The sequence below is a fragment of the Lygodium microphyllum genome, chromosome 4 (assembly GCF_053477565.2).
Source record: "Lygodium microphyllum isolate KBCC chromosome 4, Lygodium_microphyllum_v1.1.10, whole genome shotgun sequence".
Lineage (NCBI taxonomy): Eukaryota > Viridiplantae > Streptophyta > Polypodiopsida > Schizaeales > Lygodiaceae > Lygodium > Lygodium microphyllum.
The window spans coordinates 130,884,784-131,028,962 of record NC_141138.1 but is presented as its reverse complement, the minus strand read 5'-3'; positions in this window follow the sequence as shown (position 1 = coordinate 131,028,962).

The following is a 144,179-nucleotide window of genomic DNA, read 5'->3' as shown; positions in this document are numbered from 1 at the left end:
TCATAGGGATGTGTATGGTTATTACTGGCTAATTGGCTGAGTGGATAATATCATTAATGTGAGTGGACATCCTATTGGGACTGCTGAAGTTGAATCAGCTCTTGTATCCCATCCAGATTGCTCTGAAGCAGTAGTTGTGGAGGTTGAACATGAGGTCAAAGAACATGCCATCTATGCCTTGTATCCTATCTAGACTGCTCTGAAGCAGTAGTTGTGTGGGTTGAACATGAGGTCAAAGAACAGGCCATCTATGCCTTTGTTACTTTAAGAGAGGGCATTCGTTATAGTGAGCAACTCCGTTCAATTCTCAAGCATGCAGTGCGCACACAGATAGGAGGATTTACATCAGCTAACAAGATTCACTAGGCACCATCTCTTCCAGCACTTTGGCTGAACTTGGAGTAGTTCAAGAACTTATTGATCTCACTAATGTGTGAAAAACTGAAGCTTGGTGTAGTGTTTTGGGTTGCACTTGCACTCTGAATTTGAGTTTGGTGTTCGTTGCTTGTACAAACTGTCTCTACAATAGTTTTTGATTAGCAAGTCGCATGGTGAAATTAGCAATTTGGAGTAAACCACTCATGGTCATCTCGATAATTTTGTGTGACAGAATATCATTGTATCTCAATGAGTAGTTGAAGGATTTTTGAGGGTCTATTTCCTGCATGTATTGGATCTTATGCAGTCATATAAGCTGAAATCTATGCAATTTTGGAATTGAATGTCTTGTGGAGTTTAAGGGTGTTGATCATAGATGTCGATAGTATGGCACTAAATGGTCAGTGATAGACATATGCATATTCAAGAGCATTGTATACTCAATCTTGACCTCTATGAGGCTATTTTGACAGACTATTGATTATAGTAAAAAAAAACTGGTTGTACTACAGGGCACTGAAGTATATTGCTTGCTGGCATTTTGAAAAATTGACTAGTTTTGCAAAGTTGAAAACCTTGAAATGGCCGACATAGGAGAGAAGGAAACTATCACTCAAATAGTTGGTGAGAAGCCGAGTTAGAGGTCTTGAAGATGAGCCCAAGCTACCAGAGGATAGACCTCCAACATAGGATTAGTTAAAGGCACACATGACATGCTTGGAAAAGACTTGCAAGGTCTTGCATTGGTTGTCATTATGTGTGTCAGACACAAAGGCTATGCAAATTGCAAATTGTACTTCCCCAAAAGTTTCTTGGGACTTATTGATGAAGAATTATGGGCATGTCACTCATGCGAGAAAGACACAACTGAAGCAAAAATTCAGCCACATATCCAGGAATGGAAGGTCTATTGAAGACTACGTCAGTGAGATCAAATCCATTGGAAAACAACTAGGCTCAATTGGAGGTGAAGTTGACGATGATGATTTGGTGGCTACTGCCCTCCATGGACTTGGACAAGAGTATAAGCAATTTGATGCTTTCATTTCAGTGCCTCAGGAGCTGCCTGACTTTGATGAACTTGTAGCACTTCTATTGCATGAAGAAGTGAAACTTGGACTCAATACAAGTTCCAATGGGTCTAAGAACAACAAGGACAGTGTCTTCTACTCCAATCAAAGGGGTAGAGGTGGAAGAGGAAGATCAAATTTTAGAGGAAGAGGTGCTGAAAATGCATATGCAACCCGTGGATAGTAAGCTACTAGATGGAAAAATAGGCAGGCTCAAGCAAATAGAGGTTCCTCGAATTCTCGTGGAAGAGGAGGTTATTCAGCTAGAGGAAGAGACACTTGGCAGCAGCCTCAAATGACTCATGGATAGCAATCAAATGCAAATAAGGATTGCCATTATTGTGGAAAATACGGGCATGTAGCTAAGGATTGCTACAAGAAGCAGAATGACTAGAGAGCAAGAGGGAAGCAACATGGTAATTATGCTTCTTCTAGTGGTATGCAGGAGGATGATAGGTTGTTTGCAATGCAACATGTGAAGAAAGGGTTGCCTGCACAAGGCAAAGCAGATGATGTATGATATATAGACTCAGGGGCATCTAACCACATGACTCATAATGGAGAGTGGTTTGACACATTGGTACAAGGTGCTCATGGATATGTTTGCACAAGGGATGATACACAGCATGATATTATGCATACACGTATTGTTCCCTTGATGATGCATGGTGACAAGAAAAAGAGTCTCTATGATGTGTTACATGTACCCTCCATAACCAAAAACTTGCTTTGTGTGGGACAAATGGTTGAACATAATCTACAAGTTAGATTCAATAGAGATGGATGCTACATTGAAGAGTATGGTCAAGGATGCAAACTCATTGCTAAAGGAAAAAGAAATGGTAGGATGTTTACGTTGGATGTGAAAATTCCAGCATTGAATGCTGCTATGTACTCACATGTGACAATACTACAATAAGGGATAGTGAGATATGGCATAAAAGGATCGATCATGTAAATGTTCAAAAGCTAAAGAATATGCAGCATAAGCAAGTTGTACTTGGACTCCCTAAGTTCAAGCATGCGGAATTGGGACATGTATGTCAATCATGTCAATTTGGGAAGCAATCAAGTCTTCCATTTATGAGGCATGTAAGCATACTACTAAACCATTACAACTTGTACATTTTGATGTATGGGGACCCTCACAGAATGCATCTCTTGGGGGATCACATTACTATGTGTCATTCATAGATGACTATAGTAGGTACACATGGTTGTATGTGCGGAAGCACAAGAGTGATGTCATGGATGCTTTTCAGGACTTCAAGAGACATTTGGAGAAAGAATTGGCTTACTACATCTTATGCTTGAGATCTGATAGTGGTGGAGAATATGTTTCTAAATACTTTGATCACTTCTTGGTAGCTAATGGGATTAAAAGGCAATTGACATGCAGGTACACACCATAACAAAATGGTGTGGCAGAAATGAAAAATAGGGTGATCATGGAATCGGCTAGAGCCATGTTGAATGAGAAGAGCCTACCAAATGCATATTGGGCAGAGGCTGTAATGACTGCAGTGTATGTCATGAATCGTACACCAACAACAAGTATACATGAGGTGACTCCTCATGAGAGACTTTATGGGATAAAGCCGAACATTAGCCATCTTAAGGTTTTTGGATGCTTGGCTTATGTACATGTTCCACATGAAAAGAGGAAGAAGCTTGATCCAAAGGTAGAAAAGGCAATCTTTATTGGGTAAGCATAAGATAGGAAAGCATACAAATGCTACAATCCTTCTACTCATGAGACATTGGTCTCAAGAGATGTGGTATTTGATGAGCTGAAATCATGGCATGAGAAGAAGATCACTTTGATGAATGATGATGATGGTTGTCATGAGCCTTATGTACCTACAGGTACAAATGAAAGTACAAAATTTTTTGGGCCTTCTAAAGATGCTACTTCATCAGTTAGTCCTTGGACAGGTAGATTGAGGACTTCAACATCTTTTTCCACTGACACGGATATGTGAGTGATACCAAGTGTAACGGTGCATACCTGGTCCCATGGGTCCGCACGCAAAACCCGCATAAGAAACATTTCCCGTGGGCATGCAGCACTGCATTGTGTCCTGAACACGCAACAGAAGCCAACTCACAAGACATGTCAAGGTGACACGCCATCGCGTCACAGCATGACCCTGTCACGTAGCATCGTGTCACGGGCCGTTACGCCCTTGATGTCCCTCCTGCATCACGGCTCACTCATAGCATGCGTAACTCTTTTGTCTAACTCGCACAAGGGTAACATGGAACTTGGAGTCACCGGATCACACCATGGAAGAGTTCCAGGCTCACAAGGATCCACAATCAACCATCTTGGAACACGGCGCCACGGGGTGACATGATTCATAACCCACCTCTCCTCATAATAAGTCATGGAGACTCAAACTTGGAGTAGGGGGCCCAACTGCCTCACTCAAAATGAGAACCCTGCATGTCGGGAGGCAAAAATGATGGTTGCTCCACGAGGCACGGCCTACATGGAGGAGGTGGGGAGACATGGGTTGCCCAAGCCTCACACTCCCTTCCCTCATCGTCCTATCCACCCACTCCTCTATCTCCCCATTCACACTTCTCAACTTCATCTTCAACTCATCTTGTCTATCTTCAATCATCCTCATCTTCTTTTCCAACTCAAATTGAATTTGGGGTGGGGCACTTGCCCCATTTCCACATCCATACCTCAACTTTTCCACCAAACCTTGCAGATCATACTCCAAATGAGGGGGAGAAATGTGGATAAAGGCAAAGGAAAACTTGATGATGTTATAGGGCCACTCACTTGTGGTTATGATTCACCTAGCACTGACAGCTTGGATAGTGAATTTGGTATTCCATCAGTTGTGACTCCTGGTGTGAGACATAGATACGTACCACCTCATGAGAGAGGAGAGTCTCATACTGCACCTCAATTGAGGAGATCAAAAAGAGTTAGGAAGCCTGTGGATAGGCTTACACACAATGGTTACGCAATGAGGCATTATGCATATATGGCAAAAGTCATTAGCTTCAAGGAACCCACAAAGTTTTCTGAAGCTATTATGGATGATCATTGGTGCAAGGCAATGGATGAAGAATATTTAGCATTTTCTGAAAATGACACTTGGGATTTGGTTGATTTTCCTGAAGGTAAAATGTCTATTGGTTGCAAATGAGTATACAAAGTGAAGTGTAAATCAGATGGCACATTGGAAAGATACAAGGCAAGACTTGTGGCAAAAGGATATGCACAACAATATGGTCTTGATTATGAGGAGACATTCGACCCTATTGCTAAAATGGCAATTGTGAGGGCAGTGATTGCTTTGGCAGCATCTAAAGGATGGAGTATGTATCAGATGGATGCAAAGAATTCTTTTCTCAATGGTGATTTGGTTGAGGAAGTATACATGGATCAGCCTGAGGTCTATGTACATCTAGATTTTCCTACACATGTGTGTAGATTGAAGAAAGCATTATATGGATTGAAGCAAGCACCTAGAGCTTGGAATGCTAAGATAAGTGCATGCTTACAGAAACTTGGTTTTACTATGGGCAAGGCTGATCATAGTCTATTCACAAAGAAGACAAGGGTTGGTTATGTGGTATTAGTCACCTATGTGGATGACTTGATCATTACATACCGTGATGATGTCATGGGAATTGGAGAGATCAAGGAAATGTTACATGCTGAATTTCAAGTCAAAGATTTGGGTGGACTGAAATATTTCCTTGGGATTGAGGTTGTCTCTACACCTCATGGTACTTGGTTGTTGCAGAAGCAATATGAACAAGACATGTTAACCAAGTATGGTATGTTGGATTACAAGGCTTTGAGAACTCCATTGGAAAAAAATGTTAAGCTACTTGCAGATGTTGGACATGATATTGAGAATGTCACTATGCATAGACAAATGGTGGATAGCCTGATTTACCTTACCATTACTAGATCGGATCTTAGCTATTCAGTTGGACTTATTAGTCAGTTCATGCAAAAGCCTATGAAGCCGCACTTGGATGCAGTGAGGAGGATCTTGAGATATGTGAAGGCTACATCAGATTATGGTCTATTCTATGAGCATGGTAAGTCTTTGGAGCTTACATGATATATAGATGTTGACTAGGTAGAAAGCACCTATGACAGGATATCTACTAGTGGGTATGCATTTTCCCTTGGTAGTTGTATGGTCAGCTAGAGCAGTAAGAAGCAACCTACAGTTGCACTCTCTAGTACTAAGGCAGAGCATAGAGGTGATGCATTAGCTGCATGTGAGGCAGCATGGCTCATGAAGCTTCTTGATGATTTGGGCATGTAGGAAGTCAAGCCTGTCACACACTTTATTGTGACAACATGAGTAGTGTGCTCCTAGCTACTAATCTTGTCTATCATGCTAGGACTAAGCACATTGAAGTACACTATCACTTTATCAAAGAAAAAGTGATTGCAAGTGACATTGATTTAGTTCATGTGAGGACAGAAGACCAAGTTGCAGATATCTTTACCAAGTCATTGGGTAAAGATAAGTTTGTGCATTTCAGAGAACTACTTGGAGTGAAGTACCCCACTTGAGCTTGAGGGGGAGTGCTGAGATTCGAGCTCATAGTTTTCTACCTTAGTTGAACAAGGTTAAGTCCCACTGACTTAACCATGGTTAGATTATATTATATAAGTATATAATATTATATATTATACTTAAGATAACTAATCATAATTATGAAATTTACGCTTGAACTTATGCTAACGCCAATGCTACCCAAAGCCACCACTACTTGCTCTACACATCAATTGAAGCATTCATAATTGTTTATAAATAAAATAAACAAACAATAGTGAATACATAGCAGTCTTTAGCTACAAATAATTAAAATAGATTGAAATTTTGTCCTAACCTTCATTTAATACGAGTGCGCACTCTAAACTCATAAACGTCCATTAATTTGATATGTATTTTGCAGAATCAGCCGGTTGTGGAACCACCCACGTGCACATTAAAGTAATTTGAGACCCAAAAAGGACATGCGTCCTCGTCAACTTCTCCCACAAGGAATCCACCTTGTGTGCGAGCCCCGACAAATATATAAATTTTTACAGAATCTATAAAAAAACCTCATGAAATCCACCATGGAATATGCCTCCAGTTTTACGGAATCCATCGAAAAACCTCACGAAAAGCCAGGAGGCATATTCCACGGTGAATCCGTGAGGCTTTTTGGTGGATTTCGTTAAACTAGATACATATTCCACGGTGGATTCCATGAGGTTTTTCGGTGGATTCCATAAAACTATATGTATTTGCACACAAGGTGGATTCCTTGTGTGAGAAGTTGATTTGTAGCTAAAGACTGCTAGATATTTAGTATTTTTTGTTTATTTTATTTATAAAAATTTGTGAATGCTTTAGTTGATGTGTAGAGCAGGTAGTAGTGGCTTTGGGTAGCACTGGGCATTAGCGTAAGTCCAAGCGTAAATTTCATAATCCACCTTGTATACAAGCCTCGAAAAATACATATAGTTTTATGGAATCCACCGAAAAACCTTATGAAATCCACTGTGGAATATGCCTCCTAGCATCAAGAACCTGTGGGGTAGGACCCATCACGCATTTTTTGCAACCCTCTAACCACTCATAACCATGCAGTCTTTTAAAACAACACCTTATTATATTCGATATATCCAAGTCTAGCTTACAAGAGAAAAGTTAATTCTAGTTGCATCTCATGAATACCTTCTAAGTTTTTCCTAAGTATCTAATAATTTCCTTGTAGATTCTGGATCACTCAAGCTTGTACAACTTCATTTCTTGTAAGTTCAAGTTCTTTTTGAGTCTTGTTGGGATAATTGTCATGGATATGTCCAATGTTGTGGCCCTAGAAGCATTGGTGTTTAGGGTGCTTTGGACATTCCCTTTTGAAATGACCTAACTTCTTGTGATGGAAATAACATGGAACTTTATCACTTGGGGTCACAAGATTCTTGGTTGTCTTTTGGCAGAAGCAGTTCTTGAAGAAGAGAAATAATCATTCATCAAATCAATCCATATCTCCGCCTCCGCTGCGATATCTATTCCTTTTTCACCAAACTCAGGTACCTTAATTTGCATGAGAATGAATTTCTTCTCTTGCATGTCAGCATTCGTGGGTACAGAAGGTGCATGACAATCAACTCATACCACTTAGGCTATTCTGTTTAGGATATTTCTACGAACCATACATTAATCAATCACATATCGTTATGAAGTTTCGCTCTGATACCAACTATGATGAGCCTGCTTATTAGCTGTCCAAGCATGTTTTTAGTGGTCCATCAAGAGACGAATCTAAGCGTTACTACCTTACACTCCCATGGAATGTTATGGGGTTTGTCGCCTAGGGTTTCTCAAGCATTGCAACTCAGCCCATTGAGATCGACCTGAAATTTGGGTTCCTAGTGGTCAAGGTCTTCTAACAACATTCTAGCATTGGGTCATGGGTATCCTACTTTATGTAGAGATACCCAATCTGAAGTAGATCCAGGCCACACTTAGTTCAAAGAGAATGGAAAACAAGAGGGATGTGCTACTCAACCTCTCTATCCATAGGGCATAGTACCATTCAAGTCCCCTAAAATGGCATGAATCAGGGTTCTAACCTAACAATTTCTAAGGGTCAGTGGATGTCGGTAAAAAACCTTGTGAGAAGCCTCCCAATTCTCTGGGGCCATCCTACTATAAGGCAAACCCGTCAAGGGTTCTGCCTATCCACTTCTCTCAATAGGCATTCTTTAGTTATCTAATTAGGTCCTACTAAAATTATGTGTGACATTTAAAATTAGCTTACTGAATTAAGTGTCTTAGGGAACATGGTTTGTTCACGTAATTTACGGCACAGACACGAATACATACCAAGCAATCCTTTGACAAAAAAGTTCAACCAAGTTCCTTAACTTATCTTCAAGTTAATATTTGTCTCCTACCCATACATGAAAAATTATATGTCCTTTCTACTCTACAAAAGTAATTGGTCCAAATCACAAGGCCCCACAATTTCCATCATTTATCTAGAATAGGATCTTCCAATGCCACAGACGTTGGGGCCACAGAGGTCTTCAACTCCATTCAGGACTTGCCAAGGGGTGCCCAGTGCTCCACATGACTTTGACCCGTGAATTGAGCAATGCCCTTTTTGGGTTGATCCATGATGCAATCATGGAGGCGATCCATCCATGCAAAGAACTTTTCCTTAATTAAATCATTTAAGAATCAAGCACAGTCAAGGCAATCAACCCTAATATCATATTCCAAGAAAACATTCCTTTATCCCCATGGAAATTTGTCATCACAAACCCCCACCATGAATTTACCATCAATCACAAGCACTTGGAATAATCATCCAAACAACAATCCAACAATCAGTTGACTATAAAAGCATTTGCGGTGTTGTTTGATCAACCAAAAAACCAATTGTATTTCCAAACAATGCAAGAATAGATGCGATAATATTTCCATCCGCATATTCGCTCTCCCCCTTTGGATCTAAGAGCAATACTATTATGTAACGTGATGCCTATCAGTTGTCCAAGCACGTTTTTAGCTGTCCGGAGTCTAAGCGACGCCGCCCCACACTCCCATGGAATGTCACGGGGTTTGTTGTGCCTAGGGTTTCTTGAGTCCACCTCACAACAGAATGTTCACGGCCAAACCCACTAGGATCAACCTAAAAGCAAAATCATGCTACACTTGGTTCAAAGAGAATGGGAAACGAGAGGGATGCACCACTCAACCTCTCTACTTGTAGGGCATAGTCACATTCCGGTCCCCTAAAATGGCATGAATTAGGTTCTACCTTAACAATACCTAAAGGTCGAAAACCTTGTGAGAAGCCTCCCAGTTCTCTGGGACCACCCTGCCATAGGACAGAACCCGTCGAGGACTTTACCCACCCACTTCCCTCAATAAGCGTTCTTTAGAGCAAGCAATCCTTTGACAAAAAAGTTCAACCAAGTTCCTTAACTTATGTTCAAGTTAATCTTTGTCTCCTGTCCATACCGGAGAAATTATACCTTCCCTTCTGTCTAATAGAATGGTCCAAATCGCATGGCACCATAATTTCCATCCATTATCTAGAATAGGATCTTCCAACGCCATAGATGTTGGGCTTATGGCAGTCTTCAACTCCATTTTGAACTAGGCAAGGGGTGTCCAGAGCTCCACCTGACCCCAAGCAACCTAGGAGTGAGACACAACTTCTGTGGTGGCCTTTTTACCACTCGACCTTTGGCCCATGAATCGAGCAGTGCCCTATCGGGTCAAACGTGCTTGGAGATGATCCACCCGTGCAAAATATCCTTCCTTAATTAATCCAATTAAGAATCAAGCACAATCAAGGCATTCAACCATAATATCATTGTCCAAGAAAACATTCCTTTATTCCCCATGTCAATTTGTCATCACAGACCCCGGCCATGAATTTACAATCAATCACAAGCACTTGGAGTAATTATCCAAACCACAATCCAACAATCAACTGAATGTACAAGCATTTAGGGAGTTGTTCAATCAACCAACAAAAACCAATTGTATTTTTCCCAAATAATACAAGAATAGATGCGATAACAATTCCATCACATATTCGCTCTCCCCTTTGGGATCAAAGAGCAATTCTATGCAAAATTTACTTAACACGTGTATGCACGATTTTTAATTTCATTATTTTTATGATTATGCCATTCATAACCCTTGATCGATTCTTCCTTATAATTTCTCTATCAACAAATAAGCCATATGCATTTAGGTGCAATTAACTTCCCTTGATACAGGCACTTCACAAACTTCATCTTTGAATATTTGAGATGGGATTTATCCTTTTCAATGACATATTCTAGCACGGAAGGGTACTGCAATTGGATTGATAGTGATGCCTTCGCCTGAAGCTTCATTGCTGGTTGTAGGATTGCCAACCACAAGCGGCATTCTTCGCTTGGGGGCCATCATCTGCAAATAGATTCGAGAGATAAGAATGAGGAATAGATTTTGAGATGGAAGAGCGTAAGAGAAGGTGGCTTAGTAGAAGACCAAGATAGGGGGAATTGAGCTAACTCTCTCCCTTGCAGCCTCTCTCTCTCTCTCTCTCTCTCTCTCTCTCTCTCTCTCTCTCTCTCTCTCTCTCTCTCTCTCTCTCAAGATCCTTCTTGCAATCTCTTGGAGGGGTATCCTTCTACCTCTCTCTCCCAACCTCTCCGGGTCTCTTTGTGCTTCCTTGTGCCTCCTATGCCTCATACTTATAGCTAAACAAAAGAAGAGGGATTGTGGCTCAGAAGAATAGCTCTTTGTGGAAGGGATCTTGGAAAAATCAGTGATCTGATGCTCAAATCATAAATCTGATGGTTCTATTGGCTCCAAAAGGGGGGTAAAACCTCAAGACACTTATTTAGAAACCTTCTAGATCACCCCTTCTTTTTCTCCCTATTCGAAGTGATGTCTACTGCCTGTAAACTACGATCGCGATGCACGTGATTTTGCCAATCTCTCTTTTTTTTATTTTTTTTATTTTTAATAAAATCTCCAAAACTAACTAAAACATCACTTCCTTTTTTTTAATATGACATCTTGTTCTAGAAATCTCTATATCTTTTTAGGATAATATCCAAAATATGTTAATTTTGCCCAAAATTTAATATTTTTGGACCATCCATACTATACATATTAACACTAGTGATTAAAATGGCTCATAATTCTTGTTCACATTGTAACTTCTGTGAAGGGTGGTGTCAATCTGAGAAAAATATAGGATTACGACTCTTGGTTTTTTAGAATATATATTTTTAATTAAATAAAAATTGTTAATTATTAACATTAGTTAGTTTTTACTTTAGTTAGTCTTTAGTTATTATTCTTACTAACTTATTAAATGACTAACTAACTTTTGAACTAAAAAACTAATTTTTAATTGTGTGGAAATATTACATATGCAAAATTATACTTAACAGTCCCTTCCTTTGGCTAAGACATTTGTTAAGATCTCATACAAGTATACAATATGTAAGTCCTATTGATCACTTGCATTGATTGACAACCCCACATTCTTCCCAAAAAGTATTGGCCTTTACTTTGACTTAAGGTTTCCTAATCCTTGAGCTCTCCACTTGTCTTTGACGCCTAGAGTTGTTGTTTGTATCTAGCCTATCCCCAAATTGGATTGATGAAAGTAGTAGTTATCAGTCGGATTTCAAGGCATCTTAGTTTCAATCCTTATGATCATTGTTTGTACTAACTATGCACATCATCAAGATCCTAATCTATCAACATGAGCTATCAGCTTGTGATATTAGCAAGAGCTGGGCAAAGATCTAGAGTTTCTAAGATGAATTTCTTTTAGACGAGGTTGCTTACCATGCAACCCATCAGGCATGCAAACTGCAACATATACCTTCGATGTGGTGAAAAAAAAACCTACTATTTGCAAGAACAGGGAGTCAACAGTACTTTGGAATCTTATATGCTGCTTATACTATTTATGGATTTATCACATAGTAACTAGGTGCAATTAACTTCTCTTGATACATACATTTGGAAAACTCAACCTTTCAAATATTTGAGATGAAGTTTATCATTTTTAATGAATTACTCCCATGTGGTATACTACGGGACCTAACGTATCTCATGTGGGAATCAAAGCAAGCATCAAACAACTTAGAAATGTACAATTTATATCCGGCCCCCATAGTTGTATTGGCAGTGATACCTTCTCACAAAGCTTCATTGCAAGTTGTGGGTTGCCACCCCCATGCGACATTCTTCGCTTGGGGGTCATTCTCAATCTTCCTTTCTTTTAGGTGCAATCCCCGTAGGGATTTCAGTAGCCTCTTGTTCAAATAGAAGGAAGCAAATGGGAAAATAAACTCGCAAGGTTGACAGAAGAGGGGAGGTGTGTGTAATCACCCTCTAAGGAGGGGAAAAAAATAGGAATCTTCTAGAATGTTCTCTCTCTCTCTCTCTCTCTCTCTCTCTCTCTCTCTCTCCATTTCCTTTTCCTTCTAGGGAGATTTATAATGGGGGGAGGTGGGGAGGAAGTGGAGTAGTGGTGGTGGTGGTGGTGGTGTCTGCCCCACCCACCACCAGTTAGAGTGCATGGTGACGGAGAGCCCATTTGGGATGCGGACTTCTAGTCGATATGCCCAAGGGGGGAGGGGTGGTAGGCCATGTGGCCTCCCCCTCATCATCATCATCATCACCATATTCCTCTTCATTGTGATTGCCTTCCACTTCTTCTCTGTTGTCATCCACTCCTTCTTCCCCTCCCCCCCCCCCCCCCCCCACCCACCTGTTCAATGTCAACATGTGAGGAAGGATATTAAAAACTTTTCAAATAATTTGTTTGAAGGGGGCTTCTATGCAAGGGGTGGGATATTACATCCTCTTCCCCTTAGAGAACTTGAGATGTCCTCATCTTAGAAGAAACTGGGAATTTCATTCTAGAACTTGTGGGGTACGACCCATCATGCATTCGTTGTGACTCTCTGACCACTCATAAGCATGCAGTCTTTTAAAACAACACCTTATTGTATTTGATATATCCGAGTCTATACTACAAGAGAAAAGTTGATTGTAGTTGCATCTCATGAATACCTTTAGGTTTTTCCTAAGTATCTAATAATTTCCTTGTAGATTCTGGATCATTAAAGCTTGTGAAATATCATTTCTTGTAAGTTCAAGTTCTTTTAGAGTCTTGTTGGGACAATTGTCATGGATATGTCCAATGTTGTGGCCCTAGAAGCATCAATTTTTTGGGTGCTTTGGACATTCCCTTTTGAAATGACCTAACTCCTTAGAATAAAAACACCAGGGAACCTTATCACTTGGGATCAAAAGATTCCTGGTTGTCTTTGGCAGAAACACTTCCTAAAGTAGAGAAATAATCATTCATCGACTCAATCCATATCTCCACCTCCGCTACGATGTTTATTCCTTTTCCACCAAACTTGGGTGCCTTAATTTGCTTGAGAATGAATTTCATCTCTTGCTTGTCAACATTTCTAGGTGCAAAAGGTGCCTGACAATCAAGCCATTCTGCTTAGGTTATTCTTTTTAGGATATTTCTATGAACCATATATTAATCAATCACATATCGTTATGAAGTTTTGCTATGATACCAATTGTAACAAGTCTAGGCATGTTTTTACCAGTCCATCAAGAGGCAAATCTAAGCGTCGCTACTTGGCACTCCCATGGAATTTTACAGGGTTTGTCACCTAGGGTTTTGTTGCGAGTTGTGGGATTGCCATCCGCACCTGACATTCTTCACTTGGGGGCCATTCTCGATCTTCCTTTCTTCTAGGCGCAACCCTCATAGGGATTTTAGCAGCCTCTTGTTTAAATAGAGGGGGGAGAAAATGGGAAAATAAGCTCACGGGGTTGAAAGAAGAGGGGAGTTGTGTGTGATCACCCTCTAAGAAGGGGTAAAAATAGGAATCTTCTAGAATGTTCTCTCTCTCCCTCTGTTTGTAGCATTTCATTTCCTTCTCATTTCAGGGGGGTTATAACGGGGGGAGGTGGGGAGAAAGTGGAGTAGTGGTGGTGGTGGTGGTGTCTCCCCCACCCACCTCCCATCAGTGTGCATGGTGGCAGGGAGACCATTTGGGCCACGGAATGGACAATATGCCTAAGGGAGGTGGGGTGGTAGGCCACGTAGCCTCCCCCTCATCATCATCATTGTCTGTTGAGATGATAAGCTCAACACATGCGGACATTGATGATGGATCGCCTAGTTATATGGGTCCACACATCTACACTTAGCACGTCGGTGGTCATTATGACTCTCACATAGCCACTGATTCATTACTTATTATATTCAGGTTGTTACACCTATTTAGAGCTGGCATAGTTATAGCGCCAGTCGACTAGTGTAGTCGGTTATGCATTCTTTGACGTAGTAGGCCACTTTCCTTTATGTTGTATCTTATTTATATTTTATGTACATTGTAAATTGTGTGGAAGAAGAAGAAGAAACCAGCAAGAAAACGTTTTGGCCTCCATCTCTCTTCTTGTCTCTTGAGTGAGCTTCTCCTTGTGCATTCTGTGTGTGTTCGGCGTAGCATCTTGAGCAAGTCCCCCCACCACGCAATTCTTGATATGGTATCAGAGCCACGCCACTAAGAGAGGTTGATTTTGAAGGCTGAAGTGAAGGAGAAGAAGCAAGGTTCGAGCAAGCAAGCCACGGGTAAGAAGCTCTCCCATCCTTCCACTCTTTCTCTTGGATAGTGCCTGTGGAGGCACCGAAAGCAGGACAGAGCAAAAATCTCAGATTGCAGTGAGATTTGGCGTGCGCGAAGAGTGATGTGTATTCTGTAGATGTGTCCTTTAGGGATTTCCCATAGTTATTTTGAGGCCGTTTCAAGCCCCGTTTTAGAGCCGCAAGGTTGCGGATAACAGTTTCAGGGTACACTGTGATTTCGGCTATTTTGACCGAAAGTAGGTGCGTAGGTTACAGATTGCGAATCTGTAATTATTGAGGTGTTTGCAAGAAGCAAACATAAGGTTTATCTGCAAACAGGTTGCAGATTGCATGTATTATTGAGCAGACAGTGAAAAAGGCTGTCCGGTGTATTGCTGTGCACTACAGGTCAAGGGTTGCAGAAGATTTGCTTGCTGTTTGGTATTAGTTTTGTGATAATGGTAGAGAACAGTGGAAGCCCCATCATTGAGAAGCTCGACAAGAACAACTACCCTTCATGGAAGTTCCGTGTCATGAACTTCCTTATTGGAAAAGGCCTCTACGAGTTTGTTTCAGGTGAAGAAAAGGAGTCGGAGGTGAGTGATCCTCCAACTGCAGAAGAGACAAAGGCACGGAAGGAATGGAATGCAAAAGACAAGAAGGTCATGTATTGGCTGTCTGCAATAATTGACAATAATATACTAGGACATATTAGAAATGCAAAGAATTCATATGCAGCTTGGACCATACTTGAAAGTATGTTTTCCGTAAATACAAAGGCACGAAAGATTCAACTCAAGCAAGAGTTGAATACATTGAAGAAAGGGAAGATGTCTATCAATGAGTATGCATTGAAGATAAGGAGCATTGCAGATGCATTGGCAACGATTGATGCAATGCCCAATGATGATGATTTGGTGTCGTCTACCTTGGGTGGACTTAACAATGAAAAGGCTTGGAAGTCTTTTGTAATTTCCATATATGTCAGAAAGCCATTTTCAGATTTCGATGAGTTGGTCTCCCTTATGATCACTGAAGAGATCAACATGCAGAGTGAGACATCTGAAAGAAGTGGTGAACAGGTCCAAGCTTTCTACTCCAGTTGAGGAAGGGGACGTGACAGGTTCTCTTCAAGAGGCCGTGGTACAAGATGTGGTAGTGACAACTAGCAAAACAAATTGAATCAGCAATTTGGCGATATGCAAGTTTCAGGAGGTCGTGGTAGCTTTAGAGGCAGGGGGAGCTTTAGAGGAAGAGGTTGATGGCATAACAAAGGTTCTAACAACTCTGGTATTGTGTGTCACTACTGTGGAAAAATAGGTCATATTGCAGCCCAATGTTATACTAAGAAAGATGATATTCGCAGTGATAAGTTGCAGCAAGGAAACTATGCATCATCTTCATAACAGAATGAAGACAAAAATGAATGTCTGTTTGTTATGCAACATATGCTGAATGCTGTTATAGGAAAGGAAACACATGATGATGTTTGGTATGTTGATTTAGGTGCATCCAATCATATGACCAGCCATGCAGAATGGTTTGGAGAGATGCAGGATTTGCAAAATGTAGGTTATGTGCAGGTGGGTGATGATTCATGCCACCCAATTTCACACATTGAAAAAGTTCCCTTGTCCTTGCATGATGGTAAGACAAAGAGTCTTTCAGATGTATTACATGTGCCATCTATTACAAAGAACTTGGTGTCAGTCGGTCAAATGGTAGAGCAAGGGCTGCAAGTCAGATTTAATGCAAAGGGCTGCTTTGTAGAAGACTTCAATGACAAGTGCAGGTTGGTAGCAAAGGGAAGTAGAGTTGGACGTATGTTTACTCTGGATGCTGGAATTCCTACTATGAATGTTGCTATGTATGCTAAAGGAAAAGGTGTTGTTGCAGATATTGAAATTTGGCACAAACGCATTAGACATACAAATGTACAAAGGCTGAAATTAATGCAGTCCAAAGGGTTGGTTACAAGTTTGCCTACATTTAGAGTTGCAGAATTACATAAGGTATGCGAAGCATGTCAATTTGGTAAGCAAGCAAGACAACCCTTTTCACATGACAGAGATGTAAGCAGAAATATCCTTGATGTTGTTGTGCATACAGACATTTGGGGGCCTACACAAAATGTATCTCTTGGAGGCAGTTCATACTTTGTCACATTCATTGATGATTGTTCTAGAAAGTTATGGGTATATTTTATGAAGGAAAAGAGTGAAGCATTTGAGCACTTTAGAACTTTCAAGGCTGCAGTTGAAAGAGAAACAAGCTTGAAAGTAAAGTGTTTGAGATCAGATGGAGGGGGAGTGTACCTCTCGAATGAGTTCAGTGATTTTCTGAGGTCTCATGGGATAAAGAGACAATTCACATGCAGATATACCCCACAGCAAAATGGGATTGCAGAAAGGAAAAATAGGCATATTGCGGAAGTTGCACATGCCTTGATGGTGGCTGAAAAGAATATGCCTAAGCATTTTTGGTCTGAGGCTGTTCATACTGCTATTTATATTATGAACAGAACTCCCACAGCTGCAGTTCATGGGATGACTCCTGAAGAATGTATCGCACTTGAAGGTATTTGGCTGTGTTGCATACGTTCATGTGCTAGATGAGCTACGGAAGAAGCTTGATCCAAAGGCGGAAAAATGTATTTTTATTGGATACTCTTTAGAGCAGAAAGGGTATCGCTGTTATAACCCTGTCACATGTAAGTTCAGAGTGAGCATGGATGTTATCTTTGATTAAATGAGCAGTTGGTATGCATCTAGTGGTGATGCATTGGATGATGATGATGATCATGACACTCATGTGTAGACTGAAAAGCAGGAATCACGAACTCTTAGTGGACCAAAGACATCATCTAGTAGTCCTTGGTCTGGGAGACTAAGGAGTACCTCTACATCTTCAGGTGCATCTAGTAGCACTACAGGTAAAGACAAAGGAAAGAATAAAGTGTCAGATGGCATTGATGTAGTTCTTGATGGAGACTCCAGTGGCTTAGAGAGCTTGGATGATGAGCTTGGTATTCCTTCTGTTAGGACACTAGGTGTACAGAGAGCTCATAGTAATGTAAAGGCTCCATTGAGTGATCTGGTGGTACGCAGATCTAGCAGGGTCAGATACCTTGTTAAAAGATTTGGTTTTGAAGGTTATGCAGCTCACCATTATGCTTATATGGTGAAACTAGTTGAGGATATTGAGCCCACATGTTTTGAGGAGGTTGTTGATCATGCTCATTGGGATGTAGCAATGGATGAGGAGATGGCTGCATTAGAGGCCAATAAGACTTGGGATCTAGTATCATTGCTGAAGGGCAAGAAAGCTATTGGATGTAAGTGGGTTTATAAGATTAAGCACAATGTAGATGGTTCTATTAGTAGGTACAAAGCTAGGTTGGTTGCAAAAGGCTATGCCCAGATATATGGCATAGATTATGAAGAAACCTTCAGTCCAATTGCTAGGATGGCAACTGTCAGATGTGTGATTGCTTTGGCAGCAGCCAAAGGTTAGAGGTTGCAGCAAATGGATGTGAAGAATTCCTTCTTGCATGTTGATTTGCAGGAAGAAGTGTATATGGATCAACTAGCAGGTTATGAAGATTTAGAGCATCCCACGTATGTGTGCAGGTTGAAGAAGGCGCTCTATGGGCTCAAGCAAGCACCTAGAGCATGGTCTGACAAGATTAGAGAGTATCTTGTCAATATTGGCTTTTATGTTTCTGATGTTGATCACTCACTTTATGTGAGAAAGGGAGATGCAGGTTTGGTCATCATAGTCATCTATGTGGATGACTTGATTATTACAGGTGATAGTGATAGTGGGAATGCTGAAGTCAAGGACTTTTTAAAGAAGAAGTTTGAGATGAAGGATTTAGGTGACCTAATGTACTTCCTTGGCATTGAGGTGATCAGATGTGATGATGGTATATGGCTATCCCAAAGATAGTATGGCTTGGATATGTTGTCCAAGTATGGTATGACAGCATGCAAACCACTTTCAGTGCCATTGGAGCAGAATGTAAAGTTGAGTGCTGATGTTGGGGATGAGATAGAAGACCCTACTATGTTCAGGAGGATAGTGGGGAGTTTGATCTACATGACCATTACAAGGCCAGACTTGAGCTATGTTGTTGGTCTTGTGAGTCAGTTTATGCAAGTACCTAGAAAGCCACATTTGGATGTAGTCAGACACATATTGAGATATGTGAAGTCCACATTACATTATGGACTTTTCTATGAGGCAGGTACAAATGTACAGGTGTTTGGATACACAGATGGAGATTGGGTTGGTAGTATGTCTGATAGAAGATCTACCAGCGGATACATGTTCTCTCTTGGTAGTGCAGCAGTTACTTGGAGTAGCAAAAAGCAACCTACAGTTGCTTTGTCGAGTACAGAGGCTAAGTATAGAGGTGCTGCTGTTGCAGCATGTGGGGTAGTATGGCTACAAAAGTTATTGGCTGATTTAGATGTGCAGGTGGAAGGTCCAGTTGTCATTTATTGTGACAACATGAGCAGTATATAGTTGGCTAGGAACCTTGTGTTCCATGCCAGGACAAAACATATTGAGGTACACTACCACTTTGTGAGAGAGAAGGTACTAGCAGGTGATATTGACTTGGTGTATGTCAGCACACAGGATCAGATAGCTGACATCTTCATGAAGGCATTGGGTAGAGAGAAGCTTCAAAAGTTTCGAAGCTTACTTGGAGTTGCAGAGATGCAGTTGAGCTTGAGGGGGAGTGTTGAGATGACAAGCTCAACACATGCGGACATTGATGATGGACCGCTTGGTTAGATGGGTCCACACGTCTACACTTAGCACGTCAGTGGTCATTATGACTCTCACATGGCCACTAACTCATTACTTATTATATTTAGGTTGTTACACCTATTTACAGCTGGCATAGTTATAGCGCCAGTCGACTAGTGTAGTCGGTTATGCATTGTTTGACTTAGTAGGCCACTTTCCTTTATGTTGTATCTTATCTATACTTTGTGTACATTGTAAAATGTGTGGAAGAAGAAGAAGAAACCAGCAAGAAAACGTTTTGGCCTCCATCTCTCTCCTTCAGCTAGGGCATATGTTAAGGGTTCAAACACTATTCATGATGTAAGTTCTATAGGTCACTTACCTTGATTGATAACCCAACCCTGAATTTGGATTGGCAAAAGTCATCCTTATCCAACGGATCTCAAGACATCCTAGTTTTAACCCTTATGATCAATTTCTTGTACTAGCTCTTAGTCAAGTCATGAGGCAACTAGAAATTTATCCTCATATATCAAACATGTTATAGGCATAACGTATAAATACTTCATAAGATAAGTGCGAGATGATCTCAAGTAATTAGACTCTAGCAGGCCGTGCATTGAGCTAGAATCTAGTTTTTCTTAATATTTGGGCTCTTAGCTAAGTACTTTTGAAGTATCTAAACTTTAAACTAGTATTTTCTATTCATGAATCTCAATGTCATCTTCTTTTAGTAATTATGCCATTTGTAACCCTTGACTATACTTTAATCTAGCACTTATATGCACAATCTTTTAATGTCGTTCTTTTGATGGCTATGCCATTCATAACACTTGACTAATTCTTCCTTGTAATTGCTCTACTAGCAAATAAGTCATATGTAACTAGGTGCAATTATCTTCCCTTGATATATGCACTTTACAAACTCCATCTTCCGAGTAGGTGAGATGAAATTTATCCTTTCTCATGACCTATTCTCGTGCAATAGTATGGGCCTAACGTATCTCATACGAGAATCAAAGCAAGCATCTATCAATTTGAAAATACATTACTTACGACCGGAACCGCAGTTGGATTGACGGTGAGGCCTTTGCCCGAAGCCTTGTTGCTGGTTGTTGCAGGATTGTCATTCGCATGCGACATTCTTTGCTTGGAGGCCATCGTCGCAGGTAGACTCAAGAGATTAAGAAGGTAGAATAGATTCAAGATGGGAGATCGTAAGAGAAGATGGTTCAGTCGAGGATCGAGATAGAGGGAATTGAGCTAATTCTCTTCCTTGCAGCCTCTCGGGGTGACTCTTCTCTCTCTCTCTCTCTCAAGCTCTCTTTCAAGCTCTTCCTCACAATCTCTTGGAGGAGTATCCTCTTCTCTACCTCTCTCTTGCAGCCTATCGGGGTCTCCTTATCCTTTTTATGCCTCTCCCATGCCTCATATTTATAGTGAATTAGAGAAGAGGGCTTGTGGTTGAGAAGTAGAGCTCTTTATGGAGGGGGATCTTGGAAAGATCAGTGATCTGATGCTCAGATCATAAATCTGATGGTTCCATTGGCTCCGAAAGGGGGGTAAAACTCCAAGACACTTGGTTAGAAAGCTCTCAGTTCACTCCTTCTTCTTTTCTCTGTTCGAAGTGCTGTCTACTGCCTGTAAACTACGATCGCGGCGCGCGCAATTTCGCAAATCCTTTCTTTATTTTTTTCTTTTTATAAAATCTCCAAACTAACTAAAATATCACTTGTCTTTCCTTTTAAATGACATCTAGTTCTAGAAATCTCCATATCTCTTTTCTTTTTTAAATTAAAATAATCTCTAAAATATTCTAGTCTTGTCCAAAAGTCTAATATTTTTAGACCATCCAAACTATACACATTATCCTAGTGATTAATATAACTCATAAGTTTCATTCACGTTGTATTTTACGTGAAGGGTAGCTACGGTCTTTGCCAATTCGAGAAAAATATTGAATTTATGACTCTTGATTTTTCTCAATAAAATATTTTAAATTAAATAAAAATTATCAATAATTAATGTTAGTTAGTTTTTACCTTAGTTAGTCTTTAGTTAGTAATCTTACTAACTTATTAATTGACTAACTAACTTACGAACCAACCAACTAATGTTTATTGTGCGGAGATATTACAGATGTTGAGCGAGATCACACTCAGAGAGCTCCCCAATGCAAAGTAGTGGCTCTGTTGAGGGAACTCAACACGATATTTAAGCGCAAGTGAATGTTAACCCCAAACCCATTTAAACCGAAGAACTAGCCATCCCACAACAAATCAAGGATGCGTCCATAAACCATAATCATGATGGATGACCAAACGAAGACAATCAAGTTTAGTACATAAAAGAAGAATTACTTTTTAAGCTATTATTTCTACAATTTCCTAATGAGGGATAAGCTTGTCCGTTACATAGATTACAATCAATTAAAACATACTTGAATTTACAAAAAAAGTTAGTATTATCAATTGTTTTTTAGGAAGGAACACGAAAAATTGATGGAGGGGATAGATTCTATGCATCGCATTGACAACTGTGTTAAAATGTCTTATGGTTATGACTGCTTTTGGATTTGTGAATGATGAATTATGGTTCTTATGATTTCGGGCTGGCACAGCCACACGAGTTGTGGATTCTGGTGGTTCGGAACATTGGGATCCCTAACCCAATGCTCCCTAACACTCTGTGGAGTGTGGAAAAACTCACTTGCGGGTGGGGGTCATATGCTCTCGAGGGAGGTAGGTGTTTTTGCTTTTGATCACTCAAGCACCTGAGAGGGCAAAGGGCCGACGAGTGGTAAGTGCCCCTGTTATGTAGGACGGCTCTGAAGGCTCACGGAAGCTTAGAGGGGCTATGAGCTAGTAAATTCCCTATTGACCACGGATGGAGTGAGATCACATATAAGCCAACCCCAAGGAATGGAAGGTTCTATCCTAGGCTCGACATTGTCTTTTTGCGGAATGACGGTTTTGTATCACTCTATGGAGTGATGGTGAAATAAAGTATCTGATTTCGAAATTGTTTGTTATGTGCTAAAGATTGGGTTTAACGACCCAATTTAATGAAGTAATAAAAGGAAGCTGATTTTATATGTCCAAATAGTGTGGTGGTATGCTTTGCTAATTAGAAAACTAAGCAAACCCCATCAAGGAAAGTGGGAGACTTCGATCCTGATAATTGGATGCCTATGGCTGGGTGGACCCGATAAGTTGGGTAACTTTTCAACATTAATTCTTTAAGTCATTCTCTCACTCATTCACTGTCTACAATAGAGTAAGATGAAGTAGGTCTACTTTACTAACCATATATCACCAACTATAGTTAACCTAGTTTACCTGACTTATTAATGACACACACATGGCTATTGACAACTAGGGTCTATAGCTGTCATGTCAAGGTAAGTATAATAATAAATGAACTTGACTCTCAATACTTCCTGTCAAGTTTAGGAAAGATAATGTACTCCAAGAATCTCTCTAAAGTGACTGAACTTATCTTTACCTAGTGACTTGGTAAAGATATCAGCTACTTGGTCTTCTATCTTGACATGCAGGAGGTCAACCTTTCTTGCAAGTGCCATCTCTCATATGAAGTGATAGTATACCTCTATATTTTTATTTTGGCATGATAAATAGGATTTATAGCCAGAAGTATAAACTACTCATATTATCAAAATACAATGTCACTAGAGCATCTATGTATATATCAAATCTGTCTCATCAATTTCAGCAACAACCAAGAAATCTTACAAGCTACTAATGCAGTGTCATGCCACTACACGGTCACAGTGTGAAAAACTCTAGAGTGCATCATCTTTCGACTTTCTTATTGATCTAGAGAGTGAATGCCATATTATTTATTAATGCCAGTGTTCTCAATGTGGATGGTTCAAAAATATTAGATTTTTGGACAAGTTTAGCTAATTTTTGATATTTTAGATATTATCTCTTGTAAATATCCAAAAGCGGGGGACAAATTGTAGAATAGGATGACATGTAAAAGAAAGCAAGTAGCTTTCAGCCATTTTGGGAGGATTTTGTGCAAAAAGGATTGATGAAATCACGTGATGCACATTCGCAGTTTTTAGGCTATAAACTACACTCCAAACGGGGAGATGAAGAAGGAGTGATCTAGCAAGATTCTATCCAGGTGTCTTGGTATTTTACCCCCCTTTTGGAGCCAATGAAAGCATCAGATTGGTGGTCTAAGCAGCATAAAGTAAGGTATTATTTTATATACATTTTTGTCTACAAGAGATTTATCTTCTCATAATGTAGAAATAAATTGACACGCTTCACCTTTGTGAGTATGAGCAGCATAGAGGAAGATATTGTTTTATATATAAAAAATTCTACAAGAGATTTATTAATCTCCCTTCACCCTACTGTCTCTTACCCTCAATGGTAGACTTACCCCCCAAGCACTCCCATAGTGGTGAACCCGATGTGAAAGTCGACAGTAAAGATTGGAGATTTTGCAGGTTCAAGTAGTGGTGATGCTTTACAACAGATGATTGCTTTGTTGTAGCAAGAACAACAACAGTTTTTGTTACAATGGCAGATGCAAACTCGGTGTAGGAAGAAAAAATAATTGATTCCTTAGGTGTGAATGCATTGTAGGTAGTGGGACAAGAACTAAAGCAATTTAAAGGTCAAAATGTTTTGGTCTTCATCCAACAGTATGAAGAAAACGTGGGGTATCACAATACGCATGGAGTCCGTATTTCTCTCGTTTCGCCATGTGTGCATTGCATGATTGGATTGATGAGTTACATAGAAGATGTGCTGATTGGGTAGCTTTTAAGAAACCTTTGAGAGAAGAGTCTTTCTTGGAAGATGCAGGATTGGTAACCAAAAAGACATTTACTGATTGGATTGAAAAGCCCAATAAAGGGTTGGCTGCTATAGCTTTGCTCTGTGAATTTGAAAGTCGGTATGCATAGTTGGATACCGATGAGAAACAATCATTGGAGAGTCAAAAAATTGATTTGTTTTAGAAGGCTGTAGTTCCTGTCTTGTAGGAGAAGCTGACTGATCGTTTACAAGCTGCCTCTGAAACGGGGCTAAAATTAGATTGGGCTAATGTAACTGAGGTAGTGCATATGTTGGTAAAGAGAGAGTGAATGAAATTTAGATAGAGTATATGCACCACACCTGCCATTGCTCAAAAGGGGACTGAAATTGCAGCCAAGGCACCTCTAGCTATGGTAGAATAACCGACTACACCTATTGGTATGACTCTTAAAGGTAATGCTATAGATGAATTAATCAAAGGCATGCGTGATTTAGAGGCTAATTTTGACATAAATCTATGCAAAGATAAAGAAATTGGATGTCAAGGTAGAACTAGTCTTCCAATAGATCCAAATTTTGGAAATGGTGGCATGCAGAAGAGGTTGGAAGATATGGCTACAAGAACAACATTTGTTGCCATAGATGCAGACACATATGGGTTGAGAATTGAAAGGACTGATGAAGCTCATAAAGCAGGCATGGATGAAGCAAAATCTATTGTTTGGATACAAGCATTAGATTACATGGAAAAGGGAAAAACAGTAAAGCCTGAATTGGTTGATGCAAATCAGAGTATACGAGGAAGAATAGGATGGAATGCACTAGTGGATTCATTTTTAGCCTGTGCTTAGTTGGTTGAGGTTCATAATCAAGAAGCTCTTGTGGAAGAAAAGAGAAGAAGAGATGAGGACACTGGTGGTCCTTTCTCTTCAAGCCCATCTAAATGCGTAACACAAAGTAAAATGGAGCAATAGAAAGAGGCTAAAAAATCCATACCTGAGAATGTTATGGAGGATGCATCTCAAGAGAAGAAACAAGAAGGGAACAAAAGGGACAAGCAACCCATTTATAGGTTATAATCGAATCTTGGGACTACCAGAAACCTTAAAAATGTCTTGGAAGATCGCATACTTGGCAATAGAGTGGAATTCACACTTGGCAAAGTTCTCGGAATCGTGAAGCGTGAATTTCATGATGCAATCATTGATATGTTGAAATGAAAAAGAGATGGTGAAGTTTTGCAAGCATTGATGCAGGTTGACAAAGACATAGAGAAACATCTTCATAGGGAATATGATGATGCATGTAATGCTGATTTGGAGCAGGCTGATATTGAAAATGGATTAAATGGGAGTGTAGACAACAAGCTTGTGGCTAAAATTGGTCTTATGGGTAGCACTAAGCACTATAGGGTATTCTAGGTTGTATTCAGCTCCTGCAGGTCATACACAGGATACCATAGGGTCGGAAGACCTTATCTTTGACTTAGGAGAGGTGGATACACTATGACAATATTTTTACAAGGTGCAGTAAAAGAATATTTCCAAAATATTATTTTTTGATTCTAAACTTGAGCATTTAGCTCATCTTGAAGAGCTATTTTTTGGGCTTTGATTTTCATTAAAAAGTCATTGATTCCTATATTAGGGTCAAAAGTTATAGCCATTTTTGTAATAAGGGGTCTACTAGGACTGCATTGTACTAGTGAGCAGAAGTGGCTAGAAACAAAGGAAGCACCAAGCCTAATGATGATGTTCAATAACAAAATAGAGAAGCACATGTGAGAGAATACCTAAGGCACATCAAGATGATGAATATTCACAAGCATATGGCACATATATTACTCTTAATGCCACTCTTTATAGCCATGAGACCAGGCATTCCATCAAACATATGGAATTGGTTTCTAAATTGGATCAAGTGGTTGAAGAGTTGGTTCAATCAAACATGTAGACCAAGGAAGTCATGGAGCATATGGCTCAATCTACCAAGGATTCCTTGGAGAAGTTTTCTTTTTCTAATGGGGATTCTTTGGACAAACTTAGCACTCAGATTTCTGTGCTTATGGTAGCACAAATGATAGACAAAGAGAGTAGAGGAAAACGATCCTTTGTCAAGAAAATGAATGTGGGGTTGATCATGGTGTGTTTAACATGATTGACACATAATTATGGTGGATTGTAACAGACAAGGAACTCCATGGCTATAAAGAGAAGACACACAATATGCACCCTCAAATACTCTCTTCTTCTTTATTTTCATTGCATAGACTGGTTACATATATAAAGGAGGAGATACCCATCAATGATCCCTCACGCTTTCCATGTGTGTCCCCATGTGACACCATACAACCCACACATTACATGTGTGCCCTATGTGGCACACTTTACTCCACATCTCTCATCCATATTCATGCACCATACAATCTTAAGCACATAAGAGTGCTTTCACATATACACACCCGCAAACACCAAAGCTTACATTCTCAACACCCCCTCTTAAGCGAGGTGTTTACTTTACCTTATCACCCATCCAATGTAGCATTGCATGACCATACTCGCTACCTCTCAACACTCCCCCCTCAATGCTATATTGAAGTGTTTACATGACTAGACATATCTAGTCCACCATATGCATGTTTTATGTGCGTGTACAATGTTCGTTTGAGCACCACTTGCTCGGGTGAATTTACCCCATCCTTTTTGAAAAATCCTAGATGTTTGGGAAAGGTATGACAAACCTCAAGGTGCAACAATCATGTGCATGTTTACACCACACACTCACAAATTCCTTTTGAGATCTCAATCTCGGGCAGAGAACCCCTCACACAAGCCAATTCTTGTGCAAACTTACATGTTGAGATTTATATGTATGAAACCAATCACTTTTGAGCTCTATGCGGCTCGGGTAGGAGTACCCTAATGCGATGGGTGAATACAAAATCTCGAGTACCATTGCCTGTGACATAAATGTGAATCATGAAGACATTTGCAAATTTTATGGTTTCACTTTTATTGTGTGAATTAGAAGCTTTATACAGCCAATCCTAAAAGGTTTGGATAATAGGCATATGCCACATGTGGTCGTGACTCATCTTCTTTTTCCATCTTCTTATCTCCGTCAGAGAATATTTGGATTGGGTGGAGATTCATTTGACATGAAGACACATCCATCGATGTTCATGTAAGAGCAGGACAAGAAGCTCCTCGTAGCCCAAAGCCTCCATGACCTCATTGAAGTTGCATGCAGAGGCAATGGGTAATCTATAGAGTATTAGGGCGCCATGGTGACAGAGGAGTTGCTCTTCAAGCTAGGCCTTGTTGTCTCGTATAGACTGGGCAATGGTGGCAATGCCATAGGTGTAGGCTATTGTAGCAAGGTGCAGTCTATGACTCAACCTCACGCAGGGCTAATATGCCATTATACAAGTTGGCATCAGCATCTCTGTTTGTATCAGAGCTATATTGTCATCTTGACACACATGTTGCATCCTCATCCCAAGGGGATCGTTTCCTTGACACTTTCTTCTTCTGCTGCTACTTCTTCTTCTCTCCATGGCAGAGAGAAAACAAGAGTCTCTCTCTCTCTCCCCCTACTTCTTCTTCTTCTGCACGCACTACTTTTTCTTCTCTCTCTCTCTCAATTCTGGGCTCTAAATAACTTCCTCTCATCCCCCTTTTGCACATACAGGCGTGCAGGGTCCATTTGACCTATCCCAATTCAATTCGTCTTCCGTGAGAGGGATACATCTAAGCAAGTCACCTTTTGCTTTCACTGGATCCGCTGCAGTCTCACTGTGAAAGAGGTAGATAGAGAGAGATAGGCACACACTTAACACACACACAGTTGGCTTTTATCTGCGGGAAACCCTTAGCCCCTCTGGATCGGGTCCATTAGGTTTTCGCAGGTGATATGCATTCTTTTCCCTTGTAAAGCAGGATTAGCACGCTGCTTGTCGACCAAAGATCTACGCGATGGCAGACCGGAGGGAGCCTTTTGGCTTGCCATCGGTGGATTTGTTTCGATCAGAGGAGATGAATTTGGTGCAAGCAATTCTCTTTTATCTCCACAAGTACAATCTTTTTCGCCATGGTTGTAGGTCTCCATTCTCTGTTTTGACATACACTTTAAAGTTTGCCTTTCACATGCTTCTCTTCTTGAGAAGCCTTCAAGGTACCAATGTGTAAAAGCCTTCCTTGCTTCCACTCCACATACTCATCCTTGAGTGTACATATGAGACATACCTCAACCAGCATGTTCCAACTTGGATTGCAACCAACCCAACACCACTTGCCATACCAATGATAGCAAGTATATGCATCTTTACATGCTTCTTGCTCAATAGCAAGAGCCAATAGGACAACAATGTCCACAAACAACAACCTTTCTCTTATTTGAGCATTCTTTGATGCTCAAAAATAGTAACCGGAGAGAAAAAACAACCAAACACCTTTGCCTTCTATTAGCAGCTTCTTTGTTGACAATGGCTCCACAACTTGTGCTGAAAAACTCCATTTCTAGCTTCCATTATACAAAGATCCGTCATTTGATGGCCTCTTCATAATTCTCAAAAGATGTTAGCTCCCTTGAAATCGTGAACCAGCATAATAATGAGTGTGCAAGATTTTTAAGGAAAGAATGGCTAAAACATACTAAGGCTAAATTCGAGAAAACCACATACAATGATATCTACACATATAAGTACACCATGATCAATAGCCCTAAACCTTGGCTCTAATACCATATCAAGAAAATGAATGTGAGGTTGATCATGGTGTGTTTAACATGACCATCATAGGAATACCTCTAATCTTTCAAACCCCACTGGTAGTTAAATGTACATGTAGCCACAACTAATGAACAACAAGGCTTTGTTGAGAGGGAACTTCGTGATAAGATTGTGTTAACCAAATATATTAGTCATTCATCATCACCCACTACTCATTTGGACGAGTGGACTTCCAAGTTGGAGTCTTACTTTGATATCTTTCCTAGCTTAGATGACCAAAATATTCACTTTACCTCGAGAGCTTTGCTCATACATGGTGGAAATACATAAAGAGATAAAATCAACAGGTTGATAGTTGGGAGAAATTCAAAGCTAAGATGACTCATGTATTTGGATCTCCCATTGATAAAGAAAATGTAATATCCCCCCCCTCGCATAGGAACCCCCTATAATTTTACAAACAAATTATTTGAAAAAAAATTATATGCTTCCCCCTATCGATGCTGAACAAGTGGGGAAGAAGGAGTGGATAACGATGAGGAAGAAGTGGAAGATTACGCCAATAAAGAGGAAGATGGTGACGATGATGATTACGAGGGGGAGGCTATGTGGCCTACCACCCCCCCTTGGGCATATCGACGAGTCCACGGCCCAAAATGGGCTCCCTGCCACCATGCACACTAATGGGTGGTGGGTGGGGGGAGACACCACCACCACCACCACCACTCTACTTCCTCCCCACCTCCCCCCATTATAAACCCCCCCCCCCCCCCCCCCCCCATGGAATGAGAAGGAAATGACACGATGATGGGCACAGAGAGAGAGAGAGAGAGCATTCTAGAAGATTCATATATTTTCCCCTCCTTAGAGGGTGATCACACAAACCTCTCCTCTTCCGTCAACCCCGCGAGCTTATTTTCCCATTCGCTCCCCTCTCTATTTGAACAAGAGGTTGCAGAAGTCCCTGCGAGGGTTGTGCATAGAAGAAAAAAAGATCGAGCCCAAGAAAATAATGTCGCATGCGAGTGGCAATCCCACAATCCGCAACGAAGTTGCGGGCAAGGGTATCACTGCCAATACAACTAGGGTACTAGATATAAATAGTACATTTCTAAGCTGTTAGATGCTTGCTTTGATTCCTACATGAGATACGTTAGGTCCCATAGTATACCACATGGGAATAATTCATTGAAAAAGATTAACTCCATCTCAAATATTTGAAAGGTTGAGTTTTCGAAATGCATGTATCAAGAGAAGTTAATTGCACCTAGTTGCTATGTGATAAATCCACATATAGCATAAGCAACATATAAGATTCCAAAGTATTGTCGACTCTGCGTTCTTGCAAACACAGTATATATGTTTTTCACCACATCGAAGGTATATGTTGAAGCTTGCATGCCTGATGGGTTGCATATGGTAAGAACCCTATCTAAAAGAAATTCATCTTAGAAATTCTAGATCTTTGCTAAGCTCTTGCTAATATCACAAACTAATAGCTCATGTCGATAGATTGGGATCTTGATGATGTGTGTAATTAGTACAAACAACGATCATAAGGTTTAAAACTAAGATGCCTTGAGATCCATTTGATAACCACTACTTTCATCAATCCAATTCGGGGATAGGCTAGATACAAACAACAAATCCAAGATTTAAAGGCAAGTGGAGAGCTCAAGGATTAGGAAACCCTAAGTGAAAGTAAAGGCCAATACTTTTTGGGAAGAATGTGGGGTTGTAAATCAATGCAAGTAATCAATAGAACTTACATCTTGTATAGTTGTATGAGACCTTAACAAATTCATTAGCCTAAGAAAGGGAGTGTTAAGTATAATTTTGCATAGTTTTGCATAGTATCGCTCTTAGATCCCAAGGCGGAGAGCGAATATGCAGATGGAAATGCTATTGCGTATATTCTTGCATTGTTTGGAAATACAATTGGTTTGTTGGTTGATCAAACAACATCCCAAATGTTTTTACAATCAATTGGATGATTATTTCAAGTGCTTGTGATTGATGGTAAATTCATGGTGGGGGTCTGTGATGATAAATTGCCATGGGGATAAAGGAATGTTTTCTTGGAAGATGATATTAGGGCTAATTGCCTTAACTATGCTTGATTCTTAAATGATTTAACTAAGGAAAGGTTATTTGCACGGTTGGATCACCTCCATGATTGCACTACGGATCAATCCAAAAAGGGCACTGCTCAATTCACCGACTCAAGGTCGAGTGGTGGAAAGTCCAACCACAGAAATAAGATTTCACTCCTAGTAGCTTGCACGTCAAGTGGAGCTTTGGACACCCCTTGGCAAGTCCAGAATAGAGTTGAAGACCTCCATGGCCCCAATGTCTATGGCGTTGGAAGATCCTATTCTAGATAAAGGACAGAAATTATGGTGCCATGTGATTTGGACCAGTTACTTCTACAAAGTAGAAGGGACATATAATTTTTCATGTATGCATAGGAGACAAAGATTAACTTAAGGAACTTGGTTGAACTTATTTGTCAAAGGATTGCTTGCTCTGTATTCATGTCTATGCCATAAATTACACGAATGAACCCTGTTCCCTAAGAGGTTGAATTAAGGAAGCTGATTTTAAATGTCACACATAATTGTGGTAGGAACTAATTAGATAACTAAATAATGCCTTTTGAGAGAAGTGGATGGGTGGAACCCCCAACGGGTCCACCTTATAGCAGGGTAGTCCTAGAGAACTAGGATGCTTTTCACAAGGTTTTTACCAACGTCTAACCCTTAGGTTTACTGACCCTTAGTAATTGTCAGGTTAGAATCCCAATTCATGCCATTTTAGGGGACCAAAATGGGACTATGCCCTATAGGTAGAGAGGTTGAGCAGCGGATCCCTCTCGTTTCCCATTCTCCTTGAACCAAGTGCAACCTAGATCTACTTCAGATTGGGTATCTCTATGTAAAGTAGGATGTCCAAGACCCAACACTAGAATGGTGTCAGGATACCTTCACAACTAGGAACCCAAATTTCAGGTCGATTCTAGTGGGTTTGTTGGCCGCCAACGTTCCATTACAAGGCAGACTCGAGAAATCCTAGGCGACAAATCTCGTAACATTCCATGGGAGTGCTAGGCATTGACACTTAGATTTGTCTCTCGATTGGACGGCTAAAAATGTGCTTGCTCATTATAGCTGGTATCAAAGCAAAACTTCATAATGATATGTGATTGATTAATGTATGGTTCTTAGACATATCCTAATAAAAATAACCTAAGTGGTATGGCTTGATTGGCATGCATCCTCTACACCCATGAATGCTAACATGCAAGAAAAGAAATTCTTTCTCAAGCAAACTAAGGCACCCGAGTTTGGTGGAAAAGGAATGGACGTCACGGTGGAGGTGGAGATATGGTTTGAGTCGATGAATGATTATTTCTCTTCTTCAGGAACTGCTTTTGCCAAAGATAACCACGAATCTTGTGACCCTAAGTGATAAGGTTCTGCATTGTTTCTATTGCAAGGAGTTAGGTCATTTCAAAAGGGAATGTCCAAATAACCCTAAACACCAATACTCCTAGTGCCACAACATTGGACATATCCATGACAATTGCCCAACATGACTCGAAGAGAACTTGAACTTACAAGAAATGAAGTTGTACAAGCTTTAGTGGTCCAAAATCTACCAAGAAATTATCAAATACTTAGGAAAAACCTAGAAGGTATTCATGAGATGCAACTACAATAAACTTTTCTCTTGTAATCTAGACTCGGATATATCAAATACAATAAGTTGTTGTTTTAAAAGACTGCATGATTATGAGTGGTCAGAGAGTCACAATGAATGTGTGATGGGTCCTACCCCACAGGTTCCAGAATGAAATCCCTAGTTTCTTCTAAGATGAGGACATCTCGAGTTCTCTAAGGGGGAGAGGATGTAATATCCCCCCCCCCCCCCACATAGGAACCTCCCTATAATTTTTCAAAAAAATCATTTGAAAAAAAATTATATCCTTCCCCCCTATCCACGTGAAACAGGTGGCAGGGGAGGGGGTGAAGAAGGAGTGGATGACGACGGGGAAGAAGTGGAAGATGACAACAATCAAGAGGAAGATGGTGGCGATTATGATGACGAGGGGGAGACCACATGGCCTAGCTCCCCCCCCCCCCCCCCCACCTTGGGAATATCGACCAAATGGGCTCCCCACCACCATCACACTGATGGGAGGTAGGTGGGGGAGACACCAGAACCACCACCACCACCACTCCACTTCCTCCCCACCTCCCTCCATTATAATCCCCCCAATGGAATGAGAAGGAAATGGCACGCTAACGGGCAGAGAGAGAGAGAGAGAGAGAACATTCATATGTTTTTCCCTCCTTAGAGGGGAAAAAATATTTTAGAAGATTCATATTTTTTCCCCTCCTTAGATTTTAGAATATTCATATTTTTTCCCCCTCCTTAGAGAGAGAGAGAACATAGTACATTTCTAAGTTGTTAGATGCTTGCTTTGATTCGCGCATGAGATACATTAGGTCCCGTAGTATACCACATGGGAATAATTCATTAAAAAGGATAAACTCCATCTCAAATATTTGAAAGGTTGAGTTTTTGAAATGCATGTATCAAGAGAAGTTAATTGCACCTAGTTGCTATGCAATAAATCCATACATAGCATAAGAAGCATGTAAGATTCCAAAGTATTGTCGACTCCCCATTCTTGCAAACAGTAGATATGCTTTTCGCCACATTGAAGGTATATGTTGCTGCTTGCACGCCTGATGGGTTGCATGGTAAGCAATCTTGTCTAAAAGAAATTCATCTTAGAAACTCTAGATCTTTGCCCAACTCTTGCTAATATCACAAACTGATAACTCATGTTGATAGATTGAGATCTTGATTATGTGCACAGTTAGTACAAACAACGATCATAAGGATTAAAACTAAGATGTCTTGAGATCCGTCTGATAACTACTACGTTCATCAATCAAGTTTGGGGATAGGCTAGATACAAACAACAACTCCAAGCCTCAAAGGCAAGTGGTGAGCTCAAGGATTAGGAAACCCTAAGTCAAAGTAAAGGCCAATACTTTTTGGGAAGAACGTGGGGTTGTCAATCAATGCAAGTGATCAATAGGACTTACATCTTGTAAAGTTTTATGATACCTTAAGAAATTCCTTAGCCAAAAGAAGGGAGTGTTAAGTATAATTTTTCATAGTGTTGCTCTTAGATCCCAAGGGGAAGAGCAAATATGCAGATATAAATGTTATAGCATCTATTCTTGCATTGTTTGGAAATACAATTGGTTTGTTGGTTGATCAAACAACATCCCAAATGCTTTTACAATCAACTCATTGTTGGATTGTCATTTAGATGATTATTTCAAGTGCTTGTGATTGATGGTAAATTCATGGTGGGGATCTGGATGACAAATTGCCATGGGGATAAAGGAATGTCATCTTGGAAGATGATATTAGGACTGACTACCTTGACTGTTCTTGATTCTTAAATGATTTAATTAAGGAAAGGTTCTTTGCATGGGTGGATCACCTTCATGATCACACCGTGGATCCAACCCGAAAAGGGCACTGCTCGATTCATGGACCGAAGGTCGAGTGGTGGAAAGGCCAACCACAGAAATAATGTTTCACTCCTAGGCAACTTGTGGGTCAGGTGGAGCTTTGGACACCCCTTGGAAAGTCTGTAATGGAGTTGAAGACCTCCGTGGCCCCAACGTCTATGGCATTGGAAGATCCTATTCAAGATAAAGGATGGAAATTGTGGTGCCATGTGATTTGGACCAGTTACTTTTGTAGAGTAGAAGGGACATATAATTTTTCATGTATGCATAGGAGATAAAGATTAACTTGAAGATAAGTTAAGGAACTTGGTTGAACTTGTTTGTCAAAGATTGCTTGCTCTGTATTTGTGTCTTTGCTGTAAATTATGTGAATGAACCTTGTTCCCTAAGAGGCTTAATTAAGGAAGTTGATTTTAAATGTCACACATAGTTGTGGTATGACTTAATTAGATAACTAAAGAATATCTATTGAGAGAAGCGGGTGGGCGGAACCCCCAATGGGTCCGCCTTATGGCAAGGTGGTCCCAGAGATGAGCTTTGGTCATATGCTATATAGATAGTTGAAAATAGAAATATTACTATCTTGAATGATGCAAGAAATTGCATTAGAAGAATGACATGCTAGAAAGATCTTGTAGATTCTTTTTTTTTGTGTATGCATATGTTGCCAAAAGCCAAAATATAGAGGTTGTCATGGAAGAAATACAAAAAATGGGATGATGGTGAATGAATGAACATAAAAAAGAATAGCCAAAGGTTTGTTAAGCTTGATTCTGAATACGATATACCTCTTGCAAGTTCTTCACATGATGTCACTAGCATGGAAAATACAACAAAAGGAAAACAACAAGATTGAAGTAAGCATCTGGCTTATAAATTGCAATCAAACATATAGATATCTATTGATCTGAAGAAAGTCTCAAAAGAGAGGATTTTAAATAGCAAAGTGCAACTTGTTAACAATCCCAACATGGGGTTAATCATATTGTGTACAAAATGATTGACACAATATAATCATGGTGGGTTATAGTGTACCAAGAAAGACATGGTGACAAAATGAGATTGTGCATTCAACAATGATAAATGATATTTCACTTCACATAATGCAATAACAAAGGCCTCTTTAATACCTAACCTTTTGATCTTTCACTCATACAAGTGGCCATCTTAGGTGGCATTTTTATCATGAATTTTCCATTGTCAATACTTATCCATTCACCTTGCACCTCTAGGGCATTGTCACACACATGCACACCCACAAACACCAAGCTTGCATTCTCACTACAACTTGCATTGGGTGGAACCTTTGGATTTGCAAAGAGAAAATTCCATGATAAAATCCTTGATATTATTAAGAGGAAACACCAAATGTTGGGTGAATCAATCAGTGCCAGCTTGTAGAGTGAAGAAGATAGATTGTTTTCTCATGACATATAGGGTATTCAAAATTTTGATGGGATGTAAGAGCAAGAAGAAGAGGAGGCTTAAAATGTGGCCATATGTAACCATACTTTCACAAGGGATAAAGTAGGTTCACATCATGGAATAAGAAGCACCAAGAGTGATTCCGAAAAGTAGTTATATAAGGAATCATTAGGCCAGAGCTATCATCAAGACTCTTGTTAAAGTGGGAGATATTTAGAGGCATGTATTGCATTGATCAATCATGGGTTGGGAAAAATATGACAATAAGAAGTCTTTATCACAATGAGATGACCGGTTGATATGAATCATGGATGGCAGGTGTGAGCTATTAATAATGCACTAAGGGATATGTATGTTGCATGTCTAAATTTCAAAGTCACTTGGGGGATGTACATGATGAGTAAGACTTCTTTTCACATGATGTTTCTACATACCCTGTAATTGGGTAGTTGTATATCATTGCTAATCATATGGAAACAAAGGTACTAGATGATGGATCAACTTATGTAGGTTAAGAATCCATGATAGAAAGTAAACAATGTAAAAATTAAGGGTGAATTTTAGCCAAAATTCTATTTTTTAGAGGTTTTCTTGGTTATCGAGCTAAATTTAACTCAAAAATAGTCATATATCCAAAAAATTACATATTTTGACATGAAATTTGCCAAAAAATAGCTCAAAAATCACATTTTCTCACAATCTTTGTCCAATTTTCTAAACTCTTCACCTTTGATCATCCAAACATTCACCCACCTATCTCCAAACTAAAAATAATTGGATCTCTTATTTTTTTACCCTAAAAGTGAACTATCCATTTTCTCATGATATGTGTGAACCATTGACCCCAAATTCTAAGGAGTTCAAAGAGTCTCATGAAAAGATGGGTTATCAGCAGGTGCAAAGTGGGAATATAATTGTGTTGAAAGGGAAAGGCTCTCACATCTCTTTATATGTATATATACTTTTTTAGTATGATTTGTAGCATTTTTAGTAGAGGTTTCGATTTGCTTTCAGAAAATTGAAAATATGCATAGACATACAAGGCAATATGTTTAGAAGAATAAAAAGAAACTAAGGTAAAATGGGTTGCTTGAGTTTGATGAATGTTTTTTTGAATTTTTGATGAGTGGTCTTATATAGACACTATGGTAGATCTTGCCATTAAAGTTTCATATAGGACATGCTTTTATCAACGTATGCTCTTTTGATATGTATAGGCTAATACAAGATTTTGAAAAATAGGCATAGGAATGTATGGATGAAAGATTGGAGGCATGGATTGAATCAATATATAAAACTATGGCTATGTAACGTGCCTAGGTCGCGACACATTTTAGTAGTCCATCGAGAGTTTGATCTAAAAGATGCTGCCTGGCACTCCCACAAAATGTCACATGGTTTGTCAGATAGCAAATCCTAAGTCTACTATGCAACAAAGCATATCGGTCAACCCCATTAGGATCGACCTGAATCTTTCTAGGTTTCTAATAGTCAAGTCATTCCACAGTCTTCTAGCGTCGATCTCCTTTGCACAGAGCATTTGAACTGAAGCAGACTCATATTCCCCTTGGTTCAAGAGAATGGGAAACGAGAGGGATGCATCGCTCAACCTCTCTACTCGTAGCGTAAAGTGAGAGCAGAATTTTGGTGCCAGAAAGTGCTTAAAAATAGCTAAAAATTATGAATATCAAGGGAAAAATATTCACCGTCAAAGGCGGCGGCTCGATCTAGGACGATTTTAAGCATAAGCAGTCGACGGGCGCCCAAGTGACACCTCCGGATTTTTAGTAATTTTTCTGTCAGTCAGGACAGGATGTGGGAGCTGCAGGCCTGTCCGGGATGCCGAGGCGGACGCCCAGAAATTTATAGCACGTCAATCGGAGCTCGTATGCGGAAGTTGGCCCGAAACTGGCCGGGGTGCCCAAAAAGGGGGCCAAAGGGTGTGATTAGTGGGGGGTGCCCTTTGGCTTCTCAACCCCCCCAATTTTTTTCGTGAAGGGGAAGGAAGTGGCGTGCAGGCAGCCGCCAAAAAAAACGCGCCCCCCCCCCAAATCGTGATGAGAGCTTGCAAGTAAGCTATGGAACCAACTACAGCAGGGAACTACATCCTTTCTACGCTCCGTATCGCTCCGCTCCACGCATTCAATAGCAGCCTGTAGAGGGAGAGAGAAAATCAGTCTTTCTCTCTCCTCCCTCTCTCTCTTCTAAAGGCAAGTTCATGTGGGGAGAAGAAGGAAGAAGAAAGAATGATGGAGGCTTGTCCGGCATGGATCGGATTGCTCCACGGGCTGGAAATGGTGATTGGTGATTGTGTTGGACATAAAGTGCTGCTGATTTCCAAATTTGCAGCCATGGACATGAAACCCGAAACACGCAAATAAGCGGTAATTTAAAATTTTCAAAGGAAATTTGAGATTCTATAGCTTTTGATTGATGAAATGTTGTTCATGTGGACTAAAAATTGTTCATGTTGCTGTTTTCCATGAGTTCTTGCTGGTCATAATCAGAGAATCAAAAAAATATGCATCTTGTGGTTCAAAATAATACATTAAAACACGTAAAACATTAAAAATCAAGGGAAAATGACGGTTTTTTGGCACAAAAATGGGAAAGTAAATAGGAACACCAACTAAACTTTCATTTTTCTGCAAGAAGGAACTAAGGGCCACAGCCCATAACCTGTTTTGAATTTTCAGTAATTAAATAATGCAGAAAAATAAGGGAAAATACAAGAAAAGGGTGGAAAAACCCTAAAAAATAGGGAAAAAATATATTTTGGGTTTCGAAAAATAAGGATAAATAAGAGCAATGTTTGTGAATGTTTGTAGGGACTGAAGCATGAGGATTTGCCTCAGTTCAACCCCACCTTCTTGTTCTAGTGCATTTTTTTCCGGTTTTTTCACATAAAATGATGGTAAAATGCCTCATAAATCTATCCAACGATGCAATATTTAAACGGGGAAGGGTAGAGGAGTTGAAATATGTCTAAATGCCGTGTGAAGATGATGGGAAAGTTGATGATTTCTATGCATAGCATTTAGGACGGATGATAATTAAAATTAAGAGCTTAGTAGCACGAGGATCACCTCGGTGCTAGGCCCATGCAACGAAGCACGAACGGTAGTTGGAAACCATTAAAAGAATGTTTTTGCACTTGTGCACGATACTGTTTTGCTAAATGCTTGAGCACTAGGCATCCACCAAATGCATAGAGCATGAAAAAGAATTTAAAAGTATCAGTGACCAACTCCTGGACATGCATTGCAATTGGTTTATGAGGACATGACCTACGTTGAGAGGCAGTGAGGTACCCATGCTGTAGGTAGACGCGGGTCCCAAAGGGGAAATCAAGTAAGGACAATGGTACATTCCTGGACACGCTTATTTGGTACCTTGAGCGACTTTTGTGCGATGTGTCTATTTGTTGAGCGACGCACTGAGGGACCAATCCCCAAGGTGTAGGAGAGTCGCAGAGGGTTGACGGCATTTAGCCGAAGGAGGAACCCCATGTGTATGTGATTCGAGCCTTTTGGCTATGTGAAAGGGACTCCCTCTGAGGAGTAATATTGGGTTAGGATCAGTTGGACTACAACGTATTACAAACGTAATCTTTAGGAAGGCAGAGATTTTGATAGACGCTCCTGGCCGCGAGGCCGAGGGGTTGTCTTGTGCGTAGTGACGAGGCCCGGCTAGTGCATGAGCCAGTGCCGGCCCGTTTTTAGGTCCATCAGTGGTGCGTCTGTCGGGAGCCGCTTAAAAGTGGTGGTTCTTGAATCCTGGTTGTTTAGGGACCAACTAGCAGTTTATGCCAAAGGATACTGAGATTGATCCGCTATTTATTGATAAGCATCGTCTAGCAGAAATCCAAAAGCAAGAAAGAGACGAAAGAGCTAGGCGACGTGCTGAAATTTTTAGGAGATATTCCCCTAAGCGTAGCGGTGCTGAACCCTTACGAGGGAGTGGATCTAGTGGTCTTGGGGCCACAAGCAGCAAGTTAGGAGAAGGTGGAAGCTCTAGTGCTCCCCTTCCTGCCATAAGCCAGTCCACGTCAATTGCGGGAGGTGTAACCCCACCGTCCCCTATTCCTAGTGCAAATCCAATCCACGTCATGGCGCAGCCTATTGCAATTCCAGCAGGAACGACGGATTTGCCGGCTCTAGGTTACCCGCTACCCATTTTTAATGGGTTAGTTGAGGAAGATGCGGAACTCCACATTAGGGAGTTTCAAAAGCTGATGTTTAACTGTCGCATTCAAGAAGAAGGACATTTAATGATGTTCTTCAATGTGACTCTCAAAGGAAGAGCCGCTATATGGTATCATGGTTTAGAAGCCGGAACCATATTGAATATTGATTCATTTTATGGAGCTTTTCGAAGGGAGTTTGCCCCTGAAAGGGGTGGGCAATATTGGTTGCGTGTACTCAACGTGACCCGCCAAGAACCACACGAGGATATTCGTGCTTATGCAAAGAAGATAAAAGAGGTTTTCCGTAAGTTGGACACCTCTATTCCTATCCCCGCAGCTGCCCAATTCCAATATTTCCTTCATGGTTTGGACTTTAATATCCAATTGCAGTTGAGTAGTGTCCCCTTGGGGGATATAGATACTGCCATTACACGAGCACAAGAGGTGGAATCCCGACTACAAGCGGCCTATGCTTCTCGAGGCAATTCGAACATGAGTTTAGTATTGGGAAATAACGTGGCAATGACCAATGGCAGTAGTGGCCAAGGGATATCGATGGCTAACCCTAATGGGAGAGGGAACGTGATGCAGAATATGCCTTTATTACCAGCTCCCCCTAGCATGTCGATGCCCACGGGCAGTCAAATGGCTCCAAATGGTGGAGGCCAGGCGGTTAATTCTAATACCATGCCTGTGGCTCAACAACCAGTGCCTAATCGAATTGTTAGGCTGATGGAACGACATGGTAATGACCAAGGCTATGAGTCGAGTGCTTCCAATGTTCTTGGCGAGGTTAAGGACATGATGAAGCATTATACCGACATGATTACGGAGCAGTATCAACAAATAGCCATTGATGTCAACTTCCTTAAAAAACAACAAAATTTGATAGGAAGTAGATACCCAGAGGAGGGTGCACCTTCGAGGTTTAGTTGCAAATGGTGTGGCGGGCAGCATTATCCAAGAAATTGCCCAAATGTTAAGTGCAACATTTGTGGAAAATCTGGCCATTTAGCAACTACTTGCTGGAGTAAGATCAGTTCCCTCCAACGCGGTAGTCGGCAACCAGGGCCTGTTAATCATCGTGCCCAAGGAAATGATTCCCAGCGAGAAGACGGGCCTAAACAAATACTTCAACGACCAAAGACTACAGTGGAGGAACTACCAAGTGGTAGTGGGGTCAGTTTGATTGAGGCTGTACGCATTAACGATGCTGAAACCTCTAATCTGCGAGCTGTCCTTACAAGAGGTCAAAAGGGTAGAGAGGCCGACAAGGATAAGCCTGTCGACGGAAACCCTAAACAAGGCGACAAAGGAACGCAAGTTTTGGATCCTTCCATGGAAGGGGGACCTTTGAAGCTCATGGAGAGTAAAGCCAATGTTAAGAAGGATAAAGAACCAAAGAAGAAGGTGAAAGTTAAAAAAGAGGCAATAAAGCCGGTTCAGCGACCTAAAGGGCGGATGGTTTGGCGTGAAAAGCGAGCTCTATCAAACTATCATGAATTCGATTTGGCGAGCTCTCTTTCCGAAGTCAAGCCGGATGTGAATCTCTTACAGCTTATTAAGCTTTCCCCAGGAGTACGCAAGGAATTTAGAAAGATCCTACGTACTGGGTATATCATAGAACCTTTGGGTATTGCGTGAGTTGGTGATGACTGGTTCGAGCATGCTGAGAAGCATTGCCCAAGGGTTGCAGCCTATGTCGATGGGATATTAGTAGGTTATGCCATTGTCGACACGGGATCATCGGTTAACATTATGAGTTCTGAACTGATGGAAAGGTTGGGTCTTGCGATTCAGAAAGATACCTCCACAATTCTCAGAATGGCAGATGATAGTTTGAGACAGCCAGAAGGCTGCATTACTAAGGTCCATGTCACTGTTGCAAATGTAGAATGCCTGTTGGACTTTAGGGTGATTCGTTTTGCAGGGCGTCCAAGTTACCAAGTATTACTCGGATGACCTTGGATCTTGCAAGCGGATTGCCAAGTAGATATACCTGCCGGTCGACTGATATTCGGCAGAGGTGCCCAGCGTGTGGTGGTTGATGCTTATCCTGAGTCCCCGCAGAGTGAGAGAGCTCCTCTATCTTCTATAGAATTGGAGACACTAGAAGATTTATCTGCCAGTGAGACATCATGGAGTGATGAGTCCAAAGAGGGATCCACCACGAAAGACATCTATCAAATCACTTTGAACGAGCTGATAGAGGGCCAAGATCATATAAGAGATGCAGATGTTATCGAGCTAGACCTTGGTACGCTTGGTAATTCGCGGCCAATCAAATTAGGTTCTATGCTCAGCACAGCAGAAAGGGAGGACTATGTGGCCTTGATCCAGGAATTCCGTGATATCTTTGCCTGGAGTTATGATGAGTTGAGAGGCATCCCTCCTAGTCTTGCTGTTCATACAATTCCGTTGAAGGAGGGCAGTCGTCCTGTACGGCAGAAAGTAAGGCGTATGCCTTTTGAATTGAGGGACGGCCTGTTTGAAGAGTTACAGAAGCTTCGAAAAGCGGGTTTGATTTTTCCTGTGCAACACACGGAATGGTGTTCGCCAGTTGTGATTAGAAAGAAGAAGAATAATCAAATCCGTTTATGTGTAGACTTTAGGGAGCTGAATAAGCAGACAGTTAAGGACTACTACCCGTTGCCATTTATTGACCAGATTTTGGATCAATTAGCGGGTAGGGAGATATATTCGTTTATGGATTGCTTTGCAGGATACAACCAAATGGCAATTGCAGAAGAGGATAAGTTGAAAACAACTTTTATCACTGTATTTGGTACTTTTGCGTACCATGTGATGGCCTTTGGTTTATGCAATGCACCTGGTTCGTGGCAACGAATAGCAGATAAGACATTTGGTGACATATCCCCTGAAGAGTTGAAGGTGTTTATTGATGACTTAGGGGCTGCCACCGCGAGAGAGAGGCAGTTGATCATTTTAAGAAAATGCTTTGAGCGCTGTAGACAATTTTGCATCGTCGTAAACCCACGGAAGTGTGTTTTTGGAGTACCTTATGGGCTATTGCTGGGTCATGTGGTCAGTTCGGTAGGAATTGCGACAGACCCCGAGAAGGTCAAAGTTATAGTTGCCATGGGTCCACCACGCACTCCGAAGGAAGTTCATAGCTTTTTGTCTTCGGTTGGTTACTACCGTAGATTCATCAACGCCTTAGCAGAAAGAACGTTGCCACTTACAAATTTATTGTCCTTTAGCTATTCGTTTGTATGGGGTGACCCTTGTAAGGTAGCATTCGAGGATGTGAAACAAGAGCTAGCAAGAGCGCCCGTTTTAAAAGCACCTAAAAGAGGAGAGGTGTTCTATATATTCTCAGCGGCCACCATGTATAGTATCAGCTGCTGTTTAGCCCAAATTTGGGAAGATAAGTGGTACCACCCGATTGCTTTTTCTAGCCGGAAGCTAGGGGTATCCGAAATCAACTATACTTACATGGAGAAATTGTGTCTAGCGATAGTATTTGGGACCAAGAAATTCAGGCATTATATTCTCCATGAGAAAGTCGTGCTTTATACGAAGGCGGAGGGACTTCGACTATTGATGAATAAGCTACAGCCGCCTGATCGTCTAGCAAAGTGGTTGATCACTTTGCAGGAATTTGATTATGAAATCAGGAGTAAGCCACCAAGGTTGCAAGGCATCGTGGAATGTCTAGTGGACTTTGGGGAGCCGAAAGAATCTGTGGCTGAAGGTAGTGACATGGAGTTGTTATTTAAAATAGATACAGCATCTATTCCCTCCTGGTATGCTGCAATAACGCATTATTTATCGACAGGAGAGGCGGGATCCGAATTATCTAAAGCTGAGAGAAGGAAAATTAAGCAGCAAGCGTTAAAGTTTGCTTTGATCGCAGGTACATTATATCGGCAAGGGGTTGATGACATCTATCGCCGATGTGTGAAGCCTGACGAGGTGCCATTCATTTTGGAAGAGTGCCATGATTCTGCTTGCGATGGCCATTTTGCTGGACGGCTCACAGCACAAAAGGCTTTAAGAGCAGGTTATTGGTGGCCTGCCATCTTCCAGGATGCGTTTGCGTATGTTAAGCAATGCGATATTTGCCAACGACATGATAGTCGAGAGAATAGGAAACGACCACTCACCCCTATTATGGCGATACTTCCATTTGAGAAGTGGGGAATAGACTTTGTGGGTCCTATTACTCCGTCATCGACTACACAAAAGAGGTACATCATTGTAGCAACTGACTACTTCACAAAGTGGTCAGAAGCACGTGCAACAAGGAAAGATGATGCTAAAGAAATTGCTAGTTTCCTTTTAGAGCAGATAATATGCCGGTTTGGTCTGCCGAAAGAATTAGTGTCGGACCGCGGAACCCATTTCCTGAATAAGGTGATTAAAGGTTTGACAGAGATGTGGCAAATTAAGCATAACAAGACAACCCCATATAATCCGCAAGCCAATGGGCAAGTTGAAAGCACCAACAAGCAGCTTGTGGGCATCCTGTCCAAAATTGTGTCGGAAAAGAAACGGGATTGGGATAAAAAGTTATACGTGGCAGTGTGGGCCTATAATACGACCTTCAAACGAGCCACTGGCCATACCCCGTTCAAGTTAGTATATGGGGAGGAGTGTGTCTTACCTTTAGAGATTGAGCTGCCGACTATTCGGTTTGCCATCAATCATTCTTTGAGCGATGAAGATGCACTTTTTGAGCGCTTGACGACACTGGCACATTTAGATGAGCTTAAGTTGCAGAGCTTATTGCACCAAGAAGTGGCGAAGCGCCGAATGAAGCAGCTACATGACCTCAAAGCCAAGAAATACACCTTCAAGAAAGGACAGCTTGTTCTGTATTATGATGCACGACGTGAATTATTTCCAGGCAAGCTAGAGCCCAAATGGGATGGGCCCTATAGGATCGTTAGAATAGGAAAGAATAAATCCACAGTCTTGTTAGCTGACCTTGAGGGGATGGAATTTAAAAATAAGGTTAATCTTAATAAGATTAAACCTTATTATTTCTGATTGCACTAATGCTATGACTGCCTTGCAGGTCTAGGAGAGATCGATCAAACATCTGCAAGGAAATCGTGATAAAGGTTGATGGGTCGTCTGATCCCTTATTTAGAACACCCATATTTAGAACAGAGGTATCATCAGGGAAAGCTCATTTGGTGGAGCAAAGGATACAAGGTGATTGAGCAAGAAGGCGGGACATTTATTTGGAAGATCAAGGACTTCTGCCATCACTGCCTACAAATTTTGACGAGCATCCCTATTGAATTCAATGACGATGGAGGGATGGAGCCTACAGTCCACCCATTGAATATGCTGAATTTCGATTACCATAATTATGAGTAGAGTTCCGGATGGCGGGATATGTCAACCCTTTATGGACGTACACCTTGTACTTTGATGGGGCGTCCAGGGGTCCATGCAAAAAAGGAAGTGTAGGAGTTGTCATCCGAGACCCCCGACGACGCATTGTCATGAAGTTAGTTGCTTATCTCGGGGCGAATTTTACCAATAATATGGCAGAATACAAAGCCCTGATTATGGGTTTGAATATTGCAAAGAAGGGTGGTATTCGCCAGTTGTTGGTAAAAGGGGACTCTCAATTGGTTTTAAATCAACTCAATGGGACGTACATGGTACGAAACCCCATCCTTTGTATGTACCATCATACTGCCATAGCCCTGCTAGACGAATTCGATAGAGTGTCTTTTCAGCTGATTCCACGGAATTGGAATCAGTTTGCCGATTCTTTGGCTAATTTTGCGTATGAAGAAGACCTCTTCTTTAATTGTGGCCCTTGTCCCGATATATCTATTGATGCTGAGACAGGACCTGGTCGTTTGTGGGGTATGCTTTCTGAACATGCCCTCTTTGGCAGACGATGGTTGATCTGGGTGATGCAGAGGGTAAGCGAGACTCATCTGCCTTTATTATCTTGGACCCACAGACTGATTAGACGACATGTGATGCGAACACCTCTTGCAATATACGCAGGAGGGATAGGTCATAATCTAATGCACCTAGTCTAGGGGCTACGAGCCTTTGTTTCCCTGGGAATGGTATGCTTTGATGTCTATCATAGTTGTTTCCAGGAGGATATTATGTAGTATTGTTTCATTTCATTAGGCCAAGAGGGCCAATTTAGTTTTGTAGTGAAGTGTTTCATTTCATTAGGCCAAGAGGGCCATTCCCCTGTCTAGTGCGGGTGCGTTTAATCGGGTTTTTTGTTTTAAGTGTTGTGCTGGACAGGTTTCGCGGTTCGTGGAATTTTATGGAGCCTGGAGGAGCCTTTGCTGCGATGGAAGCTTCTTGTGGCCAATCCAGGTGATACCTCTCCTTTACGAGTACCTTTCTTTCCTATTATATGTGTATTTGTACTTGTCGAGGGGACACATTCTTGTTGGGGACCGGCCACCAAGGCATGAAGTCTCAGGTTTAGGTTGAGTATGTTTGAGGGAGGTCGGAGTAGTCATTGCCTCCTGTAAAGACATTGTTAGACACCGAAAGACCTGTTTTAGAAGGAAGTCCTAGTGGCCCTGTTCTGCTAGCCTGCTAGGCAGCCGTTCTAGGAGTCCTTGTTAGTAGTGAGGCAGTTAGAGAAGCCTGCCAGAAGCTAATAATGATGATGCCAAGAAACCCTAGACATCCTAAAAGATGAATATAAATACGAAGGTGTGTAAAAAGGGGTTCTAACCCCTATCAAAGAAAAGAAAAGGAATGAAAATATATAAGCAGTTGATCATTGCCTTGCGAAGGCCTGGTAGGTTCCTGGGGACGAGTCAAACCTGGGGCCGATACCTTGTCTTCCTAGGGGTGGCTTCTTGCTGAAGAAAAAAATGATGGCAAATCAAGGAAGGTTGGAGCGAAAATAAAAGTGAGCATTAGAAAAGGATTCAGTGTCGCCTTGCGAGGGCTTGGTAGGTTCTTGGGGTGCCGAGACAGGTCCTGAGGCCGATGCCCTGTTCTCCTTGGGTCACTACGCTCAGCTCCCTCCTTTTTACATGCCCAAGTATGTTCATCCAATAACAACCCTACAAGAAGAAATGTACTGAAAGCAAATACTCTCTGATCAGGCTATAGGAGACCTCGCCTTGTAGGAGCTCCTAGTTGTGTTGTCTTTAGTTGGTACGTAGTGCAGACTACCACTTAGGGCAACCTCTTTGATAGGTTTTGTAGTTTGGCTGTGTTGAAGTAGCTGGTCAGTGACTCACTTCGGATCTTTTATTAGATGATGCTAGGCCTACTCCTTATGGATGTCATGCCTTGGTTCTGTCCAGGGGTCGGGGGAGCATTGTGTTGAGGTTTATTATACATTCGTTTTGTATCAGTTTGATGCTTCTTTGGTTGTTTATGTGCAGATATGTTCCTGGATTCGACGGGCTGAGTCGCCCTATCCCGTGGTCGCCAATGAGAGCGGAATTTTGGTGCCGGAAAGTGCTTAAAAATAGCTAAAAATTATGAATATCAAGGGAAAAATATTCACCGTCAAAGGCGGCGGCTCGATCTAGGACGATTTTAAGCATAAGCAGTCGACGGGCGCCCAAGTGACACCTCCGGATTTTTAGTAATTTTTTTGTCAGTCAGGACAGGATGTGGGAGCTGCAGGCCTGTCCGGGATGCCGAGGTGGATGCCCAGAAATTTACAGCACGTCAATCGGAGCTCGTATGCGGAAGTTGGCCCGAAACCGGCCGAGGTGCCCAAAAAGGGGGCCAAATTTAAAATTTCAAAGGGTGTGATTAGTGGGGGGTGCCCTTTGGCTTCTCAACCCCCCCAATTTTTTTGGTGAAGGGGAAGGAAGTGGCGTGCAGGCAACCGCCGAAAAAAACGCGTCCCCCCCCCCCCCCCAAATCATGATGAGAGCTTGCAAGTAAGCTATGGAACCAACTACAGCAGGGAACTACATCCTTTCTACGCTTCGTATCGCTCCGCTCCATGCATTCAATAGCAGCCTGTAGAGGGAGAGAGAAAATCAGTCTTTCTCTCTCCTCCCTCTCTCTCTTCTAAAGGCAAGTTCATGTGGGGAGAAGAAGGAAGAAGAAAGAATGATGGAGGCTTGTCCGGCATGGATCGGATTGCTCCACGGGCTGGAAATGGTGATTGGTGATTGTGCTGGACATGAAGTGCTGCTGATTTCCAAATTTGCAGCCATGGACATGAAACCCGAAACACGCAAATAAGCGGTAATTTAAAATTTTCAAAGGAAATTTGAGATTCTATAGCTTTTGATTAATGAAATGTTGTTCATGTGTACTAAAAATTGTTCATGTTGCTGTTTTCCATTAGTTCTTGCTGGTCATAATCAGAGAATCAGAAAAATATGCATCTTGTGGTTCAAAATAATACATTAAAACACGTAAAACATTAAAAATCAAGGGAAAATGACGGTTTTTTGGCATAAAAATGGGAAAGTAAATAGGAACACCAACTAAACTTTCATTTTTCTGCAAGAAGGAACTAAGGGCCACAGCCCATAACCTGTTTTGAATTTTCAGTAATTAAATAATGCAGAAAAATAAGGGAAAATACAAGAAAAGGGTGGAAAAACCCTAAAAAATAAGGGAAAAATATATTTTGGGTTTTGAAAAATAAGGATAAATAAGAGCAATGATTGTGAATGTTTGTGGGGACTGAAGCATGAGGATTTGCCTCAGTTCAACCCCACCTTCTTGTTCTAGTGCATTTTTTTCCGGTTTTTTCACATAAAATGATGGTAAAATGCCTCATAAATCTATCCAACGATGCAATATTTAAACGGGGAAGGGTAGAGGAGTTGAAATATGTCTAAATGCCGTGTGAAGATGATGGGAAAGTTGATGATTTCTATGCATAGCATTTAGGACGGATGATAATTAAAATTAAGAGCTTAGTAGCACGAGGATCACCTCGGTGCTAGGCCCATGCAACGAAGCACGAACGGTAGTTGGAAACCATTAAAAGAATGTTTTTGCACTTGTGCACGATACTGTTTTGCTAAATGCTTGAGCACTAGGCATCCACCAAATGCATAGAGCATGAAAAAGAATTTAAAAGTATCAGTGACCAACTCCTGGACATGCATTGCAATTGGTTTATGAGGACATGACCTACGTTGAGAGGCAGTGAGGTACCCATGCTGTAGGTAGACGCGGGTCCCAAAGGGGAAATCAAGTAAGGACAATGGTACATTCCTGGACACGCTTATTTGGTACCTTGAGTGACTTTTGTGCGATGTGTCTATTTGTTGAGCGACGCACTGAGGGACCAATCCCCAAGGTGTAGGAGAGTTGCAGAGGGTTGACGGCATTTAGCCGAAGGAGGAACCCCATGTGTATGTGATTCGAGCCTTTTGGCTATGTGAAAGGGACTCCCTCTGAGGAGTAATATTGGGTTAGGATCAGTTGGACTACAACGTATTACAAACGTAATCTTTAGGAAGGCAGAGATTTTGATAGACGCTCCTGGCCGCGAGGCCGAGGGGTTGTCTTGTGCATAGTGATGAGGCCCGGCTAGTGCATGAGCCAGTGCCGGCCCGTTTTTAGGTCCATCATAAAGTCTCATTTCGGTCCCCTAAAACAATATGAGATAGGGTTCTACCTTACATTATCTAAGGTCAATATGTCATTGCGATTTGAATGTTAAGAAGCCTCCCAATTCTCTGGGACCACCCTGCCATAGGATGAACCCGTCAGAGGTTCCGTCCACCCGCTTTCCTTGAAAAATCTAGTTTTCTACTTACCTAAGTAAGGGCACATTAGTGGTAACACATACAAGTAGCTTCCTTAATTAACCTGTTAGTCACATGTTCCTTTATGTAATTTTAAGCATTGACACAAAAATAGTTTAGAAAATTTATTGAAAAGTAAACTTTATATTAAAATGTCAACTGAGATACAAATCCTCTCGATAGGACGATTCCCGCAATACGTAAGGATGTGTCTTATTATCCTCCAAGTTTCTGCACTTGCACTGGTAATAGGGCCTCGAGAATCCATCTCGAGTCACGTAGACCATTTGAGTAGGACCCGGAGGCAGGGAATTTATAGCCAGAGCCCCCTGTCATCTAAGCGTCCTCCTACAATCAAACTAATCCACAGAGAGACCTCTCATGACGGGTTCAATCCACATTCCCATCACGGTTATTCAAAACCCCCTTGGATAGGGTTGGCAGCCAGCTGGGGGTGGCCTGGCATGCGAGTCTAGGAATTTAACCTAATTCTTTATATAAGATTATTATGATCATTGGTCAAACAATCCTTCCACAAACAATGCTCCTAAAATTATAAGCACAAACAATAATGTGGGCGAGTGCTCAGAACACTTGCTAAGATGAAGTTTCTTTTTGAACGATTAGCATTCAACCTTCAGATTTTTCTTGCCTTAGTGAGATTGGCCATGATACGTTTGCATCAAATCCTTGATGTTATCATCCATATCTCTCACATGACATAGGTATTCTAGGTACAAGTCCTCTTACTCCTGGATGAGTAATTTGCGCTTCATTCCTTGATTATCCTTGCAATAGGAATTGCAATTTGCCTTTCATAGGCGTTACCATCCCCATTATTATCCCCATGAAACCCTAACCAATCCTCTAGGATTAGAGTTTTTTGCGTAAGTTGAATTAAGTCATCCTAGATCACTCTAGGCTCTATTTAGGGTCCCTCCTATTCCACTACAAGATATAGGTCTTATACCGACATTAAAAGCGACGAAAATGCAAATAACAAAATTTTCTCCCGTCGTCGTAAAAAGCATCGTTTGGCGACACCATAGAACAGTTGGTATCAGCGTCGGTATTGGAGTCGATATCAGCGTCGCACGATGTCAATACCGACGCTAATAGCAACAGTTTGTGACAAAAATAACAATGGGAGCAATAAAATTTGCGACACTAATAGCGACGGTAATAGGGAAAAAAAATTTGTGGCAGGGCAGCAAGCTGCCTTGCCACATATAGCACTGTGTGCTTTATTAGAGCCATACAAAATAGTTTCTGCACTGTGTACAATGCGCTTGCAAACAAAAACAAAGTATACTGAAATCATAACACTGATACATGAAATAAATATATGATAGCATGATAAGCGATTGGTACAATCATGACAAGATATCACTAATACATAGAAAATGTCTACATAGATCAGGCGACCAAAAAATAAAGGTGTGTGAGCTCCACGGATCCAAGGGTGAGCTACATATCCTCGCCCTCCGAAAGCTTGTCCTGCCCCAAAGGAGCATCGAACGGACTCTACAAAAAAAGAAACAAAAACACATCAGTCCACCATACAACAATGCATTCTAATTAAACATGGTAACTACGGACAAGAAAGATGAGTGACTTACAAGGCTGCTGCGTCTATACAATCGATCAATCAATGAAGTGAGGCCGTGCCTCTCTGCACATCGAGTCTTAAAGCCGGTCGGATCGCAATTTGTAATGGAGTGCTGCAAAGAAAAAAAAATGCTAACTGTTAGAAACATGATTGCCAGTACAAAGGATATTGCAAAAAAATAAACAAGCAAAACAAAAGAAAAACTTACAAAGTCCTCCAAATATGTCCTGTGGCCACCACTCCCAAGATGATGGACCACTCCGGCCTTGAGTCGTACCCTTGCCGCCTCATGCTGCTGACTCCAACATCTTGGAGAATCTATAGCCTCCTCCCGTAGCCGGCACCAGTCGTCCGTATCTAACCACTCGGGCTTTGCAGCCCCACTCTTGACGGATCGTCTGTGTGACATATATGCACGCATGCAATCCATCATCCAGCCCGTATAAAATCTATCTACTGAGGCTGGAATCAGAAACTCCTCATGCAAGGATACTACTATATAGTCCTTGCTCCCCTCCGGTATGTTCTTCCAATGATCTAAGACGTTGTGCCGAAAAACTTGTTGGCACAACTCTCTCATGCAAGCCATCATCCTCCTCCCCTCATCATTCATGATGATGGCTCCTGACCTATCATCGACTAGATATCCATATCCCCCTGGGGTCTGCCTAAGATGGGTCCTCTTCCATCTGCATCGACACTCCCGGGCATATCCAGGAGACCCCTGTGCATCCGGTGTACCGACCGGGGTAATATCTCTCAGAGTGGCACCCATAGGGATGCCACCTGCTGACGGCTCAGCAAAAGCCGGAGTAACTGGAGTAGACGTCCCCACAGGTGTGAAAAATCCTGGAGGTGATGCAACTCCAGCTGAACAACAAGACGGAGATCTCACTTAAAATACATATCTTATGTACCCTTATATGCGATTGGTCAATGAATTGAGTAAGTGGATGCTCCAACTATGAAGTATCCTATGGTCCCATGTCAATCTTTTGACACAACTTCGCATACACTGGAAGGTCGATAGACATGTCACCACAAAAGGATGAGTCCACCTCGTTCTCAAAGAATTCTTGGACTCCTATATTTCCATCATTGTTAGCCGATGTTGGATCCAAGCTTTTGGTGGCCTCCGCCCCTTGCAATATCAATCCCTCTATTTGCATATTATCTTCATCTATGCTCAGAACATCGCTTTGATCATATACTCTCGCACTTCGGGGAGTTGAAGGTATAACATACCACCATAGAGGTTGTCAGAGGTTTGGATAGAAGATTACCTATTCACAAACGTGTACAAGAGAGTTTAAACCATTGTGACATAAACCATGTCGCAGCACAATTAGCAAACAAATGAGTCCATGCACCTATTCACAATGGGCCGACAACACAAAGGTGTCGCGTAAATCCGTTCTTTTTTTTTTTGAATCTATTTCGAGAAATCCAGATGGACCTCATCGAACTGTTACTCCAGCTCCTCCAAGTACCACTTTGAACCACTGCACATCGAATAGTATCATGGAGAAGCTACGGTAATCCACTGTAACAATACTTTGCAAGTTCCCAAAATACTCCATCTCATCCACAACCGTGTTTGGATTCGTTGCTCGTCGCCAGCTCTCTTGCTCATTGTGGAGCGCATTTTGTCAATACGCTCCACGCGAAAATGCCGTCTGCACGACCACGCTACACTATATATTTTGTATTGTACATTGAAACACTCAAATTAGATGTTGCATATAAAATTTAGATACGACAAATCCTAAACCCCTCATCACCTTTGGACTACATCCCCTCGAGAATTCCCACTCCTCCATTGAGACCTCTGTCCCTTCGCAAGATGCTGCGGTCAAAGCTCCATGCAACTATCGCATTGACATGAACTATGGCATCTCCTCCATGCCCTCGGGATATCGAATGGGTCGATGATGTGTACTACATCGGAATTCAGCTCGCACTTCCTCTCGATCTTGCCTAGCGATCTGGTACTTGGCGAGCCACGTCTCCAAAGAGGCATGGTGCAACATACAAAAGCGATTCACCTTCTCCTCCATTGAGGCATCCATTCTTTTTTCTACCCCATTTCCAACCACCACATCTCCAGTCAATCTATCATCGTCCTTCAGTGACCATAGCATTTCGTTGTCTAGATCCACCGTTGGTAGCCATTGTGAAATATGCACTAGCACCTCAGACACCAACCAACCTTCAACCATGCTACCTTCTGGCTGAGCTCGTTGTCACACAAAGCCTTTCAGGGTTTTCATGAAGTGCTCTAATAAGAACATCCATTGCATATGGACAGGTCCAACAATCTCTACTTCAAGAAGGTGAATTTATATCGTGAGCATGCTGGTGGGTAGGTATTTCTCAAAGAGACAAACCGTCTCCACTACTCCCCGCCTCGCGGATTCAATAAAGGACATCTTAATCTCCTTCTATGAGATCCATTGCACCAAAGTCGACAACTTATAAATGGTCCCGCGTATTTCTGGAGTAAGACATCCTACGATTGCGATCGGTAGTACAAACTGCCACAAATGAGAAAGCATTATGAATAATGGCTACACTCCAAATAGCAAAATGTGCATGCCAATTACAATCCATTTGTAGTACAAATCTGACATATCTTATGCCAGTTTTGACTACTTGCTTCACAATGCGCTCTTCTTTAGTGGACAAAACCCAAGGAGTGCGAGATAGCTGCACGCGACCATCAGCACTCGACTACGGCCAAAGCGCCTCCATCTTACCTACCTCCTTCAAATCCATTCATGCCCCTATAGTGTCTCTCTTTCCTGTGATGTGGTCCCATAACAAGCTGCCCACATTCTTGAAAATATGCATGGGATCCAATAAGTGGTTGACCTATAAGTGGGTCCAATATGGTAACTCGTAGAAAAATGAGAACCCCCACATTCCGTTTGGATGTGATTCCGCATGGACCATTTTCAGCTCGTACCAACTTATGGCATTCATACATGTTGGAGGTCATCCAAGAAAACCTTCTCTGAGTTCATGATCCTCTGGCAAGAAAGTAGTGTGTCCTTGATATACCATCTTCTTCATGGTTCGTGACCTTCAGGATTCTAACTGTGGCCCACACAATGGACATGCATGATAACCTAAGGTAACCAGACCTGTTTCAACACCATGACCCAGTGAATACTTGCTTGAACGAGATAAAATATAGATATTACCAACAAGAAAGAGGCCTATTCACGTGAGCACTCTCCGAATCCCAAAAAGTCATGCATCATCCACATGAGAATGGCTCAAATATTGGCTGACCGCCGACCATCGTGCCTGCTCATCTTACACGGTGACCCCCTCCTCCCACAAAATCTTAAGCTCATCAACTAATGGATGAAGATACATGTCCATATTTTTGACCTTGTAGTGGCCGGGGACGAGTAAGCTAAGGATGAGATGTCCTTTCTTCGTAGAAAGCCATGGAGGGATATTATAGTTGACAAGGACTATAGGCCACACACTGTAAGAAGTTGAGCACAGACCGAATGGGTTCACACCATCCATTGCAAGACCGAGCCGAAGATTCCTTGGCTCTCGGACAAAGCCTGGGAAGGTAGAGTCAATGTAGCTCCATGCGCGTGAATCCACTGATATTCGTTGAACTCCATCCATGGACCTATTCTGCGCATGCCACGATGTCAAGCTCGCCATGTAGGACGTACGAAACATGTGGTTTATGCGGGGGATAAGCGAAAAGTGTCTGAGAACTTTTTGAGGGATGGTTTTTCCTTGCAAGTCCTGTCGATAGCTGTGAGCATCACACTTTGGACATGTCTCCATAGTCTCGTATTCTCCTCGAAACAGTATGCAATCGTTGATGCATGCATGGATGTTGTTGTAGTCCATGCCAAGCTTTCGTAAAACATGTCATGCATCATCACGAGACTCAAGCATGGTATTTGCAGGTGGTAATATATGATATTTCAATAACCTGAAAAAAATCATAAACACCTTGAAAAAGCACAATTTTTTTTAATAATAGTGCCGAAAAAAAATCAACAAAGTGTATGTACAAGGTACCTGAACAACTCGATCATACTCATATCGCTCCACCCGTATTTTTCTTGCTCACTTAAGAGTACAAGCAATGTCTTTAAGCGAGATACTCGGCACCCATCATATAATGGTATGGATGCTTCCTCTCTAAGCGGATCAGAAGTATCGACATCCATGGGAATCAATGCATCGATCATTGCCTCCATCTCAGGCTCCAAGATTGTAGGTAGGTCTGGAAGGTTGCATGTCTCCTCTGGCATTGACGGTATAGATTAGCCTTGCAAGTGGTGGATTGGCTCATGCACTCCATCCATCACATGCCCACGAACTCTTCTAATTGGCCGCAAAGGGTGCACTCCTCCTTGGGACGAGACATCACCTCCCTGGATAGAAAATTTTCCAACGAGACCCAATCTTATTGTATATGGTATTCAATTAGCTTGCGAGTACAATGCATGATTGATATTAACTTTTCTTACCGTTTGCTGAAAATCCACAATCGTCTGATCAATGATCTCAGATTGAAACTCACCAAAATGTCGTACATTTTCTATAGACAATTGGTGTTTTCGTCTAATTGCCAGCTTGCATTGAGAGCAAGGACATGGGACACGCTAATTAAGATATGCCTCACAATCTTGAACAACAGGACCTTCATCGTTTTCCATCTTGTCTACGTTACAACAAACAATTTGTTTTTGTTATCATTCTTTTTTTTTCTTAAATTGTTATCCTCGCCTTCCATCTCTCTCTTTTTCTACGAACACGACTATGACTACGACCACGACCACGACCATGACCACGACCACGACCACGACCACGACCACGACCACGACCATGACCACGACCACGGCTACGACGACCACCACCACCACGACTACGACTACGACGACGACTATGACCATGACTACGACTACGACTACGACCACAGCCACGACCACGACCACGACCACGATGACCACAACCACGACCCATGACCACGACCATGACCACGACTACGACGACCACGACCACGACTATGACCATAACCACGACCATGACCACAACCACCATGACCACGACTATGAATACGACTACGACTACAACCACGACCACGACCACGACCACAACCACGACCACGACTACAACTATGACGACCACGACCACGACTATGACCACGACCACGACCACGGCTACGACTATGACCACTACCACCACCACCACCACCACCACCACCACCACTACGACTACCACTATGACTACGACTACGACTACGACTACGACTACGACTACGACTACGACTACGACTACGACTACGACTACGACTACGACTACGACTACGACTACGACTACGACTACGACTACGACTACGACTACGACTACGACTACGACTACGACTACGACTACGACTACGACCACGACTACGACTACGACCACGACTACGACCACGACTATGACTACGACTATGACTACAACCATGGCCACGACCACAACCACGACTATGACTATGACAACCACAACCACGACCCACGACCACGACCACGACTACGATGACCACGAACACGACTATGACCATGACCATGACCACGACCATGACCACCACAACCACGAATACGAATACGACCACGACCACGACCATGACCACGATCGCGACCACGACCACGACTACGACCATGACCACGACCACGACCATGACAACCATGACTATGGGTAGGTTGCACTCACTAAGAATAGGATTGGCGATTCACCTCATCTTCTCTCCATCATCAATAGATATCTCCTTTACCATTTACAACTCACCCATCTTCTCTCCACACTATTACACACTACAATCTCTATAAGGGTATAAGATTGGGATCTCCACAGATATCAAAGCATGATCTCTAGCTTGATGGTTGCATATATACTACTACTACTCATGGAATAAACCTTAAGATAGTTATTATGCTCAAATATATGAGGGTTAGAGCATAAATTTGTTCCTAAGACTATTTTAAGGAAGAAAGAGGGTTAATGATAAAAGAGTGTCCTTCCTTGCAAGTGATTTTATATTATATTTATTAATTAAAATTGATAGTTTAAGATGAGTTTCCTAAGAGATCTTGTGGTGATGCTGTCTTAGTTTTGCAAAGCATATATATGAATGATGATGTTTTAGTTTTTTGTATTTGTCTTTTTAAGAAGAGATTGATTTTTATGGAATATCCAAAGTTATTTTTGGGATTACGTTATGAAAAATGAATGTTTTTAATACTGATAGGCTGATTGCCTTCGTTGTATATTTGCGTGGTGGAGACTAGGACAAGCTTCATGTATGAGAGGTCTCTTTGCAAAAAGAACATTATGCTAGGAGGCACAAGTATGCTAGGGCTCTCTAGCCATATATCCCTTAGGTTTGTTGAGGATCGGCCTAACGCCTATGAGCCTAGGATGAGCTTATTGTAAGGCCCTATTTACTTTTCTCTCTTTCTCTCCCTCTCTCATTTCCTCTCCCTCCCTCACCCTGACCCTCTCTTTCTCTCTTTCCCTATTAGGTTTAATGATTTTTCTCTCTTTTTCTCTCTCCTCTCTCTCTCTCTCTCATATTTCTTTTTCTCTCTCCTCTCCATCTCTCATTTCCCTTTCTCTCTTTCTCTCTCTCTCTCATTTCCTCTCCCTCTCTCATCCTCACCCTCTCTTTCTCTATTAGGTTTTTTTTTCTCTTTTTCTCTCTCCTCTCCCTCTCTCATTTTTTCTCTCTCCTCTCCCTCTCTCATTTTTTTCTCTCTCCTCTCCCTCTCTCATGTCCCTTTCTCTCTTTCTCCCCCTCTCTCATTTCCTCTCCCTCTCTCACCTTGATCCTCTCTTTCTCTCTTTTCCTATTAGGTTTAATGATTTTTCTCTTTTTTTCTCTCCTCTCTCTCTCTCATTTGTTTTTCTCTCTCCTCTCCCTCTCTCATTTTCCTTTCTCTCTTTCTCTCCCTCTCTCATTTCCTCTCCCTCCCTCACCCTGACCCTCTCTTTCTCTCTTTCCCTATTAGGTTTAATGATTTTTCTCTCTCCTCTCTCTCTCTCTCTCATTTTTTCTCTCTCCTCTCCCTCTCTCATTTTCTCTCCCTCCCTCACCCTGACCCTCTCTTTCTCTCTTTCCCTATACGGTTTAATGATTTTTCTCTCTTTTTCTCTCTCCTCTCTCTCTCTCATTTTTTTCTCTTTCCTCTGCCTCTCTCATTTCATCTCCCTCCCTCACCTTGACCCTCTCTTTCTCTATTAGTTTTAATAATTTTTTTCTCTTTTTCTCTCTCCTCTCCCTCTCTCATTTTTTCTCTCTCCTCTCCCTCTCTCATTTCCCTTTCTCTCTTTCTCTCCCTCTCTCATTTCCTCTCTCTCCCTCACCCTGACCCTCTATTTCTCTCTTTCCCCATTAGGTTTAATGATATTTTCCTCTTTTTCTCTCTCCTCTCTCTCTCTCTCATTTTTGTTTCTCTCTCCTCTCCCTCTCTCATTTCCTTTTCTCTCTTCCTCTCCCTCCATCATTTCCTCTCCCTCCCTCACCCTCACCCTCACCCACACCCTCTCTTTCTCTCTTTTCCTATTATGTTTAACATCTTATCTCTTTTTCTCTTTCCTCTCATTCTCTTTTTTTCTCTCTCCTCTCCCTCTCTCATTTCCTTTTGCTCTCTTCCTCTCCTTCTCTCATTTCTTCTCCCTCCCTCTCCCTCTCTCATTTCCCTATTATGTTTTCGTCTCCCCCCCTCTTTCCCTCTCTCATTTCCCTATTATGTTTAATGTCTCCCTCTCCCTCTCTCATTTCCTCTCCCTCCCCCTCTCTTTCTCTCTCCCTCCCTCTCCCTCCCCCTCTTCCTTTCCCATTTCCTCCCCCTCTCCCTCTCTCATTTCCTCCCTCTCTCTCTCCCTCCCATTTCCTCTCCCTCCCTTTCCCTCCCCCTCTCTTTCTCTCTCCCTCCCTCTTCATTTTTCGTTTCCTCCCCCTCTCCCTCTCCCTCTCTTTCTCTCTCTCTTCCTCCGTCTCCCTCTCTCATTTCCTCCCCCTCCCTCTCCCTCTCCCTCTCTCATTTTCTCCCTCTCTCAATTCCTCCGTCTCCCTCTCCCTCCCTCTCCCTCTCTCATTTTCTCCCTCTCCCTCTCTTTCTCTCTCCCTCCCTCCCTCCCCCTCCCTCTCCCATTTCCTCCCTCTCCCTCTCCCTCTCTTTCTCTCTCATTTCCTCTCCCTCTCTCAATATATATACACAAATTATATATATAAAAAAGTAAAAGAGAGAGAGAATGCACTCTCCCTCCCTCTCCCTCTCTCATTTCCTCCCCTTCCCTCTCCCTCTCCCTCTCTTTCTCTTTCTCTTTCTCTCTCTCCCTCTCCCTCTCCGTCTCCCTCTCTCATTTCCTCCCCCTCCCTCTCCCTCTCTTTCTCTTTCTCTCCCTCCCTCTCCCTCTCCCTCTCTTTCTCTCTCATTTCCTCTCCCTCTCTTAATATACATAAATTAAACCCTAAACAAGTAAAAGAGAGAGAGAATGGACTCACCGTAAAGATTTGGCAAGGGTTTGGCGGCTCCTCTTTGCGACGGCGCCTCCTCCTCTGCTTCCGAACGATGGTGGCGGTGGTGGCAATGGCAGCAAGCCTTCTTCCTCTCCCTCTCTCACCCTCTATACAAAACGGTCGCTCTCCCTCTCGAAATGTCTCACGAATGCGCAAAATGAAACGCACTCGGGTTTCGGCCCTCTTTTTTTTCCCTGTGGAACGTCGCTATTTGAGACGCAAATAGCGATGCCGCTATTCCTGCGTCGCTACTCGCTGTCGCTATACCTGCGTTTCCTTGTAGTGTTCTCATCATCTCACTCTTTTGATTTCCTTGTAGAAATAATTATCAACTACCTCATGTATGATAAGAATAACTCTACCGTAGTTTGGATGACCACCACTATCATGGGATCTTATTTTTCCCACGATAGCAAACCCTAGTTTGCTATGAATAGTCACATGTTTGTGGGAAATTATGCTCTTGCCAATGAGTGTGGAAAGAGAAATGAGTGGTCTTATGGGTCAGTCCTTAGACAATGTTTTCATCATCTTGATAGTTGGGTCACAACTATTGCTCTAAGGTTTACCTATAGATCGGGAATTCTAGGGATAACCTAAGTGAGTTGACCTTCTTACTTGGAAAATTTTAAATAGTCTAATCATCTACGTCATTATCTCAAGCAAATCAAGCTTGTATGTCTTTCAAGTATTCATTATTGTAGATACATTTTTTAATGCTTCAGTGATGAACACAACCTAATTCATGCACATTGCAATCATGGGATGTAGACACAATTTTGCACCAAAAAAAAAAGGAAGAACGCTTTTATCTCCTTCAATTCTTTCCTCTCGCAAGTGAAGCAGAAATAGAATACACTACTTATGCAAGTGAAGAAGAACTTAACTCTTTGCACATGCAGTGAAGCAATAATTTAATGCTTTTCATGGATGCATTTATTTCTTGCAAAAATGGATGCCAATATTCCTTTATTAACTAAGATGCTTAGGATCTTTCCTTGCAATCATAAGACGCAACTTCCTAGTTGCAAGTCTCCTTCATGATATTTTTTATGCAAAACATCAATCCCTGACCAATTCGTATCATTTTTGTACGCACTCAAGTACAACATCTATCAATTCCTTTTATCTCTCATGCATGCTAATGCTAGTGCATAAAATTTAATGCTCCATGAACAAAAAAAAAATGCAAAATCCCTAATTTTTGTGTGCACCAATGCGATGTCTATTATGCAAATTGTTACATTCTATAACATGCCCTTAGTGCAATAAAATCCATAATTTTTACTAAGGTGAATATAAATACAATTCCCAATATGACTTTTAATGCAATATAATTGGTGGCTTACTATCATGAATTTTTGCATGAATAATTTTTTTCTTCTTAATGCAATGGATCTGCATTTATCATTCATTCAGGCCACTCTTGGACATCCTTAACCTTTGTAGGATCTACTGAGATTCCTTCTTCTGACATAATAAATCCAAGATATTCACTCTGTCTCTTGAGGAATGCACTTTTTTTCTTCTTAGCATAGAGTTTGTGTGTCCTCATGGTCTCAAGGATGATGCGAACTTGGGATTCATGATCCTCCTCTTCCTTGGAATAAACCAAGGTGTCATCAAAGAAGACAAGTACAAAATCATCAAGATATGGTCTAAAAAAGTCCTGCATTAGCCTATTAAATGTGGCAGGGGCATTAGTCAATCCAAATGACATTACTGTGAATTCAAAATGACATTAGGAATATCCTCATCCTTGACATGGATTTGGTGGTATCTTGACCTCAAGTCAATTTTGGAGAAGATTTTTGCTCCCTGCAATCGATCAAGTAACTTGTCTATCCTTAGGATAGGATACTTATTTTTTATGGTTACTTGGTTCAAGCCTCTATAATCAATGCAAAGGTGGAGTGTTCCATCTTTCTTCTTCTGGAACAAGACTGGATCCCCCCACGAAGAACTGCTAGGGCATATGTACCCTTGCTCCAATAGCTATTTGACTTGTTCTTTTAACTCAATAGCTTCAAGAATGGACATCTTGTAAGATCTTTTTGCAACTGGTGTAGCACCTGGCATCATCTTAATCTCATGGTCAACTTCCCTAAGCAGCTGTCAATTCTTCTGGGAATACATCCGCGTATTCTTTTAACCATGACGGTTCTTCATTGGAGTCCTCTACCTGTTCCGGCATGTTGAGCTTGATCAGATAGATGGGTAATCGTTTCCTTATCCCTTGAGCTATTCGTGTTGCCTTGGCTAGCTGGATCTTTGGTTTACTAGCTTCTCCTTGAGTTGTAACTAAATCACCTAAATTAGGATTCCAAAAGGAAACTCGGCCCTTTCCACAATGAATGTGAGCATCGTTGGGGACTAGCCAATCCATCTCAAGTAGACACTCATGGACCCTTATATTCATTGCTCCGAACTTAACAGACGTGGGCTCTTCTCCGCCGAGTAGAAATTCCACCTTAATGGTTTGTCTAGTGCAAGTAATTTCTCGCCCATTTGCTATTTCGACAAGCAAAGTAGGTATAACTACAGTGGCTATTCCTAACCTTCTTGCACAAGCTGTTGAAATGAAAGAATGAGTATTGCCACAGTCAATTAGGGTTTTGAATTTCTTACCTTGATAATCTGATGGATTTTGGATCATCAAAAATTGGTGATTCAGCCCCTTTTTATGGAGAGAGGCTTGAACTGATGCCCTCTCAATCTCAGCTTCCATGGACGGGTCTTCTTCTTCATTGATTTCCTTAATGGTGATATTGGAAGTTTTTGTCCTTCCCATTACTGCACGATCGCAGCCACGAGTAGCCCTAGCTTGCCCACTGAATCTTCCTTGATGACTATCTTCGCCAAGTTTGGGACATTCTCTTTTGAAGTGCACATGTTCCTTGCAGTAAAAACATCGCAAACTCTGGTCATTTCTTTAAGTGAGGACAATGTCACTAGCTACATTTTCCTTCGGCTTGTTTCGTTGGCCTTGACTCTATCCTTGCACCATTTTAAATTGAGCCTTCTACATCCCTAGATTTTGGTCTTTGTGAGACCATGGTTTATTATTCCTGGACTTTGGCTAGACTTCTTGGGCAATGGGTCTCGCTCTTATCAATGCATCTTGTAAATTCAAAGGGTGCATTGATTCCAATCAAGTCTTCATTGGTGGATTCAGCCCATCACAAAACTTAGAGACTTGTTGGAAAATACTCACATCTCTTTACAACTTATCTCAATGCGTGGATTATTTTTCATCAATACTATGCAACAAGTCAGATAATCATAAAATTCTTGTTTATCCATCAAGAGGCATGTCTTAAGTACAATTATTCAGGGAAAGATAGAGATAGGCTGGGGTGATTTTTCTTTCAAGAGATACATCAATGCCATGTTAATAATTCCTTATTGGATTTAGCTATGGGGACAGAATAGTAATATGGATTTGGAATGGATTCTCAAGAAGCAGTAAGTCATGCGAAGTTCAGGAAATCCTCATTTTTGATAGCCATGACATTCGTTTTGCCCCATTACTTTAGTTCTATCAGCAGGCATGACTTTGACCACCTCCTCATAGACATAGCAAGTGTATTCTACCTACCAGTGTAAGGTGCCCACCCATTCGCTGTCCAGTCACGCTTTTAGCGATCTATCGAGAAATGAATCTAAGCGTCACTGCTTGGCACTCCCAGGGAATGTTCCGAGTTTTGTCGCCTAGGGTTTCCCAAATCCACCTCGCAATAGAACGTCCATGGCCAGACCCACTAGGATTGACCTAAAATCTGGGCTCCTAGTGGCCAAGGTCTCCTAACAGCATTCTAGCGTTGGATCCTGGACATCCTACTTTACACAGAGATACCCAAGCCGAAGCAGACCCATGCCGCACTTGGTTCAAAGAGAATGGAAAATGAGAGGGATGTGCCACTCAACCTCTCTGCCCGTAGGGCATAGTCCCATTCCGGTCCCCCAAAACGGAATGAATCAGGTTCTAACCTAACAATATCTAAAGTTCAAATGATGATGAAATCTTGTGAGAAGCCTCCCAGTTCTCTGGGACCACCCTGCCGTAGGACAGACCCATCGAGGGTTCCGCCCACCCACTTCTCTTAATAGCTTTAGTTTTCTAATTAGATCCTACCACATTTATGTGTGACACTTAAATTCTGCTTCATTAACTAAGCCTTTTAGGGAACAGGGTTTTTTTGCATAACTTACATTATAGACACGAAAACAGAGCAGAGCAATCTATTGACAAACAAGTTCCTTAACTTATCTTCAAGTTAATCTTTGTCTCCCGCCCATACAGGAGAAATTATGTATGTTGAGATATCGAGCTCCACTCGTGATACGCCAGGGTGACCGTTGTGTATTTATGTCACCGACGTGTCAGTTGCAGATGCGGTTGGTACACCGCCCATGAATAATAGCTACATGATAGCTATCCTTATCTATTCTAGTTCGTGGCTCAGTTAGTATGCCACCTTAGTTAGTTGAGTTTGGTTTGAGACCCATATAGAGGGTTCTTCTATTTCTTTGTACTAGAGTTCTTTTTGGCTTACACAACTAAGAAGAGGAAAACTGTTTTCAGCCTCCACCCTTGTGTGTCTTCCCCCATTGTGCAAGCAAGAAAGCTTCAAGCGAGACTCCTTCCTTCTCTCCCACAATCTTGACATGGTATCAGAGCCTTGTTCGTGGTAAGGAGCTCAAGAAAGCAAGCCAAGCTCGCGGTGGTCTGGTAAGAGGAGCAGTGTTGCTTTCATTTCCTGTTTTGGGAGCAGATCTCTGCAGGTAGCACAGCCGGAAATTGCAGGAGTGCATTGTCTCAGGTTGAGACGCCCTTCGCGGTGAAGCAAGAGGGCAGTATATGCTGCGGGCGAGGGCTTTAGCCCTCGGCGACCTTGTTTTTTTGATTTGAGGCCATTTCGGGGCCTGTTTTGCAGACGGAAGTTTTCTGCACGCACTCAAGAAAAGGCTCAGTTTTATGCTGTGCGACCACTGTTCTACAGGTCGGTGAAAAGTTACTGTAGAAATTGCATCGTATGCTTGTGCGCAGAGACATTGGGAGTTTCAGAATCATCCTTGGTTTCTGTTTATGCAAAATCGTCACTAGGAAGTGACTGTGTGGTCAAATACCACTTTCGCCAGTTTTGCAGATTTGCCCTTGTGAGGGTGAAGCTGTGTTTTTTGCAGTGACAGAATTTCTTGCAGTATTCTGTAATGGCGTCTGATTCTCTTTCACAGATTGTCACTGAAAAGCTTGACAAGAACAACTTCCAGGCATGGAAGTTTAGAATGACGAATTTCCTTATGGGAAAAGGATATTGGGAATTTGTTGCAGGAAATGAAGAAGAACCAGTTCTTCCTGATGTTCCCAATCAACAACAAATGCAGGCATTTAAAACATGGCATGAGAGAGCCAGGAAAGTTATGTATTGGCTGTCTATCAGTATTTCAGACTCTATGATTGTGCATATTCAGGATGCAAGTACGCCAAAGGAGGCATGGGATACTTTGTCAAAAATGTATAGCACAAATACGCAAGCCAGGAAAATGCAGCTCAAGCAAGAGTTGCATAATGTGCAAAGAGAAAGTATGAGCATCAACGACTACCACATGAAGGTGAAGAAGATTGCAGATGCACTTGCTTCCATTGGGTCGCCAGTGGAAGATGATGATTTAGTTTCCGTGACCTTGAATGGTCTAGGAAAGGATTATGCACAGTTTCGGACATCCATTTCAGTTCGTGAAAGATTTCCTGATTTTGAGGAGTTGATTGCTCTTCTAATTTCTGAGGAACAGAGAAATGGTGGTGCATCTTCTTCAGGAGGAACTTCAAAAGAAGCTGTCTTCTACTCAAATGCTGGAAGAGGTAGAGGCAGAGGTAGAGGAGGCCGATTTGGAGGCCGTGGTAGAAATCAGAATATGCAGCAAACTCAAGAAAACCAGTCCTATGGAGGAGGACGTGGTAACTCTAGAGGCAGGGGGAGCCAAAGAGGTCGTGGTGGATGGCAAAGAGGTCAAAATGCAAACAGTAATGTTGAATGCTACTATTGTGGTAAAATGGGTCATATGGCTAAAGACTGCTATAAAAAGCAGAATGACATCATGAATGGAAAACTGCAACAAGGGAATTATGCATCTTCTAATAGACAGGGTGATGACAGAAATGAGCATTTGTTCATGGTGCAGCACATGAACAATTCTATGACAAGTGCAGAAGAAAGCAATGATGTATGGTATGTTGACTCAGGTGCATCAAACCACATGACAGGTCATGCAGAATGGATGGAGGATGCAAGGAAAATGGAAAAACCAGGATTTGTGGAGACTGGTGATGATACTGCACATCCTATTGTGCAGATTGGAAAAATTCCCTTGTCTATGCAGGATGGGAAAAAGAAATACCTGTCTGATGTATTTCATGTCCCGAATATCACCAAGAATCTGGTTTCTGTTGGTCAAATGGTTGAACAGGGCTTGCAGGTCAAATTTAATCCTCATGGATGCTTTGTTGAGGATATGAAAAATAAAGGTCGCTTGATAGCAAAAGGAAAGAAGAAGGGCAGAATGTTTACGTTGGATGCAGACATGTCTGAATTGAGTGCAGCAATGTTTGCACATGGGACCGGTGTAGTTGCAGATATTGATATCTGGCATAAACGCATTGGTCATGTTAATGTACAGCGACTTAAATCAATGCAGGCCCAAAATATTGTTGCAGGATTGCCCAAATTCAAGGTTGCAGAAATGCATAAGGTATGTGAAGCCTGTCAGTTTGGAAAACAGGCAAGGAAACCATTTCCTAGACATGTTCAAGAGAGTGAGAAGCCATTGGAATTAATCCACTCTGATGTGTGGACTACTAAAGCTGCATCTCTTGGAGGCTGTCATTATTTTGTCACTTTTATTGATGACTATAGCAGAAAAGTTTGGGTGTATTTTATGAAAAAGAAAAGTGAAGTTTTTGGGCATTTCAAAACTCTTAAAGCTATGGTTGAAAAAGAAACAGGCCTGCAGATAAAATGCCTAAGGTCAGATGGAGGGGGAGAGTACCTCTCAAATGAGTTTGCAAGGTTCCTGCAGGAGCATGGCATAAAGCAGCAATATTCATGCAGTTATACCCCACAACAAAATGGAATTGCAGAAAGAAAAAACAGACATATTGGAGAGGTGTCTCGTGCCATGCTCAATGAAAAAGACCTGCCAGATTTTTATTGGGCTGAAGCAGTTGCTACAGCAGTCTACATAATGAACAGGACTCCCACTGCAGCAATACATGGAATGACTCCAGAGGAGAGGTATACTGGTAGGAAACCAGATATTTCTCATTTGAAAATTTTTGGTTGCATTGCCTATGTACATGTGCCAGATGAGTTGAGATCCAAGTTGGATCCAAAAGCTGAGAAGTGCATCTTTATTGGTTACTCTCTGCAGCAAAAAGGGTATAGATGCTATAACCCTTCTACTCGTAAGTTTACAGTGAGCAGAGATGTTGTTTTTGATGAGATGAGTAGCTGGTATAAACCAGTAAATGTGATTGATGATATAGATGCACAAAATGGTAATGCTGCACAGAATTCACAGCAGCAGTCACAAAATATTAGTGGACCTGGAGCGTCCTCTAGCAGTGGTTCACATTCTTCGCCATGGACAGGCAGATTGAGATCAGGAGAATCTTCTCAAAGTAATGCAGATAGTGGTATGCAGGTATCACGAAAAGGAAAAGAGAAGGTTGATCAGCCCATGTTTGATGTGAATGCAGGTCACTCTTATGTGGATGGTGAATCCAGTGGCTCAGAACAGAGCATTGATGATGAGTTGGGTATTCCTTCTATTGTTACACCTGGAGTAAGGAAGACCAGGGATGTTTTGAGAGCACCTGGGAGTGAACCCACTTTGCGCAGGTCTACCAGAGTTAGATATCCTGTGGATAGGCTGAAATATGATGGATTTACAGCCATTCACTATGCATATATGGTCAAGGTGATACAGGAACCAGAACCCACTTCTTTTGAGCAAGCCATGGGAAAAGAAAAATGGGAGAAAGCCATGGATGAAGAAATGGATGCCTTGGAAGCAAACGCTACATGGGAATTGGTACCTTTGCCTAAAGGTAAGAATGCAATTGGCTGTAAGTGGGTTTATAAGGTGAAGCACAATGCTGATGGTTCTGTGAACAGATACAAGGCAAGATTAGTAGTCAAGGGGTATGCACAAACATATGGCATTGACTATGAAGAAACATTCAGTCCGGTTGCAAGGATGGCAACCGTAAGAGCAGTCATTGCTATGGCTGCATCAAAGGGATGGTCTTTACATCAGATGGATGTAAAGAATGCCTTCTTGCATGGTGATTTGCAAGAAGAGGTCTATATGGAGCAGCCACCAGGTTATGTGCATGCTGTTCATCCTGAGTTTGTTTGCAGGTTGAAGAAAGCCTTGTATGGCTTGAAGCAAGCACCTAGAGCATGGTCTGACAAGATAGGACAGTATCTTGTCACTATTGGCTTTCAGATTTCCAAGGCAGATTTCTCACTTTATGTGAGAAAAACAGAGAAAGGTATTATGCTACTTGTCATTTATGTTGATGATTTGATTATGACAGGTGACAGTGATGAAGATATCCTTCATGTGAAAATGCTATTGAAGCAGAAGTTTGAGATGAAGGATTTGGGAGAGCTGCGTTATTTCTTGGGCATTGAGGTGATTAGATCACCAAGTGGGATACAGCTCTTGCAGAGGCAGTATGGATTGGACATGCTGTCCAAATATGGGATGACAGGCTGTAAGCCTATTTCAGTTCCTTTGGAGCAAAATGTGAAGCTGAGCACAGATGCAGGTGAGCTTCTAGAAGACCCTACTATGTACAGACGCATAGTAGGAAGTTTGATTTATATGACTATTACCAGGCCAGATTTGAGCTATGCTGTTGGATTGGTAAGTCAGTTTATGCAGGCTCCAAGGAAACCACATTTGGATGCGGCTAGACGCATACTTAGGTATGTGAAGTCCACATTGCAGTATGGACTATTTTATGAGACTGGGGTTCAGATACAGTTGCATGGATACACTGATGCTGATTGGGCTGGTAGTATTTCTGATAGACGATCTACCAGTGGATATGTATTCTCTTTTGGGAGTGCTGCAGTCACTTGGAGCAGCAAGAAACAGCCTACAGTTGCCTTGTCGAGCACAGAGGCGGAGTACAGGGGTGCAGCAATGGCTGCATGTGAGGTAGCTTGGTTGCATAAGCTACTTTATGATATGCATCAGCCTTCAGATGGGCCAGTTGTCATTTATTGTGACAACATGAGTAGTATACACTTGGCAAATAACCCAGTCTATCATGCTAGAACAAAGCACATTGAGGTGCATTATCACTATGTGCGAGAGAGGGTTTTACTAGGTCTTATTGATCTAGTTTATGTCAGCACAGAGGATCAGGTAGCTGACATATTCACGAAGGCATTGGGCGCAGAGAAGCTGCGCAAGTTCAGAGACCTGCTTGGTGTGCAGGAATTGGGATTGAGCTCGAGGGGGAGTGTTGAGATATCGAGCTCCACTCGTGATACGCCAGGGTGACCGTTGTGTATTTATGTCACCGACGTGTCAGTTGCAGATGCGGTTGGTACACTGCCCATGAATAATAGCTACATGATAGCTATCCTTATCTATTCTAGTTCGTGGCTCAGTTAGTATGCCACCTTAGTTAGTTGAGTTTGGTTTGAGACCCATATAGAGGGTTCTTCTATTTCTTTGTACTAGAGTTCTTTTTGGCTTACACAACTAAGAAGAGGAAAACTGTTTTCAGCCTCCACCCTTGTGTGTCTTCCCCCATTGTGCAAGCAAGAAAGCTTCAAGCGAGACTCCTTCCTTCTCTCCCACAATCTTGACAATGTATCCCTTCTGTCCAAGAGAAGTATCTCTTCTACCTTGTAGAAATAACTGGTCCAAATCTCATGGCACCACAAATTCAATCATTTATCTACAATAGGATCTCCAACATGCCCAGACGTTGGGGGCCACGGAGGTCTTCAACTCCATTCTAGACCTAGCAAGGAGTGTCCAGAGCTCCATCTACCCCGCAAGCTATATAGGAGCGAAACATCATTCCTGTGGTTGGCATTTTCACCACTCGACCTTCGGCCCATGAATCGAGCAGTGCCCGCTTTGGGTTAATCCGCGGTGCGATCATGGAGGTGATCCACCCGTGCAATATATCCTTCCTTCATTAAATCCTTTAAGAGTCCAGCACAACAAGGCATTCAACCCTAATATCATTTTCTAGGAGAACATTCCTTTATCCCCATGGCAACTTTTCATCATAGACCCTTGCCATGCATTCAGCACAAATCACAAGCACTTGGAACAATCATCCAAACAACAAACTAACAATTAGCTGAATGTAAAAGCATTTAGGATGTTGTTCGATCAACCAACAAAAAACCAATTGTATTCTTTCCAAAAATGCAAGAATAGTCGCGATAATATTACCATCGCATATATGTTCTTTGGCTTGGGATCAAAGAGCGATTCTATGTAAAATTTACTTAACACTTCTATGCATAATTTTTAATGTCATGATTATGCCATTCATAACGCTTGATGGATTCCTCCTTGTAATTTCTCTATCAACGAACAAGCCATATGCAACTAGGTGCAATTAACTTTCCTTAATACATACACTTTGCAAGCTCGATCTTTTGAATACGTGAGCTAAAATTTATCCCTTCTGATGACCTATACTCATGCATCATAGTATGGGGCCTACCGTATCTCATGCGAGAATCAAAATAAGCATCTATTAATTTGGAAATACATTACTTACGACGGGTACCGCAATTGGATTGATGGTGATGCCTTCGTCTAAAGCTTCGTTGTTGGTTATGGGATTGCCATCCACACGTGACATTCTTCGCTTGGGGGCCATCGTCCATAAGTAGAATCAAGAGACTAAGAAGGAAGAATAGAATCGAGATGGGAGAGTGTAAGAGAAGATGGGTAAGTCGAGGATCGAAATAGAGGGAATTGAGCTAACTCTCTCCCTTGCAGCCTCTCGGGGTGACTCTTCTCTCTCTCTCTCTCTCTCTCTCTCTCTCTCTCTCTCTCTCTCTCTCTCTCTCTCTCTCTCTCTCTCTCTCTCTCTCTCTCTCTAGCTCTCTCTCATAATCTCTTGGAGGGGTATCCCTCTCTCTACCTCTCTCTCATAGTCTCTTGGGGTCTCCTTATGCTTCTTGTGTCTCCCCCATGCCTCATATTTATAGTGGATTAGAGGAGAGGGCTTGTGGCTAAGAAGTGGAGCTCTTTGTGGAGGGGGGATCTTGGAAAGATATGTGATCTGATACTCAGATCATAAATCTGATGGTTCTATTGGCTCCAAAAGGGGAGTAATACTAAAAGATACTTAGCTAGAAAGCTCTTAATTCGCTCCTTCTTCTTTTCTCTGCTCAAAGTGATGTTTTCTGTCTGTAGACTACGATCGCGGCGTGCACAATTTTGCAAATCCCTCTCTTTATTTTTTCCTTTTGATAAATCTCCAAAACTAACTAAAACATCACTTGTCTTTTCTTATAAATTACATCTAGTTTTAGAAATCTCCATATATTTTTTGGATAATATCTAAATATCTAAAATATACTAGTTTTTCCCAAAATCTAATATTTTTGGACCATCCAAACTATGCACATTAATACTAGTGATTAATATAGGTCATAAGTCTCATTCACGTTGTAACTTATGTGAAGGCTGCCTATGGTCCTTGTCAATCCAAGAAGAATATCGGATTTACGACTCTTGATTTTTTAACACATATTTTTGATTAAATAAAAAGCCTTAATTATTAATGTTTGTTAGTTTTTACCTTAGTTAGTCTTTAGTTAGTAATCTTACTAACTTATTAATTGACTAACTAACTTTCAACTAACCAACTAACTTTTATTGCGTGAAAATATTACATCCTCCTCCCCTTAGAGAAATCGAGATGTCCTCATCTCGAGAGAAATTGGGGTGATCATTTTGAAACCTGTGGGTTATTGAGCTACCATGCTTTTGCTGCGCTACTCTGATCACTCACCACAGGCATGCAGGCTTTTGAAGCAACAACCTATTGTATTTGACATATCTAAGTCTTGATTACAAGAGAAAATTTATTGTAGTTACATCTCATTGATATCTTCTAGATTTTTCCTAAGCACTTGGTATATTCTGGATCATTGGAGCTTGTACAACTTCATTTCTTGTAAGCTCAAGTTCTTTTCGAGTTCTATTGGGACAATTGATGTAGTTATGTCCAATGTTGTGGTAGTTGGAGTATCAATGTTTAGGGTGCTTTGGAGATTCCCTTTTGAAATGACCTAACTCCCTAAAATAGAAACATCGTGGAACTTTATCTCTTGTGGTCACAAGATTCTTGGTTGTCCTTGGCAAGAGTTTTTCTTTAGACCAAATTGTCCTAGGATCCTTTTAGTGGATTGGAGTTGTTAACCCTCAAATGAACAAAGGTGGAAAATCCAGAAAAGCTGAAGTAGAAGGCAAGGCCAAGACAAAAGTGAAACGGAAGACGAAGACGTGCCAAGAAAAATCTAGAAATGCAAGAAGTGCAAAAAAGTCCTAAATAAGGAAAAAAGGTGCACAAGGAAAAGTGTAAGTCAATAATTTTGTAAAAGAGCGCAAGCGCATCATGATTTAATTTAAGGAGCGACGGGCTCTCACCCGTGCAATTTGTAAATATAGACGAGCGGTGGAAAGGAAGCTAGGAAGATAGAAGGACAATGGGAAAAAGGGCCTAGGCCACGGCCGACATGTAAAAAAGGGGATAAGGGGATGACCGCCCAAAAGGGATTTAGGGTTTTGTATATAAAGTTGAAAAGTGAATGAGAAGCTCATTCTTGTGTGTGGCCAAAAGTGGCTCTCCTCTTCTTCTTCTTCTTCTTCTTCTTCTTCTTGCTTGCTTGAGCTTGTGCTTGAGAGAAGGAGTGTGAGAGTGTGAGGGAGTGAGTGTGTGAGGGTGAGGGACCGGGGAGGAGAAGCTCTCCATCTTCTCCTCTCTCATTCTCTTCTCTTCTCTTGCTCGTGGTGATGGAGCTTGGAGCGTGGAGCTTGAGGATGGAGCTTGCTTGAAGCTTGCACTTGAATCGTGGAGCTACCGGAGTGCGTGCGAGAGGAGGTAACTCAATCGGTATGGAGGTAAGCTCACTACACCCATAGATATGGATGGCACGTTGGCTATGTGAGAGGTAGCCATTAGTGCTTGCCTTGGAATGCTTAAAACAATAAGTGGTCCGTGGGTCTTGGCGGTTGAGCGAAAGCTCCCACATTTTGGTTCCATTGCTGGGACCAACGGATTCAAGCCTTGAGCGCTTGCACGCTTCAAATCGAGCATTGAAGTAGGGTTTTTCCCAACTGGTTGTTGAGGTAGATAGGTAGGAAGCGAGGGAGTTTGAAGAGGTATTCGATCTCCTTAGCAAGTAGGTTTTTGTTGTTTTGGACTTGGGAAAGCATGATGGAGTAGTGTAGGTATTTTTCTTATAATTTTTTCTTGCATTTAGGAAGGATAGGAGCAAAAAATTGGAGCAAACAGTAGGGTTTTCTGTTGCTGTATAACAGGCTGAAACAGGGAAATAGGGACACATATTCAGATTTCTGGCTGGAAGAGTATGAGGGACTAACTTTTAAGGTCACAACAGGCTGGGATGGGGCAATAAGAGGCCCAGGGAACTAGGAAATACCACATTTGACACCCTGCCTTCTGAGAAGAGAGTGAGCTTGAGAGCCACGGAGAGAGCAAGAGAGAGAGAGCTGCAAGGAGATCATTGACGTGCTGATTGATTCGAGCACCACATCGTTTCCAGGTACACCAGACGTTTTCCTCTATTGCTTTGCATCTATTTAGAAGGCACGACACGATTTGGTGGAGTAGACGTTGACCTGGAGGCATCGCGCGCAACTCATGGGCGACACGTCGTCTGTACCGTTGGACCAGTTCGTTCGAGTCCCAGAATAGGATTGCCCAATCTCTGGACTTGGACCGTCCAACCCGGAAAATCGGACCTCTCCGAAAATCAGACCACTTTTCCGATCCGATTCCCAGAATTGGACCAGTCCCAGAATCGGACCACCTTTGCCTGTCTGATAGAACATTCGACCGTCCGATTTTGAAAATCGAATACTCGGACCCTGGAAATCGTACACAAGGAATCGGACCACTCAAAATCGGACACCTGTCAAAATCGGGCGTCCGATTCCAGAGATCGGATGTGACCAAAATCGGACCACTGGGCCGATCGGACCAACCAAAATTGGAAATCCGATTCTGATAATTGGACTCCTAAAAATCGGACATCTGAGAATTGAACAGAAAACTGTCAAAATCGGACATGTAACTAAAACACAAATTTTGATGCATCTAAACCCCTAAATTGACCCCAAAGGCTACGTAGAGCTAAAGGCACATCATAGATCCATCACTAGGCTAAAACTTAGAGCAAATAGTTCAAAATTTGGCTATAAATTGTCCTCCAAATTGCGCATGGTATTTACCGTAATGGCCCTGCAGGCCGGGGGGGACTGCCCCCCCAAGACCCCCGCAGAGGAGGCTCTGCCCCCTCCGCACCTCCCCCAAGTAGATTGGAGAGAAAACGCATGTCGTGACAAGTCCTCCGGATTAGGCCCTAGTTTAGTAATGGCTCTACACAAGCATAGATCTTCAATTACAAAGCAGCAAACAGAAGCCCACACCCAAAAAAAGACAAAAAGAGACCCTAGAACCTCAATAGGCCAATCTAGCCATCAAAGGCAAAAGGGCCACACCATGAGAACACAAAGACATTGTGTGTAGACCGTGTGTAGTCAGAGCAAAATGCAACATCAAGCTACAACGGCAAGAATGACTAGATATGACAGTCCTGACGATAGATGCTCCTTGAATAGCACTGCACTGACAATCCAAGACATCAGTGGAGAATCCACATTTGGTCATGCAGTTGGGGACTCAAGGGCATTTGTCAGAAGGCTTAAATTTACAAGCCAAGACCCAGAAGATGAAGACATAGTACCACCTGCTTATCTTAGGGTCAAACTCACCGCGAAAAGAGAGCATACTATCGATGCTCTGATTGATGGAGCAGATTTTAATATCTTGACCTATGAATCATCTACCCTACTAGGCCAACCAGAGCTCACACCAACTAATGCAACTCTTAGCCCTTACGGGGGACACCCACAAGCACTCATAGGGAAGTGCAAAATCCTTGCAACAATTGAAATGGAAAGCTTGTCTATCCTATTTCATGTTCCTCCAAATAGTGCTAGCTGCGGGAAAGAAACCCTCCTAGGAAGACCCTTCAAAAGGGCGACCAAGTGTGAGGCTGACTATGTAGCACAGAGGATACAGACACTACCAGGTGTGAGGATAGTCACAACCTTTAGCAAGGGTGACCTCATCCAACCTCGAGGGAAAGGCAAGGAAGGTGTTGACATAATAGTCAAACCTACTAACGAGAGCAAGGACTTGTTGGAAGAGTTGAAACAAGCACAAGTCGAACAATGAGAACCAGTGAGTGACACCATGCCTGAAACAAGAAGGTCGAGACAAGGCCAAGGGCGGGCTTTGGACTTACAAATATCGTAGAAGACCCCAAAATAATCCCAAGCATTATAGACGCAGGCGTCAATTGAGGGTCAGCACAATGTCGCGATGGATATCCAAAGTGTTGCTATGTGCCCAAGGGTATTACGTAGGTAACCGATGGATTTGGGTACCAAAATCCCCTGCTAAACCACCTCTATTAGCTGAAGGCCAGATTGCATCAAAAGCAATGAAGCACAGGAGGAAATCTAATAGAAACTCCAGGTCTCGAGGCAAGAAACCAGACATGAGTGTTCGAAAGAAAGAGCATCAGCCTAGCATGCTTAATAAGCAGATGTCATATGTAGCCATTGAGCATGCACAAAAGCCATTAGTGCCCAAAAAGCCTTTGATTTCCCAAGAGGATAACAGGCATCATAGGCACAACATTGCTCATGGCAAGGCTGATCGCTCAACAAAGCAAATGGCACAATTGTTTAATAGCCTCGAGAAAATCATTTAGCCAGTGCCAAGTCCACCTAAGAGTCCTAGATCTCCTACACCCTCTTTTTCCAAACAGACACAGGAAGCACAATAGTGGTCATCAATAGCGGCTGCTCACTCCCAATCTCTATCTCCCCAAGCTTCCAAATGTCCAAGAGGTGGGACAGGACACTAGCCATAGCTCTCGGCCCAAGGATATGCCTGTGCAACCTAATGTGACTAAATCAAATCATGCTCGATCTACACAGATGAATGCTCAAAGGGCAACAAAAGACACGACCACTTTCGATCACCCTAGGGACCTGACACCACAATCCACCAAGAGTAGCCAGCCCACTGGACTAGGCGCTACTACTTCCAATTAGGGATCACAGCAGTCACAGCCCTTGGCCATGACAATGCCCCTTGCGGAACGTGTCCTTAGTAGTTTACCTGTGGAGGAGGTGTCGCAACCAACTTCCTTGACAACTCCAGCACTTCCAAAGTGCCTAAAGCCTAGGTTGGAGGATTTAAACACAAGGGAATTGGCTGAAGAGCCAGATTCTCCAAAAAGAGAGGCAGTTGTACCCTCACAAGCTAGCAAGGCTATTCAGCAGGCCGCAGCTATGTCCCATGAGGACACAGTAGAGAGAGAGAATGCTGAGGCCCAACCAAGCACATCAACGGTTGACCTAGTCCAAGGTCCTGAGTCATTGAGAGATGCACCTTCACTAACCAAGAAAAAGAGGAGAAAATAATGAAGACAACAGCAGTCACAGGTGGTTGTGGATCCCAAGAACATTGACACCAAGAGCGTTGGAGAGCTGAGGAATAAAGAATCGAGTCCATTCACCAATGACCCCATTGATGCCTCTCCTAATAGCGGTGAAACCTCAGACATTCGTGTGCTCTAAAAAATCAAAGCAATTGTTACCATCAACGGCTGCTTGCAACACTCAATCCACCGACAATAGAACTCGCATTGACCAATCAAGAGTGGATACAACGCTGTCACAACAAGGTGACAAATTTATATCAATCACATCCAAGGAGAACCATGACACAATAACGAAGCCTCAGGAGAAACATGGAAACCCCAAGAGCATAAGAAATCCTAGTGTTGGCCAAACCTGCTTGTCTAGGCCTGAGCCCCCAGCTATACTAAAGCCCAGGAAAACTCCTAGAACCTTGCATGAGATAGCAACCGAGCAACCCCTCGTTGAACATAAAAGTGTCACAGAATGCTTAACCGAGTTGGATGCTAAGCTCAAAGTGTTCGCATGTGTCTATGTCCTGGTAGACATGGGCCCATTCCCTAAAGATCAACTTAAAGAATACTTGCCATTTCTCTTATCTTGGGAAGAGCAAGAACATCTTGACGAGCACTATAATAGGCTCCAGTATGAACGCATGCGACTCATCTCTGAGACGAGAAAGCCGACGAACTATGCTTAACTTTCACATTCAATGATGTGCTCTGCCAACCAAATCTCTTAGAGATAGAGAAACTAAAGCAACTATCAGAGGATCAAAGTTAATTTGAAATTGGTGTGAAAACCACATTGCAATGGCTGAACTAGAAGCTCAGATCATGACAGTCTCAGAGGAGTGATTGGCCAAATGGCGGTCTCAAAGAGACCCAACCTATGTGGCACCAACTTCCTTTCGAGTGATGACTGCCATTCGGGGTACGGACTTAGCTGAAACTAGCTAAGAGAACTCTTTGTCTGATAAGGTTCTCACTGAGGAGGAGTTACATGTTGCCAATAGACTTGGACAAGGTTCCATGCTACTCGATGTTGCAAAATATCTATCGGTATTGAGTAAGCTACCACGAGTACTAGACGCGTGTGCCACGCTCCAGTACAATCCGGAGTTCTATAATTGGCTTTTATCCTCGTGAAGTGACATGGATTCGTAGATATGTATATAAATAAACAATGACTTTTGTGACCCTGTATAGACAATGTCAACATATGCAAGCAATGATAGTCAAGCGCAGGGACAAGAGTTGGGTTCAAATAGACTAAGCTCCTCAGGTCCTCCTCTCACCACACATTTAGAAGTTGTGTGACCATTCCCTCCTCCAGGTGGAGGGCATGCAACCCTCATCACCACCATAGGAAGCTCTGACCAACATCTCTGAAGGTGTGGACAGGGTACCGTCCCTTCCTATACACCTTTCCCCTTTATGGTCTATCCTTCCGAGAATGAGCCCTGCCCCGCTCCTTGACAACCAGTCCATGCAACTTAGCATAAGCCAGGATCTGCTAATGGCTGGAGGCCAAACGAACATCATCATAGGGGCCATCCCTCTACTACAACCACTACATACCTCACCTCTTCCCTCCTCCTCATATGCGCTTGATAACCCACACTATAATCCCTTCCATGAGAATGGCTTTATCTTGTCTTAAGGCCTAATCCCTGGTTCGCATTTTGCAAGTCCCCCTACGTAGCAAACATGGAGCACCCAATGCAGCTGGCTTGCAAAGACACTCTCTGCCGTCGAAGGGAACATGCAGCACAAGCTCCTCCGTCGAAATGCTATGTGCCTAACCTCAAAAGGTATGCAAAGAAACGAGACCCCAAGCGACACCGCCCCGGACGTAGGCCAAAAAATCCTCAAGCCAGGGGAATAGAACGCTCGGGCATCAGGTGCTCGAAAGCAAAAAGGGCAGCTCTAGATAAGGAAGAATTCGATGCATTGTTCAAAAGCATTTTGGAAATGATTGTGGCCAGAGACTACACCATTCAGGTCCCGACCGACATCTTCCCTACCCAACCTCACAGGAGCCCCTCATCAGCAGAGCCTCAGTCGCCTGACCACCCGAACTCACCCTGCCTCGTGCAAATAGAGTAGCCCCTATGATATATAAGCAACTTAACAAATGCCATCCTGCCATAACTTTTTGTCTTTAATGGTTAAAGGGGCAAGCTCCCCACCTACACACTTCCCTTACCTATTGCTAATATATGCCCCATCTTTAACAAGCATCAGGATAGGCATCGCAATCAGCATCAGAGGATTTTGAAAAAGTAATATCTTGACATGATTGCATTAGTTTGTTGTACTTGATGCATGCGAATTGCATATACTCTCATGAAGTGACAAGTGGATGCAGGATGATACAGGTCTTCATGCAAACGTGTTCAATGCCCAAGTCACCGCTAGACCACCAACCTCACAAAGAACCACGACAAAGCCACGCTACCAAAAGTGAAAAATCACCCTTGCGAGTGCCCACATCGCATGATCCAAATCATAGTCATGGGCTACACTCTCTTTCTGGGTCAAGCTCTACAGTTGGCTCACAACAATTATTACCTCAATTGTACCGACATTACGTGTCGCAAATAGGTTTGCAATATCTCAAGTGTATCTCCCCATCTCAACAACTGCTTCTCTAACAACGAGGCTAGGGCACAATCATCACTGTAATATCCATTTCCTGAGCCTTCGAAGCTTGACATTTCCCAACCCATTGAAAGGCTGATAGCCTCAACATATTGCAATGGTTATACTCAGGCAAGTCCAAAAAAAAAAAAAAGAAAGAAAGAAAGAAAGAAAAAAGCATAAGAAAAAGAAAAAAAACCCGAAAAGATACAAAGCACTCACGATCACAACACAACACCTAGGGGTCCTCAAATTAGGTACTCCAGTGACCTTGGTCGGCTTGCTCCATCCCTAGTCCCCTAGCCCTTTAGCATCACCCACAATTGTTCAGGATACATCAAGGGCAGGACATACCTAGGGAGCTTGTCTCATGTATGGTTAGACCTGTCACCCTGAACCATTCGCACAATTCCCTCTTGCACTCTGCCTTAATACCATTTCAATCAATTGTGGTAAGCACCGCACGAATGGCCATGAAAAGTACACTGTCCTCATCACGCAGGTCCAATACCTACCAGCTATGGATAGTGCATTGTCCCTATGTTCAATTAGGCTACGTCATGCAGTCACAACGCAAAGGATGTCTCATACACCTTCACATGTACCTCTTCTCAACATGGACAACTTTGCTTCATCCACACATTGTTATGAGAAACCAACCCACGGTCTTCTAGCTACGTAATATCTAAGTATGCACGAGCACTCACATTATATCTGCACCGAAGTATATACATAGTTTGGGTCCTCAAGTGCAGAACAATACTCTCAGCTTGCTTAGAGTTTGACCTGTCTCCCAAACTAATTGAACTATGTCTTGTGCACGATAGAGAATACTAGCACTACCCCTAGGGAGAGACCAGCTATGAGAGGTTTTCAATTGCAGGTATTGAAGACTCCAATGAAAGTGTCGTTCGCTCTTCATCGACACTCAACTCTGAATTCCTATCCTTTATCATCCTGCAAGCCCGCCAAGAATTCTCATGTCAGAATCCCCAACAAACCACCACTTGTACTCCATCGGTGCAATCCCTACAAAGAACAGCACTACCACCAGCCACCTAGGCTACCAACGTGCCCCCAATGACCTTCCTCCCCACCACTACCAACACTCCTCCATGGCAACCACAGACGTCCTTGCCACCCACGTCTTCGGTGCAGGCCAAAGCCTGCTACCTACGACGTTAGTGCCATGGGACTGGCACTCGTCTAGGAGGGGGTAATGTTAACCCTCAAACGAACAAAGGTGGAAAATCCAGAAAAGCTGAAGTAGAAGGCAAGGCCAAGGCAAAAGTGAAACGGAAGACGAAGGTGCGCTGATAAAACTCTAGAAACGCAAGAAGTGCAAAAAAATCCTAAATAAGGGAAAAAGATGCACAAGGAAAAGTGCAAGTCAATACTTTTGTAAAAGAGCACAAACGCATCGTGATTTAATTTAAGGAGTCCCGGGCTCTCACCCGTGCAATTTGTAAATATAGACGAGTGGTGGAAAGGAAGCTAGGAAGATAGAAGGACAATGGGGAAAAGGGCCACGGCCGGCCATGTAAAAAAGGGGATAAGGGGATGACCACCCAAAAGGGATTTAGGGTTTTGTATATAAAGTTGAAAAGTGAATGAGAAGCTCATTCTTGTGTGTGGCCAAAAGTGGCTCTCCTCTTCTTCTTCTTCTTCTTCTTCTTCTTCTTCTTCTTCTTCTTCTTCTTCTTCTTCTTCTTCTTCTTGCTTGCTTGCTTGAGCTTGTGCTTGAGAGAGGGAGTGTGAGAGTGTGAGGGAGGGAGTGTGTAAGGGTGAGGGACCGGGGAGGAGAAGCTCTCCATCTTCTCCTCTCTCCTTCTCTTCTCTTCTCTTCTCTTCTCTTGCTCGCGGTGATGGAGCTTGGAGCATGAAGCTTGAGGACGGATCTTTCTTGAAGCTTACACTTGAAGTGTGGAGCTACGGGAGTGCGCGGGAGAGGAGGTAACTCGATCGGCATGGAGGTAAGCTCACTACACCCATAGATATGGATGGCGTGTCGGCTATGTAAGAGGTAGCCATTAGTGCTCGGCTTGGAACGCTTGAAACAATAAGCAGTCCGTGGGTCTTGGCGGTTGAGCAAAAGCTCCCACATGAGTGGTCTTTTATATTGGAAACTATGTTCCCAGATTGTCCTCTTCTTAGTTTGGGACTAAGTTCCATGGACAATTGGCTTTGCTTGTAATACTAAAGAATACTTCCAAGCTTCGACATTCTGATGAGACCCAATCTATATTAGTTGAGAAGGAACGACTAAATAAAAATTAATTGCAATTTCTAAATGTCATTCCTTGCTAGTGTATCTCTAATCATTTACAAGTTCTAGGCTCAAAGTAGATGCAACTCATATTACTCAGGTTAACTGTAGTTACAAGAGTAAAGTTTATCCCAATACAAGTTGTATTTCATGTCGAAAAATTTCTAGGATTTCTAGTCATCCTGAAGAGGTGTTGTAGGTTCTAGGTCTTCATCTTTATCTGATTTCTCTATATATCCATAGATTGCACCTGTGTAACTTCGTTTTCTTGGAGGCTCAATGTCTTCGGAACTTAAGTCAGGGTAGTCTACTTGGACATGCCCTAGCTCATTACAATGGAAGCATTGATGGTAGAGACATCTCCTACGAATGTGCCCTATCTCTCCACACATATGGCATCTCTTATCCAGATCTCGGGAGTCATCTTTGCTACAATTGCCTGATTTAAGTTCTTGGAAGATTGGATTCACTTGGAGTAATGCATCTTGCAAGTTTGTTGGATTCATTGCTTCAAGAGGATGGTTCAAAGGAGTGTTTAGGCCATGGAGAAACTTGGATACTTGATGCGCAATATCCATTGGTGGTGCATGTTTTAGTAGGGTTACAAACTTTGAGTAGTAAGCTTCCAAGGTTAACTCAAGCTGCTTGAGCTTGAAAATTTCATTCATCTTCAAAGTTTGGTAGGTTGGTGGAAGGTATCGTCCGCGTATAGCATCCTCCTACAAATAGACGTTTCTATGGAGGAGAGACCTCTCACGACGGGTTTGATCCACATTCTCGACGTTGCTATCAAAAAAACCCCCTTGAATAGGGTTGGCAGCTAGCTAAGGGTGCTCAACATGCCTTTTCCTGGGGTTTCAACCTAAATCCATTTTGAAATATTTTCTTCTTATCAATTCATTTGTTAGATGGCTCCTTTTCCAAACAGGTGTTCCTAAGTACAAACACAAGTAGAAGTGCACAATATGTACTAGACAATTCTTTGTTCTCTCTGTCGAAGGAAATTCCAATTTGATGTGATAACATCTATTCTCGGCTTTATCCCCGTTATCGTCCGATATTTTCGGAGATAACCTAATTTAAATTCCTCATTTTTTTAAATGAAAAAGTGTCCTTGCAATGTTGATTGCAATTTGGGACATTGGCTTCCAACGAAACCCTACGTATTCATTTGAAATAGGGTTTGTCACATAATTGGGATAGTTAAGGACTTTGAATTCCTTTCAGCTTCAAGCAAGATGGGCCTTGTGAAGAATCCTTTCAACTCTTTAAAGTTTAAAATTTTTTCAACTTCCTAGGAACCCTACGTATTCTATCACAAGTTCAATCTATGTTTTGTGAGATGTAATAGGATTTCCTATTATTTCAACTAACCAAACGGATGTAGATGCAAAAATTTTATCTATCTTAATTGCAATTTAATGCATGTTCTTGAAACTTTTCATATATATATTAGCATGAAATTTATGTGCAATTTAATAGCTTCCATGTGCAATTTAATAGCTTCCATGTGCAATTTTAATTGATCACCTTAGATGAATGTGATGAACAAAATTTTCCTAGTATACTCATTATCTAAAAACATACTCAATTAAGTTGTGATAATTAATGTAAACATTCTTTTCTCCCAATTTCTTTTCCCTAATACAATGGGGTGCACTTGATTCATAAGAGATGAGTTTTCTGTATTTTCGGTCCCTTGGTTCACGGTCCCATTGGTTGTGATGGGAGTTTCGATGTTTGGAGAGATCTTTCACTTAGGGGCCAATGTCTGCCAAGTGATTCGAGAGATAAAGAATGAGGAATGAATTTGAGATGGGAGAGCGTAAGAGAAGATGGCTTAGTTGAAGACCAAGATAGGAGGGGAATTGAGCTAACTCTCTCCCTTGCAGCCTCTCGAGGTAACTCTCTCTCTCTCTCTCTCTCTCTCTCTCTCTCTCTCTCTCTCTCTCTCTCTCTCTCTCTCTCTCTCTCTCTCTCTCTCTCTCTCTCTCTCTCTCTCTCTCTCTCTCAAGCTCCTCGCAATCTCTTGGAGGGGTATCCTTCTACCTCCCTCTCTCTACCTCTTTCTGGCAGCCTCTCAGGGTCTCCTTGTGCTTCTCTAACTGCTCCCCATGCCTCATATTTATAGCTAAACAAGAGAAAAATGGTTGTGGCTGAGAAGAAGAGATCTTTATGGAAGGGATCTTGAAAAAATTAGCAATCAGATGCCCAAATAACAATTTTGATAGTTTCGTTGGCTCTGAAAGGGAGGTAAAACCCCAAGACACACTTATTTAGAAATCTTCCAGATCACTCCTTCTTCTCCCTATTCGAAGTGCTATTTACTAACTATAAACTGTGATCGCGACGCACACGATTTTTCCAGTCCTTTTTTTTGTATTAAATCTCCAAAACAAGCTGAAAACCCCACTTGCTTTTTTTACATGACATCATGTTCTAGAAATCTCCATAGTTTTTTAGGATATTTACAATAAGTAATATCTAAAATATCTAAAATATACTAGTTTTGCCCAAAAATCTAATATTTTTGGACCATCCATACTATACACATTAACAGTAGTGAATAATATGGCTCATAACTCTCGTTCACGTTGTAACTTCTGTGAAGGGTGGCTACAGTCCTTGTCAATCTTGGAAAAAAATCACATTACAACTCTCAATTTTTTTTATATTTTTAATTAAATAAAAATTGTTAGTTATTAATGTTAGTTAGTTTTTACTTTAGTTAGTAACCTTACTAACTTATTAATTGACTAACTAACTTTCAAACTAACCAACTAATTTTTAATTGCGTGGAAGTGTTACATCCTCCTCCCCTTAGAGAAATCAAGATGTCCTCATCTCGAGAGAAACCGTGGGTATTGTTGATGAAGAGCATTCTCATCTATCCATGTAGCATCTTCTTCAAGATAATCCTTCCACTGGACAAGGTATTCTCTTAGGATTCTACTCCTCAATTGTCTCTCCCTAGTATCTAGGATTTTATTTGGCTACAACTCAAGGACTCCTTGGCTAGGCATTACAATTTGTTGATCACTCAATACATGGCTAGGATTGGGCACATATTTCTTTATAGACTAACATGAAATACATTATGAACTTTTACATTTTTGGGGAGTTGAAGTTTGTAAGCATTAGGTCATATGATTTTGAGGATCCTGTGGCCCACAATACCTTGGGCTAAGCTTTTTAAATTCTCCCAAGGATAAGGAACTCTTCTTGGGTCGTACATGAATGAAAACCATATCCCCCTCCTTGAAGATCCGCTCTTGCTTGTTCAAATCCGCATAAGCCTTTTGTCTATCCTTAGCGGCTTTGATGTCTTGCCTAATGGCCTTAACTTATTCATCCATTTCTTCTAGCATCTTCTTGGAAGCCTCTACCCTTAAAGTAGGATCTGAGAAATTTAATGGAGAACAACAATCATGCCCATACAATGCTTGGAAAGGCATCATTTGAATGCTTTGCTAGAAGGAAGCATTGTAGGCAAACTCCACCAAGGGTAGATATTGGATCCACTTCTTGGGTTCGTGACACCAATATGCTCTAAGCATATCTTCCATTAATTGATTGATGCTTTTTGTTTGGCCATCAATTTGAGGATGATAGGTCGTACTAAAACAGAGTTGAGTCCCAATAGCTTCAAATATCCCTCTCTAGAAATGAGATGTGAAAAGGGAGTCTCGATTACTAATGATCCTTTTGGGTAGAGCATGGAGTTTGAATATCTCCTTAATGAATAGTCTAGCAATATTTGAAGCCTTATAATTTGTCTTTACTGGGACGAGATGTGCAACCTTGGTAAGCATATCTACTACAACCATAATTGAGTTGTACCCACCTAGAACTGGAGGTAACCCAACAACAAAGTCCATGCTGATAAATTCCCACTTCATCTAAAGGATGTCAAGGGGTTTTAGCTTTCTAGGCATCTTGACATGCTCTGCCTTGATGCATTGGCAAGACAAACATTCTGTGACATATTTGAGTACATCTTCCTTAAGTCTTTCCCAATGATAGCTCTTCCTTACCATATCCTAGATGACCAAAGAAATGGGAATCATGTGCTTCCCAGATTATACATTGTTTAAGTCGTTAACTCCAAGGAATGCATAGTCTTGTCCTAAAGTAGACTAGGCCTTCATAGATAGAGTACTCTTGGTATTTAACTTTGAGTTTGGGACTTTGGTCCTTTTCTAGGATTTCTTTTATCATTTTCTAGTATTGTGGTTCATGTTTAGAATCCTCCCTAGCAAATTCAAGGATAGGGTTATGTTGCATTGACACCATGGTGGCTAGTGATTTGGCCATCGAAGGTTCCTCCATAATGAGAGAGTTGTGGAACACTTTACGACTTAACGCATCAACAACCACATTTTCCTTGCCAGGTGTATATCTGATTTCAAAGTCATAATCTTGTAGAACCTCGATCCAGTGGTCATTGCCTCATGTTGAGGTCAGTCTCTGGGAGAAGATCCATTTGAGGCACTTGTGGTCCATGACCAAGGAGAACTTGTTGCTGAGCCAGTTGTGCCTCCAGAGTTTGAGGGCATGAATGATAGCCAAAAATTCCAAGTCATGAGTAGCATAATTTTTCTCATGGATTTTTAACATCCTTGAGAAATATGCCACAGGATGACCTTCTTGCATTAGTACACAGCCTAGTGCAAGTCAGCTGGCATTTGTAGCAACTTTGAACTCCTTGCTCAAGCTAGCAGCTTCAAAATTGGCGATGTCACTAAGCTATGTTTGAGTTGGTCAAAGTTTGCTTGTTCAATGGTTGTCCACACTATGGCAACCTATTTCTTTATTAGATCTATGAGGGGTGCCGCAACTAAGGCGTAATCTTTGATGAAAATTCTATACCATCTTGCTAGACCAAGAAAGCTACGCACTTCCTTAATAATGGTTGGTGGGGGGCATTCTTGTACATCTTTAACCTTTGCAGGATCCACATAGATTCCCTTTTTTGATACAATGAAACCTAGATACTCAATCTATCCTTTGAGGAAGGCACACTTCTTCTTTTTGGCATAAAGCTTGTGCGTCCTCATGATTTCAAGGACAATGTGAAGTTGAGGTTCATGGTCTTCTTCTTCCTTGGAGTAGACTAGGGTGTCATCAAGAAAACAAGTACAAACTCATCAAGGTATGGTCTAAAGATATCCTGCATTAGCCTATTGAATGTAGTAGGAGCATTGGTTAATCCAAAGGACATTATTGTGAACTCAAAATGACCATATCTGGTGTTACAAGCTATCTTTGGAATATCCTCATCCTTGATGCAGATTTGGTAATTGGTAATACCCCGACTATAAGTCAACTTTTGAGAAGATTTTTTCCCCTTGTAGGCAATCGAGTAACTCATCTATCCTTGGGATATGATATTTATTCTTGACAGTTACTTGATTCAGTCCTTTGTAGTCAATGCATAGTTGGAGCATTCCATCCTTCTTCTTTTGAAACAACACAGGAACTCCCCATGGTGAACTACTAGGCCGAATGAACCCCTGATCTAAAAGTTGTTTGAGCTGCTCCTTTAATTTGATAGCTTCGGGAATAGACATTTTGTAAGGTCTTTTTGCAACTGGACCAGCACCTGGTATGAGTTTGGTCTCATGATCAATCTCTCTTGGGGGTGGTAGCTTCAGCCTTCGGGGAACACATCTGCATACTCCTTCAGCCCCACCATGAAGGTTTTTCTTCAGACTCCTTGCTTTGCTCTAGCTTATTCAACTTAATCAAGTAGATGGGCAAACCCTTATGCATTCCCTTAACTATCTGTGATGCTTTTGCTAATTGGATTTTGGGTTTACTAGCCTCCCCTTGAGTTGTGACTAGTTCCCCTTTAGAACTTGTCTCAATGCACTGATTTTTGATTAAATCACGCATACTTCAACACTGTGCAACAAGTCAGGTAATCATAAAATTCTCATTTATTCAAAAGAGGTACAAGCATTTTTCCAATTTAGCATACAAGCCCTTTTCACATACCTTATCAAGAACCAACCTCATGTGATGCTCGAGCTCTTCTCTATTTTTTTTAATTATTAGAATGTTGTCTAAGTATATTATCACAAAGTCATCTAGGTACTCGCATAAGTTATCATTCATTAAATGTTAGAAGACTGATGGAGCATTTGTGAGACTAAATGGCATAACAACATATTCAAAGAGGCCACACCTTGTGCAAAATATCATATTTTCCATTCATCACCTTTCCTTATTCTGATAAAATTATAAGCCCCATAAACATCAATCTTTGTGAATAGATTTTCTTTTTCAAGTTTCTCCAAGAGTTCTAGGATCAATTATTAATGATTATCTTGTTGAGTCCTCTATGGTGACTACTGAAATGACTTGATTTTTTGGCTAATTTTTGTTGTTTTGACGGCTAAATGGTTGATTTTTTATTGATTTTATAATTTGATTGGTTTATTTGCAAGTGTTTAGGAGAGTTTTGGATAAGGTTGAATAGATTTTAGAATCTCATGATAGTTTTTAGAAGAGATATGATGTTCTGACATGTTCTGTTGATGTTCTAATAGTGTCTAATTGGTTCTGATTGGTTTTATTTAGCTTTTGTTTTGTTATGTTTTCCTTCTATATGAGAGGTTGGAATATTGATTTGATGGATTTTAAGAGTGTTTGGAAGTTTATTGAATGATTCTTGATGGTTTTGAATGGTTTTAGTTGAGCTAAATGCTTTCTAATGACCTTCTATATGATATTGTAGACCCTTTGTTGAGCTTCTGTAGAGCCTCTGTCTCTATTATGTTTGTGTTCTTTATGCCTCTGTATGTGTTCTGTGGGATGAATGCATAGCTTGGGAAAGTTTTCTAACCTTGGAAAGAGATGATTACAAGTTCAAAATAGCTCAAACAAGTGGAAGAAGTAGCTGCTTAAGACTCAAGTAAAGACTGAAGTGACAGTGAAATTGTTGAGCTACGAAAGGAAACTGTAGTGGCTCTGGTGACCTTCCATATCAGACATACCTCTTGGGAGGGGTATCCATGAACAAAGAGGGGTTATGGATGATTATTCTTTATTATTTCAATGTACTCTTGAGAGAGAGAGCATGTATGAAAAAGAGAGAGAGTGAAAGATAGTCAAATCTATGCAAAACAATGTATCCATGAGTGAGAGATGGTGAGAGAGAGACTATGAAGATTATAAAACTATTGAAGATGAATACTATGTGATGAGTTTCATTCAAAGTGGAGCATCTCTTTGTGTTCTCTTGTTCTTTTGATGAAAAATATGAAGAATGTGTTGAAGTTCTTTTATGATAAATCCGTGGGAGATTTGTTATATGAAGTTGTGTGAAGATTTGAGAAGATTGGTGTTGTTTTTTTCTTCTTTTGGTTGATTAAAATATGAAGAACATGCTTTTTGATGATACAAGATAGATTTTCTTGCAGTAGATTCCCTGTTTTCTTGGTGTTCCTCTTGGGGCTCCATGTTTCTGGTACGCAAGCTGGGGAAAATTGCCATTAACAAGCACCAATAGAGGCTAAAAATGGAAAAAATGGAGCTATTGAAGAGGAAGAAAAGCAATGGAAGATTAGAGAATCCCTACAACTATTGAATAATTGGAGATCTTCATTTCCAAATCCACTTTCTACAACAAGTGCATCCCTCAATGGTGGAAGCATGTCACTATCTTGATGCACGCTCTATGTGATAGACCGGTTCCATTGTCCTCTGAAGCTACAAAAAGTTGTATTAGAATAGCCAATTGTTTCCCACAAAACTGAAAAGGGAAGAAAAAATAGAGAGAATGACCACCCATGGGAGGTTTGGCCTTCATTGAAGAATTTTCAAACATCATCAAGTGGGAGATTGCAAAGAAGCTTCAGGAGTCATGGTTAGTTGCAGTGCGCAAGAACAAGAAGGAAAAGAGTTGAAATCTATTCGTGGATACTCAACAGCAAGATACATGGGATGCTTGGTGCATTGACAACCTTTTGTTTGTCCAATTAGCAACCCACTGGAAGCTAGCAGGCAAAGTGTTCTTTACAACATATGCTATTGAAACCCTCCAAAGTTGGTACAAGGATGCTTAGAGAATGAGTTTGATACCTTCAGAACCAAATATCTTCCCCTCTGTAGTGGAATCAGAGACCTTGAAAAGGAGTAGAAAAAATGTTGGCAAGAGAGTCCTCCACAGAGACTGTACGTGAGAAGAAAGAAGGCAAAAATCAAAGCCAAAAACAAGCTAGCAGAGCAAAAACCTCCTTTGATGCCCTTGTGGCACTCTTTACATAAGTACCCATGGCGAGTCAAGGTCTCCTTCCTAGTTAGATCCATCCTAGAAATATTGATGATGACAAGCCAACAAATGTAGTCCCGTTGGCCATCTTTAAGGGAGATTACAATGAAGACTCTGATCTTCATGTAATTGAGTTCATGATAGCCTGTGTAGCCAACAATGCCAAAACTCCCAAACATTGGTTGGCGATATTCCCCGCCACTTTCAAAGGCACAGCATTTGAGTGGTATGAGAGACAAGCAGTAGGAACTTTGGCACATGGGATGAGCCTGAAATTGGCCTTCCTCACTAAATTTAGGAATGAAGGTCTTGAAGAGCGGATGCGAGAGGAGTTTATGAACTTAAGTAAGTCATCTAGTGAATGGGTGGAAGCATATGTCTCTAGAATGGAATCCATACTAAAGAGATGTACTAACCATCACTTAGATGAAGGCATCTAGAAGGGAGTTTTTCCAAGATTCCTACAACCAGAAGTTTGTAAGTTTGTGAAATTAAGAAGACCAATCAACCTACAAGCTACAGTAGAAGATGCAAAACTGTATGATAAAGTTGAAGCAAGGCTGTCGATGGCCTCAGAAAGAGGAGTCTTACCTCCACCCATGCCAGGAATGGTATACCCACCAAACATAGCCCTAGGGACAGTTATCTACCCTTACCCTCAGATGCAAACAATGTTGTAGTAAATGTACCAAATCCATAGTGGTTGCAAAGACGGCAGTACCTCAAATGGCGGTTCAACCACAACAACAATGGCCTCAAATAGTTTCCCCAATCGCAACTTAACAACAATAGTGGAACCCTACCAACAACTAGAACCAACAATCCCCAGTCTCAATTGGAGCTCTGAATTAGAATTAGAACAATAGAGGACCGTCTGGATCAACCCAACTAGTCTATGCATTGATTACAGAGGTTTCCCAAAACCCTGTTGTGAGTACTGCATGAGGTGAAAATTTGATGGACTATATGTCTAATTCAGTCCGCAAGCATAGAGCTGATGGTTGTGATTACAGAATAGCTGCAAACGCTAAAGGTGAATACCACCAACATGTCCAGTCCTACCACAGAGGTAGAAGATATGTTATGCGATCTAATACATGGTGTGGAAAGTTCCATCAAGTGGGATATTTACCCATTGAATGTACCCGAAAACCAACCATCCCTAGAGCCTTATATTCATACACTTTAAGGAAGAACCATACATAGATATTTGCTCTTTGAAGGAGATGCATGAAAGAAGGAAGAAAGATGAAGAAGAAAGATTCAACTTGTTGGAATCCAAGATGATCACCTAGAATATCAGACCGAAGCCTAGAGAGTTCGGTCCTAATGTTGACCCAAGGAGGTTTCCCTCTCAAAGTTACAAAGAGGACGACAATCTGATGGTAACCAAAGATCATTCAAATGTGCAACCTCTTATCCCCCTCCAACTTTTTGCCACTTTTTGGGGCCATTGTAGCAAGAAAACTTCCTCTAACACATTATTTGCTCTAGATCCTTGTAGTATCTCTAAACTCATATGACTTGAAGTAAAGCTTGGCAATGCAAATCAAATACTTAGAATTTGACAAAAGCAAAGAAGTATCTAAGCTAGGAGAAAATAATAATCAGGATTCATTTCACTTAATCAAAATTCCTTTAAATCTATCTAAAGGCACTTAAACAGATATTGGTCTTGGACTTCATTCAAATGTGCAACCTCTTATCCCCCTCCAACTTTTTGCAACTTTTTGGGGCCATTGTAGCAAGAAAACTTCCTCTAACACATTCTTTGCTCTAGATCCTTGTAGTATCTCTAAACTCATATGACTTGAAGTAAAACATGGCAATGCAAATCAAATACTTAGAATTTGATAAAGCAAGGAAGTATCTAAGCTAGGAGAAAAGGATAATCATAGTGGAGATCTAAGAGGGAAAAACTAATATCACTTGTAAGGATGGATTGTTCCAGGTCAATTCTTGCAATTTGGTGGTTTTCCAATGTCTTCTCTTCTTTTGATTATTCTTTCCTCCTCTAACTCTCTCTGTCTATCTCTTTCCCTCTCTGTAACTTTCTCATTATTTTTCTCTCTTCCTAATATATCTCTCTCTATCCCTATCTCACTAGATTACACTCCTCTCTCTCTCTCTCTCTCTCTCTCTCTCTCTCTCTCTCTCTCTCTCTCTCTCTCTCTCTCTCTCTCTCTCTCTCTCTCTCTCTCTCTCTCTCTCTCTCTCTCTCTCTCTCTCTCTCTCTCTCTCTCTCTCTCTCTCTCTCTCTCTCTCTCTCTCTCTCTCTCTCTGTGTGACAAGATAATTGCATAGTAGAATTATGAGTAAGCAGTCCTCCCTAAGGTGTAAGGGCTTGAGGCTTTTATAGCCTTTAGTCCCCCTCTCTCACTCCTCAATTACTCAGTACCCTTTATAGATTGCATTCACACTTTTGTCCTAGCTCTTCATCCATAGATTTGTTGCATTTGCAAGATTGAGATTTTTGGGGTTCTATCATGGCTTTTTGGCTTGTCCTCACATGTAGCTCAAACTCATCAAGTGTGTTGGCTTTGTGGTTCCTTTGGGGGTCATGTGGTGAGAATGAGATGGCACATGAGATGACAATGGCAAAACACCATCATCAATGAGTGATGATGATAAAGACAACATGTGTTTTTTTTCTTTTGCACGTGGCAACTGTTTTAATGTTAAGAAAAGCACATTTTGTGGGTTAGGATCTACCATGCTTTCACTGTTAGAAATCAAGCTCACCGTCAGTGTGTCTTCATCTATGACCGACATCTATGACAATTAGTGTGTACAGCTGTCTACATGTGACTACATTAAATAAGTCGGGTTAGTAGTCAGTCAGTGACCTGACTAGATTTAGTCAGTCTAGTCTACATTTACACTAGGTCACTTTATCTTGTAGTGGGTGTGCTTTTCAGTAGGGTGGGTGGAAATGAAGGAATGAGCTTGAGAGCCTGAAGGCTCATGGATATGGAGTCTTTCCCTTTCTCTCTCTCTACTCTTTGAACATGGTACTGGAGTGACAGACACACATGTAATCATTTATGAACTGCTGTAAACATGAATGGACAGCATGCATTCAGTCATTACTGACACACAGTAGCCTTGTACTACACTCAGAAAGCATCTTTGGAGCACAAGAATGTGTCAAAGCATGTATACATTGGATCAAATGTCTTGGAGCTGAGATCTCTTGCTCAGAATACTCAGATCTGAAAATTAATGACAGGCTGAAAACTGTCATACACAGTCAATGACAGAATACTCAGATCTGAAAATCAATGACAGGCTGAAAACTGTCATACACAGTCAATGACAGAATACTCAGATCTGAAAATCAATGACAGGCTGAAAACTGTCATACATAGTCAATGACAGAATACTCATATCTGAAAATCAATGACAGGCTAAAAACTGTCATACACAGTCAATGACAAGTACTGTGCATTACTGAAGTAATACAGGTCATCTTGGGGGTTCCATCATCTATATGAACTGGCCTATACATGCTGAATGCATGGAGAATTGAAGCAAGCAATGAGCATCATTGAAAACTGAATTTTGAAGCTGAAATAAATGCAGTTACACTGTCCTGGTTAATTACAAATAGCTCATGAGGTTTATGCCATTGGTCAATGAAGACAGGTTGTCTATGCCTACTCAGATGCTCATGTATTGAACTTGCCACTACAAAGTAAATGTATGACATGGTCAAAAGACATTTTGAAGCTGCTTGGAGCTTGGTATGCTGAATTCTGGTTGACTGCAACCTGAAACTGAATTTGTTGACACACTCAGTTTTGGACTTGAAATTGCTGCTGGTTACTCACAGTTTACAGTTTTCAGACTGCATGTATGTACCCTAGCATTGAGTTTACATAAGCTTAAGCTGAAGCAAACACATAGCTTATGTATTGATAGTTATATCTACAGTTGAGACCACTTGTTTGAGGGTTGTTTTGGGGTGTCAGTGGGCTGAAATACCCTGGTTTTTTTCTGCAATTTAGTGCAGAAAACTGTCATAAACTGTTAAGTTAGTCATACTTATTGGACTGCAGGGAGTCAGGCACTTGATAGACAGTCTATTGCATCATGGCTAATGCACATGGGACTGACAATATCACTTAGATAGTTGGAGAGAAGTTGGATAATAAGAACTTTACATTATGGAAATTCAGAATGAAAAACTTTCTGGTTGGCAGAGGTTATTGGGATTTATGTACAGGAGATGAAGTTGCTCCTGAGTTGCCTGCACACAATCCAACAAATGAACAGAAAAGAGCCTACAGGCTATGGAATGAAAGAGCATGCAAGGTGTTGCATTGGTTTTCCTTATGTATATCTGATGCTATGGTAATTCAAATCACTGGATGTGAGACTCCGAAGGATGCTTGGGACATACTGATGAAAAATTATGGAACCATGACACATGCAAGAAAGATCCAGTTGAAACAGCAGTTCAACAACATGTCTAGGAATGGCAAGAGCATCCAGACGTATACCACGGAGATTAAGACCATAGCTGATCAACTTACTACTATTGGCTCAAGTGTATCAGAAGATGATATGATTGATGTTGCTTTGAATGCCTTAGGAAAAGAGTACAAAGCTTTTGACACTTCAATTTCTGTCAGAGAAGAGCCCCCTAGCTGGGAAGAGCTAGTTGCTTTGTTGCTGCATGAGGAAGTCAAACTTGGTTTGAATACAGGTTCTAGTGCATCTCAGAGTAGAGACACTGTGTTGTACTCTAGCCAGTGTGGCAGAGGATCTAGAGGCCATGGTTCATATTGAGGTCGTGGCGACACTCGTAATACTTATGGACAGCAGCAGCAGCAGAGTAATTGGCATGGTGCCAATACATAGGGCCAGCGAGGAGCTGGTGGTTTTAGAGGTAGGGGGAGATCACCTCGAGGAAGAGGAGGTGGATCTGGATCTTGGCAGTCTACTGATCAGTCCAACAAGGACAAGGACTATCATTATTGTAGCCGGTATGGGCATATTGCAAAGGATTGTTACAAGAAGCAAGGAGATATGAAGGCAAAGGGCAGACAGCATGGGCACTATGCATCTTCCAGTGGTGCTCATGATGAGTCACTTGATAGACTCTTTGCCATGCAGCATGTATCTAAAAATGCATCGAGACATGACAGAGATGACAGGTGGTACATTGACTCTGGTGCGTCAAACCACATGACCCCGCATGGAGAGTGGTTTGATGAGATGGTTGCAGGTACACATGGTCATGTATGTACTGGGGATGATACCCAACATGACATAAAGCATAAAGGGATTGTTCCATTGATGATGCCTGATGGCAAGAAGAAAGGCCTGCATGATGTCTTACATGTACCGACCATAACAAAGAATTTGTTGTCTGTGGGTCAAATGGCAGAACAGAATCTGCAAGTGAGGTTTAACAAGGATGGATGTTTCATTGAGGAGTATGGAAATGGCTACAAGCTAATTGCCAAGGGCAGAAGGGATGGCAAGATGTTTACTTTGGAAGCGACCATTCCTGAACTTAAAGCAGCTATGTTTGCTCATGATGAGAGTGCCATCAGAGATGTAGAGATCTGGCACAAGAGAATCGGACATGTCAATGTACAAAAGCTGAAATCTATGCAGCAGAAAGAAGTAGTACTTGGATTACCTAAATTCAAGTATAATGATTTTGGTCATGTATGCCCTGCATGTCAGTTTGGGAAGCAGGCACGGTTTCCTTTCATGAGACATGTAAAAAACAGCACTAGGCCTTTACAGTTGGTACACTCTGATGTCTGGGGTCCTTCACATAATGCTTCCTTTGGCGGTGCACGATATTATGTCTCATTTATTGATGATTTCAGCAGGTACACTTGGCTTTATATCTTGAAACATAAGGATGATGTGTTTGATGCATTCAAAGACTTCAAGAAACATGCTGAAAATGAATTGGGCTGTTACATATCATGTTTGAGATCAGATGGAGGAGGTGAATATGTCTCAAACTACTTTGACAGGTATCTTGCTAAACATGGGATCAGAAGACAGCTCACATGCAGTTATACACCGCAGCAAAACGGTGTTGCAGAGAGGAAAAACAGGGTTTTGATGGAGTCAGCTAGAGCTATGCTGAATGAAAAATGTCTGCCAAATGGTTATTGGGCTGAAGCAGTGGTGACTGCTGTATATGTGCTGAATCGAACCCCTACAGTAGGGATTCATGATGTCACTCTGTATGAACGGCTGTATGGTCATAAACCTGATATTTCACACTTGAAGGTATTTGGCAGCATTGCATATGTGCATATACCGGATGAGAAGAGGAAGAAATTGGATCCTAAGGCAGTGAAAAGTGTGTTTATTGGATATGCACAGGAACGGAAAGCTTATAAGTGTTATGTACCTTCTACGCATGAGACACTCATAAGCAGAGATGTGGTATTTGATGAGTTAGCATCTTGGTATGGGAATCCTGTTGCAGTGCCTACTGATGGCTCACCCAGTATGAGTCATGCTGAAAATACTCCTGCAGAGAGTACTTCCATGACTGGTCAGACAGGTGATTCATCTACAGTGAGTCCTTGGACAGGACGATTACGGAGTCGCACTACTGCATCCACTGACACGGATATGTCAATGAGGGGGAGAACAGATAAGGGAAAAGAAAAGGTTTTTGAAGATGTAACAGGTCCACTCACTGCAGGTTATGATTCATCTAGCAGTGACAGCTTAGATAGTAAATTGGGGATTCCGTCTGTTATGATGCCAGGTGCTAGACAGAGCCGTTATGTGCCGCCTCATGAGAGGCAAGCTCACAGTGAGCCACAGCTCAGGAGATCAGAGAGGGTCAGATGACCTATTGACAAGTATACATACACTGGATATTCAGCCCATCATTATGCTTATATGACGAAAGTAACAGGTTTTAGAGAACCAAGTAAGTTTGATGAGGCAGTTTCAGATGAGAATTGGCGTGCTGCTATGGATGAGGAATATTCAGCTTTGGCTGAAAATTGTACATGGGATTTGGTACAATTGCCTGAGGGCAAAACACCTATTGGATGCAAGTGGGTGTATAAGGTAAAATGTAAATCAGATGGATCATTGGAAAGATATAAGGCCAGGCTGGTTGCAAAAGGGTATGCGCAGCAGTATGGTCTTGATTATGAGAAGACTTTCAGCCCTGTAGCAAAGATGGCTACAGTTAGAACTGTGATTGCTTTGGCAGCAGCTAGAGGCTGGAAACTATGGCAAATGGATGTAAAGAATGCTTTTCTCAATGGAGAATTACAGGAAGAGGTTTACATGGAACAGCCTGAAGGCTATGTACATCCAGAATTTCCAGCACATGTATGTCGGCTGAAAAAGGCATTATATGGGTTGAAACAGGCACCCAGAGCATGGAATGCTCGCATCAGCAGTTATTTACAGCAACATGGTTTCCGATTGGGAGATGCTGATCATAGTCTGTTTGCGAAGAAGACAGATAGTGGCTATGTTTTTCTAGTTGTCTATGTTGATGACTTAATCATTACAGGAGATGATGAAAATGGGATTGCAGAAATAAAGACATGTTTACAGGCTGAGTTTAAGGTCAAGAATATTGGAGAGCTGAAATATTTTTTGGGGATTGAGGTTGTCTCTACACGTTGAGGCATATGGCTGCTACAGAAGCAGTATGCTCATGACATGTTACAGAAATATGGTATGGCTGATTGCAAGCCTATGGATACGCCTTTGGAGCAGAATGTCAAGCTGCAAATTGATGTTGGGACAGAGATTGAGAATGTTACTATGTACAGACAGATGGTAGGCAGCTTGATCTATCTCACGATCACTAGACCTAACTTGAGTTATGCTGTGGGGCTGATTAGTCAGTTCATGCAGAAGCCTCGCAAACCACACATGGATGCAGTTAGAAGAATTCTGAGATATGTAAAGAGTACCACAGATCATGGGCTGTTTTATGCATATGGGAAAACCCTTGACTTGATGGGGTACACTGATGCTGACTGGGCTGGTTGCACATATGACAGGAGGTCAACCAGTGGCTATGCATTTGGATTGGGTAGTAGCATGATCAGTTGGCAGAGTAAGAAACAGCCTACAGTTGCATTGTCCAGTACGGAAGCAGAGTATCATGGTGCGGCCTTAGCGGCCTAGGAAACTAAGTGGTTACTGAAGTTACTGAATGACTTGGGAGTACACTTGGACAGCAAAGTCAAGCTGTACTGTGACAATTTGAGCAGTGTTATGTTAGCAAGCAATCCTATTTATCATGCAAGATCAAAACACATTGAGGTTCACTACCATTTCATCAGGGAAATGGTTTTAGCATATCAGATTGACTTGGAGCATGTGAAGACTGAAGACCAGGTAGAAGACATCTTTACCAAATCACTTGGTAAAGATAAGTTCATTCACTTTAGACAGCTACTTGGAGTGATGCAGATGATTTGAGTTTTGTTTTTGAGCTTGAGGGGGAGTGTTAGAAGCTCACCGTCAGTGTGTCTTCATCTATGACCGACATCTATGACAGCTAGTGTGTACAGCTGTCTACATGTGACTACATTAAATAAGTCGGGTTAGTAGTCAGTCAGTGACCTGACTAGAGTTAGTCAGTCTAGTCTACATTTACACTAGGTCACTTTATCTTGTAGTGGGTGTGCTTTTCAGTAGAGTGAGTGGAAATGAAGGAATGAGCTTGAGAGCCTGAAGGCTCATGGATATGGAGTCTTTCCCTTTCTCTCTCTCTACTCTTTGAACATTCACTACACCATTTTACTCTGATAACACACAAGCACTTAACTTCAAAGGGATATTATGAATTCAAAGATAGATTTATTGCAATGTATGGTGGTTGAATCTATAAATAGAAAGACCCACCAGTTACAAGTATATGGATTATTGCATATTTCTACACTTCTCTCCTTTGAAGGGTATAGTGGGCTCTAGGTCTTCATCATTATTTGATTTTTATAGTGTACAAAATGTTGAACTTGCATGGCTTTGCCTCTTTATTGGTTCCTCATCTTCTTGATCTAGTTCAAGACAATTGGCTTGGATATTCCCTAGCTCATTGCAATGGAAACATTGATAAGTAAGGCATGTTCTTAGAATGTGTCCTAACTATCTACACTTGTGGCACTCATCCCATGGTTCTTTGGTTTTTCAAAGTCTATCTTAGAGTACATTGACATATAGGTGTTGAACCAGCCAAAGCTTTATCTTTGAGGAGATCATCTTCAAGGTCCTTGGGTCACATAGATTCAAACTGAGTGTCCAAGGGAGGATTTAACCATCACCAAAACATAGCCACATGTTGAATGATATCCATAACTGGAGCATACTTTTGAAGAGTTAGAAATTGAGAGTAATATGCTTCTGTCCAAGTTGACGAAGCTCAAAGAATTTATTCATGTTGAAGGTGTGATAGGAAGGCAAAACACACCTCCCATGCACAGGTTCTTTTATAAATTCCCATGTGGCCACAGCTTTCAAGACTTTAGTGTCTTTGCGACATTGTTTCCACCAAAGATGTGTTTTCCCAATTAGTTTTAGCTTGGCCAACATGGCTTTCTTAGGAGTACTTGCCCCTATAGCTCAAAAATAGTATTCCATAGACTCGGTCTAAACTTTTGCCTCTATTTCCATGTCCTTTCCTTTTCCATCACATTTTGAAGATTTGATTTGCTTGAGAAGAGATTTCTTCTCTTATAGTTTGATAGGATTAGTGATGGCTAGAACATCCTGATTTTCCATTATATAAGGAGATAGTTTAATATGTATCATAAATCTTACCCACATTTAAACTTAAGATTTCATTTAAGGACTATAGTTTTTGTACATGTTGGAGAAAGAAAACCTTCTTTTATTCGAATTAGTTTCAATAGCCAAAGGCATTGTGTCATGATGAGGATTCTATTATGAAGATATACCCATGAAATTCCAATACATCAATAGTATGATAGCAAGGAGGCTTAGCAAAAACTTCTAAGATTCTATATTTGGAAGGAAGGTCTGGATAGCCTCCTTCATAATAATTTTCATTGTGAGAGTGCCTCTGCAAAGCACTTACTGTAGCATCAAATGACCATACAACAACCAATGTCAAGATTCAAAGCTCCAATATCAGCTCAAGAGAATTCCTAAATCCTAACCAAGTATGTGGCATCAACCATAGACATTAGTGTAGCATACTGAGTAGTCATAATCATCAACAAGCAATAGACATGGAGCTTCTCTAACAAAATAGCATTCAACCCTGCTTATTACAGCAATGACAACCCAAAACTAAGCAAATGAGTGCTCAAATCCGTCCAAGAAGCATTCAAGACAATGTCATGACATCCCTCAAGCATCGAGGTACCATATGAGCATCAATAAACATAAACAAGAGCTCCAAACTCTAACAATATGTTGTCCTAGATACATCAAATTTTCATGTATGATAGTCAAGAATTAAAGTATGAAAGCTCAAATCCAATGCCATATTCTCAATATAAATGACATGATCTTATGTTAGGCCTTTTCCAATTGCTCAAGAGTATTCAAGGCTACAAGAGATGCAGGCTGAGTTGAGAAGAGTAGACCAAAGAAATTCACGTTGAATTTTGTGCATGCTTTCTTTGATACCTTTGTTGAGCACAATGTTGGTGCTATTGAGGTTGAAAGGTTGTTGACGATTCTTATAGTATCCCCCGGAAGGTCTCCTACAAGTGTAGAGAGGCCTAAAGAAAGCTAAGCATCAATGGTTGCCTTGACGGGCTGAAACCATGGTTGCCATGAATGAAGAGCTAAAGCTTTTCAAATCTCAGCTAAAGTAAGCTGAAGGAAAGAACTCCTCAATGCCGATGCAATGGCTCTAATACCAGTTGAAGGGATTGAGCCCTAAAGTGGAAGCACAGTATGAAAGCAAGAGCTATGGTGGAAGAACCAACATCAAGAGAGAGAGACACACACAAGATGTGGAAAGTCCAACAGTCATAATGTGTGACAGACCTTCCCTTTATTCAAATATCATTGAAAGAATAAATAATAAAGTAAGAGAGATAGGCACCTACCACCTCTAGTATACAAGTATGGGGGTAACTACTACACAATGTGGATACTATCATTGTAACTAATACATGGGTGGCTAAGCATAGGCACCTTTATCCCCAACAATTGCAAACATTGTCTTGTGAGAGAATATTGTTGTACTCATGAGTTGGACAGGGTTGGCCAAACAAAAGAAGAACCAAAAAACTAGAAAGTAAGGAGATTAGGGTAGACATTTTTTGAACAAAGTGATTGTAGAGTTGACCCATAAGCATATGATTTTACATAAGAAATCTACCCCATATCATCCACAAGCGAAAAAGTAAGAAAAAATTTCAAATGAGACTTTGATGTGGATTCTGAAGAAGATGGTAGTAGATAATAAGGCTGATAGCTAGATTCTTCTTTATGGGCTTTTTACACAACATATAAGGTCACTATAGGGATGACTCCATTTTGATTGGTTTACAAGTTGTAAGCTATAGTGCCCTTGGAATATGTGGTGTCATCTCTACGTGTTGCAATAGAGTTTTAAATTATCTCTAGATAAATATATTCAACCAAGATTGGAGCAATTACTACAACTCAATGAAGATTAGATTATTTCTAGTTACATGTTTGAAGTGTTGTAGCACCAAATAGATAAATTGTCGTATTAAGAAGATCTTTGAGAAGGGTGACTGTGTGGTGATGTATGATTCCGAGCTTGGCAAGCACCTTGGTAAGCTTAAATTGCATTACTTAGTCCTTATATCATTGCTAAGGGTGTAGGCCAGGGTACATTTTTATTTCATGATTTTGTAGGTAGACTCCTGGAAGATAATGGTTAATAGATTAAGGTTATACAAAGTTGTTCCACCCTCTACTCCAATCCATTATGTTTGAGTGCATAGATTGAGAAACGTGGTCTGAAAATTTGGGGAGCAATCCTTTAAAGCACTAGTGCTACATGTGGTGTTGCATGATTGCCAATCGTACCTATCCTCTTCGATGAAACATAGGTCATTGTCTTCTTTGAAGCCAAACATTGTCAGGTGCTTTTGCATAAACTAAAAACTCCTAGAGAAACATTAGATAGGTAGGATTTTTTTAGTTTAGTTGTATGTGTAACTATTTGTTTTGTTATTTTGTAGCTAGAATTTTTGTGTTTGTTTAGATCAAGATTTATTTTTATCCTGTTAGTTTTTGAGCTTGAAAACTTGATAGCCTTGGTCAAGATTGGTGTTTTCTGGATAGATTGGAGCAAGACTTTGATGCTAGCTACCGGATATCTTGAAAGATGTATATTTTCTTACCAATATCTTTGAACATCATAGAGATTATGGATTCGTGAGTACTTCATGTTGCACTTGTCAGATACATGCACTCAAGGGTGGTCTCCTAATTTTTTCAATTACTTCCATGCCATGGGTTGGGTTAATGCACTTATTGCATCACCATTGAGCACTAGCATGGCATGATACTTGCTACAGCTATATGTAGTAAACCCTAGATGCATGTGCATGTAGGTAGGATCATCCCATTCATATAGTAGGGTGCTACAGACAGCCATCCAGGCCTCTAAATTAGAGTCTTAGATGTTTTTGTGCCACCTAGGTTGAGCCTCGTATCCCTCCACCCTCTGGGGTACCTCCACCACCTTATCTTCCTAGTAATCTACAGGTTCCTGCTACTACCACCTCATGGGGTGTCTCATCCATTCCTCTAGCCATATCCTTCCTAGCCTTATTGAAAGCTTAATGACATCCTCCACCACCCTGGGAGATAGCACTCTATCCAATGCATGAGGGAAGGTGAAGGAGAATTCGAAGGAGCGGCCACAATTTTCCCATTACTCCCACACTAAAATTTATTGGCCCCAGTTGGTGATAGGGTCACACTCCTCGCTTTGTGGGATGGCCACTTATGGAACTTACAGTGTCTTAGCTCAGAGCTTCTTGTGGGCAAGTTCCACTTGTTCTCTGCATTTGTACCTCATTTTCACCATCCATTCAGGTGGCACAACTTTCTCCCCTTGCTCTTCTGGCTATACTTGTGGCTATCAAGGGGAGCTTGGTTCAAGCACTTGTTCTCCCCTCTTGTTGGTTTTATTCAAAATCAGGCCCTTCTTCTTGAATCGGCTGCATTGGCTCTTGTTGAGGCGTCCACAAGTTGCTTTGGCTCCCCAAGCCCTAACAAGGTGAGTTCCTATGAAGCTAAGCCATCTGAGATTAGATGGGCTTGTTGCTCCTCTAATTCCAAGCTAGTGCTTGGCTTGTTGCTCCTCTAATTCCAAGCTAGTGCTTGGCTTGGGTGCCTTGGCCTAAAGTCCATGTTCCAATTCCCTCCTTGCTAGTTCTAGCTTTCTTTTTACTTCTTCTAGTGTTTCTTCTCCACCTAACTGCGTGACATTTAACACTCTGCTAAAAAATGTGCATCGTTGCTCCAACATTCCTATCTCAATAGCTATAGCCTTGCTTTTTGCCAGGAGGTGTTCACTCTTAGAGTGGGCCAGCCTGTAAGCTAATCATTTGACTCTATCTTCATTCTTGGCTACCCATTCCTCTACTTTCTCTTTCATCTACTCTAGCCCCTGATTTTGGTACCGAGCTAGGGTGGTGATCACTTGCTCATGTTCCTACCACAATGTGTGCATTTGTTGTTGCTCCTGATTTTTACATTCTACTTATTCCCTTAGTATAGCTTGCTTGTGGTGGAGAATGGCTTGAAATTGGTTGTGTAGCTCTACCAACTTCTTCATCGTCTCCTCATCTCTTTGGGTCCTTGGTGCCTACATCTCTGCCCTTGCCTCTTCAATTCCTTTATTTCTAACTTTAGAAACCTTTTTTCCTTGGAGTTGAAGGCTCACATGTTCTCTAGGGAAATGAGGTTCTCTCTTTCTTCATTATACAATTCCTTTAGGTTCTATTCTCCTTCCCTTTCCTTTAAGGCCTCTTTCAATGCAATCATTTCCCTATTGATGATGGTTATCAGCCTCATTTTTTCCACCCTGTAGATTACAAATGTAATCTTCTCCTCTTCTAGCTCTATGCGGCCTTTTTCTACTATGTCATCTTATCAAATTGGCTTTGAAGTTCTTTCACCAATCTGTCATGATCTTCAGTATTACGTATGGCTAAAGGCATTGAATTAGTTAATACTTCTAAATGAGGTACCTTTGGTCCTTAGCGTGATTCTATGTCGGCTATTGCTAGGCTTTTCATTCGTGCAAGGGGGGATCCTTTGCTAGATGCAAGCACAATTTCTTGCACTTTGCTTAGCAAATACTGCATCTAAGCCATGATGTTGCTTTCATTGACTGCTCCTTCAATAGTTCCTTATGTAGGGGTGATTGTAGGGGTGGCCATGACTGGTGAGGTCGTGTGTAGAGAGGCTTTACCCTTTCCTTCCACCACTAGTCTTGGTCCTACCTCTTCTGTTGCTCCACGTATGCTTGGTATGTCATCTTGCGCTAGCTCATCATCGCCAATTCCTAAGATCAAGAGGGTTGTTCCACTAATCTTCAAATGGCTAGGGCTATCTCCTCCTCCTCCTAGTGCCTTAGCTACTCTTCCTCAACTTCTTGTTTCTTTCTATGCTCTACCTCAAACCTTTTTTATTCCTCCTCGACCCTTTGCAACTCTATGTTTTCTTCAGAGGGAGGTGAACTGGGTTCTTCTTATGGGGATTTAAAGAGTTATCTTTTTTCTCCCCCTAGCTTGACAACTCTAAGCCTTGCTACTCACTAATTGTCCTGTCACTCAAGGTTCCTTGCTGTTGAGAGTGTTGATGGGTTTCCTTTTCATTATACGTCTTTCTGTATTGTCTTACTATTCCTTGTGGAATTTGTCCTCCCCTTGTTCTCCTGCTAAAAGTGAGATAGTTGGGCTTACTAGGGTGGGGGAGCGATGCAGCTCTCTTGGATAGGCAATGACTTCGAGGGTCTCCTCTACTACTTATTTTTCCACCTCCCCTAGAGCTTCCTAAATGATGGCCATTTTAGTACTCCTCCAAAGTCTATGGTTGAAGCCTTGGAGGCAGGTTTTTTTCTCTCTGACTCCAACGTGGTAGCCATAGACTCCCCTCCTGCTACCCTTGGTAATGTGGCTAGTACCTTTGCTAACACCTATATTGTCTTCTGAAACACCATATTGGGGAATATGAAAATTTTCCATAAGTTTGGGACACGTGGTCAAATATTTGGATTTGTCATAACTTGAACACTTTAACTCCAAATCAAGCACTCTATAGCTCAATACATTCTATTTTTCAAGTGATTTCCAATGATAGGTCACATCATATGGTTTTGAGAAACTTATGGGCATGTTATCTTGGTGCCACCTTTTTAGTATTCAAAAAATGGGAATTGGGAGATTCCCAAACTCACTAATATTGTAGACTGGATGTAGGCATTCCAATTTACCTAATCTAGGCATTTGCTAAAAGGCTATCCAACAATGGTATGCCTAATCTATTCATGAGAGCATTATATCTTTGGCTTAAGAAGAGGGTATGGACCATTTTTGCTTGCAACCGGATGGTGAGTTTAGGAATGTCAGCTGCCAGGCAGATGCCATCATTTGTGTAGATCTTCTTTTTGTCCATTTCCAATATCCCATATATGTCCCTCTATGGTCTCTTCTCTCTGGCTTCTCCTTCTACCCTTCTAGAGGTTTCTCCTTGCCTGATAGTTACCATGCCATTGTTCTTTTGGACATCAAGAATTATATACACTTGTTGTAATCGATGTCTTGCCCCACCATTTCTATGTATTTGGCAAGATCACATCATTCTATCATCTGTGCCACTCGCTCCTCAGATGTCACCACTCCTTCGAGATTGTGGATACTGTAGTATTTTAATTAATTGGATGCTCTGATTTCCATGGCTAATCTAGGTCTTCTGTGCTCTTCCTCTAAGAAGGGGAGCATGTTGGCTTTATCTTGTTGACCTACCATTTAGGTTATTGTCATTCACCACACAATAGCCCACAATTAGTTCTCTTTAAAGGGCATCTCTTGCATGGAAGGTTAAATAACAAGAAAGATTAGTGTCCTATGATGAAGGATATAACCCACAAAATGAGAATTCTCACACTAATCAATATGTACATTTTTACACATCATTATTTCCTTTAAAATTCAATTGTTATTTTGAGTTTTCATCCATTTTCCACTTTTACCCCCTCCCCCCCCTTGGGAAAGATGAAAATTCTTCCTAGGGTTGTGGAAATCAAGGAGTATGGACATTCAGTGTGTTCGTGGTGTGCCTCACTTTCTCAAGAGCTAGTCGTAAAACTTGGGGTTATACTCTAGAGTCACATAATGGTCCATATCCTACGGGTGAATTCCTACTTGCATGATATAAGTTAATACATTAGTCAAGAGGTCACCAGAGTTGAGTCGACTTGCAATGTGGAGTTTCTCCTCTGTTAGAACCTTATCCAAGTATGGGTGAAGCATGATATTGTCTTTTAATGGCCAATTCCTAGTTATTGCTAATACTCTAAATGAGGTTGGGGTCACATAGGTCCAGGTCATACTCAAAAGTCATGATGGCATATCGTTGCTCTGTAGCATTGGTCATGATTTGGAAACCTTTTTGAGCCCATGAAATACACAATTTATACCACTTGTATAAGAAATTGGACTCAAGCTCAACTAGTCATTGGAGTTCAAAAAGTTCTTATGGTGGCATGGGAATTTTGATTTTCTTGTAGAAGGTGATTAAGCGTTGGTTTACAATCTCTTCTTGCAAAATTTCATTGCTAATCATTTCATCTATAATAGTGGAAGCCTTAGCAAAAATAAATTCATATTCTTCCCAAGAACACGGCAACAAGGAACATACATCATTTGCTATGGGCTCATCAAGTAGGCCTAGGTCCAAATGTTTGTAAACTTCTAGCAAACAATATGAAAGTTTAGTCCACTCATTGAATGTACATTACCAAGTCATCCCATGTGTCCATAGCCAAGTTGGAAGCTACTTCAAGAGTGGCTCATTGAGGCTGTGATGGCCTAAGGCCTAGTACTAGTGGTTTGGGTTTAGTTGAAATGGACAAGTTGATGCACAGTACATCTACATGAGGATTCTCAGTGGGTGTGGCAAGCTTGTTTTGAGAGGTTTGGAGTTTGATTGATGCTGTGTCATCATGTTTTGTAGTGCTTAGAGTCATTAGGCAAGGGCTTACTCAAGAGTGATTGCTCATGGACTCTTAGTTGAGCTATGGGTCAATAGACCATTTGAGCACTCAAGGATTGAGTTCCCTTCCTTTTGGATTTTCTTCTCCCCTATTTCAGTTGACATTTCTGAAGCTTGATTTTTGGAGCGAGAGGTTGAGGATCATACATAGCACTTGAGATCTTAGGCAACCATTGTAGGGTGTTACCCCCATAGTATCCTTGGGCTCACATCAAGGGTATTGGAACCTAGTGCTGCTCAATCACATGTGAACTATAGGATTGCTTAGGCTTAGAGTTTGAGGCATGAAAACTATGCATTCCCAATTATTGATGTTTGTGAGATTGTGGTCTATGCTTAGGGACCCACTTGAGTGTTTGGACCATAGCTTTGGGTGTGGTTCCCAAATGTGGCTGTGAAGTTACTATAGGAGTACATTGTGATGCACTACCCCCTCCTTAGGTTTGACACTAGATTTAGCTATTGATGGCACTATAGGCTTTGGGACAACCATGGTGCCCTTGGTGAAAGCCGTTACTTTTCTAACATTACCAATGGCAAAGCAGATGTGCTATGACACCCTTACCAATACTTTGCTTGTTAGGTAGCACATAAAAGATTATGTAAAGGCTCTCAATCTTGATAGAAACCATTAGTTTGAATTTTTCAGAGAGTGGATAGGACTACCCCCCAAAATGAGCTAAGTTTCACATTGGTTGATTACAATTGGGGTTGACCAAGTCTAGTGTTCATACGTTAAGATATTTGTGTCATCTCCCTCATCAATTAGCATATCACAAGTGTATATCTTTTGGGATATTATGGTGATTCATACGTAGGCTAGTGCTACCAATTCCTCATCCACCTCCTTGAGTTCAGTGATGGTTGCAACCCTCACATTCATTAGTGGTTCTATCATCAAAGGTTCATGTAGTGGATGTGACAGAGGGTAATACTTTCTAATGCAACTTCCGTTGAAGAAACATATGCCCTCTCCTTCTAGTATTTTAAGTTCCACATTCCCCGTTCTACTAATATTTCAAACCTTTCAAATGGTATTAGAACAATTGATCACGTGCTTCCTATTGAATCCATTCACTCATTGGATCTCCTTCTCGGCAGCCATAACCAACTCTCTTGAGCTCTTGTCACTCCCCAGCTTCCCAAGTACCTTCAGGTCCCTTTGGGCACTCTCAGTGCATTCCAACAAAGGTATTCATTCATTTTCTTTAGGGTTTCATGCTGGTTATAGGTCTACAAGTCTGAGAAGAGAAAGGGGGCAGCACCATTGAAGCTCCGGTGCTCCCTATCTTGACATAGGCTTTACTGGGGCACCTCAAGCTTGTTGTGTGCCTTCTTTGGCACCCACTTGAGCTTCCTACCACTCTGCCCAACAAAAAAATGTGAGTAGCAACCCTAGGCAGATTTTTTCCATTTTTCCAGGTGCATTTATAGCATGTGATCAATTGTTTGATCTCCTCCATCTCATTCCAATCTTGGCATTCTCATTTGGGAACTATACATTTGGTTTATGCTTGGCATTTGATCCCAAGCCTTGGCATTGAGCATTGATGCGATTTAGTTTAGGTTTAGGACTATTATACATAGTTTACCAGCAGCCCACAATAGTGCTACATTAGCATTTTATGTTTGGACCACTTTGGCATTGACATTGGTTGCTCGGTTGGTCCTCCCAAATGCTAGGGGAATGTATGCCTATGAGATGAGATACTTTTTGGGCTGATTGCTCAATCATTGACTGTGTTACATAGTCCACAGGTAGGCCAAATTACGGTAACCCCCTATCATTACACTTTATGCTCATGCTACATAGTCATTTGATGACCCATTATGCTCGGTTGGTGCCTATACATATGGGAAAGTATGCCTATGGTTTTTCTATGGTTTTGAGCTTGGATTGAGCTACTATTTGCTCAGTTTTGGACATTTATTTGCTTGAGTTACAATTTGAGCTTGTCTTATTGATGCTTGATCTTGGATCTTCTGGCATTGGTGCTATCATATGCCCTTGTTGAGCTTCGTTGCTTGATATTTACGGCTTTTGTGCCAATGGGAGCATCTTGATACACTTGACAAAGGCAGTATATGCTACTTGAGCATTTGAATACTTGAGACTACGATTGTGACTTGGATGTTGCATGGTTGATATGTCGTGGTCCTCACAGATGTACTTGGGCTGATTTGGGCTTTGCACTCCTTGAGCATACACCTCTTTATGTCAGGTCTTTCCAGTGTTGTAACGTGCCACCCTAATGGCTATTCAGGCATGTTTTTAGCAGTCCATCGAGAAACGAATCTAAGCGTTGCTGCCCAGCACTCCCATGGAATATTCTAGGGTTTGTCGCCTAGGGTTTCCCGATTTTGTCTCGCAACGGAACATTCGCAGTCGAACCACTAGAATCGACATGAAATTGGGGTTTCTAGTGGCCAAGGTCTCCTAGCAGTATTCTAGCATTGAATCTTAGATATCCTACTTTCCATAGAGATACCCAAGCTCAGGCAGACCCATGCTACACTTGGTTCAAAGAGAATGGAAAATGAGAGGGATGCACCATTGACAGATCACTTTTGATGCCAAGAAGTGCTTAAAAATAGCCAAAAATTACGAATATCAGGGGAAAAATAGACTTCGTTGAAGGCGACGGTGTGGCAATTAGTACGATTTTGAGCGGCAATGCCCCGAAAGTACTTAAAAGAGCCACTAGATGGCGGTCAGAGAATTTTCATAATTTCTTGGCATGGAAAATGAGACCCTGAGAGAACATGTAAGAATTTTCGACTCGCAGTTTGGACCCCGAACGTGGGAGAGGGAGTGCCCGGAAAGCCAAAGGGCCAAAGTGTGGAGAAGCCAAAGGGTCTGACCTTTAGGGGGCCCTTTGGCCCCAAAAATTTACGAAATGAAGGGGGGGGCGCTGGGGGGCATTTTTTTGCATGGATGAAGAAATGGAGGAGATGAAGGTGTAGAATAACGAAATGGAGGAGGGGGGGACTCCATAGCCATAGGAGAGCCTCCACATACCCATACCAAATGAAGACAGCAGCAAACTGAGGACTTTCCACTCTTCCTATCGCCTGCCTTCACCTATCCAATGGCTGCCCGGTTGTGGAGATGCAGATCTAGCCTTTCTCTCTCCTCCATCTCTCTCCTCTAAGTGGTGGTTTGCATGCAAGAAATCAAGAACAAGAGGGGCTGAAGGATGCTTGTCCGATTGTGATCGGATTGCTTCAAGATGAAGAGGAGGCTGAGGAAAGAGGTTCAGCATTGAAGAATGGTTGCTGGTCGATGCGTGGACTACCCAAACTAATTATTAAAAAACCCACAACACACAAAACACGTGGTATGCTCCAATTTTATGAAGAAATTTGCCTGGTTTTGTTGTTTCATGGTCCAAATGTTGTTCATATGCAATGAATGTTTGTTTGAATCTTGTTTGCATCATGGTTGAGGGCTGCAACTACAAAAATGCAGAACCCGTAATGATTTAGAACCGTTATTAATTTTTTAAAACCCGTCAAATGTCATTTTTCAATGGAAATTAGTGTTTTTTCCGATTTTGAGTTGGGAAAAATGAGTGGAAATGGGATAAAATTAGAGAAAATGTTAAGTTTTAGTCAAAATAATAAGCTAACAAAAAATAAAAGCATGAGTTCAAGCCTCAGTTTGGCCTCGTCCTTTGTGTTATAGTGTGTGTTTACTATTTTTTACATACAAAAATGGCACAAAGCAACCATTTACACCTATGCAACGCAGCAACACCTAAACAGTGAGGGGGAAATAAAGTTTGTGCAACGATCTAATTACTGAAAAGATACAAATTCTGATTTTCCTCTTTGTGCATAGCATTTAGGGATCGTTCCATAATTAAATATAGGTGACTAGTAGTATGGAAGTTCCAGTGCTAGTCCCTAATGTGCAACGCAGCGCAGCACGTAACGCTTAGTTAAAATTCATGAAAGGGTTTTTTTCTGCACGTCACATGGTTGGTTTTTTTTAATCATAAAATGGTTGTGCACAATTGTCATACACCTTGCATCAAGCATGTCACGTGGTATCTCTTGGAATGCATTGCAATTGATTGATAAACTTTGAGCAACGCTGAGAGGACAGGAAACCTAAGTCGTCGTTTAGACGGACGCTTCCGTTGGGGAAATTTTTGTGAGGCAAATCAAAATTTCCTGGAACGTTGAATCATGAAAGAGTGGAGTTTGTGCGAATGTCATATGTGTTAGCAACGCATCTTGGGGCCAATCCCCGAGGTGTAGAAGAGTCGCAATGGAGCCACGACAATCAGCCAAGAGATGCTTCCCTATGTGTGTATTACGAGATATAACACCTATATGTTACGGGATCTCCCTCTGAGGAGAAGGGAAGGTGAATGTTGGACTACATATTGGATACAAACACAAAATCGTCATAAGCATTTAGTGCAAAGTGAGTTTTAGATGCTCCTGGCCTGCAAGACCGTGTGGTGGGTTTGTTTGTCGTATGCATGAGGTCCGGCTAATGCCATAGCCAGTGCCGGCCCATTTTAGTTCCCATCAATGGTGCGTCTACCGAGAGTCACCAACAAGTGGTGGTTCTCGAATCTAGGGTTTTTAGGGACTAAATAGTTGGTTTATGTCCTCTGCCACCACAAGGACCGTCAAGCCGAAATACAAAAAGCAGAACGTGCTGAGAGGGCTAGATGGCGGTTGGAGATTGTAAGATGCTATTCTCCTCAAAGGAGCATCCCGTTACGCATAAGTGGCAGTGGTTCTAGTAACCTAGGTGTTACGAGTAGCTCTTTGAGTGCAAGTGGAAGTCTTGGTACTTCCCTATTTCTAGTTAATCAACCCACAATAAGTGAGGGTGTAGCGTTGCCTACACAAACTCCTATTGTCAATCCCGTTGTAGCCATGGCACAACCTATCACAATTCCAACAGGTACACCGGATTTACCGGCATTAGGAGCACCCTTGCCCATTTTCCATGGGTTAGCAGAAGAAGATGGAGAACTCCACATTAAGGAGTTTCAAACGCTCATGTTCAACTATCGAATCCAAAATGAAGGACACCTAATGATGTTCTTCAACATGACGTTAAACGGAAGAGCGGCAATGTGGTATCACGATCTAGAAGCCAAAACCATAACTAGCAGTGCGTTAAGCATTTTCATGGGGCTCTTGACGTGTCATGTTTAGAACACATAGCCAATACTAACCACCTCTCTTAGGGAAAAATTCCATTTGAAAGGTTGCAAAGAATAAAATCAATTGTGGTTATAGTACCGGATTATAAGCCATGATACCACATTATAGCCCTTCCTTTTAAGGTCATGTTAAAGAACACCATTACATATCTCTTTCCGCATCCTCCTCCACTAACCCATTAAAGATGGGTAGAGGGAAACCTAAAGCTAGCAAATCCAACGTTCCTACTATAGGAATTGCAATAGGTTGTGCCATAACAGCAATCGGATTTGCTATAGGAGTTTGTAATGGTGTGGCTACAACCCCACTTGAAGTGGGTTGGCTTACTAGGAGAAGGGGAGTACTAGATCTTCCTCCTCCTCCTAATGGATTGTTTCAGCCCACCCTTTCATCTCTCTCTTGTTTTTAGATCTCGACTTGATGGTGTTTCTCAAGAAATAATGGGTCTATCTCAATGCTTTATGGCAGTATAAACTGACTAACTAGTCCCTAATTAACCAAGGTTCAAGAACCGCCACCTATCAGTAAGCTATCAATAAATGCACCACCTATTGTTGGGACCAAAAATGGACCCAACATTGGCTCTAGGGCTCTAGCCGGGCCTCTTATACTCACCCATACAACCCCGTGGTCTCATGGCTAGGAGCATATAAACACTATAAACTAGTTTATTAAAAGAATGTGTTTGTAGATACAATCTCTAGATTTTAGTCTAATGTGATGCCCTTCTTGACTCCAAGTAGAGGGAGTAGCCAAACATATATGTCACTAGCACCTCGTAACACAAACAACGGGAGCACCTCTCCAGCTTATCATTGTGGCCCCACCACGGCTCTCCTACATCTCAGGGATTGGCCCCAGCAGGATGCACCATCTCAATATATAACACGTACGCACAAAGTTCACTCTTCATAATATTCATTCCAAGAGATAGTAAATTCCTCACCAAATCAGTCCCCAAGGAAACAATTATACTAAACCTACAGCATAGAGAGCCTCACACTCATTGTGGGTCAATGGTTTGAAACCAAGTGCTATGCATCCAAGAGATAGTTCTCTTTATACCATGTTGATGCAAAGCACTACACAATGGATGACTTTGAGTGCACAAACATTTTACTTGAATGAAATCAACATTTTAAATGCGCTCAAACATTCTTTCCATGATTTTCTTTCACTAACAACTTTGCTGCAATGATAAGGTAGTGCCGAACTACTCCATGCAATTGTACCTCCTAATACTTAAAATAAGATCAAAATCTATATAAAAAATATAGCAAACAAATCATATTTTGAATCATATTCAGCACATAAAACCCCCTCTCTCCCTTCTACCATTTAGAGTTTGCTTGTAATGGCTAGGTTAAGAGGTGTTTATGTGTACGTTTCTTCATAATGTAGGCAATAAATACGCACTAAAACATACAAATGGGGGTAAGCTAAGGGAAATCCTCATGTCCTGCCTCCATTATACTTACACAAATATAGCCTTAATTTTTCACATGCAATATCTAATTTTTTTCTTAATTAAAAATTATTTTTTGCATTTTTTTTCAAATTATTTGAAATTAAAATATTATTTTTTCTATATTTTTTTATGTGAAAATTTTAAGAATACTAAGATTCATTATTACTCCTCATTTTCACCCATGGGAATACAATTTACCATCATGGAACTCATAAAATTGACAATTTAGCATAAAATCGCACTTTTACGTGTTTTGAATAAAGTGTATAAATGATTAAGACTTGTTGTTCATGTTGATATTTATGATAGAATGAACCATTTTCAAACTCTAAGAACTAATTTCAACCATAGGAAACCAATATGCATTATAAAACCAAGAGGAAGCCCACTTACTCATAAAACCATATACATTTCATCGTACTTTATGAACGAGAAGCTGTTGACTCTCATTTACAGCCATTGATGCTTCCTTAGCACTTATCCCTCACATTTAATTACGAACTGGCATCCATTCCCTCTCATTCTCTCAGCCCATATTGATGACACCCAAAGAAGCATAAAAACAAGGCACAAAAGAATCCAAGCATGCATCATATTTTCATTTTTTGTCAAGAGAATAACATTTACATTGTTTCAAAATCACTAAAATACACACTTACATGAGGGGGCCACATCCACATCCACACACACCATAATAAATAAATGCTATACACAAAAGTGTTACGTGCATGCATTTGTGAAGGGTAGGAATACTCAAAATTAAAGGCTAAAGGTCTTATGATATCAAATGTATCAAAGTTTCAAAGAAATAATAAAATACGAAGGGGTGTGCTTTTTGGGGAAGAGGTGGGGTGGAGTGCACGAATGGTTATGTGCCTCCTTTCCTTCCTTCTCTTGTCCGATGGCACGTTCTCCTTTTTGGTGGTGCAAAAAGTTGTTCTCTCTCCTCTCTCCTCTGTCTTTTGTGCAGAAATTCCTCTTTTCCCTTTTGTTCTTGTATAATTGTTGAAGCTATGGATGAAGATGATGAAGATAACGAATCAGTTCATTATTAAGTGGAAGATTTATGGTTTCTTTTCAATTTTGAGATTAATGGCTCAGCCATGTGCATAGATTTTGCATGCTTCTACCTTGGTTTCATGTTTATTTTCTGCTGTCGGAGGGTTGATGTCACATATGAATCACATTTATGGCAAGAGAGAAGGAGGAGAGAGAAAGACTGAAAAGGGACCTTGCTGAATACTACACCATTTCTCGCATAGGTTGGAGTGATGGGGAGCAAAAGATTTGTGCATCCAATCCCCATGAGGGAGAAGAGAATCATCACCAATCAAAAAATCCATTTTTGTAGGGATGGAGAAGGCACCGAAAAAAATGTGCCTCCCATGGTGTTTCAATTCTTGCTTGGTTTGCTCTTCTTTAATCAAGTTTAACCATTAGTCCAACAAATAGCTAGTTTTGGCATTTTCACACTTGTGCAAAGTGGTCTTGGATCTGTTGAGGGGACAAACAATCTTGGAATTGTGATACAACTACTAGACCGGCAGATTTCTGGTATCAAAATCTATCACCTTGGCATGTCATGTGCTTTCCGGCTTCTGGATCCACAATGTTTCATTTTGCACCAAAATGCCTCTTTTACGGGTCCCAGGGTCATTTTGAACATGAATCTTGGCTTTAAAATCTGCACTCATTTATGGAATTTTATAGTAGAGATTTGTCACAATAGGTAGCACTAGTATGTGGTGCAAATTTTCCATAGTAGGCAGTACCTATATGTGGTTGGCCACCCTTGCATTTTTCTTTGAGTTATCAACTAGGGAGAATTGCTTTTTAACCTTGGAAATGTTATAGAATTATACTTATCATGGTCTTTTACTGAAATTTATTATTGCAGATTTTGTTTATTTGCCACGTAATTCATGACTTATCGCACGAAGTGCATGTGTGATATTGGTCACATTATGCTGGTAGATAGTTGGAATTTTTCCCATATGCATGGAGCTATATGATGGAAAACCATCATGAGCGGTTCTTGATTCGCGGTCAATGGTCTATTATAACCAATACTAATATGTTTTGTGTTGTGTTTAGCAAATAATTAGAGTAGAGTTAAATAAAATTATTATTTTTGGAGTATGTAACTTAATACATGGAATCTATGTGCTCTAGATTGTGGGAAAATATTGCCAAAAGCATTATATTTTGTATATATATATTAACAACATGACTTTGCATGTGCACATTCACAATAGATTTATTTTGGTATATTTAAAAAGGAAAAATATTATTTCATAAAGTTATTAGAATAGAGTATGTTCTGATTAATTTGCACAAAAGCAAGTAGCACAAGGTAAGGAAAAGCAAGAAACACAAAAAGGATGCTTTCAATGTATTTTGGGCATAAAAGCTTATTCTAATATTATAAATAAAGGCATGGGTGGGGTAATCACCCATGCATGGAGGGAGATAGTACCCATTCTTGTATTGTGCAAGTCTTGGAATTCTCTTCTCTCATGCATTTTGTTTCTTTCTTATGTCATTCTCAATTGTTGATTATTCTATGGTGAAGGCAAGCAACATTAACGGATCAAAGTAAGACCATTAGGTCCCATGTATTAGAAGGATTATTCCAAGGATTACATTTAAATCATAAGCATTCAACTCCATATTATCCTTGGTGCAATGGGCTAATAGAAAAGTTTAATGGAACACTTCGCAAAATCCTAGGGAAACTCATAGAAGATTATCCTAAGAGGTGGGATCAACATTTAGATACAGCTTTATGGGCATATTGTATGACAAAGAAAGAAGCAACAAGGTTTATATCCTATCACACCTCGTGATGGGACAATATGAATGGTACTTCGCATAGTACAAGATTAAATGGACTTAAACTTAAAACCATATGTCGAAAGGATTCAATAAATATACATAATGTATAGAAGATTCTCAATGTACAAAGAAATAAGAGAACATGAAACTAAAACTACATATAAATAAAGCTTTGGTACATAAATGTGACTCAAAGCTAGTTTGTGTTGGGCAAAAGATGAGGCTTCTTTCCATAATGTTTAAAAAAAACAAAGTCTAAGATAATTGTTTTTACCTAGTTGACAATAAAGTCAAAGGTTGTGATTTGAGAATATCCTCAGTGGTGTTTCTTTTTTGTAGGAAAGGAAGGATGTGACTAAAGTTAAATGTTGTATTGGGCTAATAAAATGTAAGATTGAAAGAGGCCAAGAAAAGGAGAAGCAAGATATAAGTGAATTAGTAAGTAAGTCTTCTTAACTTGGACCATCCACTTTGAGGGAGGGGGCGAGCAAAGGGGGTTTCACAGTGCACTACATTACACTTTTTTGTTGCACAACATTGGGACCTCTTATACCCCTCCCTCTCAATTAAAACCATGCCATGGAGGGGAGATGCACCAAATAGCACCATCATTGAACATTGCATGGCATGAGGCTCACTAGAGTTGTATCTAGTAAACTTAGTTGCACATGCACTAGTGTGAGCACCATTATTATGTACTCAAATTTTCCGCACTATACATTGGGACATTCTTACACTCTTTAGGAATCTCAGGGTTAGTGAGTAAGGAGAAAGGGAGAGTGAAGAGGGACGTGCAAGACTCCATTGGTTGTAGGAGGGGTCATGTGTTCAAATTATTATTTAGAGTGCTGGAGAGTGGGGAAGGGGGGGAGAGTGTTATCTTGCCAACAAAGAGGAGTGAGTTTCTAAGTGCATAATGGATATTAAATTTAATAAATGAACCTATATCTATGCACATGTGCATTGAACGTGAAGCATTTAGTATAAGGCTAGGCGCAAGGATTTCTCTTGCATACATATTTCCTTTGTGTGCATTGTGTGACTTGAAATGCACAATAAGGTTCCCCAAATTGCATTTTCTTTGGAGCATGGGATGTTTGAGCACCATGTACATCAATAGCATAAAGCATACTCTTGAGGATAAGAGCACAAGGGTCCTAAAGGTGCCCATTCCGTGGGCCTTAGAGTGAGGAATTATGGCTTTAAATTTCTATCATAGAGAGGTGAGGATGGGGGCAAGAGTGTAGAACTTTTTATCCACAAGAGAGGAAAGGTCACCATGAGAGAAAGTTTTATGTTCTTTGGGGATACTTAAGTAAGTAAGACCCAAGGTTTTAGATGTGGACCTGTATATGATAGCATTATTTTTTCCTTGTGTTCTTGATGGGCCTATTATATCTAAATATGGTGAGACGACATCTAATAGTGGATAGAATTCGAGGTGAAAGGGGGATGATGGAGACGGAGGAATTTAATGGTGGTGGAAAGGGTAGACCACTACAAAGAGGAGAGGGGGGGATTAGTGGACTGTGAGAAGCAAAAGACTTCATGGTGGTGAGGGGCGGGGGGGAGGAAGAGCAAACTATGGACAGCAAAAGACTACACAATGTTGACATCGGCAGTGCTTGGAGGAAGAGAAGACCACGCAAGTGGCACTGTGGAAGAGGAGGGAAGCACTCTCTGTGCTGAAGTGGCCTCCCAAAACTAGTTTTAGAGCTTGCTAGCATTCCTAATCAACAATACCACTGATAAAAATGACTAAGAAATGATCATGTACGCCTGCTTGGGAATCTGGTCAAACTTGCAGATGAAAGCATCCAGATCCTCATGGAAAGATCTAGAGAAATTTGGGAATGGGATTCTAGCTTGACGTGCCATTCTATTATAAAACTGTAAATCTAGGAGGGAGTATAGGTGGGATAACAACTGAATGAGCAAAAGCAAAGAAACACCCCACTAGTTTTAATCGAGTAGTGGGAGCGATCGGTAGGAGTGCAGATTCATCACCATTCCCAGGATTGGAGTGCAATTGACACTTTCACAACTACTGAGAGTACTATTATGCTCAAGACGCATCATCACTGAGGAGTGCAACGTATGATCATACTTAGAACCGACACATGTGGACATTGACATCCTAATCTACAATAAGCATTTGAGGTAAGAAAATAGAAATAGCCAAAATAACATAGACAAAGAGGATATACTTAGATAGAACTCCCAAGTGTATTGATATCCATATCCAATACAATAGTCTCATCAAAGATGGAAATGATAGTATTCAAATACACAAAGACCAACATTGGAGAAGTAGCATAACTTCATAGCCTCATAAAAAATAGAAATACAAGCGGGGGAGGGGGGGTTGTACTACTACCAACGATCATGACTCAAGACATACATCAAGGACTATCCAAAACCCCAACCCCTTGCTCAAGTGAGTCTCTCCCCTTAAGAGCTTGCTGCCAGCTATAATACTCTCTCTAACCTTGTGCCATGCCAATGGCCATAACTTTCGCTACAGTTGTGGGAGCTTTCGCTCAACCGCCAAGACCCACGGACCGCTTATTGCTTCAAGCATTCCAAGTCGAGCATTAATGGCTACTTCTCACATAGCCGACGTACCATCTATATCTATGGGTGTAGTGAGCTTACCTCCATGTCGATCAAGTTACCTCCTCTCATGCACACTCCGGTAGCTCCACGATCCAAGTGCAAGCTTCAAGCAAGCTCCATCCCCAAGCTCCACGCTCCATGCTCTAAGCTCAATTGCCACGAGCAAGACAAGAGAAGAGAAGAGAAGAGAAGAAGAGAGGAGAAGATGGAGAGCTTCTCCTCCCCGGTCCCTCACCCTCACACACTCACTCCCTCGTACTCTCACACTCCCTCTCTCAAGCACAAGCTCAAGCTAGCAAGAAGAAGAAGAAGAAGAAGAAGAAGAAGAAGAAGAAGAGGAGAGACACTTTTTGCCACACACAAGAATGAGTTTCTCATTCACTTTTCAACTTTATATACAAAACCCTAAATCCCTTTTGGGCGGTCATTCCCTTATCCCCTTTTTTACATGGCCGGTCGTGGCCTAGGCCCTTTTTCCCATTGTCCTTCTATCTTCTTAGCTTCCTTCCTACCGCCCATCTACCTTTACAAATTGCACGAGTGAGAGCCCGGCACTCTTAAAATAAATCATGGTGTTCCTTGTGCTTTTACAAAAGTATAGACGTGCTTTTTCTTGTGCACCTTTTTCCTTGATTTAGGACTTTTTTGCACTTCTTGTGTTTCCAAATTCTTCTTGGCGCGCCTTCGTCTTTTATTTCACTTTTGCCTTTGCCTTGCCTTTTGCTTTAGATTTTCCGGCTTTTCCACCTTATTCATTTGAGGGTTAACATTACCCCCTCCTAGACGAGTGCCAGTCCCATGGCACTCACAGTCATAGGCAGCAGGCTTTAGCATACACCGAAGACGTGGGTGGCAAGTACGTCTGTGGTCACCTTGGAGGATTTCTGGTGGTGGGTAGATGAAGGATGTTGGGGCCACATTGTTGGCATGGGTGGCTGGTGGTAGGGTGGTTGGAGTTGGGGGTAGTTCTATTCACTATTGGGAATTGCGCTGGGCTAGCACAGATATTGGTTTTTTGGGGATTCTACTCATGATGATTCTTGGCGGGCTCGCAGGATGATAAAGGATAAGAATTCAGAGTTGACTGTCGATGAAGAGAGAATAACACTTTCATTGGAGTCTTCAATACCTACAATTGAAAACCTCTCATATATGGTCTCTCCTTGGGGTAGTGCTAGTCTTCTTATTGTGCACAAGACATAGTTTGATCAGTTTGGGAGACATCTTGAACTCTAAGCATGCTGAGAGGAATGTCCTGCACTTAAGGACCCAAAGTGTATATATATTTTGGTGCAGATATTATGTGAGTGCTCGTGCATACTTAGATATTACGTAGTTAGAAGACCGCGGGTCTGGTTCCTCATAACAACATGTGATGAAGCAAAGTTGTCCATGTTGAGGAGAAGGAAACATGAAGGTGTATGAGATATCTTTTGCGGTGTGACAGCACTACGTAGCATAATTGAACAAAGGGACACCGCACTTTTGATAGCTGGTAGCTATTGGACTTGCTCGATGAGTACAGTGTGTACTTTTCATGGCCATTCGTGCGGTGCTTACCACAATCAATTTCAATGGTATTAAGGCGGAGTGCAAAAAGGAATCGTGCAAATGGGTCAGGGTGACAGGTCTAACCATAGGCAAGACAAGCTCCCTAGGTATGTCCTACCCTTGATGTGCCCTGAACAATTGTGGAGGATGTGTAGAGGGCAAGGGGACTAGGGACAAAGCTAGCCGACCAAGGTCACTGGGCGTACCTAATTTGAGTACCCCTAGGTGCTGTGCTATGATCGTGGGTGTTTCTTTTCTATTCTTCTCTTTTCTTTTCTTTTCTTTTCTTTTCTTTTCTTTTTCCCTTTTTCTTTTTCTTTTTCTTTTCTTTTTCGTGTTTTTTTTTGGACTTGCCTGATTACAACCATTGCAATATGTTGAGGCTATTAGCCTTTCAATGGGTTAGGAAATGTCGAGCTTCGAAGGCTTAGGAAATGGATATTACAACAATGATTGTGCCCTAGCCTTGTTGTTAGAGAAGCAGTTGTTGAGATGGGAAGATACACTTGAGATTTTGCAACCCTCTTTGGAATGTGAGATGTTGGTACAATCGAGGTAACAGCTACTATGAGTGCCCTGTGTAGAGTGTAACCCAGAAAGAGAAAGTGGTTATGATCATGCTTTGGGCCACACGATGTGGGCGATTGGCAAGGGTGATTTTCACTTTTGGCAGCATGGCTTTGCCGCAGCTCTTTGTGAGATTGGTGGTCTTCCGGTGACTTGGGCATTGAACACTTTCGCACAAAGACCTGCGTCGTCCTGCATCCACTTGTCACTTCATGAGAGTATATGCAAGTCGCATGTATCAAGTACAATGAACAGATGCAATCACGACAAGATATTACTTTATCAAAATCCTATGATGTTGACTGTGATGCATTTTTCGGTGCTTGTTAAAGACATGGCATATATTAGCAATAGGTAAGGAAAGTGTATACAGGTGGGGAGCTTGCCCCTTTAACCATTTAAAAACAAAAAGTTATGGCAGGGTGGCCTTTGTTAAGCAGCTTATATATCATAGGGGCTACTCTATTTGCACGAGACGGGGTGAGTCCGGGTGGTCAGGCGACTAGGGTTGTGTCAGTGAGGGGCTTCTATGAGGCTGGGCGGGGAAGATATCGGCTGGGACCTAGATGGTGTAGTCCCTGGCCGCAACTGTTTCCAGAATGCTTTTAAACAATGCATCAAATTCCTACTTGTCTTGAGCTACCCTCTCCTCTTTCGAGCACATGGTGCCCGAGCGTCTGGTGGGAGCCTGCATGGCCAATGTTGCCACACCCCATGTGCTCCCTTGAGCCCTCGTCCTCTTGGCTTGGGGAGTTTTCGGCATGCATCCTGACCGGTGTCATTTGGGGCCTCTTTTCAATGCGTACCTCTTTAGAGTAGACACTAGCGTTCTGGTGGGGGCGCCGTCGAGCTTCCTTGCATGCCAGCTGCACTATGTGGTCCATGGCTGCTATCGTAGGGGAACCTGCAAAATGTGAACCAAGGGTTAGGCCCTGAGGCACGATAAAACTATTTTCATGGGAGGGATTACACAGTGGGTTATTAAGCGCATATGATGAGGAGGGGAGTCATGCAATGTTTGTTGTAGAGGGATGGCCCCCGTGATGATGTTCGTCATGCTTGGACTACGGGGCGTATTCTAGCCATTAGCAGATCTTGGCTTATACTAAGTTGTGTGGACTGGTTGTCATGGAGTGGAGTAGGGCTCGTCCCCGGAAGGATAGACCGAAAAGGGGAAAGGTGTATAGAAGGGGACGATGCCCCGTCTACGCCATTAGAGATGTTGGTCATGGCTTCCTATGGCGGTAATGAGGGTTGTATGCCCTCCACTTGGAGCCGGGAATGGTCACACAACTTCTAGATGTGTGGTGAGAGGAGGACATGAGGAGCTCAGCCTGTCAAACCCAACTCTTCTCCCTGCTCTTAACTATCATTGCTTGTGTGTGTTGATATTATCTATACAGGGTCACAAAACTCATTGTTTATTTATGTACATATTTACGAATCCATGTCACTTCGTGATGATAAAAACCAACTGTAGAACTCATGATGTACAAGAGTGTGGCACAGGCATCCAGTACTCGTGGCAGCTTACTCAATAACAATAGATATTTTGCAACATCGAGTAGCATGGTACTTTGTTTGAGTCTACTGGCAACAAGTAACTCCTCCTCAGTGAGAACCTTATCAACCAGAGAGTTCTCTTGGCTAGTTTCGGCTAAGTCCATACCCCAAATGGTAGTCAGTACTCGAAAGAAAGTCGACACCACATAGGTTGGGTCTCTTTGAGAATGCCATTTAGCCAATCGCTCCTCTGAGACTATCATAATCTGGGCTCCTAGTTCAGCCATTGCAATGCGGCTTTCAAACCAACGTTTTCCAAATTGACTTTGACCCTCTGATTGTCACTTTAGTTGCTCTATCTCTAAGATATTTAGTTGGCAGAGCACATTATTGAATGTTACAGTTAAGCGTAGTTCATTGGCTTCTTTGTCAGAGGTGAGCCGCATGCGTTCATGCAGGAGCCTGTCATAGTGCTCGTCAAGATATTCTTGCTCTTCCCCGGATAGGGGAAATGGCAAGTATTCCCCAAGCTGCTTCTTGGGGAATGCACCCATGTCCACAAGGACGTAGACACGTGCGAATACTTTGAGTTTAGCATCCAACTCAGTTAAGCATTCTGCGACACTTCTATGTTCAATGAGGGCTTGCTCGATTACTATCTCGTGCAAGGTTCTAGGAGTTTCCCTAGGCTTTAGCATAGCTAGGGGCTCAATCCTAGATGAGCACAATTGGTCAACACTAGGATTGATTATGCTCTCGAGGTTTCCATGTTTCTCCTAAGGCCTTGCTGTTATTGTGTCATGGTTCTCCTTGGATATGACTGGTATCATTTTGTCACCCTGTTGTGACAATGTTGTATCCACTTTTGATTGGTCAATGTGAGTTCTGTTGTCGGTGGATTGAGTGTTGCAAGCAACTGTTGATGATGATGGTTTCTTTAACTTATCAGAACACACGAATGTGTTTGAGGTTTCACCACTGTTAGGGGAGATGGCACTAGGTTCCTGAGTGGGTGGACTCAATGCTTTATTCCCAAGTTCTTCCATGCTCTTGGTCTCGATTGTCTTGGCGTCTACCACCACTTGCAACTGTCGTTGTTTTCATTTTTTTTCCTCTTTTTCTTGGGCAATTACGGTGCCTCCTTTAAGGACTCAGGACCCTAAACTAGGTTAATCGTTGATGTGCTTGTTTGGGCCTTAGCACTCTCTTTCTCTGGTGTGCTCTCATGGGACTTAGCTGCGACCTGCTGAACAGCTTTGCTAGATTGATTGGTTAGATGCATCCTCTCCTTGGTCACCTCTTTGAGAGATTTCTCCTCAAGCCTAGGCTTTAGGTGCTCTGGAAGTGCTGGAGGTGTCAAGGATGTTGGTTGCGGCACCTCTTCCATAGGTGAATTGCTAAGGACGTATTCCGTAACGGGTGTTGTCATAGCCAAAGGCTGTGACTATTGTGATCCCTGATTGGAAGTAGTAGCAGCTAGTTTAGTGGCTGGCTATACTGTTAGTAAATTGCAGTGTTAGGTCCTCAGGCAGATCGGAAGTGGTTGTGTCTTTTTTTGCCCTTTGAGCATTCACTTGTGCAGATCGAGCCTCTGTTGATCTAGTCACATTAGATTGCATAGGCATATCCTTGGGCTGAGAGCTACAGGTGGTGTCATGTCCTACCTCTTGGACATTTGGAAGCTTAGATGGAGATAGAGATTGGGATTGAGCAGCTGCACTTGATGGATGTTGTTGTGTTTCCTGTGTCTATTTCGAGAAAGAGGGTGTAGGAGACTTGGGACTCCTAAGTGGCTTTGACACTGGCTAGAAGATTTTCTCGTGGCTAGTAGATGATTTTTCCATTTGCTTTGTTGAGCATTTAACCTTGCCATGAGCAATGTTGTGGCTATGATGCATGTTATCCTCTTGGGAAATCAAAGGCTCCTTGAGCACTAATGGTCTTTGCACACGCTCAATGGTTACATCTAACATCTACTTATTAAGCATGCCAGGCTGAGGCTCTACCCTTCGAATAGTCCCATTTGGTTTCTTGATTTCGATCGTGAGGGGCTCGATCGCCCCAATATTTTTGACTCGATACTTGGTTTTTCGTTTAGATTTCCTCCTACGCTTCTTTGCTTTTGATACGATCTGGCCTTCAGCTGATAGAGGAGTTTTAGCAAGGGGTTTTGGTATCCAAATCCATCAATTACCTGCGTAATACCCTTGAGCAAGTAGCAATGCTTTAGATATCCATCTCGGCGTTGTGCTGGCTCTCCATTGATGCCTTCGTCTACAAGGCTTGGGCTTCTTTTGGGGTTTTCTATGAGATTTGTAAGTCCCAAGCCCATCCTTGGCATTGTCTCCTAACCTTCTTGTTTTACGCATGGCCTCACTCATTGGTTCTCGTTGTTTAACCTGTGCTTGTATCAACTCTTTTAACAGGTCCTTGCTCTCATTACTAGGCTCACCTATTATGTCAACACCTTCCTTGCCTTTCCCTCGAGGTTCGATGAGGTCATCCTTGCTAAAGTTTGTGACTATCCTCACACCCGATAGTCTCAAGTGTATCCTTTGTGCTACATAATCAGCCTCACACTTGGTCGCCCTTTTGAAGGGTCTTCCAAGGAGGGTTTCCTCTCCGCGATTAGCACTATTTGGAGGAACATGAAATAGAATAGGCAAGCTTCAAGTTTCAATTGTCGCGAGGATTTTGCACTTCCCTATAAGTGCTTTGGGTGTCCCCCGTAAGGACTAAGAGTTGCATTAGTCGATGTGAGCTCTGGTTGGCCTAGTAGGGTCCATGCTTCATAGGTCAAGTTATTAAAATCTGCCCCTGCATCGATGAGAGCATCGACAGTATGCTCTCTTTTTGCGGTGAGTTTGACCCTAAGATAAGCAAGCGGTACTATATCTTCATCTTCCGAGTCTTGGCTTATAAATTTAAGCCTTCTGACAAATGCCCTTGAGTCCCCTACTGCACGACTAGATGTGGATTCTCCACTAATGTCTTGGATCGTCTGTGCATTGCTATTCAAGAAGCATCTATCATCAGGATTGTCATATCTAGTCATCCTCACAGTTGTAGCTTGATGTTGTTGCTTTCCGCTTTGACTAGATGTAGACCGAATGCAACACATACATGTTTTTGCAGTGTGGCCTTTTTGCCCTTGTTGGCTAGATTGGCCCATTGAGGTTCTAGGGTCTCTGTTTGTCTTTGTTCGGATATGGGCTTTTGGTTGCTCTTTTGAAGTGAGAATCCATGCTTGTGTAGAGCCATTACTACACTAGGATCTAATTTGGAGGACTGCGCATTTTCTCTCCAACCTACTTGGGGGAGGCGCGGAGGGGGCAGAGCCCCCTCTGCGGGGGTCTCGGGTGGGCAGTCCCCCCCGGCCCACATGGCCGTTACGGTAAACACCCATGCACGATTTAAAGGACTATTCCTAGCCAAGTTTTGAACTACTTGCTCTAGATTTCAGCCCAGTGATAGATCTATGACGTGGTTTCGGCTCTATATGGTCTCTCGATCAGTTTCAAGGTCTACATGTTAAAATTTGAAAAAATCAAAATTCGGCCTAATAGGTCTGAATTGCAGGGGTTGAACGTTCGATTCGGCCCGTGTACGAGGGTCGAGGGCCGAATGTAACTGGTCCGAATGTCAAATTCAGCCAATTCGAGTATGGTTGTCCGAGGGCCGAGTGGCGGAGTAGACCGAGTGCCGAGTCAGATGGGCCGAGTCAAGTGGGCCGAGTGCCAAGTGGTGAATCCGATCGGGCTGAATGTCAACTTGTTCGAGTGGAGTTGGGCCGAGGGCCGAATTTCAAAGTTGGTCTGAATGCTTCACTCGGACGGGCCGAGTGAGAGGCATTCGAGTGTTAGTGGACCAAATGGCCAAATAGTCCGAGGGCCAATTGGCCAAGTGGTCTAAGGGCCGATTCTAGGACTCGACCTAGAATCGCCGTCACTCAGACAGGCTGAGCGCGACGTAATTTTTGCCGAACTTCAAAGAATTCTTCGTGCTGAGCGATCGAGGGCTTCCTACCTGCTGAGCACCTCCAGATCCAAGCTACTCATGTAGAGGAAGGTGTGGAATTACCTGGGCCGGGCAAATAACTCCTAGATTACCAGATTGAAGCAGGTCCACACAATGAAGCTCCCTCCCTCTCTCCTGCTCTCCTGAAACCCTACAATGCAAAATGTGGCCTTTCTTGACACTCATGGCCCCTTATCCCCCTGCCCAGGCCTGCGCTCACCTCAATCTTGCTCCCTTCACCAACATTTAACCCAAAATTTTATTTTTTGCCCTTCTTTTTCCTGTTTCAACCTGTTATACAGCAACAGAAAACCCTACTATTTGCTTCAATGTTTTGCTCCTATCCTTTCTAAATGCAAGAAAAAATCATAAGGGAAATACCTACACTACTCCATCATGCTTTTCCAAGTCCAAAAACCAAAAACCTACTTGCTAAGGAGATCAAATACCTCTTCAAACTCCCTCGTTTCCTACCTATCTACCTCAAGCACCGGTTCGGGGAAAACCCTATTTCGATGCTCGATTCGAAGAGCGCAAAAGCTTGAATCCGTTGGTCCCGGAAAACGAAACCAAAATGTGGGAGCTTTCACTCAACTGCCAAGACTCACGGACCGCTTATTACTTCAAGTGTTCCAAGCCGAGTACTAATGGCTACCTCTCACATAACTGACGCGCCATCCATATCTACCGGTGTAGTAAGCTTACCTCCATGCCGATCGAGTTGCCTCCTCTCCCGCGCACTCTGGTAGCTCCATGATCCAAGTGCAAGCTTCAAGCAAGCTCCAAGCTCCAAGCTCCATTACCGCGAGCAAGACAAGAGAAGAGAAGAGAAGAGAAGAGAAGAAGATAGGAGAAGATGGAGAGCTTCTCTGTAACATGTCCACTTGTTCCCTTTCAGGACACGTCTTAGCAATCCATCGAAAAGAGAGTCTAAAAACCTCCGCCCGACATTCCCATGGAATGTTACGGGGTTTGCGATCTAGGACTTCCCGATCCTGCCACGTAGCAGAAGTATTCCGACCGTTCCCACTTAGGACGACCTGAATCAGGGTTTTCCCTAATGGTCACTTTCCTAAACAGTAGCTAGCGTCGAACCCCAGGCGAACTACTTTACGCAAAAACGCCAGGGACGAAGCGGATTCATGCTGCACTTGGTTTAAGGAGAATGGAAAACGAGAGGGATGCAAGGCTCAACCTCTCTGCCCATAAGGCATAGTCCCATTCCGTTCCCGTAAAACAGCATAAATCGGGATTCTGGTAACCTAAACCCTAGGTCAGTGCCCTTGCTATTCATTTTCTTTGAGAAGAGCTCCTTTCTATCCATTTCGATTGAGAAAAGCTCCCGGCCAATCGAGACCACCCATCCATAGGACGGACCCATGGCTACATCCACCGCACTTTCCTCAAGGTTGCTTTAGTTATCTAATTACCTACCACATTTAGTTGGATATGCATCAAGCAGCTTCATTAATTAGCCAGTTAGACACTAGTTCCTTCACGTAATCTTAGTACTTGACATAGAAAAGTAGTGTCAAACAAGTTCCTTTACAACAGGTTATCTTATTTATCTTTGGAATACATCCATAAAGTCTAGCCCACAAGCTAATCCATAATCCGCCCGAAGGCAATCCATAATCCGCTCGAAGGCTATCCAGCAATCCACAGGGATTACTAATCCAAGATTCCGCCCGTAGACTAGTATGCGGGCCTCGAGATCCAATCCCAAGTCATGTTGGCCTCTTGTGCAGGGCCCGGAAGGCAAGGGATTTACGGCCAGAGCCCCCCTGGCACCCAAGCATCCTCCTGCTCCAAGTAACACTCAACGGAGAGACCTCACGCGGCGGGTTCGGTCCACATTCCTGGTGCGGCTAACAACCCCCTTGGTTAGGGTCAGGCAAACAGTCGGGGGTAACTGAAGCTGTCTCTCCCTTCAGGCCTTCAACTTGAAGCATTAAATATCTTTACATCCTTTAGTTCCTTGAGCAAACAATGCAAACAATGCTCCTAAACTGTTACAAACACAATCAATTCCAGTGGTCGTTTATTTGGCCAACTGCTAAGGAGTGAATCCTTCTCACCGAATGCATCTAACATTCGATCCGGGATCAATTGTGACTTGGCAAAATCCCCAAGGGTTTGTTTGTTCACCCTTTTTTCCTTGGGTTAGGGCCATACCCTGTTAGCCCAACTTAACCAATACCTTAGGTTTTATTAGCAGTAGATCCTAGCGACCATGTCGCTTTAATTGATTAATCCTTTGCTTCCAAGCAAATACCTAACTTTTCTTAACTTGGCAACTTTCGCCAAGAAAGGTGATGTAACAGGATGATTTCTCATCCTCTTGCAAGTTAAACTTGCGCAAGAACCTGCCAACCTCATTCCAAGGAATGGCAAAACTCCCTTGTGATCAAACCACAAGGCCATGCGACATTGCAACTTGTTGCACAAGTGTCGCATCTATTCCATGGGATCATTTCACCCATTGAATGGCATTTTCTGGTCACAGAATTATCTCTAGACGAGAAGCAGGGTTTAGGGTATCTTCTTAGCCAACCCAATCCTAATTGCACTAGGCCGACGGTCCTAGGGATTCCAAACTCAAACCGAGATTTAACATTTGAACGAATGATCCTTAGGATAGAAACCCTAGATTGTTATTCGCATGAGCGTCCAATTGACCCCACATTGCTAGAAGGTGGGTAGGTTTTTTTGGGTTTGAGGGTTTCAACTTGGCAACAAGTGCGAAACTCGGTCGAATCCTTAACGTGCTAAACCCTAGTTAGCACTTGGGTTATTTAGTGTATCGACTAAACCATGCCTATACGAGTCTATTGCGGGTTAGGTGATTTAGATAATTCGATCTACTTGTCTTGCGACAAGGACGAGCCATTCCTAGAGATTATAAACTTGATCTAAAGGAGAAAAATTGTTGCAACATGTCACAATTCACGTAAACACGTGATTCATTGCTACTTCGTATCACTAGATTCACAATAACCCTAACTTTTCTTGTTAAAATCAAATCGTGTGATAAATTGTAGAATAACTTCCATTGAACCTACTAGGTCTTACATTCAAGAATCATGCCCACAATCCTTTTTCTAAGCTTTTAAAATTTTATGCTTTGACAAACCATGCAGCCTTTCCCTAAATACAATTCTTAATTAATGAAATTTTTCGTACGATGAATGTGCAACATGCAATCCTTTCCTAACTACAACGTAGTGGAATTCATGCCAAATAAAGCTAGAGTTAACCTATTCCATGCAAGCTCATAGAATCATTTCCATGCTCTGCTATTTCCTACGGGTGTTAACGACTTTCCTTAATGAATCATTACAATGAAGATATTGCCTAAAAATGCGACATACGCTTAATCTTTCCATGTCTAGTCAAAGGTGCACTTAATAATTTTAGCCTTATAATGATAGGCAATAGGTGTTCTAGGCTCGTCACTTTAAAATGCACGACAGGGCGATATACTATTAAGGATGTTAGATGGATAGACCATTTCTTTATATTGAAAATACCAATGATCAATTTCATGTCATGAACTAATTCTAGTAATTGTTCAAATAGTCAATTTATTTCCAATTGCATTTAACTGGGCTAGGTGAATTTGACATGCATAGGTGCTTCCTAGTCCATGAATTTATCGTGCATAATGCATTACTTTTGCGTGGAATCAAAAATAGTAAAACCTGGGCTTGTGGGCTTGGGGAAATGTCCACGTGAATGTTAGGAGAATATCCTCCCCGCAGGCGCGACTCGTGACTTCTTGGGAGCCATCGTAGCCATAATTACGGACTTTTGGTTTGCCTTTACCCTTACACGATTGGTAAAACTCCTCAGCCTTCGTAAGCAGCCTCAAGATCTTACCCTTCTCCCTCGTACGCAGGAGATACCCTCACCGAACTTCGGATGAGAACTTGCGGGAATGGAGCTTTTGTTGAGATATCGAGCTCCACTCATTATATGCTAGGGTGACCGTTGTGCATTTATGTCACCGACTTGTCAATAGTTGCAGATGCGGTTGGTACACTGCCCATGAATAATAGCTAGATGACAACTATCCTTATCTACTCTAGTTCGTGGCTCAGTTAGTATACCACCTTAGTTAGTTGAGTTTGGTTTGAGACCCATATATAGGGTTCTTTTATTTCTATGTACTTGAGTTCTTTTTGGCTTACACAACTAAGAAGAGGAAAACTGTTTTCAGCCTCCACCTTTGTGTGTATTCCCCCATTGTGCAAGCAAGAAAGCTACAAGTGAGACTCCTTCCTTCTCTCCCACAATCTTGACATGGTATCAAAGCCTTGTTCGTGGTAAGGAGCTCAAGAAACCAAACCAAGTTCGCGGTGTTGTGGTAAGAGGACTAGTGTTGCTTTCATTTTTTAGTTTTGGGAGCAAGTCTCTGCAGGTAGCACAGCCGGAAAGTGCAAGAGTGCATTGTCTCAGATTGAGACGCATTTCGCGATGTAGCAAGAGGGCAGTATATGCTGTGGAGATAGGCTTTAGCCCTTAGTTGCTCTGTTTTTTTTATTTGAGGCCATTTCGGGGCCTATTTTAGAGGTGGAAGTTTTTTGCACGCACTCAAGAAAAGGCCATGTTTTATGCTGTGCGACCACTATTCTACAGGTTAGTGAAAAGTTACTGTAGAAATTGCATCATATGCCTGTGCGCGGAGACATTGGGAGTTACAGAATCATCCTTGTTGCCTGTTGATGCAAAAGTGTCACTAGGAAGTGACTGTGTGGTCAAATACCACTTTCGTCAATTTTGCAAATTTGTCCTTGTGAGGCTAAAGCTGTGTTCTTTGCAGTGACAGAATTTTTTGTAGTGTTCTGTAATGGCGTCTGATTCTCTTTCACAGATTGTCACTGAAAAGCTTGACAAGAACAATTTCCAAGCATGGAAGTTCAGAATGACGAATTTCCTTATGGGAAAAGGATATTGGAAATTCGTTGCAGGAAATGAAGAAGAACCAGTTCTTCCTGATGTTCCCAATCAGCAGAGAAAATGCAGGCATTTAAAGCATGGCATGAGAGAGCCAGGAAAGTTATGTACTGGCTGTCTATCAGCATTTCAAACTCTATGATTGTGCATATTCAAGATGCAAGTACGCCAAAGGAGGCATGGGATACTTTGTCAAAAATGTGTAGCACAAATACGCAAGCCAGGAAAATGTAGCTCAAGCAAGAGTTGCACAATGTGCAAAGAGAAAGTATGAGCATCAATGACTACCACATGAAGGTGAAGAAGATTGCAGATGCACTTGCTTCCATTGGGTCGCCAGTGGAAGATGATGATTTAGTTTCTGTGACCTTGAATGGTCTACGAAAGGATTATACACAGTTCCGAACATCCATTTCCACCCGTGAAAGATTTCCTGATTTTGAGGAGTTGATTGCTCTTCTAATTTCTGAGGAGCAGAGAAATGGTGGTGCATCTTCTTCAGGAGGAACCTCAAAAGAAGCTGTCTTCTACTCAAATGCTGGAAGAGGTAGAGGCAGAGGTAGAGGAGGCCGATTTGGAGGTCGTGGTAGAAATCAGAATATGCAGCAAACTCAAGAAAACCAGTCCTATGGAGGAGGACGTGGTAACTCTAGAGGCAGGGGGAGCCAAAGAGGTCGTGGTGGATGGCAAAGAGGCCAAAATGCAAGCAGTAATGTTGAATGCTACTACTGTGGTAAAATGGGTCATATGGCTAAAGACTGCTATAAAAAGCAGAATGACATCATGAATGGAAAACTGCAACAAGGAAATTATGCATCTTCTAGTAGACAGGGTGATGACAGAAATGAGCATTTGTTTATGGTGCAGCACATGAACAATTCTGTGACAAGTGCAGAAGAAAGCAACGATGTGTGGTATGTTGACTCAGGTGCATCAAACCACATGACAGGTCATGCAGAATGGATGGAGGATGCAAGGAAAATGGAAAAACCAGGATTTGTGGAGACTGGTGATGATACTGCACATCCGATTATGCAGATTGGCAAAATTCCTTTGTCTATGCAGGATGGGAAAAAGAAATACCTGTCCGATGTATTTCATGTCCCGAATATCACCAAGAATCTAGTTTCTGTTGGTCAAATGGTTGAACATGGCTTGCAGGTCAGATTTAATCCTCATGGATGCTTTGTTGAGGATATGAAAAATAAAGGTCGCTTGATAGCAAAAGGAAAGAAGAAGGGAAAAATGTTTACATTGGATGCAGACATGTCTGAATTGAGTGCAGCAATGTTTGCACATGGGACCGGTGTAGTTGCAGATATTGATATCTGGCATAAACGCATTGGTCATGTTAATGTACAGCGACTTAAATCAATGCAGGCCCAAAATATTGTTGCAGGATTGCCTAGATTCAAGGTTGCAGAAATGCATAAGGTATGTGAAGCCTGTCAGTTTGGAAAACAGGCAAGGAAACCATTTTCTAGACATGTTCAAGAGAGTAAGAAGCCATTGGAATTAATCCACTCTGATGTGTGGACTACTAAAGCTGCATCTCTTGGAGGCTGTCATTATTTTGTTACTTTTATTGATGACTATAGCAGAAAAGTTTGGGTGTATTTTATGAAAAAGAAAAGTGAAGTTTTTGGGCATTTCAAAACTCTTAAAGCTATGGTTGAAAAAGAAACAGGCCTGCAAATAAAATGCCTAAGGTCAGATGGAGGGGGAGAGTACCTCTCAAATGAGTTTGCAAGGTTCTTGCAGGAGCATGGCATAAAGCAGCAATATTCATGCAGTCATACCCCACAGCAAAATGGAATTGCAGAAAGAAAAAACAGACATATTGGAGAGGTGTCTCGTGCCATGCTCAATGAAAAAGACCTGCCAGATTTTTATTGGGCTGAAGCAGTTGCTACAGCAGTCTACATAATGAACAGGACTCCCACTGCAGCAATACATGGAATAACTCCAGAGGAGAGGTATACTGGTAGGAAACCAGATATTTCTCATTTGAAAATTTTTGGTTGCATTGCCTATGTACATGTGCCAGATGAGCTGAGATCCAAGTTGGATCCAAAAGCTGAGAAGTGCATCTTTATTGGTTACTCTCTGCAGCAAAAAGGGTATAGATGCTATAACCCTTCTACTTGTAAGTTTACAGTGAGCAGAGATGTTGTTTTTTATGAGATGAGTAGCTGGTATAAACCAGTAAATGTGATTGATGATGTAGATGCACAAAATGGTAATGCTGCTCAGAATTCACAGTAGCAGTCACAAAATATTAGTGGACCTGGAGCGTCCTCTAGCAGTGGTTCACATTCTTCGCCATGGACAGGCAGATTGAGATCAGGAGAATCTTCTCAAAGTAATGCAGATAGTGGTATGCAGGTATCACGAAAAGGAAAAGAGAAGGTTGATCAGCCCATGTTTGATGTGAATGCAGGTCACTCTTATGTGGATGGTGAATCCAGTGGCTCAGAACAGAGCATTGATGATGAATTGGGTATTCCTTCTATTGTTACACCTAGAGTAAGGAAGACCAGGGATGTTTTGAGAGCACCTAGGAGTGAACCCACTTTGCGCAGGTCTACCAGAGTTAGGTATCCTGTGGATAGGCTGAAATATGATGGATTTACAGCCATTCACTATGCATATATGGTCAAGGTGATACAGGAACCAGAACCCACTTCTTTTGAGCAAGCCATGGGAAAAGAAAAATGGGAGAAAGCCATGGATGAAGAAATGGATGCCTTGGAAGCAAATGCTACATGGGAATTGGTACCTTTGCCTAAAGGTAAGAATGCAATTGGCTGTAAGTGGGTTTATAAGGTGAAGCACAATGCAGATGGTTCTGTGAACAGATACAAGGCAAGATTAGTAGTCAAGGGGTATGCACAAACATATGGCATTGACTATGAAGAAACATTCAGTCCGGTTGCAAGGATGGCAACCGTAAGAGCAGTCATTGCTATGGCTGCATCAAAGGGATGGTCTCTACATCAGATGGATGTAAAGAATGCCTTCTTGCATGGTGATTTGCAAGAAGAGGTCTATATGGAGCAGCCACGAGGTTATGTGCATGCTGTTCATCCTGAGTTTGTTTGCAGGTTGAAGAAAGCTTTGTATGGCTTGAAGCAAGCACCTAGAGCATGGTCTGACAAGATAGGACAGTATCTTGTCACTATTGGCTTTCAGATTTCCAAGGTAGATTTCTCACTTTATGTGAGAAAAACAGAGAAAGGTATTATGCTACTTGTCATTTATGTTGATGATTTGATTATGACAGGTGACAGTGATGAAGATATCCTTCATGTGAAAATGCTATTGAAGCAGAAGTTTGAGATGAAGGATTTGGGAGAGCTGCGTTATTTCTTGGGCATTGAGGTGATTAGATCACCAAGTGGGATACAGCTCTTGCAGAGGCAGTATGGATTGGACATGCTGTCCAAATATGGGATGACAGGCTGTAAGCCTATTTCAGTTCCTTTGGAGCAAAATGTGAAGCTGAGCGCAGATGCAGGTGAGCTTCTGGAAGACCCTACTATGTACAGGCGCATAGTAGGAAGCTTGATTTATATGACTATTACCAGGCCAGATTTGAGCTATGCTGTTGGATTGGTAAGTCAGTTTATGCAGGCTCCAAGGAAATCGCATTTGGATGCGGCTAGACGCATACTCAGGTATGTGAAGTCCACATTGCAGTATGGACTATTTTATGAGACTGGGGTTCAGATACAGCTGCATGGATACACTGATGCTGATTGGGCTGGTAGTATTTCTGATAGACGATCTACCAGTGGATATGTGTTCTCTTTTGGGAGTGCTGCAGTCACTTGGAGCAGCAAGAAACAGCCTATAGTTGCCTTGTCGAGCACAGAGGCTGAGTACAGGGGTGCAGCAATGGCTGCATGTGAGGTAGCTTGGTTGCATAAGCTACTTTATGATATGCATCAGTCTACAGATGGGCCAGTTGTCATTTATTGTGACAACATGAGCAGTATATACTTGGCAAATAACCCAGTCTATCATGCTAGAACAAAGCACATTGAGGTGCATTATCACTATGTGCGAGAGAGGGTTTTACTAGGTCTTATTGATCTAGTTTATGTCAGCACAAAGGATCAGGTAGCTGACATATTTACGAAGGCATTGGGCGCAGAGAAGTTGCGCAAGTTCAGAGACCTGCTTGGTGTGCAGGAATTGGGATTCAGCTCGAGGGGGAGTGTTGAGATATCGAGCTCCACTCGTGATACGCCAGGGTGACCGTTGTGTATTTATGTCACCGACTTGTCAGTTGCAGACGCGGTTGGTACACCGCCCATAAATAATAGCTACATGATAGCTATCCTTATCTACTCTAGTTTGTGGCTCAGTTAGTATGCCACCTTAGTTAGTTGAGTTTGGTTTGAGACCCATATATAGGGTTCTTCTATTTTTTTGTACTAGAGTTCTTTTTGGCTTACACAACTAAGAAGAGAAAAACTGTTTTCAGTCTCCACCCTTGTGTGTATTCCCCCATTATGCAAGCAAGAAAGCTACAAGTGAGACTCCTTCCTTCTCTCCCACAATCTTGACAGTGTGGACTACTAAAACTGCATCTCTTGGAGGCTGTCATTATTTTGTCATTTTTATTTATGATTATAGCAGAAAAGTTTGGGTGTATTTTATGAAAAAGAAAAGTGAAGTTTTTGGGCATTTCAAAACTCTTAAAGCTATGGTTGAAAAAGAAACAGGCCTGCAAATAAAATGCCTAAGGTCAGATGGAGGGGAGAGTACCTCTCAAATGAGTTTGCAAGGTTCTTGCAGGAGCATGGCATAACGCAGCAATATTCATGCAGTCATACCCCACAACAAAATGGAATTGCAGAAAGGAAAAACAGGCATATTGGAGAGGTATCTCGTGCCATGCTCAATGAAAAAGACCTGCCAGATTTTTACTAGGCTGAGGCAGTTGCTACAATAGTCTATATAATGGACAGGACTCCCACTGCAGCAATACATGGCATGACTCCAGAGGAGAGGTATACTGGTAGGAAACCAGATATTTCTCATTTGAAAATTTTTGGTTGCATTGTCTATGTTCATGTGCCAGATGAGTTGAGATCCAAGTTGGATCCAAAAGCTGAGAAGTGCATCTTTATTGGTTACTCTCTGCGGCAAAAAGGGTATAGATGCTATAATCCTTCTACTCGTAAGTTTACAGTGAGCAGAGATGTTGTTTTTTATGAGATGAGTAGCTGGTATAAACCACTAAATGTGATTGATAATGTAAATGAAAAAAATAGTAATGCTGCACAAAATTCACAACAATAGTCACAAGATATTAGTGGACCTGGAGCATCCTCTAGCAGTGGTTCACATTCTTCACCATGGATAGGCAGATTGAGATCAGGAGAATCTTCTCAAAGCAATGCAGATAGTAGTATGCAGGTATCACGAAAAGGAAAAGAAAAGGTAGATCAGCCCATGTTTGATGTGAATGCAGGTCACTCTTATGTGGATGGTGAATCCAGTGGCTCAGAACAGAGCATTGATGATGAGTTGGTATTCCTTCTATTATTACACCTGGAGTAAGGAAGATCAGGGATGTTTTGAGAGCACCTGGGAGTGAACCTGCTTTGCAAGGTCTACCAGAGCTAGGTATCTTGTGGATAGGCTGAAATATGATGGATTTACAGCCATTCACTATGCATATATGGTCAAAGTGATACAGGAACCAGAACCCACTTCTTTTGAGCAAGCCATGGAAAAAGAAAAATGGGAGAAAGCCATGGATGAAGAAATGGATGCCTTGGAAGCAAATGCTACATGGGAATTAGTACCTTTGCCTAAAGATAAGAATGCAATTGGTAGTAAGTGGGTTTATAAGGTGAAACACAATGCAGATGGTTCTATGAATAGATATAAGGCAAGATTAGTAGTCAAGGGGTATGCACAAACATATGGCATTGATTATGAAGAAACATTCAGTCTGGTTGCAAGGATGGCAATCGTAAGAGCAGTCATTGCTATGGCTGCATCAAAGGGATGGTCTTTACATCAGATGGATGTAAAGAATGCCTTCTTGCATGGTGATTTGCAAGAAGACGTCTATATGGAGCAACCACCAGGTTATGTGCATGCTATTCATCCTGAGTTTGTTTGCAGGTTGAAGAAAGCCTTGTATGGCTTGAAGCAAGCACCTAGAGCATGGTTTGACAAGATAGGATAATATCTTGTCACTATTGGCTTTCAGATTTCCAAGGCAGATTTCTCACTTTATGTGAGAAAAACAGAGAAATGTATTATGCTGCTTGTCATTTATGTTGATGATTTGATTATCACAAGTGGTAGTGATGAAGATATCCTTCATGTGAAAATGCTATTGAAGTAAAAGTTTGAGATGAAGGATTTGGGAGAGCTATGTTATTTCTTGGGCATTGAGGTGATTAGATCACCAAGTGGGATATGGCTCTTGCAGAGGCAGTATGGATTGGACATGCTGTCCAAATATGGGATGACAGGCTGTAAGCCTATTTCAATTCCTTTGGAGCAAAATATGAAGTTGAGCGCAAATGCAGGTGAGCTTCTCGAAGACCCTACTATGTATAGACGCATAGTAGGAAGTTTGATTTATATGACTATTACCATGCCAGATTTGAGCTATGCTGTTGGATTGGTAAGTCAGTTTATGCAGGCTCCAAGGAAACCACATTTGGATGCGGCTAGACGCATACTCAGGTATATGAAGTCCACATTGCAGTATGGACTATTTTATGAGACTTGGGTTCAGATACAATTGCATGGATACACTGATGCTGATTGGGCTGGTAGTATTTCTTATAGACGATCTACCAGTGGATATGTGTTCTCTTTTGGGAGTGCTGCAGTCACTTGGAACAGCAAGAAACAACCTACAGTTGCCTTGTCGAGCACAAAGGCTGAGTACAGGGGTGCAGCAATGGCTGCATGTGAGGTAGCTTGGTTGCCCCTACTTTATGATATGCATCAGTCTACAGATGGGCCAGTTGTCATTTATTGTGACAACATGAGTAGCATACACTTGGCAAATAACCCAGTCTATCATGCTAGAACAAAGCACATTGAGGTGCATTATCACTATGTGCAGGAGAGGGTTTTACTAGGTCTTATTGATCTAGTTTATGTCAGCACAGAGGATCAGGTAGCTGACATATTCACGAAGGCATTGGGTGTAGAGAAGCTACGCAAGTTCAGAGACCTGCTAGGTGTGCAGGAATTGGGATTGAGCTCGAGGGGGAGTGTTGAGATATCGAGCTCCATTCATGATATGCCTGGGTGACCGTTGTGCATTTATGTCACCGACTTGTCAGTTGTTGCAGATAAGGTTGGTACACCGCCCATGAATAATAGCTAGATAACAACTATCCTTATCTACTCTAGTTCGTGGCTCAGTTAGTATGCCACCTTAGTTAGTTGAGTTTGGTTTGAGACCCATATATAGGGTTCTTCTATTTCTATGTACGAGAGTTCTTTTTGGCTTACACAACTAAGAAGAGAAAAACTGTTTTTCAGCATCCATCTGTGTGTGTGTATTCCCCCATTGTGCAAGCAAGAAAGCTACAAGTGAGACTCCTTCCTTCTCTCCCACAATCTTGATAGAGCGTCCTTTAGTAGTGGTTCACATTCTTCACCATGGACAGGCAGATTGAGATCAGGAGAATCTTCTCAAAGCAATGCAGATAGTGGTATGCAGGTATCACGAAAAGGAAAAGAGAAGGTAGATCAGTCCATGTTTTATGTGAATGCAGGTCACTCTTATGTGGATGGTGAATCCAGTGGCTCAGAACAGAGCATTGATGATGAGTTGGGTATTCCTTCTATTGTTACACCTAGAGTAAGGAAGACCAGGGATGTTTTGAGAGCACCTGGGAGTAAACCTACTTTGCGCAGGTCTACCAGAGCTAGGTATCCTGTAAATAGGCTGAAATATGATGGATTTACAGCCATTCACTATGCATATATGGTCAAAATGATACAGGAACCAGAACCCACTTCTTTTGAGCAAAGCCATAGGAAAAGAAAAATGGGAGAAAGCCATGGATGAAGAAATGGATGCCTTGGAAGCAAATGCTACATGGGAATTGGTACCTTTACCTAAAGATAAGAATGCAATTGGTTGTAAGTGGGTTTATAGGGTGAAACACAATGCAGATGGTTCTGTGAATAGATACAAGGCAAGATTAGTAGTCAAGGGGTATGCACAAACATATGGCATTGATTATGAAGAAACATTCAGTCCGGTTGCAAGGATGGCAACTGTAAGAGTAGTCATTGATGTGGCTGCATCAAAGGGATGGTCTTGACATCAGATGGATGTAAAGAATGCCTTCTTGCATGGTGATTTGCAAGAAGAGGTCTATATGGAGCAGCCACGAGGTTATGTGCATGCTGTTCATCCTGAGTTTGTTCGCAGGTTGAAGAAAGCTTTGTATGGCTTGAAGCAAGCACCTAGAGCATGGTCTGACAAGATAGGACAGTATCTTGTCGCTATTGGCTTTCAGATTTCCAAGGCAGATTTCTCACTTTATGTGAGAAAAACAGAGAAAGGTATTATGCTACTTGTCATTTATGTTGATGATTTGATTATGACAGGTGACAGTAATGAAGATATCCTTCATGTGAAAATACTATTGAAGCAGAAGTTTGAGATGAAGGATTTGGGAGAGCTGCGTTATTTCTTGGGCATTGAGGTGATTAGATCACCAAGTGGGATACGGCTCTTGCAGAGGCAGTATGGATTGGACATGCTGTCCAAATATGGGATGACAGGCTGTCAGCCTATTTCAGTTCCTTTGGAGCAGAATGTGAAGCTGAGCGCAGATGCAAGTGAGCTTCTCGAAGACCCTACTATGTACAGACGCATAGTAGGAAGTTTGATTTATATGACTATTATCATGCCAGATTTGAGCTATGCTGTTGGATTGGTAAGTCAGTTTATGCAGGCTCTAAGGAAACCGCATTTGGATGTGGCTAGACGCATACTCAGATATGTGAAGTTCACATTGCAGTATGGACTACTTTATGAGATTGGGGTTCATATACAGTTGTATGGATACACTGATGCTGATTGGGCTGGGAGTATTTCTTATAGACGATCTACCAGTGGATATGTGTTCTCTTTTGGGAGTGCTGCAGTCACTTGGAGGAGCAAGAAACAGCCTATAGTTGCCTTGTCAAGCACAGAGGCTGAGTACAGGGGCGCAGCAATGGCTGCATGTGAGGTAGCTTGGTTGCATAAGCTACTTTATGATATGCATCAGCCTACAGATGGGCCAGTTGTCATTTATTGTGACAACATGAATAGTATACACTTGGCAAATAACCCAGTCTATCATGCTAGAACAAAGCACATTGAGGTGCATTATCACTATGTGCGGGAGAGGGTTTTACTAGGTCTTATTGATCTAGTTTATGTTAGCACAGAGGATCAAGTAGCTGACATATTCACGAAGGCATTGAGCGCAGAGAAGTTGCGCAAGTTCAGAGACCTGCTTGGTGTGCAAGAATTGGGATTAAGCTCGAGGGGGAGTGTTGAGATATCGAGCTCCACTCATGATATGCCAGGGTGACCGTTGTGCATTTATGTCACCGACTTGTCAGTTGTTGCAGATGCCGTTGGTACACCGCCCATGAATAATAGCTAGATGACAACTATCCTTATCTACTCTAGTTCGTGGCTCAGTTAGTATGCCACCTTAGTTAGTTTAGTTTGGTTTGAGACCCATATATAGGGTTCTTCTATTTCTATGTACTTGAGTTCTTTTTTGCTTACACAACTAAGAAGAGAAAAACTGTTTTCAGCCTCCACCTTTGTGTGTATTCCCCCATTGTGCAAGCAAGAAAGCTACAAGTGAGGCTTCTTCCTTCTCTCCCACAATCTTGACAGCTTTACGAGGGCTTGCGAGAATTGGGGTTTTCACGAGCAGGCTTGTGGGATTTGAAGCTTGTTTGCGAAAAGGGGCTCTTACGAATGGAGCTGCGGGAAATAAGCTTATGGGAAATGGGCTTTAAGGGAAGGCTTTTAACACCCGGGGTGGAACCCGTATGCACAAGGCCTTAAGCCTTGTTTTTTTTTTTAGAAGCTTCCAAAGCTCTAGGAAGCTTCTACTTTCCCAGGAAGCACGTGGGTCAAAATGATTGAGGAGTGTGGGGAGGAATATGACGATAGGCCAATTACAACGATGGAGAGGAGGATTTGTGATGGCGTCTTCAACCCAGAGGTGGCGGCGATCTTGGCGCCCTCCACAACAGGCGGCAGCTCCACAACAGCACGGTGGCTTCTTCTTACTCAGCAGCCTCCTACAGCCTTTTCTCCCCCACACAGTCTTCTTTCCTCCCTACTCCAAGGCTAGGGAGGGTTTTTATAGCCCAAATGGGTGGGGAGAGAAGCTCCCCCACATGGGCAAATGCATGGCTTTCCCTCCCCCCTCATACAACCCACATCTCCACCTAGCCCATCCCTCCCCACATTCCCTCTTCTCCAGCCATGCATCGGCTGGGGGAAAGGGATAAACAAAAAAAAAATGCATTAATATTATCCAATTTGCCCCTCCCAAGAGGGTGTTTCCCCGTGGTTTGCAAATTTGAACCCCTGGGCTCAATTTGCCAATGCGGAGGTCCCGTTTTCACGCATGCGGGTTACGGATTAGACTGTCGGCATTTACAATTCGGAAGATAACCTTGCGCAGGGCTTACGTGCGAGGAGTCAAGTTTGGTAATATTTCGAGCGCGAATATTACATTCTCCTCCCCGGTCCCTCACCCTCACACACTCACTCCCTCACACTCTCACACTCCCTCTCTCAAGCACAAGCTCAAGCTAGCAAGAAGAAGAAGAAGAAGAGGAGGAGAGTCACTTTTTGCCACATACAAGAATGAGTTTCTCATTCACTTTTCAATTTTATATACAAAACCCTAAATCCCTTTTAGGCGGTCATTCCCTTATCCCCTTTTTTACATGGCCGGCCATGGCCTAGGCCCTTTTTCCCAGTGTCCTTCTATCTTCCTAGCTTCCTTCCTACAGCCCATCTACCTTTACAAATTGCATGGGTGAGAACTCGGCACTCTTAAAATAAATCATGGTGCGCCTTGCGCTTTTTTACAAAAGTATAGACTTGCACTTTTTCCCATGCGCCTTTTTCCTTGATTTAGGACTTTTCTACACTTCTTGTGTTTCCAAATTCTTATTGGCGCGCCTTTGTCTTCTATTTCAATTTTGCCTTTGCCTTGCCTTCTGCTTTAGATTTTCCGACTTTTCCACCTTATTCATTTGAGGGTTAACAACAGCCATATTCTACTCACATCAATGCATTGCTAGCCATCTTGCTTTTAAAAACTCTAACTGTCGCCGCCCCTAACAGTGGTCATGTGCACAAGATATCAAAAAGCATAGATTAGTATAACTCAACTGAGGCAAAAAAAAATATTTAAGATCTCTCCTTTAAAAAATACAAATTCCCTCTTCATTATTGGATCTCGAAGGCTTTGCAAAATGAAGACTCAATGGGTCATAGAGTGGGAGCTCAAATCAATGTGCCAATGGAAATTACAAGAAGAAAATTATGTAAAGTAGCTCATACTAAAAATTAGTATTTTTAGTCTCTTAAAAAGATTGTACAAAGGACCTCTTTGCTTAAAAAAGACTATGCTTGAAGTATAGAATTAAGTAGATAAGAAGAAAGGGAAACTTCAAATTCTAAGTGTAGAAAACAATGCATATGGACTATTGAAAGGTTTGTTATAAACTAGTAGGTATGGTCTCGAAGTGGCAAGCACTCCTAGAACATTTGTAAAAAAAAAATCTTAGATGTTACTTGCTACATGAAAAGGAAATATATTTCAGCACTTGGAAAAATGTTGAACACAAGTTATAATGAGAGGTTTAAAAATGTGTAATTAATGTTTACGATAGAGAAACTTTTATGCGTATAAACTAAGTTCATAAGATAAAGGGGAGTGATCATGATTTTAAAAAAAGATTTATTGGAATTGTAGCTTGAAAAAAACAAAAGGAAAAGAAATTAGAAACCAACTTAAACCAAGAAATAATCAAAGGGAAGAAAGAGAAAATGGAGTTAAACTTATGGGTAGATTGATATCAAAGCTAGATGTGGAAGGATACTATTTTGAATATGTGAATGGGGAAAATATAGGTTGGCCAGTGCATGAATATTTTTCCAAGAAGAGGGCCAATGGTATTGGAGGAGAGATGTATATCGTCACCACTGTTAACAATTTTGGGAAGTAATTCGAGTAGAATATAAAGATGGATTGTGGCATTAGTTGGATCATCCCACTCAAGCCTTAGACTAGGGAGTGTTAGTAAGAAATGTTTATA